Source organism: Cheilinus undulatus, linkage group 8, assembly GCF_018320785.1.
Source record: "Cheilinus undulatus linkage group 8, ASM1832078v1, whole genome shotgun sequence".
Taxonomy (NCBI): Eukaryota; Metazoa; Chordata; class Actinopteri; order Labriformes; family Labridae; genus Cheilinus; species Cheilinus undulatus.
Window position 1 is genome coordinate 53,469,356 of NC_054872.1, and position 109,506 is coordinate 53,578,861.

At 41.3% G+C, this 109,506-nt stretch overlaps 6 protein-coding genes and 1 long non-coding RNA gene across 10 annotated transcripts in view; 3 read left to right on the forward strand and 4 right to left on the reverse strand.

Annotated features, from left to right (window-relative positions):
- plekho1b (pleckstrin homology domain containing, family O member 1b) overlaps window positions 1-14,311 on the forward strand; it is a 36,369-nt gene extending 22,058 nt beyond the window's left edge. The window contains exons 3-6 of the mRNA XM_041793996.1: window positions 4,242-4,382; window positions 11,184-11,288; window positions 12,306-12,404; window positions 12,488-14,311. Coding sequence (XP_041649930.1) covers window positions 4,242-4,382; window positions 11,184-11,288; window positions 12,306-12,404; window positions 12,488-13,156 — 1,014 coding nt within the window. The 3' untranslated portion in view covers window positions 13,157-14,311. The remainder of the gene's footprint in view (window positions 1-4,241; window positions 4,383-11,183; window positions 11,289-12,305; window positions 12,405-12,487) is intronic.
- A 21,524-nt stretch (window positions 14,312-35,835) lies between these two features.
- LOC121513585 (acidic leucine-rich nuclear phosphoprotein 32 family member E-like) lies at window positions 35,836-41,479 on the reverse strand. Its single transcript, XM_041793410.1, has 7 exons — window positions 41,265-41,479; window positions 39,050-39,199; window positions 38,469-38,591; window positions 38,019-38,178; window positions 37,193-37,320; window positions 37,049-37,121; window positions 35,836-36,087 (listed from the first exon to the last, which is right to left on the reverse strand). The coding sequence occupies exons 1-7, from the start codon at window positions 41,316-41,318 to the stop codon at window positions 36,017-36,019; spliced, it is 759 nt and encodes a 252-aa protein (XP_041649344.1). The 5' UTR covers window positions 41,319-41,479; the 3' UTR covers window positions 35,836-36,016.
- Window positions 41,480-43,561: 2,082 nt separating this feature from the next.
- On the reverse strand, window positions 43,562-61,916 carry smad10b (SMAD family member 10b). Of its 3 annotated transcripts, none has more exons than XM_041793408.1 (11): window positions 61,830-61,916; window positions 59,737-59,991; window positions 51,280-51,457; window positions 50,589-50,717; window positions 50,013-50,228; window positions 46,536-46,658; window positions 46,403-46,456; window positions 46,139-46,322; window positions 45,873-46,041; window positions 44,494-44,632; window positions 43,562-44,397 (listed from the first exon to the last, which is right to left on the reverse strand). In XM_041793408.1, the coding sequence occupies exons 2-11, from the start codon at window positions 59,983-59,985 to the stop codon at window positions 44,192-44,194; spliced, it is 1,647 nt and encodes a 548-aa protein (XP_041649342.1). In that variant the 5' UTR covers window positions 59,986-59,991; window positions 61,830-61,916; the 3' UTR covers window positions 43,562-44,191. The 3 variants fall into 3 exon arrangements, with proteins under 3 accessions (XP_041649342.1, XP_041649341.1, XP_041649343.1); XM_041793407.1 differs by having other exon boundaries at window positions 50,013-50,231; XM_041793409.1 differs by lacking the exon at window positions 61,830-61,916 and having other exon boundaries at window positions 50,013-50,231; window positions 59,732-59,793.
- A 3,303-nt stretch (window positions 61,917-65,219) lies between these two features.
- Window positions 65,220-76,716, forward strand: LOC121514005 (chromatin target of PRMT1 protein-like). 2 transcript variants are annotated; one of them, XM_041794062.1, is made up of 6 exons: window positions 65,220-65,358; window positions 68,674-68,756; window positions 69,292-69,421; window positions 69,501-69,669; window positions 74,115-74,189; window positions 76,248-76,716. In XM_041794062.1, exons 1-6 carry the CDS (start codon window positions 65,329-65,331, stop codon window positions 76,454-76,456), a joined length of 696 nt encoding a protein of 231 aa, XP_041649996.1. In that variant the 5' UTR covers window positions 65,220-65,328; the 3' UTR covers window positions 76,457-76,716. The 2 variants fall into 2 exon arrangements, with proteins under 2 accessions (XP_041649996.1, XP_041649997.1); XM_041794063.1 differs by having other exon boundaries at window positions 65,243-65,358; window positions 68,677-68,756.
- A 3,170-nt stretch (window positions 76,717-79,886) lies between these two features.
- LOC121514210 (secreted protein C-like) lies at window positions 79,887-89,792 on the reverse strand. Its single transcript, XM_041794311.1, has 5 exons — window positions 89,267-89,792; window positions 82,539-82,652; window positions 82,183-82,217; window positions 81,582-81,682; window positions 79,887-80,515 (listed from the first exon to the last, which is right to left on the reverse strand). The coding sequence occupies exons 1-4, from the start codon at window positions 89,790-89,792 to the stop codon at window positions 81,614-81,616; spliced, it is 744 nt and encodes a 247-aa protein (XP_041650245.1). The 3' UTR covers window positions 79,887-80,515; window positions 81,582-81,613.
- Window positions 89,793-90,052: 260 nt separating this feature from the next.
- Window positions 90,053-91,974, reverse strand: LOC121513216. Its single transcript, XR_005992183.1, has 3 exons — window positions 91,870-91,974; window positions 91,635-91,772; window positions 90,053-90,190 (listed from the first exon to the last, which is right to left on the reverse strand). It is a non-coding gene; the product is annotated as an uncharacterized LOC121513216 (long non-coding RNA).
- Window positions 90,080-97,883, forward strand: si:ch73-139j3.4 (CD82 antigen). Its single transcript, XM_041792812.1, has 8 exons — window positions 90,080-90,193; window positions 91,894-91,972; window positions 92,186-92,298; window positions 92,380-92,454; window positions 93,757-93,855; window positions 94,114-94,278; window positions 96,149-96,232; window positions 97,379-97,883. The coding sequence occupies exons 1-8, from the start codon at window positions 90,122-90,124 to the stop codon at window positions 97,589-97,591; spliced, it is 900 nt and encodes a 299-aa protein (XP_041648746.1). The 5' UTR covers window positions 90,080-90,121; the 3' UTR covers window positions 97,592-97,883.
- Window positions 97,884-109,506: the final 11,623 nt, after the last annotated feature.

The following is a 109,506-nucleotide window of genomic DNA, read 5'->3' on the forward strand; positions in this document are numbered from 1 at the left end:
TGAATTGTAATGAAGGGAGTGACGATTTTATGGATTTCTTATTTTAAAGAAGACAGAAATATACGAGGAAAGTAGGAACTTTTGTCAATTATTCTAGAAAATATTGGCACTTGAATGTTTGTATTATGTGTAGAGTAAAAAAACTCTGCTTACAAACACATTTCAGGTCAAAAAGATAGTTCACCCTCGGCAGTTTGAAAATCGCAGCAGGTCATCCTGTGATTTAATCTACATTTCGATTAATCGCCCAGCCCTGGTTTAAACTCCTGTTGGCGGTCCATGGCGGCGTTCAGCTTCAGGTTTGCAGCTTCCTGTCTAAGTGAGTAAAGAGGACAAAGGTCAGTGACAGACGGCGTTACGTAAGCGGCTCTGATCACTGAAGATTGATTATTGATCAGCTGATGGAGCACAGAGACGTCAACACGGAGAGATAGAGCCGGAGGGGACGGCCGACCTCCAACACAGCCCAGATCCTCTATCACACTGCACATATGATGGTGTCTGTGTGTGAGGTGGGCGTGGCCTCTCTCCCAGGAAGTCTCAGTTTAAAGCTCGTTAATTATGGATGCGGTTTCCATGGGGATTAACGAGCTAAAGTTAACCTGAAGAACTGAGCTGCTGCAGGAAACACACTAACCCCCGCCGTCTCTGTGTAACGGCTATATGTGGCAGCAGCTCCTCCCTGTCTGACATCTGTGTTACCACCAACGCCACGTGACCCGGTCAGAGTTCAGCAGGAGAGAAAGCTCAGACAGGAACACTGAAAACTTCCTATCTAGTCTGTAATCACCATGTTTCTACTTTAATAAGGAGCATCTTCACAGAAACACTCCTCAGCTGGTGGTCCTCCCCTCAGGCGCAGCATGCTCCAGATTTTAGGATGTTTGTCCTCTTCCCTGTTTTCATCTTCCATGTAAGGATGGGCAGGATATCACATCTGACATCATTCATTGATGAAATTCACAGATCTTTCACCATTTTTATGACAGAGACCTGCATCCAGACCTGTTGAATCCAGAATCACTGAAACCGTTCGTGTTTGTGCAGCTTCAGCAATTTTTGTCTCAGATGTGTGTTTACGGTCCTGCAGTAGCCCTGGTCTTTATTTTCTGAATATTTGAATGTGTTGAAGGAAGTTTGGAGTCTGTAAATGAAGCTGTCTCTATTTGACTGTGTTTGCATTTTATTTTGATCGTTAAAGGAAGTGTGCTGCAGAAAGACTTCATAATATCAGGATTAAAGAAGCTCTTCAGCCATAAAAAGACAACGTTCACATTTACAGGAACCTCCGACTATAAAAGAATGATTTAAAGGAACAGTACGCAGAATTTCTGCACAGAAATGTCCAAAAAAATCTGAACAGTGAACATCCCTGTTCCCCAGACGACCACCACCCGAGCTTTTCCAAACACCCTATGACCCCCTTTAGGACTACCAGGGTCTACATGATGACCCCCTTTAGAAGTACCAGGGTCTACATGATGACCCCCTTTAGAAGTACCAGGGTCTACATGATGACCCCCTTTAGAACTACCAGGGTCTACATGAAGACCCCCCTTAGAACTACCAGGGTCTACATGAAGACCCCCCTTAGAACTACCAGGGTCTACATGATGACCCCCTTTAGAAGTACCAGGGTCTACATGACGACCCCCTTTAGAAGTACCAGGGTCTACATGACGACCCCCCTTTAGAAGTACCAGGGTCTACATGATGACCCCCTTTAGAACTACCAGGGTCTACATGATGACCCCTTTAGAACTACCAGGGTCTACATGATGACCCCTTTAGAACTACCAGGGTCTACATGATGACCCCCTTTAGAACTACCAGGGTCTACATGATGACCCCCTTTAGAACTACCAGGGTCTACATGAAGACCCCCCTTAGAACTACCAGGGTCTACATGATAACCCCCTTTAGAAGTACCAGGGTCTACATGACGACCCCCTTTAGAAGTACCAGGGTCTACATGATGACCCCCTTTAGAACTACCAGGGTCTACATGAAGACCCCCCTTAGAACTACCAGGGTCTACATGAAGACCCCCTTTAGAACTACCAGGGTCTACATGATGACCCCCTTTAGAAGTACCAGGGTCTACATGATGACCCCTTTAGAACTACCAGGGTCTACATGATGACCCCCTTTAGAACTACCAGGGTCTAAACAATGACCCCCTTTAGAACTACCAGGGTCTACATGATAACCCTTTAGAACTACCAGGGTCTACATGATGACCCCTTTAGAACTACCAGGGTCTACATGATGACCCCCTTTAGAACTACCAGGGTCTACATGATGACCCCCTTTAGAACTACCAGGGTCTACATGAAGACCCCCCTTAGAACTACCAGGGTCTACATGATAACCCCCTTTAGAAGTACCAGGGTCTACATGACGACCCCCTTTAGAAGTACCAGGGTCTACATGACGACCCCCTTTAGAAGTACCAGGGTCTACATGATGACCCCTTTAGAAGTACCAGGGTCTACATGACGACCCCCCTTTAGAAGTACCAGGGTCTACATGATGACCCCTTTAGAACTACCAGGGTCTACATGATGACCCCTTTAGAACTACCAGGGTCTACATGATGACCCCCTTTAGAACTACCAGGGTCTACATGATGACCCCTTTAGAAGTACCAGGGTCTACATGACGACCCCCCTTTAGAAGTACCAGGGTCTACATGATGACCCCTTTAGAACTACCAGGGTCTACATGATGACCCCTTTAGAACTACCAGGGTCTACATGATGACCCCTTTAGAAGTACCAGGGTCTACATGATGACCCCTTTAGAACTACCAGGGTCTACATGATGACCCCTTTAGAAGTACCAGGGTCTACATGACGACCCCCCTTTAGAAGTACCAGGGTCTACATGATGACCCCTTTAGAACTACCAGGGTCTACATGATGACCCCCTTTAGAACTACCAGGGTCTACATGATGACCCCCTTTAGAACTACCAGGGTCTACATGAAGACCCCCCTTAGAACTACCAGGGTCTACATGATAACCCCCTTTAGAAGTACCAGGGTCTACATGACGACCCCCTTTAGAAGTACCAGGGTCTACATGATGACCCCCTTTAGAACTACCAGGGTCTACATGAAGACCCCCCTTAGAACTACCAGGGTCTACATGAAGACCCCCCTTAGAACTACCAGGGTCTACATGATGACCCCCTTTAGAAGTACCAGGGTCTACATGACGACCCCCTTTAGAAGTACCAGGGTCTACATGACGACCCCCCTTTAGAAGTACCAGGGTCTACATGATGACCCCCTTTAGAACTACCAGGGTCTACATGATGACCCCTTTAGAACTACCAGGGTCTACATGATGACCCCTTTAGAACTACCAGGGTCTACATGATGACCCCCTTTAGAACTACCAGGGTCTACATGATGACCCCTTTAGAACTACCAGGGTCTACATGACGACCCCCCTTTAGAAGTACCAGGGTCTACATGATAACCCCCTTTAGAAGTACCAGGGTCTACATGACGACCCCCTTTAGAAGTACCAGGGTCTACATGACGACCCCCTTTAGAAGTACCAGGGTCTACATGATGACCCCTTTAGAAGTACCAGGGTCTACATGACGACCCCCCTTTAGAAGTACCAGGGTCTACATGATGACCCCTTTAGAACTACCAGGGTCTACATGATGACCCCTTTAGAACTACCAGGGTCTACATGATGACCCCTTTAGAAGTAACAGGGTCTAAATGATGACCCCTTTAGAAGTACCAGGGTCTACATGGCTTAGAAGTACCAGGGTCTACATGATGACCCCTTTAGAACTACCAGGGTCTACATGATGACCCCTTTAGAACTACCAGGGTCTACATGATGACCCCTTTAGAAGTACCAGGGTCTACATGATGACCCCTTTAGAACTACCAGGGTCTACATGATGACCCTCTTTAGAAGTACCAGGGTCTGCATGGTGGGTCTATGATGATCATTTGGACCCTGGTAGTTTTTGTGTAAAATAATGTTAGTTTGGAACAGCTGAGTTAAAAATCCCTCGCTGTGTTGAATACATATTTCTCTACATGGTGTTAAAAACTCTGCTGTAGGAATGAAGGATCTGCTGGAGCACTCCTTCAGTCTCTGAAGCTTAAAATAAGAACCTAAACAGTCCATTTCTTTGGAACAAACCTCTGTGATGTTAGTACCCTACCTGTCAGCATCTGTTTAAATCCAGGTGTTCTGTTCTGTGTGCAGGTGAAGGAGCTGGGCCGGGCCGACCAGGTGTTAGACCTGTCCGATTATGAGCGCTGTGAGGAGATCAGGAAGAACAAGAGCCGCAGCAAAAAGAACCACAGCAAGTTCAGACTGCAGCGCTGCAGCTCGCCGGGAAACATGGTAACGCCTGACTGTTAGGATCTGACCCTGAACTGACCTAAGATCAGCTGTTTCAGAAAAAGGATCGAGTTAGATGGGGTTAACGTCGGTGAAGGTTAGTGCCAGGCAAGGCCAAACATAAGGGGGGTAAAGGGGCGGAGCTTTCTGGGGCCCATGGAGGTCAGCAACATCATGGTCCATTATAAAGTGAATCTTATGGAAGAAACAAAGAAGGAAGTTTTTTTATTTATGCTGAAGTAAAATAGACTCTAACCTTTTCTTATGAGAGAACGACCTTTATGGTCATGTTTACCATAGACATTATACACGTAGACACCTCATTGACTGTGTTTGCCCGCTGCCGCTATACGTCAACGTGTCAACGTGCCGTATTACCAGAGGAAAGACCATTCCATAAACAGTGTAAGTCAATGAGGGATGAAGGGTTTTGTGATTAAAAACAAACAAGTTTACATTTAAGTGGTTGTTATGAGTGGTTTGTATATAACGTGGAATACCTCTGGAAAGATGGTGGCGTTGACGTACGGCCCACTGGCCAATGAGGCGTCTACGTATATAATGTCTATGATGTTTACACTGTGAACAGGTGCGTTAACTTCCCCCTTTGGAAAGGAATGTTAGACTTCATCGATAAGCCATGATTGGCTCAAACGTCAGGATGCCAGAGAATAAAGGAGAAGAAACTGAAATAACTGTTAGGGAGCATCACTGAGTGGTTGTTATAAAAAAAGGCAAAAGGTCAAAACTGGAAAAAAGGGGTTAAAGTGGAAAAATGGTTTAAGAAAGGCATAAAAGGATAAAAAAAAAATGGACAGAAAATGGTCTAAGGTGTCAAAATTGCGCATAGAGTGGAGAGAGGGTAAAAAAATGGGCAGCTACAGTAGGGAAAGAGGGTTAAGTAGTAAAAATAGGTCAAAAGTGGAAACGTAAGGGCAAAAAAATTGTTAAAAGTGGTTATAAATGGCAAAAAGGCATAAAAATTGTCAAAATGTGTAGCCAAAGTTGTAAAAAAAAAAGGGGTTGGTCATTGACAAAAAATAATCATAAGGTGTCAGAATTGGGCAGAGATGGAAAAATGGGCAGTAAAACGTGGTTAAAAGTGGCAAAAATTGAATTGGAAGTGACAACAAAAGGATCTGAAATGGGCAGAAATGATGAAAAGCTGTTAAGAAGTGGCAGTATGGAGCTATTATTGTTGCAAATGTATTTGCAAATGCGTACAAAGATCTGCGCACAAATCCACAAATGCGTGCACAGATCTGCAAATGTGGGCAAAGTTTTGCAAATTTGTACAAAGATCCACAAATGTGTGCAGTAATCTGCAAATATGTAGACCAATTTGTATTTGTGGACTTAGTTCATTTTGGTTCAGAATCTGCCTTTCAATTGGCCATCATACACACGTGACTTTTGCAGCACTTGTACCGCGCACGTTTTGTACTCAGATTCGTAAGCGTGTACTTAGATCTGTAAGTGTAAAGGTTGGGTCTGTTGCCCTCAGCACAGGCTCACAGGCAAGGCTGCCTTTCTCGTCACACAGGAGGCGGCAGTTAAGACTTAGTAGCGGCTCTATATAACGTCAGTGTGGAAGGAGAAATGTTATCGTATTATACTGCTTTTGTTATTATTCACATTTTCATTGAAAGAATAAAATAATGACTTCCTTATCTCCAAAATGGTATCACAGCAGTGGCTGATTGCCATCTCTACCAGACAGGGGTTCATTGTGTTGTATTTAACAGAAATCCCCATTATGACGCTGTATGAACCGGAAGATGTTTGCAGTAAGATCGATTGAGTGGTCTGTAACATTTCTACTTATTTAAATAACAGGGGAAGAGAAAGATCACTTTTCTACAAGTTGCCAACAAAGAACAGTCTACATGTGGGAAAGGTTGTTGGTACATCTATGATCTAATAATCATAGAGAGATGAAGTATTTACATTTTTTCATAACACAAGAGTTTTTGGTGCCTTTTTAACAGCTTTTCTCCCTCCTGTTGTCCTGATGAAAAGTTCCGAGGGAGTCCTGATGTGTTATTAGCAGACAAGCTGGTTCCAAGACCACAACGAGAGCCTGCCCCCGTTTGAGAGACATTTCCTTCCAAACTGGTACCAAATGAGGCGGTTGGGAGCCCTGAGCATTGTGTCTACACTACCAGTAGAATATGGTAGAGGACATCCCAGACCACCTCTGGATCAGTCTGAGCTTTCAGATATCTGTAGTCACTGAGGTGTGTCCAGACAAAGCATTAAGGATTAACACTCATCTGAATGACCTAAATGGGTATAAATCCCTGTTTATGCTGTATAAACGGGGTGATCCTCTCAGAGTACTCAAACTTGACAATCCGTACTGTGACTGAGCTCGTTTGACCCTCAAGCTTCCATTAGCCCTGGCACTGTCAGAAGACGTTGGCCTTGGCTTGGTTTAGTTGCTAGTGAGCGCAGCAGGTGTGTTATTAAGTCATCAGACTTATTTAGAGGGGGTTACTGTGCTAAAGCTGGACCTGGAACAGTCAAAAGACAGGCCAAAGTGTTACTACAGAGACCACAGCTACAACGTCAACAAAAACAACACTACAACTTCAACAAAGACAACAGCTACAACGTCAACAAAAACAACACTACAACTTTAACAAAGACTACAGCTACAACGTCAACAAAAACAACACTACAAATTCAACAAAGACTATAGCTATAACATCAACACAAACAACACTACAAATTCAACAAAGACTACAACTACAACGTCAACAAAAACAACACTACAACTTCAACAAAGACAACAGCTACAACGTCAACAAAAACAACACTACAACTTCAACAAAGACTACAGCTACAACGTCAACAAAAACAACACTACGACTTCAACAAAGACTACAGCTACAACGTCAACAAAAACAACACTACAACTTCAACAAAGACTATAGCTATAACATCAACACAAACAACACTACAAATTCAACAAAGACTACAACTACAACGTCAACAAAAACAACACTACAACTTCAACAAAGACAACAGCTACAACGTCAACAAAAACAACACTACAACTTCAACAAAGACTACAGCTACAACGTCAACAAAAACAACACTACGACTTCAACAAAGACTACAGCTACAACGTCAACAAAAACAACACTACAACTTCAACAAAGACTACAGCTACGTCAACAAAAACAACACTACAACTTCAACAAAGACAACAGCTACAACGTCAACAAAAACAACACTACAACTTCAACAAAGACAACAGCTACAACGTCAACAAAAACAACACTACAACTTCAACAAAGACTACAGCTACAACGTCAACAAAAACAACACTACAACTTCAACAAAGACAACAGCTACAACGTCAACAAAAACAACGCTACAACTTCAACAAAGACTACAGCTACAACGTCAACAAAAACAACACTACAATGTCAACAAAGACTACAGCTACAACGTCAACAAAAACAACACTACAACTACAACAAAGACTACAGCTACAACATCAACAAAACCAACACTACAAATTCAACAAAGACTACAGCTACAACGTCAACAAAAACAAAAGTACGAATTAAACAGAGACTACAGCTACAACGTCAACAAAAACAACACTACAAATTCAACAAAGACCACAGCTACAACGTCAACAAAAACATCACTACAACTACAACAATGACTACAGCTACAACGTCAACAAAAACATCGCTACAACTACAACAAAGACTACAGCTACAACGTCAACAAAAACAACACTACAACTACAACAAAGACTTCAGCTACAACGTCAACAAAAACAACACTACAACGTCAACAAAGACTACAGCTACAACGTCAACAAAAACAACACTACAAATTCAACAAAGACTACAGCTACAACGTCAACAAAAACAAAAGTACGAATTAAACAGAGGCTACAGCTACAACGTCAACAAAAACAACACTACAAATTCAACAAAGACCACAGCTACAACGTCAACAAAAACATCACTACAACTACAACAATGACTACAGCTACAACGTCAACAAAAACATCGCTACAACTACAACAAAGACTACAGCTACAACGTCAACAAAAACAACACTACAACGTCAACAAAGACTACAGCTACAACGTCAACAAAAACAACACTACAAATTCAACAAAGACCACAGCTACAACGTCAACAAAAACATCACTACAACTACAACAATGACTACAGCTACAACGTCAACAAAAACATCGCTACAACTACAACAAAGACTACAGCTACAACGTCATCAAAAACAACACTACAACAACAACAAAGACTACAGCTACAACGCCAACAAAAACAACATTACAACAACAACAAAGACTACAGCTACAACGTCAACAAAAACAACACTACAAATTAAACAGAGACTACAGCTACAACGTCAACAAAAACAACACTACAACTACAACAAAAACAACAGCTACAACATCAACAATAACAAAACAACAAATTCAAAAAAGACTATAGCTACGTCAACAAAAACAACACTACAAATTAAACAGAGGCTACAGCTACAACGTCAACAAAAACAACACTACAAATTCAACAAAGACCACAGCTACGACGTCAACAAAAACAACACTACAACTACAACAAAGACTACAGCTGCAACGTCAACAAAAACAACACTACAACTACAACAAAAACAACAGCTACAACGTCAACAAAAACAACACTACAACTACAACAAAGACTACAGCTACGACGTCAACAAAAACAACACTACGAATTCAACAAAGACTACAGCTACAACGTCAACAAATACAAAACTACAACTTCAACATAGACAACAGCTACAACCTCAACAAAAAACAAGATCTACAACATCAACACCAACTACATCTCCAAGTCGACAACAACTACATCTACTACGTCAACACCAACTACATCTACAACGTCAACAACAACTACATCTACAATGTTGACAACAACTACATATACAACATCAACACCAACTACATCTACAACCTCACCGTCAAAAACAACTACATATACAACGTCAACAACTACATCTACAACGTCAATAACAACTAAAACTGAAACGGCACCACCACTATCATTGACGCAGACACAGGAAACAGATTTGTGACCACGGTTGTTATGATAAACAGCCTCAGAGAAACTGTGAACAGCTGCTCTACACTTTCCTGGACAGCAGCACTCGCACTCACACAGTCAGCAGATAACTGCAGGCCGTTCCACAAATACCCAGAATGCCTCAGGGAGAGGATCAGGTGTCTGCAGACAGGTGGCAGCTTCTGTTACAGTCTGTGGGCCATCTGGAGATCTGTGACTCCCACTGAGGAGTCAGATACAGCGGTGTGTCAGTGAGCACTTTGTCCAGTCAACAACAATTGTTTAATGTCCATGTTAAATGAGCTTTGGTCCAGAGAAGACGGACCACGGTGTTTCTGGATCCTGTTCACATATGGCTTCTTCTCTCCATGATCCAGCTTTAACTGTCATTGGTGGATGGCACGGCCAACTGTGTTGACAGACGATGATTTCTGGAATGTTCCTGAGCCCATGCAGTGATTTCACTACAGAATCATGTCTGTTTTTAATGCAGTGGCCCCTGAGGGCCCAAACATCTCCAGTATTTAATACTGACCTTCGACCTTGTCTCCAGATTCTCTGAATCTTTCGATAATTTCTATTATATTGTTTTATATTCTGGATATTCAAAGATTCAGTCTTCCACTGATTCATGAACCTCCAGAGCCTCATGTGGCTCTATTATGGCTTTAATTTGAATTATTCCCCTAGAAACCTTTACAAAGGGGAACTTGACCTCAGAAATGATCCATTACAAGTCACATTAATCAGTTCAGAATCCCCACATGAATACAATTGGCTTTAATTTTCAACCATTAGATTTTGTCTGTACATTTCCATTGTCCTTATTTGCAATTTTTTGCTTTTTTTTTTTGCTTTTTTTTTTTGCTAATTTTGATCCCTTTTTACTGCTTTAAGCCCACTTTTGCCTTTTCTTTTTGTCCATTTTTGCCACCAGTTTTTTGCCTTTTATCCTGCTTTTTTCCCACTCTTGCCATTTTTTTTAACACTTTTCGCCCATTAAAGCCATGTTTTGCCATCAAATGCCACTGATTTCAGCATTCTTGCCATGTTAATGCTGCTTTTTGACCATTTTCCCCACATTTTTGCCCATTTTACTCACTTGTACACTCAGTTTTTGTCATGTTTTTACTGCTTTTTGGCCATTTTCCCCACATTTTTGCCCATTTTACTCACTTGTACACTCAGTTTTTGTCATGTTTTTGCTGCTTTTTGACCATTATCCCCACATTTTTGCCCGTTTTACTCACTTTTACACTCAGTGTTTGTCATGTTTTTACTGGTTTTTGGCCAATTTACCCATATTTTTGCCCATTTTACTCTTTTACACTCATTTTTTGTCATGTTTTTGCTGCTTTTAGGCCTTTTTTTGCCATCTGTAACTTATTTTTTGGTAACTTCTCACCCATTTTTGCCACTTACTGACATTATTTTGCCACTTTTACTCCCTTTTTTCATTTTTTTGGTCACTTTAATCAGTTTTTGCCACTTTTAACTGCTTACATTGTGGCTGTTGCAAAGGCTTTTTTCATCAGTTTGGCTCTTTAGTGGAGCAGGGTTGAGTAACGCTGACCTGGATACGATCCCTGATGCATCATCAGAATGTTCTAAGGGTGCTTTAAAACTGGTTATATCTTCTGAATGTTTTGTCCTATCCATTCAGTATTATAATGGTCATCAAGTCAACATGTGGTCCTGTGTGTTCCTGAAGGTTCCTAACCTGGTGTTCCTCGCTGTCAGCCCTGAGGAGAAGGAGTCATGGATCAACGTCCTGAGCAGCGCCATCACACGGGCCAAGAACAGAATCCTGGACGAGGTACCAACACACGAGCAAACATTTACAGTTCTATTAAACCCAAAAATATCCTGAATGAAGCGGCCAGTAAGACGACTTCTGGAAACCTCATAGCCACATGTGTAGGCTGTGTGGATTTACTCTGATGTTAATGTTGAATCTGTGCTAGAACAGTTTCACCTCAGTCACAGTCCACTGTGACGTTTACACTCAATAAAACTTTGACTTTTATTTCAGATAGAAAAAAAAACATCACTGAGGCATGAATGAGCAAGAGACAGAGAGTTATTGATCAGAGTATTGATCAGATGATCGACTGGTGGAAAAGGTTGTTAAGTGGGCAGCACTCTGACAGCCGTAGACACTAAAACATACACGGACTCTGACACAGCCCCAGAAAATACGACAGGAAATGACGTGGCTCTCATCAGAACAACTCAAAATCAGCTCAAAAGGAGCTGTGAAAAGAGCGGTCCGCCCTGTTCTTATTTTTCTGCATATTAGTCATCAACTCTTATAAACATTCCATCCTTGCCTTTGAGGGTCTTTAGACGTTGTTCTGGGTTCTTCTGGGACCTCCTGGATGAGTCACCCATGTGCTCTTTGAGTGACTTTGGTAGGCCAGACACTCCTGGGAAGGTTCCCCCCTTTTCCAAGTTTTCCCCATTTGTGGATAATGGCTCTCACCATGTCCTGCAGGGATTTAGATGTTCTGGGTTCTTTTGGGACCTGGAGTCATGTTGGTAGGCCGGACACTCCCGGGAAGGTTCACCACTGTTCACAGTTTTCCCCATTTGTGGGTAATGGCTCTCAGCGTGATTGTCTGGAGTCCCAGAGTCTTAGAAATGTCTCTGTAACCCTTTCAGACTGATAGAGACTTTTTCACAGAGGGCCAGGAAGGTTTGAAATTTAAAAACAGACTGAAATATTTAAGGTGACAAAAACGCCAAAGAATAAAAAATCAGGACAACTTTTTCTGTTAGATGACAATCCAAGTTTAGGTCATGCCCCTTAGATCTCTGTTTGATGATGTCATAGGTGACGGTAGAAGACTCTCAGCTGTCTCACCTGACCAGAGACCGGGTCAAGATCCCCCACAACCGACGCCTACCGACCAGAGGACACCTGCTCGCGGTGGTACGTCACATCATCCTTTTTTGTTGATTTATTTCCTGTTGATGATGTGTAACCCTGTGACTGGTCGCTTTTCTCTCTGCCAGGCGTCAACCTCGTCCTCTGACGGGATGCTGACCCTGGATCTGATCCAGGAGGAGGATTCGGTGCCCCACTGCCGAGCTGACAGCTGCGATGCCTTCAGGGTCGACTTGGACAAATCGCTGTCACACCTCAACCCGGACTGTCCCCGCTCAAAAACCGACAGCGCTCTCTCCAATCGGGCCGCTGAAACCAGCGGGAAATCCCAAAGCCTCCCCCGGGAGGTGGCGGCAGTTTGGGACAAAACAGGACCCGCCCACACGCCCCAGCCTGGGAAACGTCTGACAGCGGCGGAGAAGAACCGCTGTGCCTCGATGGACGAGATCCTGACGCACTCTGAGAACAAAGCTGTGAAAAACAAGAGCCGCTCTTTGGCGTCCTCGCCCAGCGACACGGCAGCGCCCGTCAGCCGTCTGCAGGATCTGATCAGTCAGAAACTGGAGCAGACGGAGAGGCTGCTGGCCCAGGTGAGGGGGGAGGGGCATGGGGAGACAGGAAGTGAAGCAGAGAGACTCCTGAAGGAGGCGGCGGCGGCGTGGAGTCAGGCCCGCGACGTCTTGGAGGAGGTCAAGGAGCTGAGGGCGCTGTACCGACAGCTGGACTCCTCCTCCCCCTCCTCCCCCCTCCTCACCCCCTCCAACAGCAGCAAACTGACACCAGAGAAGAAGAAATGAGACACGCCACAGCTGCTTCCTGTTTGCTGGACTTAAGAATAAGAGCTGGACCTGTAAATTATTGTGAAATCAGCAGGAACAGGAAGTCCTTGAAAAACATTTCCAGGTTTTTAAATTCCTTGAAAACTATTTTTGTTGCACAAAAGCGACCAGAAACAGACGGCGACGGAAAAAGTGCCAAGATGAGGAGGAAGGCCGACATACTTGATCCTGTTTTTATTCTGTTCTGTGTAAAGATCTGTTTACGAAGAAATCAGCTGATTTAGAACAGCTGACGGTACGAATGAAGGAGAGAAAAGATGATGGTACAAGTGTTATTGTGACCTCCTTCCTGTGTAGATGGCGCTCTCTGCCCTGGCACCGCCCACAAACCAGAGGTGGAAAAGAACACGACTATCGTCCTCAAGGACAGTTACTAAAGTTTAGAGAGTAGACACTGAGGAGGTCTGTGTTCGCTACAGAGGCTGGGATTAAATCATATGTCCTGACCAGATTTACCACTTTAGGAGTTAAACAGCTCAAACACTGAGGGGTCTAATTATTGAAATTTATCATTAATCATTTTTGGATGCTTCAGTTCAGATGTGAGATCCAGTCAGAGCTCATTAAAATAATAAATGTCATAGGAACGGTCACCGTTAGATTAACAGATATTTCAGTGCAGACATTCTACGTACTGTATCTTTAAACAGAAGTTCTCCTGTCTTTGTCACTAGAGGGCGCCGTCTGGGTGAGAACATAAATGTGAGTCAGTGGAAGTGCACAGGGTGGATGTTGTGTTTAGAGATCAGCTGATGACGGGGTCCACTCCTCTAGGCTGGCTGCATACGACCGCCATCTTTAATGATGTCAAACAGGATGGTCTCAACTGGTTTTAACATCTACGGTGGCTGGGATGAGTCAAATCATTAACAGAAGAGATGAAGACTTTCACTGTGGGTTATCTTAACCAGTGGTTCCTAACCTTTTCAGCCCGCGACCCCCAAAATAAAAGTGCCAACAACCGGGGACCCCAACTGGACCTGACGGTAGCTGAACAGCCAGGAACATTCTAGTCATGTGGAGACAAGAAAGTAAATGAGTTAAAAGGGGCAAAAATTTAAAAAGGTTGTAAAAATAATCACAAATAGGTTAACGTGGCAAAAATGAGCACAAAAAGCAGTAAAATGAGATTAAAAAGTGGCTGAAATGGATTTTAAGTGCAAAAAATTTGTGAAATTTAGGTGGACTAGGATGAAAAATTGATATAAACTGACAAAAATGGGTTAACTGGTTAAAAATGGGCAAAAAGGAGTGTAAAAGTGGTTGATAGAGGGAGAAAGTGGCAAGAACAGTCAGAAAAAAGTGATGTGAAGAGTTTAAAATGGACAAAAATGGGTTTTTAAGTGGCAAAAATGTGCTAAAATTGGTGTTAAAGGGTGAAAAAGGCTTAACATTTGGTCAAATTGGTGTAAAGTGGCAACAGTGTAATTTCAAAAATATTCTTAGTTTTTTAAGGCATCTTGGGGACCCCCTATCAGTGTTTTGCGACCCCAGACTCCTCCCACAGTCCGGTCACATGCTCAGTAGTGACTCTAAATTGCCCGTAGATGTGAATAAAACTGGCAGGTGTGCAGCCATCCTGATGAGTGTAGACTTTCTCTGTTTGTTTGATCCGGATTAAAAACATGAATTTTATTTTTATGAACATTCTCATGTCTGATGAATCGCTCTGCTCCTCTCCTCAGCTTGGGTTCTTGATTTTTCTGGATTGTTCCTTTAATGTTCTCTCCCGTCTTCCGTTCTGTTTGTAGCTAAAGTTCTCTGCGGCACCCAGCGGCTGCTGTAGCCTTAACGCCAGAGAGGATGATGGGAGATGTAGTCGTGTAGTGATGTAGGCTGTGATGGGATGTGCTAAAATAAAAGCTGCAAACTGAGCCGTGTTTCATTTCATCTGAGTCCATTCACACCTGCAAACACTCACCTGTGTGTCAGTAAAGGACCAGTCTGATGTATTATTATTATTATTATTATTGTCATTATTATTATGTTCTATTATAACGATTATGATTATTTATTGAAGTCAGCAGGAATTGGAGCACTGAGACCCTTTAAGCTTTGAACACCTGGATGGGGGATTTCTGCCATTCTCCTTCGTAAATCCTCTCCAGCTCAGTCAGGCTGGATATGGACTGCTGGTTGACAGACATTATCAGGTTCCAGAGACACTGAATAGGGTTCAGGTCAGGGTTCTGGCTGTGCCTCTTTTAGAGGCGCCCCTAATCCGCTCCTGTGTTGTCCTGGCTCTGGTCTTAGGGTCACTGTCACGCTGGAAGGTGAACCTTTAGTCCAGTCTGAGGTCCTGAGAGCTGTGGAAGAGGGTTTTCTTTGACCAGTCTCCCAGTCCCTGCTGCTGAGAAACACCCCCACAGCATGATGCTGCCACCGTGCTTCACTGTTGGGATGGGCAGGTGGTGAGCGATGTCTGGTTTCCTTCAGATTTAAAACTGAAGCCATATATTTCAGTCTTGGTTTCATCAGACCAGAGAATCTGGTTTCTCTCAGGGGTTAATTCTACAAACTCCAGAGAGTTTGTAGAATTAACTTGAATTCTGGGAAACTTCTTCAACAATTAAAATCTGCAGATGGTCGATTAAAAACACTGAAGATTTCAACATTTGTTTAGAAACATCCAGAAATATTCACTGTTATTAAAATAAAAGTATTTTATTATTCAAACAGATAAAAAAAATGTTATTAAAATAGAAATATTTTATAAGTCAGATATAATAAAATGTTATTAAAATAAAAGTATTTTATTAATCAAATAGATTTAAAAAAAAGTTATTGAAAAATGTATTTTACTGATAAAACAGATTTAAAAAGTTATTAAAATAAAAGTATTTTATTAATCAAACAAATAAAAAAGTTATTAAAAAAGTATTTAATTAATGAAACAATGTAAAAAAATTTTATTAAAATTAAAGTATTTTATTAATCAGATAAAAAAAAAATATTAAAATGAAAGTATTTTATTAATCAGATATAATAAAATGTTATAAAAATAAATCCTGATACAGCTGGACTAAAGCTCCAGAGGTCTATAACAGCAGAATGACCCTTTAATGTTCCAATCCCAAACTCTACTGACTTTAATAAACTTCTCATGCAAACGTGATGCAAACTCTCTACTTTACATCCAACTCATTTCCACGGCGACAGAGCAGCTGGATGCTGAGGATCAACCTGATCTCTGACATCAGAGTAAAGGGGGCGTGGTTTGAACACCTGAATGACTCTGATGTGGCTGATTTGTTTGTCAGGTGAGTCTGAGCCAAACAAATGCAGACGAAACCCTCGATAAAGAACCCAGACAGGCACGAGAACAGGACCGCCTCCTGGTGGTCAAACAGCGCCATGAGGGGGACGATGCCTGGACTGGAACAGTTCAGCCAGGCGTCCCTACACAGTTTTCTTCATCAGAAATCTTATAACAATTGTTCTGCAGTGCCACCCTGTGGTCAGACTGAGAAGAAACGATTTGAACCTCCTGAGATCCTGCAGGTGTGGCTTTCCTCCCACAGAGTGATTAGAGTTCTGGAGATTTAACCAGAACGTCCACAGGAGTTTAGGTTAGAGTTCTGGATATTTAACCAGAACGTCCACAGGAGGTTAGGTTAGAGTTCTAGAGATTTAACCAGAACGTCCACAGGAGTTTAGCTTAGAGTTCTGGAGATTTAACAAGAACGTCCACAGGAGTTTAGCTTAGAGTTCTGGAGATTTAACCAGAACGTCCACAGGAGGTTAGGTTAGAGTTCTGGAGATTTAACCAGAGCGTCCACAGGAGTTTAGGTTAGAGTTCTGGAGATTTAACCAGAACGTCCACAGGAGTTTAGGTTAGAGTTCGGGAGATTTAACCAGAACGTCCACAGGAGTTTAGGTTAGAGTTCTGGAGATTTAACCACAACGTCCACAGGAGTTTAGGTTAGAGTTCTGTATATTTAACCAGAACGTCCACAGGAGTTTAGCTTAGAGTTCTGGAGATTTAACCAGAACGTCCACAGGAGTTTAGCTCAGAGTTCTGGAGATTTAACCACAACGTCCACAGGAGTTTAGGTTAAGAGTTCTGTATATTTAACCAGAACGTCCACAGGAGTTTAGCTTAGAGTTCTGGAGATTTAACCACAACGTCCACAGGAGTTTAGGTTAAGAGTTCTGTATATTTAACCAGAACGTCCACAGGAGTTTAGCTTAGAGTTCTGGAGATTTAACCAGAACGTCCACAGGAGTTTAGCTTAGAGTTCTGGAGATTTAACCAGAACGTCCACAGGAGTTTAGGTTAAGAGTTCTGTATATTTAACCAGAACGTCCACAGGAGTTTAGCTTAGAGTTCTGGAGATTTAACAACAACGTCCACAGGAGTTTAGCTTAGAGTTCTGGAGATTTAACCACAACGTCCACAGGAGTTTAGCTTAGAGTTCTGGAGATTTAACCAGAACGTCCACAGGAGGTTAGGTTAGAGTTCTGGAGATTTAACCAGAACGTCCACAGGAGTTTAGGTTAGAGTTCTGGAGATTTAACCAGAACGTCCACAGGAGTTTAGGTTAGAGTTCTGGAGATTTAACCAGAACGTCCACAGGAGTTTAGCTTAGAGTTCTGGAGATTTAACCAGAACGTCCACAGGAGTTTAGGTTAGAGTTCTGGAGATTTAACCAGAACGTCCACAGGAGTTTAGGTTAGAGTTCTGGAGATTTAACCAGAACGTCCACAGGAGTTTAGGTTAGAGTTCTGGATATTTAACCAGAACGTCCACAGGAGTTTAGCTTAGAGTTCTGGAGATTTAACCAGAACGTCCACAGGAGGTTAGGTTAGAGTTCTGGAGATTTAACCAGAACGTCCACAGGAGTTTAGGTTAGAGTTCTGGAGATTTAACCAGAACGCCCACAGGAGTTTAGGTGAGACTTCTGGAGTTTTCACCTCAACGTCCACAGGAGTTTAGCTTAGAGTTCTGGAGATTTAACAAGAACGTCCACAGGAGTTTAGGTTAGAGTTCTGGAGATTTAACAAGAACGTCCACAGGAGGTTAGGTTAGAGTTCTGGAGATTTAACAAGAACGTCCACAGGAGTTTAGGTTAGAGTTCTGGAGATTTAACCAGAACGTCCACAGGAGTTTAGGTTAGAGTTCGGGAGATTTAACCAGAACGTCCACAGGAGTTTAGCTAAGAGTTCTGGAGATTTAACCAGAACGCCCACAGGAGTTTAGGCTTAGAGTTCTGGAGATTTAACCAGAAACGTCCACAGGAGTTTAGGTTAGAGTTCTGGAGATTTAACAAGAACGCCCACAGGAGTTTTGGTTAGAGTTCTGGAGATTTAACCAGAACGTCCACAGGAGTTTAGGTTAGAGTTCTGGAGATTTACCAAGAACGTCCACAGGAGTTTAGGTTAGAGTTCTGGAGATTTAACCAGAACGTCCACAGGAGTTTAGGTTAGAGTTCGGGAGATTTAACCAGAACGTCCACAGGAGTTTAGGTTAGAGTTCTGGAGATTTAACCACAACGTCCACAGGAGTTTAGGTTAGAGTTCTGTATATTTAACCAGAACGTCCACAGGAGTTTAGCTTAGAGTTCTGGAGATTTAACCAGAACGTCCACAGGAGTTTAGCTTAGAGTTCTGGAGATTTAACCAGAACGTCCACAGGAGTTTAGCTCAGAGTTCTGGAGATTTAACCACAACGTCCACAGGAGTTTAGCTTAGAGTTCTGGAGATTTAACCAGAACGTCCACAGGAGTTTAGCTTAGAGTTCTGGAGATTTAACCAGAACGTCCACAGGAGTTTAGCTCAGAGTTCTGGAGATTTAACCACACCGTCCACAGGAGTTTAGGTTAGAGTTCTGTAGATTTAACCAGAAGCGTCCACAGGAGTTTAGCTTAGAGTTCTGGAGATTTAACAACAACGTCCCACAGGAGTTTAGCTTAGAGTTCTGGAGATTTAACCACAACGTCCACAGGAGTTTAGCTTAGAGTTCTGGAGATTTAACCAGAACGTCCACAGGAGGTTAGGTTAGAGTTCTGGAGATTTAACCAGAACGTCCACAGGAGTTTAGGTTAGAGTTCTGGAGATTTAACAAGAACGTCCACAGGAGGTTAGGTTAGAGTTCTGGAGATTTAACCAGAACGTCCACAGGAGTGTAGGTTAGAGTTCTGGAGATTTAACCAGAGAACGCCCACAGGAGTTTAGGTTAGAGTTCTGGATATTTAACCAGAACGCCCACAGGAGTTTAGCTTAGAGTTCTGGATATTTAACCAGAACGCCCACAGGAGTTTAGCTTAGAGTTCTGGAGATTTAACCAGAACGCCCACAGGAGTTAGGTTAGAGTTCTGGAGATTTAACCAGAACGTCCTCAGAAGTTTAGTTTAGAGTTCTGGAGATTTAACCAGAACGTCCACAGGAGTTTAGGTTAGAGTTCTGGAGATTTAACAAGAACGTCCACAGGAGTTTAGGTTAGAGTTCTGGAGATTTAAACACAACTTCCACAGGAGTTTATGTTAGAGTTCTGTAGATTTAACAAGAACGCCACAGGAGTTAGGTTAGAGTTCTGGAGATTTAACAAGAACGTCCACAGGAGGTTAGGTTAGAGTTCTGGAGATTTAACCAGAACGTCCACAGGAGTTTAGGTTAGAGTTCGGGAGATTTAACCAGAACGTCCACAGGAGTTTAGGTTAGAGTTCTGGAGATTTAACCAGAACGTCCACAGAAGTTTAGGCTAGAGTTCTGGAGATTTAACCAGAACGTCCACAGGAGGTTAGGTTAGAGTTCTGGAGATTTAACAAGAACGTCCACAGGAGGTTAGCTTAGAGTTCTGGAGATTTAACCAGAACGTCCACAGGAGGTTAGCTTAGAGTTCTGGAGATTTAACAAGAACGTCCACAGGAGTTTAGGTTAGAGTTCTGGAGATTTAACAAGAACGTCCACAGGAGTTTAGCTTAGAGTTCTGGAGATTTAACAAGAACGTCCACAGGAGATTAGCTTAGAGTTCTGGAGATTTAACAAGAACGTCCACAGGAGTTTAGGTTAGAGTTCTGGAGATTTAACCAGAACGTCCACAGGAGTTTAGCTTAGAGTTCTGGAGATTTAACCAGAACGTCCACAGGAGTTTAGGTTAGAGTTCTGGAGATTTAACCAGAACGTCCACAGGAGTTTAGGTTAGAGTTCTGGAGATTTAACCAGAACGTCCACAGGAGTTTAGCTTAGAGTTCTGGAGATTTAACCAGAATGTCCACAGGAGTTTAGGTTAGAGTTCTGGAGATTTAACAAGAACGTCCACAGGAGGTTAGGTTAGAGTTCTGGAGATTTAACAAGAACGTCCACAGGAGTTTAGGTTAGAGTTCTGGAGATTTAACCAGAACGTCCACAGGAGTTTAGGTTAGAGTTCTGGAGATTTAACCACAACGTCCACAGGAGTTTAGGTTAAGAGTTCTGTATATTTAACCAGAACGTCCACAGGAGTTTAGCTTAGAGTTCTGGAGATTTAACCAGAACGTCCACAGGAGTTTAGGTTAGAGTTCTGGAGATTTAACCACAACGTCCACAGGAGTTTAGGTTAGAGTTCTGGAGATTTAACAAGAACGTCCACAGGAGTTTAGCTTAGAGTTCTGGAGATTTAACAAGAACGTCCACAGGAGTTTAGGTTAGAGTTCTGGAGATTTAACCAGAACGTCCACAGGAGTTTAGCTTAGAGTTCTGGAGATTTAACCAGAACGTCCACAGGAGGTTAGGTTAGAGTTCTGGAGATTTAACCAGAACGTCCACAGGAGTTTAGGTTAGAGTTCTGGAGATTTAACCAGAACGTCCACAGGAGTTTAGGTTAGAGTTCTGGATATTTAACCAGAACGTCCACAGGAGTTTAGCTTAGAGTTCTGGATATTTAACCAGAACGTCCACAGGAGTTTAGCTTAGAGTTCTGGAGATTTAACCAGAACGTCCACAGGAGGTTAGGTTAGAGTTCTGGAGATTTAACCAGAACGTCCACAGGAGTTTAGGTTAGAGTTCTGGAGATTTAACCAGAACGTCCACAGGAGTTTAGGTTAGAGTTCGGGAGATTTAACCACAACGTCCACAGGAGTTTAGGTTAGAGTTCTGGAGATTTAACCACAACGTCCACAGGAGTTTAGGTTAGAGTTCTGGAGATTTAACAAGAACGTCCACAGGAGGTTAGGTTAGAGTTCTGGAGATTTAACAAGAACGTCCACAGGAGGTTAGGTTAGAGTTCTGGAGATTTAACCAGAACGTCCACAGGAGTTTAGGTTAGAGTTCGGGAGATTTAACCAGAACGTCCACAGGAGTTTAGGTTAGAGTTCTGGAGATTTAACCAGAACGTCCACAGAAGTTTAGGCTAGAGTTCTGGAGATTTAACCAGAACGTCCACAGGAGGTTAGGTTAGAGTTCTGGAGATTTAACAAGAACGTCCACAGGAGTTTAGGTTAGAGTTCTGGAGATTTAACCAGAACGTCCACAGGAGGTTAGGTTAGAGTTCTGGAGATTTAACCACAACGTCCACAGGAGTTTAGGTTAGAGTTTTGGAGATTTAACAAGAACGTCCACAGGAGTTTAGCTTAGAGTTCTGGAGATTTAACAAGAACGTCCACAGGAGTTTAGCTTAGAGTTCTGGAGATTTAACAAGAACGTCCACAGGAGTTTAGGTTAGAGTTCTGGAGATTTAACCAGAACGTCCACAGGAGTTTAGCTTAGAGTTCTGGAGATTTAACCAGAATGTCCACAGGAGTTTAGGTTAGAGTTCTGGAGATTTAACCAGAACGTCCACAGGAGTTTAGCTTAGAGTTCTGGAGATTTAACAAGAACGTCCACAGGAGTTTAGGTTAGAGATCTGGATATTTAACCAGAATGTCCACAGGAGTTTAGGTTAGAGTTCTGGAGATTTAACCAGAACGTCCACAGGTGTTTAGCTTAGAGTTCTGGAGATTTAAACAGAATGTCCACAGGAGTTTAGGTTAGAGTTCTGGAGATTTAACAAGAACGTCCACAGGAGGTTAGGTTAGAGTTCTGGAGATTTAACAAGAACGTCCACAGGAGTTTAGGTTAGAGTTCTGGAGATTTAACCAGAACGTCCACAGGAGTTTAGGTTAGAGTTCTGGAGATTTAACCACAACGTCCACAGGAGTTTAGGTTAGAGTTCTGGAGATTTAACCACAACGTCCACAGGAGTTTAGGTTAGAGTTCTGGAGATTTAACAAGAACGTCCACAGGAGTTTAGCTTAGAGTTCTGGAGATTTAACAAGAACGTCCACAGGAGTTTAGGTTAGAGTTCTGGAGATTTAACAAGAACGTCCACAGGAGTTTAGCTTAGAGTTCTGGAGATTTAACCACAACGTCCACAGGAGTTTAGGTTAGAGTTCTGGAGATTTAACAAGAACGTCCACAGGAGTTTAGCTTAGAGTTCTGGAGATTTAACAAGAATGTCCACAGGAGTTTAGGTTAGAGTTCTGGAGATTTAACCAGAACGTCCACAGGAGGTTAGCTTAGAGTTCTGGAGATTTAACCAGAACGTCCACAGGAGTTTAGCTTAGAGTTCTGGAGATTTAACCACAACGTCCACAGGAGTTTAGCTTAGAGTTCTGGAGATTTAACCACAACGTCCACAGGAGTTTAGCTTAGAGTTCTGGAGATTTAACAAGAACGTCCACAGGAGTTTAGCTTAGAGTTCTGGAGATTTAACAAGAACGTCCACAGGAGTTTAGGTTAGAGTTCTGGAGATTTAACAAGAACGTCCACAGGAGTTTAGGTTAGAGTTCTGGAGATTTAACCAGAACGTCCACAGGAGTTTAGGTTAGAGTTCGGGAGATTTAACCAGAACGTCCACAGGAGTTTAGGTTAGAGTTCTGGAGATTTAACCACAACGTCCACAGGAGTTTAGGTTAAGAGTTCTGTATATTTAACCAGAACGTCCACAGGAGTTTAGCTTAGAGTTCTGGAGATTTAACCAGAACGTCCACAGGAGTTTAGCTTAGAGTTCTGGAGATTTAACCACAACGTCCACAGGAGTTTAGCTTAGAGTTCTGGAGATTTAACCAGAACGTCCACAGGAGTTTAGCTTAGAGTTCTGGAGATTTAACCAGAACGTCCACAGGAGTTTAGCTCAGAGTTCTGGAGATTTAACCACAACGTCCACAGGAGTTTAGGTTAAGAGTTCTGTATATTTAACCAGAACGTCCACAGGAGTTTAGCTTAGAGTTCTGGAGATTTAACAACAACGTCCACAGGAGTTTAGCTTAGAGTTCTGGAGATTTAACCAGAACGTCCACAGGAGTTTAGGTTAGAGTTCTGGAGATTTAACCAGAACGTCCACAGGAGGTTAGGTTAGAGTTCTGGAGATTTAACCAGAACGTCCACAGGAGTTTAGGTTAGAGTTCTGGAGATTTAACCAGAACGTCCACAGGAGTTTAGGTTAGAGTTCTGGAGATTTAACCAGAACGTCCACAGGAGTTTAGCTTAGAGTTCTGGAGATTTAACCAGAACGTCCACAGGAGTTTAGGTTAGAGTTCTGGAGATTTAACCAGAACGTCCACAGGAGTTTAGGTTAGAGTTCTGGAGATTTAACCAGAACGTCCACAGGAGTTTAGGTTAGAGTTCTGGATATTTAACCAGAACGTCCACAGGAGTTTAGCTTAGAGTTCTGGAGATTTAACCAGAACGTCGACAGGAGGTTAGGTTAGAGTTCTGGAGATTTAACCAGAACATCCACAGGAGTTTAGGTTAGAGTTCTGGAGATTTAACCAGAACGTCCACAGGAGTTTAGGTTAGAGTTCGGGAGATTTAACCACAACGTCCACAGGAGTTTAGGTTAGAGTTCTGGAGATTTAACCACAACGTCCACAGGAGTTTAGGTTAGAGTTCTGGAGATTTAACAAGAACGTCCACAGGAGTTTAGGTTAGAGTTCTGGAGATTTAACCAGAACGTCCACAGGAGTTTAGGTTAGAGTTCTGGAGATTTAACCAGAACGTCCACAGGAGGTTAGGTTAGAGTTCTGGAGATTTAACGAGAACCACAGGAGTTTAGCTTAGAGTTCTGGAGATTTAACCAGAACGTCCACAGGAGTTTAGGTTAGAGTTCTGGAGATTTAACAAGAACGTCCACAGGAGTTTAGGTTAGAGTTCTGGAGATTTAACCAGAACGTCCACAGGAGTTTAGGTTAGAGTTCTGGAGATTTAACCACAACGTCCACAGGAGTTTAGGTTAGAGTTCTGGAGATTTAACCACAACGTCCACAGGAGTTTAGCTTAGAGTTCTGGAGATTTAACAAGAACGTCCACAGGAGTTTAGGTTAGAGTTCTGGAGATTTAACCAGAACGTCCACAGGAGTTTAGGTTAGAGTTCTGGAGATTTAACCAGAACGTCCACAGGAGTTTAGCTTAGAGTTCTGGAGATTTAACAAGAACGTCCACAGGAGTTTAGGTTAGAGTTCTGGAGATTTAACCAGAACGTCCACAGGAGTTTAGCTTAGAGTTCTGGAGATTTAACCAGAATGTCCACAGGAGTTTAGGTTAGAGTTCTGGAGATTTAACCAGAACGTCCACAGGAGTTTAGCTTAGAGTTCTGGAGATTTAACAAGAACGTCCACAGGAGTTTAGCTTAGAGTTCTGGAGATTTAACAAGAACGTCCACAGGAGTTTAGGTTAGAGTTCTGGATATTTAACCAGAACGTCCACAGGTGTTTAGGTTAGAGTTCTGGAGATTTAACAAGAACGCGTCCACAGGAGTTTAGGTTAGAGTTCTGGAGATTTAACCAGAACGTCCACAGGAGGTTAGGTTAGAGTTCTGGAGATTTAACAAGAACGTCCACAGGAGGTTAGGTTAGAGTTCTGGAGATTTAACCAGAACGTCCACAGGAGTTTAGGTTAGAGTTGTGGAGATTTAACCAGACCGTCCACAGTCGTTTAGGTTAGAGTTCTGGAGATTTAACCACAACGTCCACAGGAGTTTAGGTTAGAGTTCTGGAGATTTAACCAGAACGTCCACAGGAGTTTAGCTTAGAGTTCTGGAGATTTAACCAGAACGTCCACAGGAGTTTAGGTTAGAGTTCTGGAGATTTAACCACAACGTCCACAGGAGTTTAGGTTAGAGTTCTGGAGATTTAACAAGAACGTCCACAGGAGTTTAGCTTAGAGTTCTGGAGATTTAACAAGAACGTCCACAGGAGTTTAGGTTAGAGTTCTGGAGATTTAACCAGAACGTCCACAGGAGGTTAGGTTAGAGTTCTGGAGATTTAACCACAACGTCCACAGGAGTTTAGGTTAGAGTTCTGGAGATTTAACAAGAACGTCCACAGGAGTTTAGGTTAGAGTTCTGGAGATTTAACAAGAACGTCCACAGGAGTTTAGGTTAGAGTTCTGGAGATTTAACAAGAACGTCCACAGGAGGTTAGGTTAGAGTTCTGGAGATTTAACCAGAACGTCCACAGGAGTTTAGGTTAGAGTTCTGGAGATTTAACCAGAACGTCCACAGGAGTTTAGGTTAGAGTTCTGGAGATTTAACCACAACGTCCACAGGAGTTTAGGTTAGAGTTCTGGAGATTTAACCACAACGTCCACAGGAGTTTAGCTTAGAGTTCTGGAGATTTAACAAGAACGTCCACAGGAGTTTAGCTTAGAGTTCTGGAGATTTAACAAGAACGTCCACAGGAGTTTAGGTTAGAGTTCTGGAGATTTAACAAGAACGTCCACAGGAGTTTAGGTTAGAGTTCTGGAGATTTAACAAGAACGTCCACAGGAGTTTAGGTTAGAGATCTGGATATTTAACAAGAACGTCCACAGGTGTTTAGCTTAGAGTTCTGGAGATTTAACCAGAATGTCCACAGGAGTTTAGGTTAGAGTTCTGGAGATTTAACAAGAACGTCCACAGGAGTTTAGCTTAGAGTTCTGGCGATTTAACAAGAACGTCCACAGGAGTTTAGGTTAGAGTTCTGGAGATTTACCAAGAACGTCCACAGGAGTTTAGCTTAGAGTTCTGGAGATTTAACAAGAACGTCCACAGGAGTTTAGCTTAGAGTTCTGGAGATTTAACCAGAACGTCCACAGGAGTTTAGCTTAGAGTTCTGGAGATTTAACAAGAACGTCCACAGGAGTTTAGGTTAGAGTTCTGGAGATTTAACAAGAACGTCCACAGGAGTTTAGCTTAGAGTTCTGGAGATTTAACAAGAACGTCCACAGGAGTTTAGGTTAGAGTTCTGGAGATTTAACCAGAACGTCCACAGGAGTTTAGCTTAGAGTTCTGGAGATTTAACAAGAACGTCCACAGGAGTTTAGCTTAGAGTTCTGGAGATTTAACAAGAACGTCCACAGGAGTTTAGCTTAGAGTTCTGGAGATTTAACAAGAACGTCCACAGGAGTTTAGGTTAGAGTTCTGGAGATTTAACCAGAACATCCACAGGAGTTTAGGTTAGAGTTCTGGAAATTTAACCAGAACGTCCACAGGTGTTTAGCTTAGAGTTCTGGAGATTTAACCAGAATGTCCACAGGAGTTTAGGTTAGAGTTCTGGAGATTTAACAAGAACGTCCACAGGAGTTTAGCTTAGAGTTCTGGAGATTTAACAAGAACGTCCACAGGAGTTTAGGTTAGAGTTCTGGAGATTTAACCAGAACGTCCACAGGAGTTTAGGTTAGAGTTCTGGAGATTTAACCAGAACGTCCACAGGAGTTTAGGTTAGAGTTCTGGAGATTTAACCAGAACGTCCACAGGAGTTTAGCTTAGAGTTCTGGAGATTTAACCAGAACGTCCACAGGAGTTTAGGTTAGAGTTCTGGAGATTTAACCAGAACGTCCACAGGAGTTTAGGTTAGAGTTCTGGAGATTTAACCAGAACGTCCACAGGAGTTTAGGTTAGAGTTCTGGAGATTTAACAAGAACGTCCACAGGAGTTTAGCTTAGAGTTCTGGAGATTTAACCAGAACGTCCACAGGAGGTTAGGTTAGAGTTCTGGAGATTTAACCACAACGTCCACAGGAGTTTAGGTTAGAGTTCTGGAGATTTAACCAGAACGTCCACAGGAGTTTAGCTTAGAGTTCTGGAGATTTAACAAGAACGTCCACAGGAGTTTAGCTTAGAGTTCTGGAGATTTAACAAGAACGTCCACAGGAGTTTAGGTTAGAGTTCTGGAGATTTAACCAGAACGTCCACAGGAGTTTAGCTTAGAGTTCTGGAGATTTAACCAGAACGTCCACAGGAGTTTAGGTTAGAGTTCTGGAGATTTAACAAGAACGTCCACAGGAGTTTAGCTTAGAGTTCTGGAGATTTAACAAGAACGTCCTCAGGAGTTTAGGTTAGAGATCTGGATATTTAACAAGAACGTCCACAGGAGTTTAGCTTAGAGTTCTGGCGATTTAACAAGAACGTCCACAGGAGTTTAGCTTAGAGTTCTGGAGATTTAACAAGAACGTCCACAGGAGTTCAGGTTAGAGTTCTGGAGATTTAACAAGAACGTCCACAGGAGTTTAGCTTAGAGTTCTGGAGATTTAACAAGAACGTCCACAGGAGTTTAGCTTAGAGTTCTGGAGATTTAACAAGAACGTCCACAGGAGTTTAGGTTAGAGTTCTGGAGATTTAACCAGAACATCCACAGGAGTTTAGGTTAGAGTTCTGGAAATTTAACCAGAACGTCCACAGGTGTTTAGCTTAGAGTTCTGGAGATTTAACCAGAATGTCCACAGGAGTTTAGGTTAGAGTTCTGGAGATTTAACAAGAACGTCCACAGGAGTTTAGCTTAGAGTTCTGGAGATTTAACAAGAACGTCCACAGGAGTTTAGGTTAGAGTTCTGGAGATTTAACCAGAACGTCCACAGGAGTTTAGGTTAGAGTTCTGGAGATTTAACCACAACGTCCACAGGAGTTTAGGTTAAGAGTTCTGTATATTTAACCAGAACGTCCACAGGAGTTTAGCTTAGAGTTCTGGAGATTTAACCAGAACGTCCACAGGAGTTTAGGTTAGAGTTCTGGAGATTTAACCAGAACGTCCACAGAAGTTTAGGTTAGAGTTCTGGAGATTTAACCAGAACGTCCACAGGAGGTTAGGTTAGAGTTCTGGAGATTTAACAAGAACGTCCACAGGAGTTTAGGTTAGAGTTCTGGAGATTTAACCAGAACGTCCACAGGAGGTTAGGTTAGAGTTCTGGAGATTTAACCACAACGTCCACAGGAGTTTAGGTTAGAGTTCTGGAGATTTAACAAGAACGTCCACAGGAGTTTAGCTTAGAGTTCTGGAGATTTAACAAGAACGTCCACAGGAGTTTAGGTTAGAGTTCTGGAGATTTAACCAGAACGTCCACAGGAGTTTAGCTTAGAGTTCTGGAGATTTAACCAGAACGTCCACAGGAGTTTAGGTTAGAGTTCTGGAGATTTAACCAGAACGTCCACAGGAGTTTAGCTTAGAGTTCTGGAGATTTAACAAGAACGTCCACAGGAGTTTAGCTTAGAGTTCTGGAGATTTAACAAGAACGTCCACAGGAGTTTAGGTTAGAGTTCTGGAGATTTAACAAGAACGTCCACAGGAGTTTAGGTTAGAGTTCTGGAGATTTAACAAGAACGTCCACAGGAGTTTAGGTTAGAGTTCTGGAGATTTACCAAGAACGTCCACAGGAGTTTAGCTTAGAGTTCTGGAGATTTAACAAGAACGTCCACAGGAGTTTAGCTTAGAGTTCTGGAGATTTAACCACAACGTCCACAGGAGTTTAGCTTAGAGTTCTGGAGATTTAACAAGAACGTCCACAGGAGTTTAGGTTAGAGTTCTGGAGATTTAACCAGAACATCCACAGGAGTTTTTGGTTAGAGTTCTGGAAATTTAACCAGAACGTCCACAGGGGTTTAGCTTAGAGTTCTGGATATTTAACCAGAACGTCCACAGGAGTTTAGCTTAGAGTTCTGGAGATTTAACAAGAACGTCCACAGGAGTTTAGGTTAGAGTTCTGGAGATTTAACCAGAACGTCCACAGGAGTTTAGGTTAGAGTTCTGGAGATTTAACAAGAACGTCCACAGGAGTTCAGCTTAGAGTTCTGGAGATTTAACAACAACGTCCACAGGAGTTTAGCTTAGAGTTCTGGAGATTTAACAAGAACGTCCACAGGAGTTTAGCTTAGAGTTCTGGAGATTTAACAAGAACGTCCACAGGAGTTTAGCTTAGAGTTCTGGAGATTTAACCAGAACGTCCACAGGAGTTTAGCTTAGAGTTCTGGAGATTTAACCAGAACGTCCACAGGAGTTTAGGTTAGAGTTCTGGAGATTTAACAAGAAGCGTCCACAGGAGTTTAGGTTAGAGTTCTGGAGATTTAACAACAATGTCCACAGGAGTTTAGCTTAGAGTTCTGGAGATTTAACAAGAACGTCACAGGAGTTTAGGTTAGAGTTCTGGAGATTTAACCAGAACGCCCACAGGAGTTAAGGATAGAGTTCTGGAGATTTAACAATAAAGACCACAGGAGATTAGGGTAGATATCTGGAGATTTAACCAGAACGTCCACAGGAGTTTAGGTTAGAGTTCTGGAGATTTAACAAGAACGTCCACAGGAGTTTAGCTTAGAGTTCTGGAGATTTAACCAGAACGTCCACAGGAGTTTAGCTTAGAGTTCTGGAGATTTAACCAGAACGTCCACAGGAGTTTAGGTTAGAGTTCTGGAGATTTAACCAGAACGTCCACAGGAGTTTAGGTTAGAGTTCTGGAGATTTAACCACAACGTCCACAGGAGTTTAGCTTAGAGTTCTGGAGATTTAACAACAACGTCCACAGGAGTTTAGCTTAGAGTTCTGGAGATTTAACAACAACGTCCACAGGAGTTTAGCTTAGAGTTCTGGAGATTTAACAAGAACGTCCACAGGAGTTCAGCTTAGAGTTCTGGAGATTTAACCAGAACGTCCACAGGAGTTTAGGTTAGAGTTCTGGAGATTTAACAAGAACGTCCACAGGAGTTCAGCTTAGAGTTCTGGAGATTTAACCAGAACGTCCACAGGAGTTTAGGTTAGAGTTCTGGAGATTTAACAACAACGTCCACAGGAGTTTAGGTTAGAGTTCTGGAGATTTAACCACAACGTCCACAGGAGTTTAGCTTAGAGTTCTGGAGATTTAACAACAACGTCCACAGGAGTTTAGCTTAGAGTTCTGGAGATTTAACAACAACGTCCACAGGAGTTTAGGTTAGAGTTCTGGAGATTTAACAAGAACGTCCACAGGAGTTTAGCTTAGAGTTCTGGAGATTTAACCAGATCGTCCACAGGAGTTTAGGTTAGAGATCTGGAGATTTAACAAGAACGTCCACAGGAGTTTAGGTTAGAGATCTGGATATTTAACAAGAACGTCCACAGGAGTTTAGGTTAGAGTTCTGGAAATTTAACCAGAACGTCCACAGGAGTTTAGGTTAGAGTTCTGGAGATTTAACAAGAACGTCCACAGGAGTTTAGGTTAGTGTTCTAGAGATTTAACAAGAACGTCTACAGGAGTTTAGCTTAGAGTTCTGGAGATTTAACCAGAACGTCCACAGGAGTTTAGGTTAGAGTTCTGGAGATTTAACAAGAACGTCTACAGGAGTTTAGCTTAGAGTTCTGGAGATTTAACCAGAACGTCCACAGGAGTTTAGGTTAGAGATCTGGAGATTTAACAACAACGTCCACAGGAGTTTAGCTTAGAGTTCTGGAGATTTAACAAGAACGTCCACAGGAGTTTAGGTTAGAGTTCTGGAGATTTAACCAGAACATCCACAGGAGTTTAGGTTAGAGTTCTGGAAATTTAACAACAACGTCCACAGGAGTTTAGCTTAGAGTTCTGGATATTTAACCAGAACGTCCACAGGAGTTTAGGTTAGAGTTCTGGAGATTTAACAAGAACGTCCACAGGAGTTTAGGTTAGAGATCTGGAGATTTAACCAGAACGTCCACAGGAGTTTAGGTTAGAGTTCTGGAGATTTAACAAGAACGTCCACAGGAGTTCAGCTTAGAGTTCTGGAGATTTAACAACAACGTCCACAGGAGTTTAGCTTAGAGTTCTGGAGATTTAACAAGAACGTCCACAGGAGTTTAGCTTAGAGTTCTGGAGATTTAACAAGAACGTCCACAGGAGTTTAGCTTAGAGTTCTGGAGATTTAACCAGAACGTCCACAGGAGTTTAGCTTAGAGTTCTGGAGATTTAACCAGAACGTCCACAGGAGTTTAGGTTAGAGTTCTGGAGATTTAACAAGAACGTCCACAGGAGTTTAGGTTAGAGTTCTGGAGATTTAACAACAATGTCCACAGGAGTTTAGGTTAGAGTTCTGGAGATTTAACAAGAACGTCCACAGGAGTTTAGGTTAGATTTCTGGAGATTTAACCAGAACATCCACAGGAGTTTAGGTTAGAGTTCTGGAGATTTAACCACAACGTCCACAGGAGTTTAGCTTAGAGTTCTGGAGATTTAACCAGAACGTCCACAGGAGTTTAGGTTAGAGATCTGGATATTTAACAAGAACGTCCACAGGAGTTTAGCTTAGAGTTCTGGAGATTTAACCAGAACGTCCACAGGAGTTTAGCTTAGAGTTCTGGAGATTTAACCAGAACGTCCACAGGAGTTTAGGTTAGAGTTCTGGAGATTTAACCAGAACGTCCACAGGAGTTCAGCTTAGAGTTCTGGAGATTTAACCAGAACGTCCACAGGAGTTTAGGTTAGAGTTCTGGAGATTTAACAACAACGTCCACAGGAGTTTAGGTTAGAGTTCTGGAGATTTAACCACAACGTCCACAGGAGTTTAGCTTAGAGTTCTGGAGATTTAACAACAACGTCCACAGGAGTTTAGCTTAGAGTTCTGGAGATTTAACAACAACGTCCACAGGAGTTTAGGTTAGAGTTCTGGAGATTTAACCACAACGTCCACAGGAGTTTAGCTTAGAGTTCTGGAGATTTAACAACAACGTCCACAGGAGTTTAGCTTAGAGTTCTGGAGATTTAACAACAACGTCCACAGGAGGTTAGGTTAGAGTTCTGGAGATTTAACAAGAACGTCCACAGGAGTTTAGCTTAGAGTTCTGGAGATTTAACCAGATCGTCCACAGGAGTTTAGGTTAGAGATCTGGAGATTTAACAAGAACGTCCACAGGAGTTTAGGTTAGAGTTCTGGAGATTTAACAAGAACGTCCACAGGAGTTTAGGTTAGAGTTCTGGAGATTTAACAAGAACGTCCACAGGAGTTTAGGTTAGTGTTCTAGAGATTTAACAAGAACGTCTACAGGAGTTTAGCTTAGAGTTCTGGAGATTTAACCAGAACGTCCACAGGAGTTTAGGTTAGAGTTCTGGAGATTTAACAAGAACGTCCACAGGAGTTTAGGTTAGAGTTCTGGAGATTTAACAACAACGTCCACAGGAGTTTAGGTTAGAGTTCTGGAGATTTAACAACAACGTCCACAGGAGTTTAGCTTAGAGTTCTGGAGATTTAACAACAACGTCCACAGGAGTTTAGCTTAGAGTTCTGGAGATTTAACAACAACGTCCACAGGAGTTTAGCTTAGAGTTCTGGAGATTTAACAACAACGTCCACAGGAGTTTAGGTTAGAGTTCTGGAGATTTAACCAGATTGTCCACAGGAGTTTAGGTTAGAGATCTGGAGATTTAACAAGAACGTCCACAGGAGTTTAGGTTAGAGTTCTGGAAATTTAACCAGAACGTCCACAGGAGTTTAGGTTAGAGTTCTGGAGATTTAACCAGAACGTCCACAGGAGTTTAGGTTAGAGTTCTGGAGATTAAACCAGAACATCCACAGGAGTTTAGGTTAGTGTTCTAGAGATTTAACAAGAACGTCTACAGGAGTTTAGGTTAGAGTTCTGGAAAATTTAGCCAGAATGTCTACAGGAGTTTAGGCTATTCACTTGGAATTTCGGGAGCTTTTGCTGTGAAATTCTCAGGATTTTTTTAAGGATTTCTTTTATATCTTTTGGGGAAATTGCTCAGATATTTTAAAGTATTATAATGCTTGTACGCTACAGAGATTATTGATAAAGTAAATCAGCATCATTGATTATTGATATTAACCCTTTAAATGCGATTCATTGAAATACTGGGAAATTAAAAATTTAAGCCTTAGAATATTATTGGTGGGTCTACTTTGAATTCTTTTTTATGTTTTGTTACTTATGTATATATATATGTAATTATTACAGTTGAAATCAATGTTAACACTGTGACCATATATGGTGTGTGTATATATATATTTATATATGGGGGGAAAACCCATTTAGAGAAAAAATTAACCCCTTAAAGCCTGAAAACACAAATTATAGCCAGAAAATTCTAGTTTTTTGGAACTGAAATGTTTATTTCACTTTCTACTGAAATCCAAAAAAAATCCAAATTTCCGTAAAATTTCACATATTTATTTTTGGTATCTCATTTGATACATTAGGTGTTTTTGGTAGCTGATAATCCACTTGAAAGCATCTTTATCATTTATCAGATTGTATTCAGAGGCTTTTTATAAGTAATTTATGATCGTATTGATTAGATAGAGGTATCATAAAAGTATTTATCAAACATGATACAACAGGCTTTAAGGGGTTAATATATCAAAATGTATGTCTATATAAAAATATTACTAATGGAAATAAAGTCATAAAGTCTGCTAAGTATTTACTCAAACATTAAACATACCAACAGTTTGATCTGATAACAAGACACATTATTATTATCACATATATTTAATAACAGTAAATATTAGCAGTGATGAGGATCATTATAGAAGAAAAACTGATTTATGTCATTTAAGTTTAAAATAACTTATTCTGTTGTAAAAGTGACTAAAATCACACATTTCACCTTTCATTCTTCATTCCGCCAGAAAAGCATCAGAAATATTAAATATCTGATTTAATCTGAGTAAGAAGGCTCAGAGTTAAATAAAAATGGATATAGAACCACATTACTGTAATATAATAGGTTATAAGGTGATAATGTTGAGTACAAATCACCTGTTTCACTTTAAGTTTAAAAAACCTATAAATTTCACCTCTGGAAAATTAACTTCCAACTACACTATAGAGTTCTATTATTAGGGCTGTCAACATTAACTGAGTTAATCCAAAATTAATCTAAAATAATCTCATGCTTTATTGGTCATTTCAGTAAACTTTGGTAAAGCCAGGTCAGAGGGATGTAAATAAACTACGCACTGCTCCTTTAGTCTCCTTTACCTTTAAAAGCTCAGAGGACAGTCAGAGTCAGAACAGAATCCTGTTTCTGTGAAAAGTTCCTGTTCTAATCTCTGATCCACCTTTAAGAGCAGGTCTGGAACCAAACAGGAAGTAGACTACCCTTCATTACAGACCAATCTAGCATGACAACAACAGTTTTAAATCCCACTGTTTTGTATTTTAAAGTTTAACTGACTACAGAAATTCTGAGATTAATGCAATTAAAAACATTAATCTTTGACAGGCCTAATTATCCTACATTATGAGTCATATAGAAAAAAGCCTTAGCACGGCTGACGGATGAATACGCCATGCCATCATAGACATTTACTCCCCAACCAGACCCACGTCCAAACATGGTTCCATTTTTTCAGGCTAGAATTTCAGTAACCACTGAAACCCAGGGTAAACTAAACCTAACCTGACATTTAGCTCTACTATTCACCTTCATAATCAGAGTTTCACCACCTCTTCAGGGTTAGGTCTGATGTTAGAGACGTCTGTTTGGGACCACACAACAAAAACTGCATTTTTAGAGTTCTGGAGGAAACAGGAAGTTTGAGACACTGCTGATTGGTCAGATGACTGATCTCTGATTGGCTGAGAAAAATCGTTGATTCTACTGTATCACAGAGAGCCGAGAGGAGGCCATGGAGGAAGTGGACTGAAGCGACCATATATGGTCAACGGCCCATAAAAGGTGAAAGCAGACAGACGTCAGCGGAGTTTTTTTAGAGTTTGATTTTATTGAAAAAGTTTGTGCTCACAGCCTCACGTCACACAGGAATAAAAAAATAAAATTAAAGATTCAAACAGACCACAAACAGAGACTAAAGAGAGCGCTTCTATTTACAGACGACCACGGAGACCGGGGGGAGGGGCGAGCTGCGGAACGACAGAGGACAGGCCAGGGGGCGGGGCTAATGGCGGATATGTCATTCATCCTCACTGTGTTGACGGATGTGAAGTCATGGCAGTGAGTGAAAGAACTCTCCGGCTGTTTACGGATCACTCTGAGCTTTAAACATGATGGCACTGCTTTCTCTAAACTGACCCAGAATGCATTTCAGCCCTCGGAGCTCGCCGTCAGCCCAGTGAGTAAAAATCGATGTGGCTGTACTGAAGTCATGGCGAATGTTAAAGCGAGCGTGCAGCTGAGTGTGGATCAGTGATTTATCCAACTGTCGTGCTCTTTGTTCAGCTCTGACCAGAAATATCGAGACGTTTCAGTCATGTGACGTGGCGACGACGGCGTGCTCACAGTAACGTTGGTCTGCAGTATGTTCCAGCACGCCAGTTTGTAGGACGCCGTTCCAGATCGGCGCCTTCATCTTAGCGCCGTTGAGATCACAGCGTCTTTAGTCAACGTTTTCTAATCGCAGTGTATGATGTCTGAGTGACGAAGAACCCGGCTGCAGAGGATTATGGGTAATGTGGTGAGTCACTGATCAGGGCTGGGCTTTTATTGTGAAGGGCTCTACACTGAAAAGATCAGAGATTACGCTCTTAATCTGAAATTACTGGACTTAAAACAGAAATTAAAGGAGAGAAGATGACAGCAAGGGTTTTGCACCATGGTGATCACCTGATTATTGATCAGTGATGGCATCATGAGTCTGTCGCTCTGCAGCTCTAAGGGGAGGGGCCAGGTGTTTCAGTGTGAGAAGGTGATTGGATCATTCATCATCATCGTCGTCACCTTCGTCCTCTGCGTCTCTCTTCCTCTTCTCCCCTCGAACGTCCACATCTGTCAGAGAGAGGGGATGGGGTCCACAACAGATTAAAACACAAACTGTGCCAGACTTAATTTTTATTTTTATGTCTTAACAATTTGAAGTCTTGATTTAAGGTTCGTTTTCATGATTTCATTTTCATTGAACAGTTTATGGTTTATTTTAATTATATAAATCGAACAATTTAGGATTCATTTCAACGGTTTTACTTGCTTCTTTTTTAACTCTTTAATTTTAACGACTTTAATTTCAGATTAACTTCTAAAGTTTTATTTTTTAAAGTTTAAGGATTTAATTTTAATGATTAAAGTTTAATTTTAACATTTTGATGTTTCATTTTAAAAACTTTCATTTAAATGAGTTATTTATGTATGTAAAATTTCATTTTGACTAATGTCAGGTTTATTTTACGGGTTTTACTTTTTAACAAACATTTTAGAATCATTTCATTAAAGTCTTATTTAAACATGTGAAGTTTGATTTTAATGGTCAAGCTATATTTGAGCATTTTGAGTTTAATTTTATTGATTTAACTTTTAAAGTGGCAGTTTAAATTTAATTTGAACCATTGAGGTTTCATTTTTAAAAACCCAAATTTTATTTCAACGATTTAAATTTTAATTTTTCTACAATTCAAGTTCAATTTTACTGGGTTAACCTTGATGTTAACAATTTAAATTAAACTGAAGTCATTCAAATTTAACTTAAAGAAATAAGAAACATTAATGATTTGAGTTTTATGTTATTGAAATATTTATTTAATCGAATTAGGTTTTATTTTAACACATTTAATTTAAATGCTTCAACTGTTACATTTAAAGTCCAATTTTAGTTCATATTCCAGTGATTTATAAATTTATCATCAGATCTCTAAGGAAATAACAACGGTCTATACTGGACTGCCAGCTTTTCTCTGTTTTAATATTGAAAATATTTCCCCTCATGCTGTGAGTTTAACACTATCTGAGGACACACCTCCATCTTCATCATCCTCCTCTTCTTCATCCTCCTCCTCTTCCTCCACGTAGTCTCCGTCGTCTTCCTCATCCTGGCGGAGAAACAGATGTGTCAGCTTTGAAACAAATGCCTCACCTCTCCTCACACATGCGCCGCACTCACCTGGATCCCCTCCTTCATCAGGTAGGACAGACCAACCTCCTCCTCGCCCTCAGAGCCGTCCTCATCATCCTCATCCTCTTCATCCTCATCATCATCCTCGTCTCCATGGGGACCGGCTTCATCGTCATCTGGATTAAGAGGAGAGAAGAAGGAATGTTTCTTTCATTCTAGATCCACTAATGGCATCTGTAAAATATGTTGGTCATAGTGATGGGCGGTGAACTGTCAATAACATCTTTCTAACACTTATTACAGACTCTAGAGGCTGACATCATCAAAGGCAAGGATGGAATGTTTTAGAAACGTCAAAGGATAACATCTTTCTAACGCTTATTAAAGACTCTAGAGGCTGACATCATCAAAGGCAAGGATGGAATGTTTTAGAAACGTCAAAGGATAACATCTTTCTAACGCTTATTAAAGACTGTAGAGGCTGACATCATCAAAGGCAAGGATGGAATGTTTTATACAATTCAAAGGATAAAATCTTTCAAAAGTCTGTTGAAGACTTTGATGGCTGACCTCCTAAAAGACAGAGGACAGAATGTTGGGGAAGCTAGCGATGTTTGAATCTTTCCCCTCCATTTTTGCCAAATAGTAATAGTTGGCCATTGTTTGCTTTTTATTCGGACAAAAATGGAGGGAAAAGGAACCCACCTTTCTGTTGTGGTGTAGTCCACCTACACACACATGAATACTAGCTGGAGCAGCACTGAGCATGTGCCAAAGGCCTCATTCTTAAGGAAACCATTCTTGTCACCCAAAACTGCATTGTGTAAACATACAGCCATCATGTAAACGTGGCCTCAGAGGCTTCTATACTGACCGTTGTCGACCTCAGAGTCAGGCACCTCGTTGTCCTCCTGGTCGTATCCGTCCAGATACGTGATCTGAGGGAGCAGCTCAAAGACGCTCTCCCTGTAGTCGTCCAGCGTGGAAACCTCACAGCTGTACAGGTCCAAACTCTTCAGGTTCTTTAAGTTTTGCTGCAGAGAGAGAAGAAAACAGACATTCAGAGACACAATAACACAAACTAGAGTTTAACCACATGTACAGAGATCAAACGATCACATTTGTCCCAGAGAGTAATTTAAAGAGACATGAGGACAGCCCTCAATCCTAACATCCTCCTCCTCCTGGTGCATTTAAGGGATAGGACCATCCTTCATCACGTCGGATAGAGAGTGATCTCTGTCTCAGTGGAGGACACAGAAATGTGATGTTAATCTAATAAACAACAGAGCCGCCCCCCGGTGAATATGTGTGTTAAACTCACCAGAACCTCGATGCTGCTCAGCTCTTTGATTTTGTTCCCGCTCAGGTTTAGGTACGTCAGGTTTGGACATTTCTCTGCCAGCTTGTCAAGACCGCCAGTGATGATGTTATCACTGACCTCCAGCTGAAAGCAGGTACACAAACACAGAATGTTAAATGAACACACACCTGGTTGGTGTGTGAGTGAGCTGCTTCATCATCACAGTGAAGGACGGCCCACTGCTGACAGGGCGTCATCTTTAAAACATGTAATGGCGCTTTCATTTGGGTGTTTCTGATAACTTAGCATGTGGACAGGATTATTTGTGATAACAGGGGGAATAAAATCAGGGGAAAAAGATTTCCAGTGATCATGTTGATTTCAAAGATCTCTTAAAAATATATATATGGAAGTCAAACAACATAAAAAGGGAAAAGGGGGCATGCATGTGGCTATAAATAGATTCTCTGGCTGTGCTTATACACCGGGACAGACAGTGGTCATTAAAAATCCTAATGGAGCTGGACTTTTCCATGGATGTAAACAAACTAACTATCAGTGATGACCTGCTGCATTATGGGAAACATGAAGTGTGGGCGGACCTTGCGTAGTTTTGGCAGTGAGGGCAGTTTGGAGAGCGAGCTGAGGCCGACGTTCACCATGCTGAGGATCTCCAGCTCCGTGTACTCCTCCGTCAGACCCTCCACCTCGCCATCAGCTGACTGGCAGTTATCCACCACCATCTCCACCACCTACACATGCAGACAAAGAAAACATAGCGAATACTTCAGATATGCTCCTGGATGAGTGTCTTTAAAATGTATGCAATACATTAATAAGCAGGAGTAAAACCAGGGAGCAAACACTGGTGTTATTCCATGTCTGTCCACCAGGAGGCAGCATGACTTCATTTTGTAAGTTTATCATAGAAGCAAAATTCAAAACTTTGATAAGATTGAAGAGGGAAACAAAATTACACCAGCAATGGTCGGTCTAAACCATATAAAACAAGATATGTACAATAATTCTAATACATTATGTTTTTTTTGGTAACTGAAACACTATTTTAAAAGTAACTTTTTATGGGTTTATCTTTAAAGGTGGAAAAACTATCATTAAAACGAATCAGTGGAATCCCAATGGATTGTGGGATGCTTAGTTCCTTCACTCCAGGAAATACTACATACACAGTCTTATACTTTTGCCTTTTTTCTTCATTCTCCAGTGCAGTTTTAATACTAAATCAAACTGTTATAGTGCAGGGAGTTCAGGTTTCTGAGATCCAGAACTAAAAATGAGGATGTGAGGAGGGATTGAATGGTGAAATTCACTTCTGGAACCAGTCACAGAATAGGAGAGAGGGTTAGGGCTTCTCGAAAATGTTTTTTTGAGACAACTCTGAAAAATAGGCCTACTGAATTTCAAGGAAAAAGAAGCGTCAGATTTCTGATACAAAAAAATCAGAGTTTTCTAAGATGAAAGACAGATTCAGAGATCATCATCAAAAGTCAAAACTTTAGATTAAAGTCAGAGATCAAAGTTAGAATTCAAAGATCAAAGTCAGAATTCGGAGCTCAAAGTTAAAATTCAGCAATCAAAGTTTAAATTCAGAGATCAAAGTCAAAATTTAGAGATCAAAGTTAGAATTCAGAAATCAAAGTTTAAATTAAGAGATCAAAGTCAGAATTCGGAGATCAAAGTTAGAATTCAAAGATCAAAGTCAGAATTCGGAGCTCAAAGTTAAAAATCAGCAATCAAAGTTTAAATTCAGAGATCAAAGTCAGAATTCAGAAATCAAAGTTTAAATTCAGAGATCAAAGTCAGAATTCCAAGAAAAGATAGAATTAAGAGAACAAAGCCAGAATTCAGAGATTAAATTTAGAATTAAGAAGGGGAAATTAGTATTCCGAGATCAAATTCAGACTTTTTTCACGGGAATTCTAAGAAAAACAAAAATGTCCAGCCAAGACTGAAAAAAAAAAAAAAAAAAAAAAACATTTGATGGCTCCAGAGTTCTTCCGAGCAGAATAGGTGGGCGGTCTCTGCTGAGCTCCATATCTTTTGGACGGTGTATTATCACACCATAACACCGTGGAGTGGGCGGGAACGGAGGGGAGTGTCGACATCTAAAGTTATATTTTATCAAAATAAAGGACTGTTGATAGATTTAATGTGAGCCGAATGGTCTAGAAATACATGAATAGTCATTTAAATATTAAACTGTCGCCGTCACACTGAGCATATTTGAACAGTAACGAAGTAAATCGATAAACTTGGGATTTGATAACGGAGTCTGACTAGACGCGCCTTCCAGCTTCATGGATAACCAACTGAAGGTTAAAATGGAAGCCTGACCGAGCGGCGGGGAAGCGCGAGCGTTCCAACAGACACCAAAACAGGCACGCGTATGTTTTGTTTCCTGTACCACCGGGTACCAGCACCGACCACCAGCCAGCTAATCCTAACCACCAGGCTATCATGAGAGCTGGGCGCGCGCCAGGCCGGTCTGTTAGCTCGTATGCTAGCTACAGGAGGCGAGTCTCCACGAGCGACAACTTGGGAGTGCGCGAGACAGCTTGCACGCGGAGAAGGGCTTCTCCCGCCGCCGGAGGACTTTCCTCCATGTTGGAGAGCAACTGAAGCCGTTTTCTGGGTCAAAATGTCGGAGCGGATCGTTTTACAGGCTCAGCGGAGAAAACATGAATTCCTCTCTTATTAAACATATCCATCGCCGTTGTTTAGCTCGAGCCCGCATCCTTCAGCGATTCTCCTGGAAATAAATAAATAATATCAGTCCGTGCGACTGTAGTTACACACCTCAGCGGGGTTTCTGTTCCTGAGCTCCAGGCTGACTCTCTTCTTCATCTCCATGTCGAAGCCCGGGTGGAGAACACGAACTTAAAGGATAACAAAGGAAAAACTGAAAATAAAACACGGCTGGCTCGGTGCGGCGGGCTCTCCGGTGGGCTTCCTGCTCCTACAGCTACCACACGATCACTAAACCTCCATGTTCTCTCGCGCCCGACCTCCACGGCAGAATCACACCCACTTTGTGATGAATATTCAGATTTAGCCTGATTATGGCTTCCTATTGGTCAAATGACGAGCCACTCACTCAACCCCCTCCCGACATAGTATTATGCAGCTATCTGTCCTACGATTGGTTCGAATTCAATGGGCGTTACGTCACTGTAACCAATGAGAACGCGAACATGAAACATTTAAACTGCACGCACCGCCCCTCTTTGTTATCAATGGCGCCATATTTGACTGAAAGCTTCAAGTTTCCGAAAACAACAACAAATAGTGTCAGTTTATATTACCTGCCTTTTATTTTAACATATTTACAACTGGATTTATTAAACTTATAATCACAGCTTTAGATGTAGTAATAAAGAGCGGTCTCTGTTCAATATGCTAATATACAGTAATTTTATTTCTAATTTAAGCCAGCCTTTCCCATACTCCAGTGTGCTGAAGCCCAGTTTAAGAGCTGAAAACCTTCTGGCAAAGACCCCCAAAAAACATTTTTCAGCCATACCATGAAACTCAAATATTCACCTTTAATTTTTCCTCCTAAACAGAGAATTTAAATGCAAATGTTTGGATGTTAAAATCAACATTACTCCACAAGTGTATATATATAATCTCTATAAGTATTAATACTTGGTGGCCCAGCAAACCCTACTCACGTCATATTAAGATCCCCAATGATACAGATAAATTCTCAGAATCAGCTTTACTGTCACAACAGGCAATTTGACACAGTTAGCTTTGCTCTTAAAATCAAACATTATATACAAAAACATAAATAAACTGAGAAAAACTATAAAAAAAATCAGACTTAGATATGTACAAGCTCTTGTGGGTATTATTCTAGTATAAACAAGTCTGTGTGCATGTCTAACATGAAGAATGTTTAACCGTGTCACCAGTCAGTCCAACACCAGTTAAACCATGACAGCGGTTCCATACATCAGGCAAAATAAACAATAACAATAACATTCATGCAGATTAAATGTGTAGATCAGTGTTACTCAACCAAAAAGCCAAATTGTTGAAAAATACCTTTATAAGAGCCACAATCTGATGAAAAGTGGCAAAAATGCCTTGAAGTAACAATAAAAATAAGTTTAAGATGGCAAAAATTGTCAAAATGCTGCAAAAATGGATGAAAAGAGGCAGAAATGGGGAGAAGAAGTGGGAAAAGGATCAGAAAGTAGCAAAGATAGGTGAGAAGTGACAAAAAATGAGTTACAGGTGGCAAAATAATGGTCCAAAAGTGGAAAAACAAGGAAAAAAAGGAGTAAAAAATGACTAAAACGGACAAAAAGCAATCAAGAGTGGCAAAAATGGGCAAAAATAGGAAACAGGAAATAGTATTCAATGGTAAAAGGCAGCTTATATTGGTGAAAAAATAGATAAAATGGTGAAAAAGGGCAAAAATGGCAAAATAAGAGGCAAAAAGGTGGGAAAAGGGGTATCAATGGGCAAAAAGTAGGAAACAAGTGGTATTTAATTCCAAAAGCCAGCTTAAATGGATGAAAAATGGGGCAAAAAAATAGTGACAAATGGTAAATAATTGGAAAAAATGTCAAAAATGGCCAAAACTTAGGAAACAAGTGGTATCTAATGACAAAAGATAGTGTAAATGGGCAAAAAAGTGGCAAAAAATTGTGAAAATTGGCAAAAATAAGAGGCAAAAATGGGGTCAAAGGAAACATGTAGTAGTTTTTAATGGCAAAAGGCAGCTGAAATGGATGAAAAAAGTGGCAAAAGAATTGTGAAAAATGGCAAAAATTGGAAAAAAAATGGGCAAAAAGTAGGAAAAAGTGGTATTTAATGACAAAAGGTAGCTTAAATGGATGAAAAGGGGCAAAAAAAGGTAGAAAAAGGCAAAAAGTTTCCCTTTGTCAAGGTTTTCGGGGGGAATACTTTTAAAAACTAGGACATAAAAAGCAAATTATCACAAAAGAGCCACACGTTGAGCGCACTGATGTAGATGTTGGGTTATTCAGTCGTCATATAAAATATTGGTAAGGCCCTCACCGAGCAGCAGCTGCAATCCCAGGAACATGAGAAAAAATAACCACAGAAGAAGAAGAAGGTGGGTTATTTCAGTTTTATTCTGAAGAACTAAAACATATAGGCTCTTTCAGTATAAAACAATTTTTTAAATAAAACCATAAATGAATGAATCAAAAATAATAGGATATGATCAAGAGCAAGAAATGAATCTTAGGTAGATAATCACTGAAAATAAATAAAGCTTTTAATTTTGAAATTGATTTTAAACCTTCTTCTGATGTCATCCTGGTGAGTTTAAATAAAGGTTTTATGCAACGCATTGGCAGGGACCTATGACCATTTGGTTGTTCAGATAACAGGAAATAATCTTTAATGCTCTGAGTGGACACACCTCAACAACCACACTTTGATATCAGCTCCTAAACAGCGTCATTCAGTACCAGCTCGGCTTTTTGTGTCTAAAACAACGACAACGTTTGATCTTCATCAAACATGGAACACATTTCTACAATCAGGACATCCTAGAGTGTTCAGAGCGTCACACAATGATTGGCTGATTGTCAGAAGCATTTTTAAAGTGACCAATCAGCTGCAGCTTCATTTTCAAACCTCTGTGAGGGAGGACCGGAGGACAGAGTGGGCGTGGCTTATGAATCAGATGGCGTGAGCAGATCAGTGTTCATATGATCCTCCACACCCATCCCTGTAGCAGAGGGTCAGAGCGCGTGTTCCCGCAGCGGCAGCGTGTGCAGCACCTGGTCCAGCAGCTGCAGCGCCCGATGCAGGTGGACCTCCAGCCAGCAGGGGGTGTCCTTGATGCTCTGACGAGGGTAATCACAGCCCCACCCCTTAACAAAGCTCAGACGGATGATGCATAACCTTCGCAGATCGTCCACGCCAAGACCCGCTGGCGAACTAACACCTGGAGGGACAGGAAGTCACAGCAATGTCACCTGGGTTGATTTCTTACAGGTTCAAATACCGTTGACCTCCACACTGACAGACCACAGATACTCACTGACAGCTGGGGCGATCCCACCCACGCTGTTCGGCCCAGGAATCGCACCGACAACCGCCGCTGCCTGAGTCACCACGGCCGCCTGAGCAGCCGCCGCCTGCTGCTGCATCTGTCTGTGACACTGACGAAGGTCGAACACCTGCAGAGAAAGAGAAGTGAGGATAAGACCTACGGCAGGATAGGACAGCTGAGAGGACGAGGTGTGACACGTCTTCATTATCCCTGTAAGGATCCGCCTGCAGAAAAACAAACATTCATCGAACCGAATCATCCATCAGACCCATGAATAAACACAGAGAACAACCATTAACAGGGCCGTCCATGAGGGGGGATGCAGGGGAGAGCTTTCTGGAGCCCAGACACACTGGGATCCAATGGAGGCCAGCAAAATCATGATCCAGGGTCCATTCTCTGGGTTTACCAGGGGTCAACTCTCTGGGTTTATCAGGGTCCATCCTCTGGGTCTATCAGGGTTTATCTGGGTCCAGTCTCTGGGTCTATCAGGGTCCATTCTCAGGGTTTATCAGGGTCCTTTCTCAGGGTTTATCAGGGTCCATTCTCTGGGTCTATCTGGGTCCATTCTCTGGGTCTATCAGGGTCCATTCTCTGGGTCTATCAGGGTCCATTCTCTGGGTCTATCTGGGTCCATTCTCTGGGTCTATCAGGGTCCATTCTCTGGGTCTATCAGGGTCCATTCTCTGGGTCTATCTGGGTCCATTCTCTGGGTCTATCAGGGTCCATTCTCTGGGTCTATCAGGGTCCATCCTCTGGGTCTATCAGGGTCCATTCTCTGGGTCTATCAGGGTCCATCCTCTGGGTCTATCAGGGTCCATTCTCTGGGTCTAACAGGGTCCATTCTCTGGGTTTATCAGGGTCCATTCTCTGGGTCTATCAGGGCCCATCCTCTGGGTTTATCAGGGTCCATCCTCTGGGTCTATCAGGGTCCATTCTCTGGGTGCTACAGAATTTGTTTGGATATTTTGGGTCCATTCTCACGTATTTTCAAGTTTTTTTCAGAGAAATGCTGATACTTTTTGATATTTTGGACGGTTTAATTTTAGGTTTGATGAAAATCTGTATAAAATATTCATTGGCATTTTCATAGGAGTTTGGGAAAATTCTCTGGATGTTTGTGAATTTAGTTTTAAATTTTAAGACATTTTTATGGAAATTTTAAAAACTACTCCAGAATGAGTTACTTTCCGTCCCTGACAAAAGTGAACCTTAGACAGATCACCTCAGATACAGTTAAATAAATCACATTCATCATCATTTCTTGCTTTTTTTGGGTTATACTTGGTGTGTTTTTAATGTTTGAAGCAAGTTGCAGCGCAGTGATCTGATACAAATGTAAGGGGATTGTCTGCATACTGACTGACCTTGATGTGCGCGCCGGGGTAGATCTTATGAACTCCATCTCCTGGGGCTCGACCCGCCTCACGGTCCAGGTAGAAACTCTGCACAAACACGGAGTGGTCACTAAGACATCGCATCCAGACGTCCCCGTCACCCCGACACTCCAGCAGAACCCCCCGACCGATGTGCAGCCTGCAGGAAGATGACACAGTGAAGAAGAGCGAGGGTAAACACGTCAGTAAGAGAGGTGCAGTAAGACGGGCTGTTACTGGTCAGGACTCATGGTTACCTGGCACGGTGGCTCGTAGCTGTACGATGGACATTACTCAGCTGTCCTAAACAGAACCGGTCTCCTCCTGAGGGATCCACGTATCCGTCCACGGTGACCTGCGGGCAGCTGGACTGCACCTTAAACATCTCTCCGACCTGAACGTCCAGCTCAAAGTACGAGATGGAGCACCAGAACTCAGGACCTGATGGAGACCAGACAAGGTGTGACAGTCTGCCAGAGTCTTGGGGACATCAAGAGGACATGTTTGTCCAGGTGTGTTACCTGGGTGGTTGGACACGGGCTGTGGGTACGGCGCCGTGCTGTGATGCTGCGACCCTGCAGGAGGAACGCCGACAGATTAGAAAGAGGAAGGCGTTAGAGATCAAACACTGGAATATCTCTCATGAGGTCGTACAGAAGTGCGTGTTGGGGGCGTGGTGATGCTGGTGATGATGTAAGGAATGATGCTGGTGGCTCCTTCCACTTTGATGAGGCCCTGCAGGGCTGTAGGGGGCCGGGCTGCTACCGGGCCAGGAGGCTGCAGAGAAACAGGAGAGAATGAGCAAATCACCATTTCTGCAGCAATAATCATTGCATCAACTCTGAGATTTCACCACTACCACTGATTTCTGATGGTCGTACAGAAAAGTAACCAACCCTCATGGGTTTGGAGACGGAAGAAACAGTTGCTGCATCCATCCAATAATACATTCAATTACTCGCCATGGAGTTGAAGAGAACCTAGCCAACGAGCTAAGTGAATAATCATGACTATAAAACATTTGAACTACACATCACACAGTCCATTAACATTCCTTAAATCATACACAGCCCGTCTCTCTACATTTATCGTGATTATAGTGTTAACAATAATGTGGTCATATGTTGTAAATTCTTTATATTAGCTGTTATATAATATAGCTAACAACTTCAATAAAATTCAAGTGTATCTCAGTAATGTTCAGGTGTGTCTCAGTAAAGGTCAGGTGTGTTTCAGTAGAGTTCAGGTGTGACTCAGTGAAGGTCAGGTGTGTTTCAGTGAAGGTCAGGTTTGTTTCAGTTCAGTAAAGTTCAGGTGTGTTTCAGTAAAGTTCAGGTGTGTTTCAGTAAAGTTCAGGTGTGTTTCAGTAAAGTTCAGGTGTGTTTCAGTAAAGTTCAGGTGTGTTTCAGTCCAGTGTAGGTGTGTTTCAGTAAAGTTCAGGTGTGTTTCAGTAAAGTCCAGGTGTGTTTCAGTAAAGTTCAGGTGTGTTTCAGTAAAGTTCAGGTGTGTTTCAGTAAAGGCTAGGTGTGTTCCAGTCCAGTGTAGGTGTGTTTCAGTAAAGTCCAGGTGTGTTTCCATAAAGTTCAGGTGTGTTTCAGTAAAGTTCAGGTGTGTTTCAGTAAAGTTCAGGTGTGTTTCAGTAAAGTTCAGGCGTGTTTCAGTAAAGTTCAGGTGTGTTTCAGTCCAGTGTAGGTGTGTTCAGTAACGTTCAGGTGTGTTTCAGTCCAGTGTAGGTGTGTTTCAGTAAAGTTCAGGTGTGTTTCAGTAAAGTTCAGGTGTGTTTCAGTAAAGTTCAGGTGTGTTTCAGTCCAGTGTAGGTGTGTTTCAGTAAAGTTCAGGTGTGTTTCAGTAAAGTTCAGGTGTGTTTCAGTCCAGTGTAGGTGTGTTTCAGTAAAGTCCAGGTGTGTTTCAGTCCAGTCCAGGTGTGTTTCAGTAAAGTCCAGGTGTGTTTCAGTAAAGTCCAGGTGTGTTTCAGTAAAGTTCACGTGTGTTTCAGTCCAGTGTAGGTGTGTTCAGTAAAGTTCAGGTGTGTTTCAGTAAAGTCCAGGTGTGTTTCAGTAAAGTCCAGGTGTGTTCAGTAAAGTTCAGGTGTGTTTCAGTCCAGTGTAGTTGTGTTCAGTAAAGTTCAGGTGTGTTTCAGTCCAGTGTAGGTGTGTTCAGTAAAGTTCAGGTGTGTTTCAGTAAAGTCCAGGTGTGTTTCAGTAAAGTCCAGGTGTGTTCAGTAAAGTTCAGGTGTGTTTCAGTCCAGTGTAGTTGTGTTCAGTAAAGTTCATGTGTGTTTCAGTAAAGTCCAGGTGTGTTTCAGTAAAGTTCACGTGTGTTTCAGTCCAGTGTAGGTGTGTTTCAGTAAAGTTCAGGTGTGTTTCAGTCCAGTGTAGGTGTGTTTCAGTAACGTCCAGGTGTGTTTCAGTAAAGTCCAGGTGTGTTTCAGTCCAGTGTAGTTGTGTTCAGTAACGTTCAGGTGTGTTTCAGTCCAGTGTAGTTGTGTTCTGTAACGTTCAGGTGTGTTTCAGTCCAGTGTAGGTGTGTTTCAGTAAAGTTCAGGTGTGTTTCAGTAAAGTTCAGGTGTGTTTCAGTCCCGTGTAGGTGTGTTTCAGTAAAGTCCAGGTGTGTTTCAGTAAAGTTCAGGTGTGTTTCAGTAAAGTTCAGGTGTGTTTCAGTCCAGTGTAGGTGTGTTTCAGTAAAGTCCAGGTGTGTTTCAGTAACGTTCAGGTGTGTTTCAGTCCAGTGTAGTTGTGTTCAGTAACGTTCAGGTGTGTTTCAGTCCAGTGTAGGTGTGTTTCAGTAAAGTTCAGGTGTGTTTCAGTAAAGTTCAGGTGTGTTTCAGTCCCGTGTAGGTGTGTTTCAGTAAAGTCCAGGTGTGTTTCAGTAAAGTTCAGGTGTGTTTCAGTAAAGTCCAGGTGTGTTTCAGTCCACTGTAGTTGTGTTCAGTAAAGTTCAGGTGTGTTTCAGTAAAGTACAGGTGTGTTTCAGTAAAGTTCAGGTGTGTTTCAGTAAAGTTCAGGTGTGTTTCATTAAAGTACAGGTGTGTTTCAGTAAAGTTCAGGTGTGTTTCAGTAAAGTTCACGTGTGTTTCAGTCCAGTGTAGGTGTGTTTCAGTAAAGTTCAGGTGTGTTTCAGTCCAGTGTAGGTGTGTTCAGTAAAGTTCAGGTGTGTTTCAGTAAAGTCCAGGTGTGTTTCAGTAAAGTCCAGGTGTGTTCAGTAAAGTTCAGGTGTGTTTCAGTCCAGTGTAGTTGTGTTCAGTAAAGTTCAGGTGTGTTTCAGTCCAGTGTAGGTGTGTTTCAGTAAAGTCCAGGTGTGTTTCAGTAAAGTTCACGTGTGTTTCAGTCCAGTGTAGGTGTGTTTCAGTAAAGTTCAGGTGTGTTTCAGTCCAGTGTAGGTGTGTTTCAGTAAAGTCCAGGTGTGTTTCAGTAAAGTTCAGGTGTGTTTCAGTCCAGTGTAGTTGTGTTCAGTAAAGTTCAGGTGTGTTTCAGTCCAGTGTAGGCGTGTTTCAGTAAAGTCCAGGTGTGTTTCAGTAAAGTCCAGGTGTGTTTCAGTCCAGTGTAGTTGTGTTCAGTAACGTTCAGGTGTGTTTCAGTCCAGTGTAGTTGTGTTCAGTAACGTTCAGGTGTGTTTCAGTCCAGTGTAGGTGTGTTTCAGTAAAGTTCAGGTGTGTTTCAGTAAAGTTCAGGTGTGTTTCAGTCCCGTGTAGGTGTGTTTCAGTAAAGTCCAGGTGTGTTTCAGTAAAGTTCAGGTGTGTTTCAGTAAAGTTCAGGTGTGTTTCAGTCCAGTGTAGGTGTGTTTCAGTAAAGTCCAGGTGTGTTTCAGTAAAGTTCAGGTGTGTTTCAGTCCAGTGTAGGTGTGTTTCAGTAAAGTTCAGGTGTGTTTCAGTCCAGTGTAGGTGTGTTTCAGTAAAGTTCAGGTGTGTTTCAGTAAAGTTCAGGTGTGTTTCAGTCCCGTGTAGGTGTGTTTCAGTAAAGTCCAGGTGTGTTTCAGTAAAGTTCAGGTGTGTTTCAGTAAAGTCCAGGTGTGTTTCAGTCCAGTGTAGTTGTGTTCAGTAACGTTCAGGTGTGTTTCAGTCCAGTGTAGGTGTGTTTCAGTAAAGTTAAGGTGTGCCCCAGTGAAGGTCAGGCACAGACTCAGGTATAATACCATTCCTGGGGGGACTGCTGTACTCGGGGCTCAGTGGATGAGGAGTGGTGGATGTTGGAGGGTGAGGAGGCTGGGGGGTGTGAGGCGGGTTTGGATGAGGTGGAGAGGCGTGGCCACCGTGGTTCTGAGGCAGGGCAATCTGGAGTAAGCCGGGTCCCTCTCGGCTGACTCCGCCTGCTGCCCCTTCACCTGCTCTGCTGCAGCCGGTGGCGCCCCCTGCTGGAAGAGCAGAGAGAGAGAGGGTTTACACCTCATATTTACATACAACTTTGGAGTTCTGGAAACAGTGATATGTGATAGCTCAGACTGTTTTACTAAAACACAACTGAATTTTGCTGAAACACACCTAGCCTCTAACTGACCCCCATTCATTCTTATCAGCATGTAGAAAACAAAGCCACGGTCAGTGAGGCACAGAGATGATGAGTTAGGCTGTTGTTAGAATCAGAGGAGGCACAGAGAGTTCTGATATCAGGCTGTCACTGAAGACAGATCGTTAATGCAGAGTATGGACGCACGGACTAAAGCGACGCCACCTGGTGTCTGAGCAGCAAAAAGTCAAAAATGTGGTCTGACCTGGTGGAGAAAGGGGCATGCTGGGAAACATGCCGACGGGGCAGGGCGGGTTGTAAGGGTCCGTGTGGGGGGGCAGGTCGATCTGAAGGCAGTCCTGCATGAACTCTTCCTTAATCAGGGACTGAGGACCTGAAAGAAGACAAAGATGGACGATCATATGATGTTTAAGGAACTGATCTTAGAAATATAAAATAGTCATTTATGACAACTGCCCCCTGCAGATGAATTAATTCTGTTTTCTGAAGTTCGATTAAATCTACGTTTTCATTTTGCTCAGTGTGATCTGTTCTACGGTTCATTTATTCACATGTAATGTCTCTAACATGCCTAGTGTCTTTAGCTATGTCTGATCACTGAAGCATAACTCTGGCCCAACATCACTTCTTCAGGCCGACTCAGGCACGGTGAACACAGAGGACTGCAGGCCATCATTCACAGTTTTATTGTGCTCACAATGTTCAAATGTAACTGGTCCCTTATGTAAACCAGTCTAGCTTTGGCTGTGTAAGTGAAAATGTCCCAGTGCTGCTGTCTGAGAACTCTTAGAACATCCAACCCACCAAGTCTTACAGGTTGGAGTAATAACTGAGAGATGCATCAAACCCTGAATCCAGAGTACGTACAGGTACACACAGGAATAAAACGTCACCATAGTCCCTCGCAGACAGGCGTGTACCTGAGTGTATGTTACCTGTAGTGGGCGGGGCTGCCACCCTCTCATAGTGGTACGGGTTCACACAAACGCTGTCGTACTTCAGGTCGAAGGCAAACTGGCAGAACTTCACGTGTTTGAGCTCGTTCTTATGGAGGTCAGGCCAACGCCACAGACGGGCGTAGATCACATGAGGGAAACCTTTACGGCCCGCCACCTGTACCAACAGACAGGGGGGTGGGGTCAAAATACCAGGATGTAAACATTTATTTAAGAGTTAAGGTTAGAGCAGACTGACACCTGGTTGGTACCATTCAACCATCCAACCATCCATCCATCCATCCATCCATCCAACCATCCATCCATCCAACCATCCATCCATCCATCCATCCATCCATTCAACCATCCATCCATCCAACCATCCATCCATCCATCCATCCATCCATTCAACCATCCATCCATCCAACCATCCAACCATCCATCCATCCATCCATCCATCCAACCATCCATCCATCCATCCATTCAACCATCCATCCATCCATCCATCCATTCATCCATACTTCCAACCATCTATCCATCCATCAACCATCCATCAACCATCCATCCATCCATCCATCCAACCATCCATCCATCCATCCATTCATCCATACTTCCAACCATCTATCCATCCATCAACCATCCAACCATCCATCCATCCATCCATCCATCCATTCATCCATACTTCCAACCATCTATCCATCCATCAACCATCCATCCGTCCATCCACCCATCCATCCATCCAACCATCCATCCAACCATCCATCCATCCATCCATCCATCCAACCATCCATCCATCCAACCATCCATCCATCCATCCGTCCATCCACCCATCCATCCATCCATTCATCCATCCATCCATCCGTCCATCCATGTTATCCACATATAGGACCAGGTTTTTGTTCATAGTTTTTCTAGACCATCAGCTTATCTCCCCCTTAGTTTCCTGTTTCTCTGTGTGTAAAAAGTCACGCTGGTATTCAGGAATGGAAACAGCCAGGATTAGAAGACGCCATCTTCAGGTGTCCTTGTTGTTTTTACCTTTCAGTGCCTAAGCTTTTCCTGTGAATGACTCTGTGAGTGAAGGTTCAGGAGTTCACGCTCATCTTTAGGTGGATTCCCTCCTCTCCCTCCCTGCTGTCCCACATAAAGATGTTCTTCTCTAAAAGCTTAAACTACTGGGCATTAAAACAGAAGATTATATCTTTATAGTAAACCTTCAACACAGACGGCTGAAATCTCTCCTCGTGGATTTTTAAATAAACTCTGGAAAAAAAAGCTGGGCGTTACCATGGAAACGGTGAGTGTGTCTGTGTGTATGAGTGCCAGGTGATGAAGGGCCAGCTTGCCAAAACCACCGCCATGACATCATGTCTGACCTCGAGAGTGAGTGTGGGCCAGACGCCTTCACACTGTAAAAAATGAATGAATCAGCTGTTTAAGACTTTTACACTGCAATACCTGCATGAATACCACGACTTCACCTGTGATGTGTGGATATATTTATAAAGTTTTATGACCTCAGATATTTCCAACGGTCTTCAACAGTCAGGAAAGGAGCTATCATGGTCACAGCAGAGACACACTGATGTCAGACTGTCACATCATGGAGTTCTACAGGAAGCTGCTGTTCTGTTGCTGTACCACACGTCAACATGGCGAGCTGTGGAGTTCAGCCAGGCCGCCATAGCTCAATACACTCGCTGACGAAGACTCTCTAACCCCTCAGAGTCCTTTACTCAGATGTAAACCTCTGGATCTGGATCTAGTGGTCCTGTTGAGCAGTTAGGGTCCAGATCTGGAGCTCTGAGCACAAAATGGTTACCACCCGCTTTTTCAACACCTGTTCACTTCACTCACAGCAGCCACCAGTCCACCAGTCAGAGACATCACTGTGTTAATCGAGGATTATGGGTAATGTAGTGCTGTTGCCTGAGGTCTTCTCCATGCCCATCTTTCCTGGTCTCTCCCTCGGGTAGCTCAGGCTAAGTCTACGTTATGGTTCTGATATCGTAGCTAGAATGATAGTAGACTGAATGATGCTGTGGCTGATTAGGGACAGCAGGAAGGAAGGAGTGGGCGTGTCTTAAAATTTTTAACATTTAACCACACATTTTTGCCACTTTTTCCTCTCTTAACCCACTTTTGCTGCTTTATCCCTTCTTTGCCTCTTTTAATCTTTTTCCCCCCACTTTTTAACCGCTTTTCATCATTTTTAACACCCATTTTTGTCATTTATAGCGAATGTTTTCCGATGTGAACCCACTTTTGCCACTTTGAACCATTTCTACCATCCATTTCTGGCTCTCATATCCAATATTTTTGACACTGCAAACCCATTTTTTGCCAATTTTTTAAACATTTTTTAACATTTTTACTGCACATTTTTGCCACTTTTTCCTTTCTTAACCCACATTTGCTGCTTTATCCCTTCTCTGCCTCTTTTAATCTTTTTTCACCCACTTTTTAACTGCTTTTCATCATTTTTGACACCCATTTTTGCCATTTATAGCAATTTTTGCCACTTTGAACCCATTTTTGCTACTTTTTCCCTCTCTTAGCCCCTACTTGCTGCTTTTTTCCTTTTTTGCCCCTTTAAACCTTTTGTTGCCACTTTTAAACAGTTTTAACTTATTTTGGACAATTTTTGAAACATTTAACCCATTTTTGCCACTTTTTACCACTCAACACTTTTCAACACTTATTTCTACCAATTTCTGCCACTTTATGCAATTTTTGCTGATTTTCACTTTTATTCTGCAACTATTTTATTAATTTTTCCTTGACGTTATCATCCACGTTAACATTAGTCTCAGATGTCCTTCAGTAAAATATTTCTCTATCCACAAGAAAAGGTCATTTTGTTTGAAGAAAAGGGGTTTACATTTTGAAAAATCTATACTGTTCTATGGCACAAATACACAAATTAATAAATAAATAAAAACAAAAATAAATAAATGAAAAATAAATGAATAAATTAATACAATAATAAATACATAATAAATAAATACACAAATAAATAAATAAATAAATAATAAATGAATGAATAAATAAATACAAAAATAAATAAATAATAAATAAATAATAAATAAATGAATAAATAAATAATAAATAAATACTAAATAAATAAATGAATGAATAAATAAATAAATAAATAAATAAATTAGATTGATATTTTGTTGCTTCGATCAGAGCGGTTATACTTCATGTGAAATATAAACTATTTTTTATCACAGACCAACTTTCAGAAGGACCAGGATTTTGCTGACCCCCACAGACCCTCAGTTTGACTGGGCCCTGAGCTCTTCCCTTTACCCCATTATTTATGGTTTTACTGTGAAAAGAAGACGGCGGTAGAAACTGAAGGCTGTGTCGCCCCGCTCCGGTGAAAAGTACACCGACATTTCCTCTAAATGCACCATGATGACCTCACGAGGGAGAAAAGCTGCTAAAAAGTGGTTCCCACCAGCCTGGACATGCCGAGTTACAGCGAATCTTCAGTGGCGTCATGTCTCAGGTCACGTGTGATGGCGGCGGCTGCATTGACAGTCATGACGATGCCCGTCTCAGTATTCATACTGGTCACAGCAGAGTTACAGATGCAGCCACAGGTCTGAAGAGTGTATTTAAACTCAGACGGGCGCCGCTGTGTTCTCTGTGTTCCCGGGTGAAGGGCGAGGATAACGGCGAGCAGACACAACACAGACGCCCCCGCACACACGGGTTTGTAACTGAGGTTGTTGATCATTTCTGAAGACTTTACAACACGTTTTTAAACCATCAAATCAGAAAAATACTGAAGATTAAAAAAAACAGATCAAAGAGAAAGCACTGCCTAAATTGCCCAATGTGTTGGCAACATCGGGAGAGCTGCAACCAGCAGAGAGCGAGGTTTCCCCTCCTCTTCATAGGTCCCCTTTCCTCACAACCCAATCTAGACAGAAGCAGGGAGCACATGTAACTTTTCATAACCCAAATTAAGAAGTTGCACAAATAAGTTGTCAACAATATAGAGTGGAATTGCTCCACCCACTTGTTTTCAACTTCTTAGTGCAAGTTAGACAATGCAAACTAATATTACTGATGATTTAGAAAGTAAGTCACACAGAAGTTGGCATTTAGTTGGCAACAAGGGTTTCCTTCACTCCTCAGTAGTTTCAACCTTTTACCCAGTCATTGGCAACATATTTGTGCAATTTAGACAATGTGTTGGAGTTTGCTGGCAGTTTTTGACAGATCAACAAAAGAAATCAGACGGATAAATCGGTGGAACTAGCAGCCATGACGGTTGAGTTACCTTCCTCAGATGTTCCAGTTTAGATGTGTCGACGTTTTCCTGCAGCTTTTGATATTTCAGAAACAAAAAACGCACGTTTAGTTGGCAACCATCGGGAACGGGGTTGAACTGGCAAAAAGCAAACTTTAGCCTCGCTTCTAGCCAGTGTGCAGAAGTTGGCTGCCATTTTAGATGATGAAAAACATTGCACTATTAAGTTGCCGTTATTTGGCGATGTTCTGGTCGGGATCGAGGGAACTCCTCACTCGTGCCAGTTCCTCCCTTTTCTTTGGTAGTTGCAGCAGAATTCCAGCAATTTGACAATGTGCAGGAGTTCAGAGGCAATACTTCATAACAAAGGTGTCCATTGCTCTTTTCCAGTTCCACCAACGTTCCAAACTGTTGCCAATCATTCACAACATATTTTAGACAATGAGCAGAAATTTGCATGCAACTTTTCATAATTCAGAGGAAGAAGCTGCACATTTGAGGTGCCATCAATTTGGAAAGATGCAACTGCTGAGCGGCAGGAGTTTCCTTCAGTCATCACACATTCCACCCTTTTCTTAAAACATTTTCTCTTAATTTGCGCTACGTAGATCATGTGAATAAGTCTGCCTGCAATTTTTGATAATAATAAAAAAGTTGCCCCAGTAAGTTGGCATTAAACTGGTAATGACTGGTTTCTTAGAGACCAGTAAGGAACGAGGGAGACCCTGCCAGTTTCAGACACTTTCCCTGTCATTGCCAACACATTTGTGCAATTTAGACATTGCACAGGATTTAGGCAGCAATACTTCATATTTACAAATCTCCTTACCAGTTCCACCAACGTTCCAAACTGTTGCCAACAAACAGACAGTCTCCAGGGATTTGGCAACTATTATTGGTGATTTAAAAAATTGCACCTGTAAGTTGGCAATTAGGTGGTAACAAGTGTGGAAGTGAATTGAAATGGCATTTCCTGTTTGCCAGCTAACAGCACATCCCCTATGACTGACAACATATTTGTGCAATTTAGACATCGAGCAGAAATTTGCATGCATTTGTTAATTTTTTCCAACGTTTTGAACTAATTTGTGCAATTTGGACTGTGTGGAGACGTTTGGCTGCTTTCCTTTATTTTGATGATGAGTCGGTATAAAGTCAGCAATGACTGGGAAAGTGAGGAGCAAGGGAGACGCTGCTCTTTGCCTCTTCAATCCACTTTCCTGTCATTGCCAACAGAGTTGTGCAATTTAGACATTGCACAGGAGTATGTCTGCAGTTTTTGAAAAAAAAAAACCTTGAAAAAGAAAACAGAATATTTGTCACCCAGAACAGGAGTTGTTGTCTCGGTATCAAACTGGCATCAATCTGTAGATTTTACTCGAACATTTAAAATTGTGCTATCAGGACATCCCTAGAAATAAAAACCTTCATTGAAGATTTAAAATAATCTGCTGAAGAGCAACAACAGTAGGAGGATTCTGTCTCCAGTTAAAATAGAATAAAGAAGACTAATTTTACCACTGTGGGACATTTCTAGTCCCTTTAAGCTCAGATATCAGTAAAACACAAAATATACTAAATTAGAAAGTTAAAAATGATTTTATTTCATTTAAAGTCTGCATCCTGATGAACTAACTCCTGTGTTTGAAATGAGAGTCAGAGTTTATGATGACTTTCCTCCATTTAGAGTTAAAAATCCATCCTCAGAATCTTCTAGAATCGTGTTTTTATTGAAAATCAGATTTCATGACTCAGCCTGATCTGTGTTGTTTTTTTTTACAGTGTAGAAACTCTGCGGTCTGACATCCACAAACTCCAGACGTGTCCACATTCCCGTCTGTCTGCTCTCTCTCACACTCAGAGTCTGGCTTAAGTTAGCCCCGCCCCTTTCCTGTGTTTCAGACAAAACAAGCAGCCTGCCCTTCCTCCTCCTCCTCCTCCTCCTCCTCTCTCTCAGACTCATGATGTGATCGGCTCTCAGCCTCTCTACACTCAGACTCATGAACGTTCTAGAAGTTTAGGATCATTCAAGTCTGGACCAGGGTTCCTGAGAGACCACAACAGGAAGTCTCAGGGTCTTCAGCAGGAAGTCAGCCTGACGTATCAATCAGTCTGATCAATACATCTGATCTTAGAAGAACCTGGATTTAAAGAAATGCCATCTCCCCTGAGATTAATCCTGATTAACTAAAGACAATCTGAGATTAATCCTGATTAACTAAAGACAATCTGAGATTAATCCTGATTAACTAAAGACAATCTGAGATTAATCCTGATTAACTAAAGACAATCTGAGATTAATCCTGATTAACTAAAGACAATCCAAGATTAATCCTGATTAACTAAAGACAATCTAAAATTAATCCTGATTAACTAAAGACAATCTGAGCTTAATCCTGATTAACTAGAGCCTTTTCTTGTGGCTAATCTAATTCTGTATCTATATTTAAGCTTTTTCTTGTAATATTGTTTTATTTCAAACTTTTATATTTTTGTACTTTTATCTTAAAGGTTCATTGAGAAAATACCTGAGCTTTCTGATTAAGGGCTCTTGCGCCCCCCCCCCCCCCACACACACACACACACACACACACACAGGCCATAAAGCATTAGATTTGTGTGGGTGTGTGTGGGAATGTGTGCACGTGTGTGTGCACATTGCTTTACTGAATGACATCATGACAAAAACTTTGCAGGGCTGAAAATGTTAAGAATTCATTCATATTTAACACGCATGATTAGGACTGATGTTGGTTTAGAAATGAAAAACTGATTTATAACATTTTTATAGCAGGATTTTTAGTATCTTGTTTTTGTCCAAAAGGACCTTAACATGAGATCTTATGAAATATGGCACTGAAAACAAATAAAATAAAATAATGCATGACAATAATTGTTGCTGCTAATCTATCACATAAAGCAGGCTGCAATAATCAACCATAAATAATACAGTTTACATGAAGTATACAGAAAAGTTCCTGGACCATAAAACTGAGTAACATCATAATAAAAATGTGGCAATTTAAGGGTTAATTTTGTTTTAAATTCATGAATATTTCATACAAATAATTAGGACTGATGGTGATTTTAAAAATATAATTATAATAACTTGTAAAAAAATGTATAGCTTGATTTTTTTATGAGCAAGTTTTTGTGCAAAGAGATATTAACGCAAGGGTTCAGACTCAGTCCCAGCAGGGGCCGGATTCTGGATTTGGGTCTAACCTGAGGGCTGAACAGGGTCAACATTTAACCATAGACTGTCAACCTCATCTTCACCGCTCACAAATTATAGGGAAAAAACGTGGCATTGATGACAAATGATTCTGACTTTTAAAAAAATCAGAAGTTAAAATCATGATTTTTACCAGTTACTAAATAAAATTCAAAAGAGTTTCTAATGTCAAAATATGAGACAAAATTATAAATACTAAATTATAAATGTTCAAAGATGAGATCAAAATTTAAGATTTTAAATCGAAAAGGTTAATATTTGGGATTAAAATTCAAAGTTAGGAGTTGAAAATGTCAAAAATTAAGATTAAATTCAAATTCATGAATTTAAAACATTAAAATATGACTTAAAAGTTAAAAGCAAGAATTAAAAGGTCAAAATATGATGTAAAGAGTCAAAACCATAACTTTAGGTCATAATTGTGAGATGCAAATTTGAAAATACAAAATGAAAACACAAATTTCTTTTACCAAATTCCTGACTTTGCATCAAATTATTCTCACTCTTTACTCTTTCTAATTTTTATGACCCAACAAGGATCTTTTTAATCATCCAGGTTAAGTTTACATTTTTATACTGGAGGAAATCTGCAGACCTCATACTGGTGGACCAGTTAGAATAAAAATATGATCTGGTGGGCCGGGTAGAACTGCCACAGGCCGGATTTGGCCCCCGGGCCTTGAGTTTGACACCCCTGCATTAACGTAACAATTTCAAAGGTGCATCAAAGGGTTAAACCCCGTTAATGACCAGAAACCATCAGGGTCCACAGCCCAGGACTTTGGCTCTGGTTAAGCTCTGTTAGCATGACCACTGTCCCAACTAATGTGGATGAGACATCTACAGCCATGATAATAGATGTACTGTCCAACCACCACAGAAGAAGAAGTTCCAGACGCATCTCTGAGGCTCTAGAATAACTTGTAGGTGTGCGGCGTGGTCACGGTAACCACCTTACCTGCAGCCGCCCGTCCAGCGTCCTCTGGATGGTCACACACTTGCTCGGGTGGACACCGTTGGTGGTGACGGCGGTGATGAGTGAGTCCAGCTCGTCTTTTTTCTCCTTCAGCTTCTTGACCAGGCTCTCAATCGCCCGCTTGGCAAAGCTCTCGTTCTCGGCGCCCTGACGGTGACACATGAGGCTGTGGACGATGCTGAGGCAGGCGTCAGAGCTGCTGCTGCTGGGGGGCGGGGCCAGCACCGACATGCTCACCTGGAGAGAGGGCAGTAAAATATGAAAGCATCACTTTAATTACCAGTGAAAATGTTGCTGTTTTAACATGCAATTCTAAAGTCCAGCAGGGGGCGACATCTCAGACTCTGAGGACCACATCACTGACACTGAGGACCACATCCCAGACTCTGAGGACCACATCACAGACTCAGAGGACCACATCACAGACTCTGAGGACCACATGTCAGACTCTGAGGACCACATCACAGACTCAGAGGACCACATCCCAGACTCTGAGGACCACATCTCAGACTCTGAGGACCACATCCCAGACTCTGAGGACCACATCCCAGACTCTGAGGACCACATCACAGACTCTGAGGACCACATCACTGACACTGAGGACCACATCACAGACTCTGAGGACCACATCACTGACACTGAGGACCACATCTCAGACTCTGAGGACCACATCACAGACTCTGAGGACCACATCTCAGACTCTGAGGACCACATCACTGACACTGAGGACCACATCCCAGACTCTGAGGACCACATCACAGACTCTGAGGACCACATCACAGACTCTGAGGACCACATCCCAGACTCTGAGGACCACATCCCAGACTCTGAGGACCACATCCCAGACTCTGAGGACCACATCACAGACTCTGAGGACCACATCACTGACACTGAGGACCACATCACAGACTCTGAGGACCACATCACTGACACTGAGGACCACATCTCAGACTCTGAGGACCACATCACAGACTCTGAGGACCACATCTCAGACTCTGAGGACCACATCACTGACACTGAGGACCACATCCCAGACTCTGAGGACCACATCACAGACTCTGAGGACCACATCTCAGACTCTGAGGACCACATCACTGACACTGAGGACCACATCACAGACTCTGAGGACCACATCACAGACTCTGAGGACCACATCTCAGACTCTGAGGACCACATCACTGACACTGAGGACCACATCCCAGACTCTGAGGACCACATCACTGACACTGAGGACCACATCCCAGACTCTGAGGACCACATCACAGACTCTGAGGACCACATCACAGACTCAGAGGACCACATCCCAGACTCTGAGGACCACATCTCAGACTCTGAGGACCACATCCCAGACTCTGAGGACCACATCCTAGAATCTGAGGACCACATCACAGACTCTGAGGACCACATCACAGACTCTGAGGACCACATCTCAGACTCTGAGGACCACATCCCAGACTCTGAGGACCACATCACAGACTCTGAGGACCACATCACAGACTCAGAGGACCACATCCCAGACATTGAGGACCACATCCCAGACTCTGAGGGACAGGTTGACAGTTTTAATGTTTTATTGAACTAAAACATAAATAACTTTTGTTGCTGTGATCAGAGTGTGTATTATTCATGTGTAAAATTAAACATGATTATCACAGATTTACTATAATCTGGACCATGGTAGTGCTGACCTCCAGGGACCCCCAGTTTGTCCCAGTTCTGATCTTCACCTCACCAGTACCATCAACTTCTTGTAAAGTTGCCAACATATCTGTGCAATGTCAACAGTGCTGTCTGTTAAAATCTGTCCAGGACTTTTATTTTAGTTGGTATCAAACAGGTTTCAGTGTTTCTAAGATCATCCGGTAGTTATTCTGGATTTCACCGTTCAGTTCAAAAATAATGTGGAGGGAATCACCCAGCCCTAGCTCTCTCTCTCTCTCTCTCTCTCTCTCTCACACACACACACACACACACACACACACACGGACTCGGCAGCATCAACAGATGTCCGGTTTAAATTGAAACCCTGACCCGGACACGGTGAGCCCTCAGCGGACCGTGTCAGCAGAACTCACCGGGACTCGGCGCTCTCAGCTCGGCTGTGATCCGGTGCCTGTCACGGTGACTCCGGGTGGCTCTCCGTGTCCTCCGTGTGATCCAGACTGTCTGCACACTCACCGGGGAGGGAGGGGGATGGAGGGGGGTGGGTCAGACAGCCAGACATAACAGGAAGTCAGACCACTTCAGGAGCACCTCCGACAGTAGGAACACCAAACATCTCTGATATTATACAAGGAAATGGTGCGTTCACGGTCACTGGGAAATTAGGAAGATCATGAAAAAGAAGGATAATTTCCCTCCATTCATGAAATTCAAGACTTTCTTCAGAAGTCCTGGGTCAAGTCTCATTGGTGTGACGTCGGTAGGTGGGCGTGGCGAACATCAAACAGGAGGCTAATCAGGGAAGTCTTAAAGCCATAGAGCCGTTTGATTACAGTAGGCGGACTCAAACAGCTCTTGGAGCCAATCAGTGGCAGCCGCCATATTGAAATTGCTGTCTCAACTGAACTTTGGATCAACCTAACAGCGGACAAAAGCCCGCCCACTGGGCTCGACTTCCTGTGAGCTAGCTAGCTAGCCAGCCTTCTGGTTGATCGATACTAGCGTCTGCCTGTCAAGCTATCTGTCAATCAAACGAGACTAGCCAATCAGTGCGCAGTGAGGTTTTTCCCGTACAGAGAGAGGACATGAAGACATCAGCTATGAGGCTGTAAACCGGTTTATTTCTGGTTTTTAAATATGTGGTGTTCCTGCAGGCGGCCTCTAGTGGACACTCACAGTACTGCAACGTCTGGCACTTCGGCGTTGGCTTCATTTCTCAGAACCTGCTGCTTGTCTAAAACTAATACATATATACCACTGATCATCAACTGGTGGTCCGGGGGCCAAATCAGGCCCCTCAAAGCTTCCTGTCCGGCCCCCAGAAGGTCTTTAAATTCAGAAAAGCATGAAAAGAAAATGCTGCAGTTCTAAGCAGCTTTTATGCAGATGTTTAAAAATCAATTCATATTCAAATAGTTTAAGAACGACAACATTTGATCTGTTTTAACAGAAATTCACTTGTCAGCCATTTTAAGTAAATATTTAAAAAGATGTGTTAAAAGTGGCAAAAATGTCCAGATAAAGTGGTTAGAGAGTGGGCGATGAGTGATAATGGGTTGTGGAGTGGCACAAAGGGACAAAAACTTACAGGAAAAGCGGTGAAAAGAGGTTAAAATGTGGCAAAACATTAGTTTGAAAAGATAAAAGGGGTAAAAAGTATTTAAAAATGGGTTACAGTGGCAAAAATGGTGAAAAAAGTCACGAAAAGTGGCAAAAAAGGATCAAGGAGAGATAAAATAGGCAAGAAAAGTGATTTAAAGGAGTTAAAGAACGGCAAAAACTTGTGTTAAAGAGACAAAAAAGGACAACAAGTGTCAAAAATGTGTTAACCCTTAGATGCATAAGCGGGGTCAAAAATGACCCAGAGCATTTTCTATGGGAGTTCAAAGGTCAACCCTAGGATCAGCTGTGACTGTCAGGTAAACATTTACTGCCCATCCTCACATCTGACTCCATAAAAACAGGATTTTCAAAGGTAAAGAAATTCAAAATCAAGGTTTATAATGGTCAAAATATTAGATTAAATTTGAAATCATGAGTTTAAAAATGTAAGATAACATTTTAAATCGTGAGTCTAAAAGGTCAAATAGAGGATTAAAAGTGAAAGTCAGGTTTTAAAGGTCAGAATATGACTTAATATTTAAAACTGAGACTCTAAGCTCAAAATATGACATAAAAACTTAAAATTATGAGTTAAAAAAGTCCAAATTTGAGATAAAATTCAAAATCATAAATTGAAAAGGTCAAAGTATGATTTAATATTTAAAGTTGTGAAATTTAAAGGTCAATTTATGAAATAAAAAGCCAAAATCATGAATTTACGCCCAGAACACAATTTATTTTTTTCCACATTCCTGAATTTTTATCTAATTATTTTAACTTTTTCTACATTTTATGACAAGAATGTTTAAATAATCCAGGCTAAGTTTAGGTTTTTATACTGGAGGAAATCTGCAGACCTTACTGGGCCAGGTAGAACTGGACCAGGTCTAGAGTTTGACAGCTCTGGTCTAGAGTGTCAGCCTCTAGTTAAGGACATTTATGGACCTGGTTCTGATCAGTGATCGATAATTAGTGATCAATAACAGGCATAAATCCCTCTGAACATGCCATCATGTCCTCTAGTTTATGAAAACGATTCAGTAAAGTCTCAAACTAAACATATTTATTAATGATCATTCTCCTGTTGGGGTCAGTTTTGGATGTTTACCTTTTTTACCGTTCTCAAAGCTGTTTCAGGATAAAATGTTGATAAAAGTGATAAATGAACATGTCAAACATGAAATCATTCTTCTGTTGACCAAAATATGATAAAAAATAATCATCTTTAACCAAAATGAAAGAAATTTCTTAAGTTTACGGCGTAAAACATTCGTTCTAACTGGGCTCCTTTTTGAGCCACTGGTGGAGGAGTGGAGGTGTTGGTGGGTCAGGCATCTAAGGGTTAAAATGGTGCAAAAATAGCCACCGGCAAAGCAGCCAAAAGGCAGGAACGTGGGCTAAAGAGAGATAAAATAGCAAAAAGGGGCAAAAATGTGTTAAGAGTGGCACAGAGTGATGCAGAAATGTCAGAATGAAGCAGTGAAGTAGAGAAAGTGTGAAAGAGGAGTTCATACTGGTGCTAAATCATAATGGGTGAGGGCCCACTGTCTGGGACAGAGCTCACTGGAAACGCCTAAAAATGTCCTGGGATTTGACAGAAAATACAAATACTAATAAAATAATGTTAATCAGAACAAAATATTGATTTATTTTGAAGTCCGGCCCCCAGAGACTCTGTCTGGCCCCTGTGCAGATGTCCTGGTATTTACATTTATACATTTTGCTCCATTTGGTCGTCATATCTTTATTTTGATTGTCTAAATATCCAACATTTTTAACGAAATGCAGAAATATTTGATAACATGCAAAAACATTTTGGGGAAAAAAATCATAAAAATCAAATTTCATCAAAGCAGGAAAGAATTTCTGAGAAAGTGTTTCATGATTTCTTGTGTGCATTTCACATTTTGTGTGTTTCACGTCTGGGCGTTTTAATAAATTCTCCTGTGATTGTGTGACATGTGTATTCAAACATTTTAAATTGTGTTAGATTTTGGGTGAAATGTTTTAGCGCTGCACGTTTCGGTTCTGTTTAATGTTTTTTTGTGTTTCACCTCTGGAGCATTTGATTACATTCTCGTGTGTTTCTGAACATTTCCTTTTTCATTTTAGTGAGAAACGTTGTTTTTTACAGACATGTTTTGTGTTTAGTCACGTGTTTTTGCAGTTGACCCTCAGGGCCACCGTACTCAGGAGAGCCAGTGACGGTGCTGCCGGTTGGTGGCGCTGTTGAGCCGTTTTAAAGTTCGTTAGCAGTAATTAGGCTGTGTTCATGTGGTTAGATAGTTAATATTATTAAAACACATTAAAATGAACAGGTGTGTCTACGGGACAGTGAAGGTAAGACGTTAATCTCACAGATTGCTGCTCAGTTTTTCTTCACTGAACTTTGAAACGTCGGTAGATCGAGCTAACGGCCGTTAGCTAACCACCGAGCTAATGCTAGCAGGACTGCCGTAGTTAGCCGTAATGGCGGCTGTTAGCGCCGACGGGGACTTTTCACAGCTAATTAGCACAAGGAGTTCTTTTTACCAAGCAGAGTATCCCAGCTCTAAACCTTTGTGAGCCTCCACTAAATTAAAATACTTTATTAGTCACGAAGAAGCTCTCATTGCTGTCTAAAACCAGCGGTAAATGTGCATGCAGCAGCATAATGGTGTTAAGGTTTATTTAGTTACCGTGTTAACTGGAGACTCTGAGCCAGTGGATCTATAGAGTCCTGTGAAAGAATGGTGTTAGTTTTCGCTGATTGTGTATTATATTCACTCAAACAGACATAAAAACACAAACTAAAGCATTTCCTCATGTCAGAGCTAGAACTCTCTAGGACTCCAGTAACCACTGATGCATTTTAGACCATAACACCGGGGGGACCATGGTCCATTATCCAGTTAAGCTGTGATAACAACATTTTACCTTTAACCTGAATAACAACCACTCTAACCACAACAGCGGAGAATGCCTTTTATTTATTTCTGCTGTGTAGAGAAAGTAGATTTTTAAAAATATGAAACCCTTTGGTTTAAACAGAATTGCGTTTTTATTGTAACGTTAATAATAAATGTGGACACACTGATCTGAACTATTTGGAAAGTAATGTTAGACCTCAAAGCTGAGCCATGATGATCATTCTAGTGGCATGTTTTTAGAATAGTCTACAAAAAATCTAATTTTCCTCATTTTCTGTATGTTTTTCTTATTAAATATGAGAATTATATAAAAATATCATTCGCTTTAATACATCAGTTCATATCAAATTTGCAAAATGAGTTAAAAACATCACATTTTAATATTTTTAAACAGAATTCTGCCTAGTTTGATCGATTATTGTGTTATATGTTTAAGAAAGAATCATTGCTTGTTTTTGTTGTAAAAACCATGACATGAGGAACTTCAGAAATAATCCCATATTCAGGGTTTTTCCTGGCTCATATTTAGGCGGTACCGTTCTGACCATATGTACCCCGACCTTTCTAGGGGGGTCCGGGGCCATGCTCCCCCGAGAGAAAATTTTGTACATTTTAGGGGTAATTATACATGAATTTAGTAAACTTTGAGAGTGGAATTAAGAGGCTAAATCTGCTAAAATGTTTTTCTTTTCATAAGTTTGTGCTTTAATTTTGAACGGTTTCCTGGTCTGACCTGATAAAGGTTTTAACGATTCAAGTGTTGTGCCTAAAAAGCTGTTATTAACATCAAACTCTTTTTTAGTCTTTATTCAATGAATGTTTAATTTTATGTCCATAATAACTGACTTATTGTTCACTTAAAGAGGTCATGTGACCTGCATAATCATCTCTGATTTGAACTAAAACTAAATTCCATCAGAAAGTTGTCTGTCACACCCTTTATTTCATTTTACCCTTATTCCCTCAATAATGCTGGTATTGTGTTTAAGTTTGTTATTATAGTATTTATTTACTCTCTATTATAACAGATTATCTAGCTGGTAGTCGAGTGGTTAAGGCGTGCACCATGTACCGGGCAGCCCGGGTTTGAATCTGGCCTGAGGCCCTCAGCCGCGTGTCTCTCCCCCGCTCTCGTCCCTGTTCCCGAGTCTATCCGCTGTCCTCCTCTGTCCAATAAAGGCATGAAAGACCCAGAAATAAATCTTTAAAAAAATCATTCCCTTTAATACAACAGTTCATATCAAATTTGCAAAATGAGTAAAAAATCATCACAATTTGATATTTTAAAAAAAATTCTGCCTAGTTTGATCGAATATTGTGTTTTTATATGGTTAAGAATAAATTATTGCTGTTTTTTTTTTTTTTTTTTGTACAAAGCATGACATAAGGAGTTTAAGAAATAATCCCATAATAAATAGCAATCAAAATATTGGGTAAAAATAATCTCAATTAGATTGTTTTCCCAAGCTGTTTAGCACTAGTTAACAGTGGCAAAATTGATTAAAAGTGGCAGAAATTTGCCGTAAAAAATAGTGAAAAGCAGTTAAAAATGAACAAAAATTGACTAAATGTGGCAAGAAATTGGCACGATGTGACAGAATTAGGCAGAAAAATAGTGGAAAGCAGGTAAAATGGGTTAATAGTGGCAAAAATAAATCCTAAATGTGGCTAAACAACTGCATTCAAAATAGTGAAAAGCAGTTGAAAAGTGCCAATGTAGCAAAAATTGGCTGTAAGAGGCAAAACTGGGCAAAATTAACCCCTTAAGGCCTGTTGTATCATATTTGATACATACTTTTTTGATACCTCTATCTAATCAATATAATCAATAAATTACAAAAAAATCTGAATACAATCTGATAAATGATAAAAATGCCCTCAAGTAGATTATCAGTTACCAAAAACACCTAATGAATAAAATGAGATACAAAAAATATAGATGTGAAATTTTATGGAAATTTTGATTTTTTTGGATTTCATTAGAAAGTGAAATAAACATTTCAGTTACAAAAAATTAGAATTTATGTATTCAGGCATTAAAGGGTTAATGGTAAACAGCAGCGAGAAAGTGGCGAAAATTGGTAAAAAAAAAAAAAAAAGTGGAAAAAATGGAACTTGAGTAAAACATTTTCTAAAATCTTATAGTGTGAAAATTAACTGCATAGCTGCTCACCACTGACACAGCCAAGCCTGGGATAACCTCCTCCCAATTTGCATGTGTGTGAAAATTATCTTATTTTTTGTGTTTTGTCACATTAAAAAGGAGAAGTTTTATGCTGTTAAACAGGAATTTCAAGGGTTAAATTCCTGAAAATGAATCCAAATGTAATATTTCGGGTGAGGTCTCATGTTGGTGAAAAAACTTCACAAAATAAAAATGAGAAAAACTATAAATAACAATATTTTCCTGCTGTTAAAGTATGGTGTGGATACTAAGAGGCTGTGTACCATTTTCAGGTGTCTGAGGCTAAACTATCTGACTGGATTATAATGGAACTGTCAGTATGACAGTCCTCAGATTTTTACAACTTTAACTCACTAAAATAAGGACTAAAAACTAAACGGTACAGCATCCATGCTGTTAGAGTACTCTTACTTTAATGTTGTTCATTTTAATCTTCAAATCTCATTTTTGAATTTAGATTTTCTGCGTCTCCTTCTGGATGATCGGGCCGTCATTAACCACTGTAGCATGTCGTGTTAATTAGCCCACAGGTGAGCTCAGGTGTGTTTTTATTCTCTGTAGCAGGAAGCCAATCAGACGATGGATTCATCCAAACAAAAGTCGTTTTTCCTCAGAAGCACCACGGCGGTTTCCCTCAACGAGCGGTGAGACACACGGTCACCAGGAACAGGGAATTATTCATTATTTACTATTTCTATTATCATGAGTAAATTTCCTTTTTGTCCATGTAAATTGTTTTGTATCTGGGAGGTCTTAACTCTAAGATATCACCAAGTTTATCTGAGGGTATAGAAGTATGATTTAGCCACAGTCAGAGACTGTAGACCTGGGAAATGATGCCAGTAAGGATCATTGATATCTGATACTACAACAGTAGAAGTCCAGTAATAGGCAGTTTAGTGTTTCTAATGACCAACAATAGTCCAAACTTCATGCTGTCAAAAATGCACAAAAGCATGAACAACATCTGAAGAAGAAGGTCAGAGTGGGAGGAATGAGGGTTTCAGATGTCTCCAGTGTTTCTGTGAGGTTTAGACTTTTCTCTCTGTGGGTTAAAATCACGACTCTAAAATTTAACGACAGCATCAGAGGAGGTCAATGATTGGTTGGACAGAAACAGGATATTAAAGTACCGGTAATTTGACCGTTTTCAGACCGCTCAGTTCAGTCTTTTTGCAGCTTCTCTCAGGTGATCAAGACTCAAGCAGTGACCTTTGACCCCGTCGTGCTCCAGCAGGAGGCAGGTGATGATGCTGTACAGGTAGTCCTGCTGCTGAAGAGAGAGCCGCCAACCCCTGTCCACCTGAAGGTGAGTGACAGATCTATGGGCCAATGAGAACAGCAGACTAACCCACATCACTGACCCCCCCCCCCCCCCCCCCATGCAGACCCGTGTTCCCACACTGAGGAGCGACCATCAGGCGAGGAGGCGGAGCGTGTGGACTCGGCTCAGCTGGCAGCCGCTGGCTCGGCGTTGCTCGACCCGCAGACGTCGAGGTTTCTGGAGCTTCAGGAAGAAGTACAGATGGGGAGCCCGGTTTGGCTCCGCCCACAGGAGTAAGTTTGTAGATGCTTCAGATTATCAGATTAAAGCTCAGATTATCAGATTAAAGCTCAGATTATCAGATTAAAGCCCAGATTATCAGATTAAAGATCAGATTAAAGCTCAGATTGTCAGATTAAAGCTCAGATTATCAGATTAAAGCCCAGATTATCAGATTAAAGCTCAGATTAAAGCTCATATTGTCAGATTAAAGCCCGGATTATCATATTAAAGCTCAGATTGTCAGATTATCAGATTAAAGCTCAGATTATCAGATTAAAGCTCAGATTAAAGCTCATATTATCAGATTAAAGCACAGATTATCATATAAAAGCTCAGATTAAAGCTCAGATTGTCAGATTAAAGCCCAGATTATCAGATTAAAGCTCAGATTAAAGCTCAGATAATCAGATTAAAGCTCAGAATATCAGATTAAATCCCATATTTTCAGATTAAAGCTCAGATTATCAGATTAAAACTGAGATTATCAGATTAAAGCCCAGATTATCAGATTAAAGATCAGATTATCAGATTAAAACTCAGATTATCAGATTAAAGCCCAGATTATCAGATTAAAGATCAGATTATCAGATTAAAGCTCAGATTATCAGATTAAAGCCCAGATTAAAGCTCAGATTAAAGCTCAGATTATCAGATTAAAGCTCAGATTATCAGATTAAAGCTCAGATTAAAGCTCATATTATCAGATTAAAGCACAGATTATCATATAAAAGCTCAGATTAAAGCTCAGATTGTCAGATTAAAGCCCAGATTATCAGATTAAAGCTCAGATTAAAGCTCAGATAATCAGATTAAAGCTCAGAATATCAGATTAAATCCCATATTTTCAGATTAAAGCTCAGATTATCAGATTAAAACTGAGATTATCAGATTAAAGCCCAGATTATCAGATTAAAGATCAGATTATCAGATTAAAACTCAGATTATCAGATTAAAGCCCAGATTATCAGATTAAAGATCAGATTATCAGATTAAAGCTCAGATTATCAGATTAAAGCCCAGATTATCAGATTAAAGCTCAGATTATCAGATTAAAGCCCAGATTTGTAGATTAAAGCTCAGATTAACGCCTAGATTATCAGATTAAAGCTCAGATTATCAGATTAAAGCTCAGATTATCAGATTAAAGCTCAGATTAAAGCCTAGATTGTCAGATTAAAGCTCAGATTATCAGCTTAAAGCTCAGATTATCAGATTAAAGCCCAGATTATCAGATTAAAGCTCAGAATATCAGATTAAAACTCAGATTATCAGATTAAAGCCCAGATTATCAGGTTAAAGCTCAGATTATCAGATTAAATCCCATATTTTCAGATTAAAGCTCAGATTAAAACTCAGATTATCAGATTTAAACTCAGATTATCAGATTAAAGCTCAGACTATCAGGTTAAAGCTCAAATGATCAGGTTAAAGCTCAGATTATCAGGTTACAGCTCAGACTATCAGGTTAAAGCTCAGATTAAAGCTCAGATTATCAGATTAAACATCAGATTAAAGCTCAGATTATCAGATTATCAGATTAAAGCTCAGATTATCAGATTAAAGCTCAGATTAAAGCTCATATTATCAGATTAAAGCACAGATTATCATATAAAAGCTCAGATTAAAGCTCAGATTGTCAGATTAAAGCCCAGATTATCAGATTAAAGCTCAGATTAAAGCTCAGATAATCAGATTAAAGCTCAGAATATCAGATTAAATCCCATATTTTCAGATTAAAGCTCAGATTATCAGATTAAAACTGAGATTATCAGATTAAAGCCCAGATTATCAGATTAAAGATCAGATTATCAGATTAAAACTCAGATTATCAGATTAAAGCCCAGATTATCAGATTAAAGATCAGATTATCAGATTAAAGCTCAGATTATCAGATTAAAGCCCAGATTATCAGATTAAAGCTCAGATTAAAGCTCAGATTATCAGATTAAAGCTCAGATTATCAGATTAAAGCTCAGATTAAAGCTCAGATTATCAGATTAAAGCTCAGATTATCATATAAAAGCTCAGATTAAAGCTCAGATTGTCAGATTAAAGCCCAGATTATCAGATTAAAGCTCAGATTAAAGCTCAGATAATCAGATTAAAGCTCAGAATATCAGATTAAATCCCATATTTTCAGATTAAAGCTCAGATTATCAGATTAAAACTGAGATTATCAGATTAAAGCCCAGATTATCAGATTAAAGATCAGATTATCAGATTAAAACTCAGATTATCAGATTAAAGCCCAGATTATCAGATTAAAGATCAGATTATCAGATTAAAGCTCAGATTATCAGATTAAAGCCCAGATTATCAGATTAAAGCCCAGATTTTTAGATTAAAGCTCAGATTATCAGATTAAAGCTCAGATTATCAGATTAAAGCTCAGATTAAAGCTCAGATTAAAGCTCAGATTATCAGATTAAAGCCCAGATTTTTAGATTAAAGCTCAGATTAACGCCTAGATTATCAGATTAAAGCTCAGATTATCAGATTAAAGCTCAGATTATCAGATTAAAGCTCAGATTAAAGCCTAGATTGTCAGATTAAAGCTCAGATTATCAGCTTAAAGCTCAGATTATCAGATTAAAGCCCAGATTATCAGATTAAAGCTCAGAATATCAGATTAAAACTCAGATTATCAGATTAAAGCCCAGATTATCAGATTAAAGCTCAGATTATCAGATTAAATCCCATATTTTCAGATTAAAGCTCAGATTAAAACTCAGATTATCAGATTTAAACTCAGATTATCAGATTAAAGCTCAGACTATCAGGTTAAAGCTCAAATGATCAGGTTAAAGCTCAGATTATCAGGTTACAGCTCAGACTATCAGGTTAAAGCTCAGATTAAAGCTCAGATTATCAGGTTAAAGCTCAGATTAAAGCTCAGATTATCAGATTAAACATCAGATTATCAGGATGATGATTTAAAGCAGTGTTACTCAATGTGTGTCTCTTTTATGCCTTCATTTTAAATATTATTTACCCAGAAACCCGTAAAAAATGGAAATGTTTTTTGCCCTTATTCACCCTTTTGCCATTAAATACCACTTTTTCCTACTTTTTTGCCCATTTTTGCCACTCTTGACTGCTTTTTGCCCGTTTCAGTCACTTTCCACTCATTTTTTTGCCACTTTTGGACCATTTTATGTCACCTGTAACTCATTTTTTGTCACTCCTCACCCATTTTTTTTGCTACTTTCTGACTGCTTTCCTCCCCATTTTCACTCATTTCAGCAACTTTTGTTGCTTTTTGATCATTTTTGCCATCTTTAACTTATTGTTATTGATACTTCAAGCTGTTTTTGCCACTTTTCACCTCGTAGATTGTGGCCCTTGCAAAGGTATTTTTCAACAATTTGGCTCTTTGGTTGAGTAATGCTGGTTTCTCAATGTTCAATGTTTGTGATGGGAAATCTAGCTCTTTTTAGAGATCTGGATCGTTTGGCTCCACTCAGGAATAACAGCTGGCCTTCTGGCTCACAAACGGTTCTCCATCTGGTCCCAGTTTGGGTTTTTTAAATGTGGATAAATAAAAACAAAAATGGAAGAAAGCAAACTGACTCTCAATCAGGAGCCAGCTCCGGTCATTCATGTTCATGACGACTAAATTATGAGCTATGAAAATGTCACTGATATTGATATTTGACCACTTTAAGACAAGTTTATATCGGTCTCAGAAGTCCCCAAAACGTGACGTCTGTTCCCAGAAAAACCCTCCAGTACGGATTCTTGCATGTCTAAAACCTCCTCTGTTTCAGCCCTGATCAGAGCCAGCTGTTACTGTCTGTGGCTTTAAATGTTAATGATCTATCTGACCACGCCCATGACCACGCCCCTCTCAGGAAATGGATGTGGTACTCCTGATCGAGGAGAGGATCAGGAGAGTTGGGCGTAACTTCTGTCTCCCAAGCAGGGTGGGTCAACTAAACCTGGGGGCGGGGCTAACTCCCCACATGACAAGAGGGTAAAATCTGAGAACGGCGTGTTTCAGCACACATTTTCTGAAAGGTCACTTTTCACTCGTTTTTTGCCACATTTGGACTATTTCATGTCACCTATAACTCATGTTTTTGTCACCTCTCACCCATTTTTTGCTACTTTCTGACCCCTTTTCCACTTTTCACCCATTTTTGTTGCTTTTTTACCATTTTTGCCACCTTTATCTTGTCACCGCTTAGATTGTGGTTCTTGCAACTGTATTTTTCAACAGTTTAGCTCTTTGGTTGAGTAACACTGCTATAGATATTACATTGAAAAACCCATCATATTGAATCTTTAATGAAGGAAAAAAACTCCTGAAAAATCTCCTAAATGATGTTAAAAATGAGGACAGAGATCCTGAATCATAGGACTCAAAGAGGATTAATAATCATAAACAATCAGATAAATGTAGAGGAGACTCTAGGATTTATCACATGAGAAATAAACTCTGTAAATCTGTCTGCAGGTGGAGGAAACCTGCGCCATCGACTCGGACAGCGTCGCCTCCTGAAGAAAAGAAACTTCCAGAAGCCGACAGAAGGTCAGTTCATAACTGTGGATTCACACCAAACTGACTAAAGCAGGGGTGTCAAACTCAGTCACAGCAGGGGCCGGATTCTGGATTCAGGACTAACCTGGGGGCCTAACATGGTCCACATTTAACCGAACTGTTAACCTCATTTTTTCCAGTAGTAAATAATGGGAGAAAAAACTAGCACTGATGATAAATGACTCAGAGATTTAAAAAGTCAAAATGATGTTAAAAGGCTCAAAATCTGAGATAAAAGTCAAAGTTATTAGTTCAAAAACACAAAATTAGATGTTAAAATAATGCTTTTAAAAGGCAAATATATAAAAAAGAAAGCCACAGTCATGTTTTTAAGGCAAAAATATGACTTAAAAGTTAAAATGGCACACCTGAAAGGTCAAAATATGAGATGAAGGTTGAAATAATAAATATAAAGGGTCAAACGATTCAATAAAAAGTCAACATTATAAATTGAAAAACTCAAAATAAGAGATAAAAAGTGAAAATAAATGTAAAAGGACAAAATATGAAATTAAAGTCCAAATAATAGATTGAAGTCATAATTATGCAATGAAAATTGAAAATATGAAAAGAAAACACAAATTAATTTGTTTTCTTATGTTTCTTTTTCTGCAATTATATTTATTCCTTTTTGTTCACATATTTATAACTTCAGGATATTTTAAACATCAAGGTTAAGTTACGTTCTTATTCTGGAGGAAATCTGCAGACCTCTTATTTTAGGTCCAGTTATGATAAAAATATGATTTGATCTGGTGGGCCGGGTGTAAATGCACGATAGGCCGTATTTGGCCCCCAGGCCTTGAGTTTGACACCCCTGGACTAAAGTAAAAAGAAAATCGGGGTTCAACTTTAAGGAGGAGCTCCTGGTAGGGTTTTTAACCGTTGATGTGAATTCAGGTAGGGCTGGGAAAGATATCAGGTTTTACGGTAGACAGATAAGATAAAGGGCGGGGCTAGGATCAACCAATCGTCAGCCAGGCTACGAACAACAACAACAACATGAGGTAGAGGTGGTAGGTAGAGGTACCAGGATGTCTGCAGGGTCTAAAACAGTATTAGAAGTTTATTAAAGGGGCTGTATGTGAGTTTTCTGTTGGTGCACATTTATCCCCGTGTGAAGAACCAGGCTCTTTATTTCTTCCTTGTTTGGCTGTATAAGCCTGTCCAGTCATTTATCTGTAAAGAACTCACGCAGAAATTTCAGCAAAATCTCAACGGATGTGACATCGGGTGCTACGTAGTACGCTCACCCCCCCTGCTCTGGTCATACTGGGCTACAGTGAATGGAAAGAAACGCCATGGAGAAGGCTGCTTCTGCGAGTAAACAAACCCCAAACATCCACACAAACTCAGCATGAACATAAAAAACAAGATAGTTTTATCTGCTGAAGCCCGTCAAGCTAAACGAGAGCTTGACCGACGTAGGGGGAAATCAAGGGTACGTGGGGGTGGGACGGAAAGGCGGGAATGACCATGACCAGAGGAAAATGGAACGTTTCCCACAGCACTACTGCCTCAGAACGATGTTTCCAGGCGAGGATTCTTCTAGTCTGGGTCTCTGAAGCAGGCAGGAGTGTTGTGGTGGACCGTCGTGCTCCAGAGCCCGAGAGGGACCCCGAGAGCCTGAATGACCCCTAATAGAGAGACAGAAACACAGAGAGGCTGTGACGTGTCCCTCAGAGTCAGGAACCGTTTTAAACAATGACTCCAATTCCCAAAATCACGTAAATGTGTGAATACTTTAAGATTTTGGTCACAAAATATTTTGAGATCTTTTGGTTCCAAGAGATTAGGAGAACTAGTTTAAGGTAAGATCAGATAATACTTTAGTGATCCCTAGAGGGGAAATTCTGGCATTGCGGCAACACAACAGAGGAGAAAGGTGGTAAAAAAAAAAAAAAAAAAAGGTCTTTTTTAAATAATTTGGTTCTTATTGATTCTATTATTCAGTAAACACAAGATTTTAGTGTTTTAAAATGTGTGGTGTTGGAGTGAGACAGCCTCGTCTCAGACTAAGAATCAGTGAACACCTGTTCTCTCCTGCAGGGGGCGGGGCCTCCTCCTTCAGGGGGCGAAACTGGAAGAGGGGCGTGGTTCCGACCAAAGAGGAGCTGGACGCAGAGCTGGACAAGTACATGTCTATGTCCAAGAGACGACTGGACGAGCAGCTGGACGAGTACATGGCCATGGCTGGACAGGCGGACCTCCGCTGGGACTGGGGGGTGCGGGGACAGACAGACCTCACCTGGGACTGAGAGGGCAGGGATAGACAGACGTCACCTGGGACTGAGAGGGCGGGGATAGACAGACGTCACCTGGGACTGAGAGGGCGGGGATAGACAGACGTCACCTGGGACTGAGAGGGCGGGGATAGACAGACGTCACCTGGGACTGAGAGGGCGGGGATAGACAGACGTCACCTGGGACTGAGAGGGCGGGGATAGACAGACGTCACCTGGGACTGAGAGGGCGGGGATAGACAGACGTCACCTGGGACTGAAGGGGCGGGGATAGACGGACCTCACCTGGGACTGGGGGCTGGGACAGACAGACATTGGCTGGGACAGACAGACCTCACCTGGGACTGAGAGGGCAGGGATAGACAGACGTCACCTGGGACTGAGAGGGCGGGGATAGACAGACGTCACCTGGGACTGAGAGGGCGGGGATAGACAGACGTCACCTGGGACTGAGAGGGCGGGGATAGACAGACGTCACCTGGGACTGAAGGGGCGGGGATAGACGGACCTCACCTGGGACTGGGGGGGCTGGGACAGACAGACATTGGCTGGGACAGACAGACCTCACCTGGGACTGAGAGGGCGGGGATAGACAGACGTCACCTGGGACTGAGAGGGCGGGGATAGACAGACGTCACCTGGGACTGACGGGGCGGGGATAGACGGACCTCACCTGGGACTGGGGGGGCTGGGACAGACAGACATTGGCTGGGACAGACAGACCTCACCTGGGACTGAGAGGGCGGGGATAGACAGACGTCACCTGGGACTGAGAGGGCGGGGATAGACAGACGTCACCTGGGACTGAGAGGGCTGGGATAGACAGACGTCACCTGGGACTGAGAGGGCGGGATAGACGGACCTCACCTGGGACTGGGGGGGCTGGGACAGACAGACATTGGCTGGGACAGACAGACCTCACCTGGGACTGAGAGGGCGGGGATAGACAGACGTCACCTGGGACTGAGAGGGCGGGGATAGACAGACGTCACCTGGGACTGAGAGGGCGGGGATAGACAGACGTCACCTGGGACTGAGAGGGCGGGGATAGACAGACGTCACCTGGGACTGAGAGGGCGGGGATAGACAGACGTCACCTGGGACTGAAGGGGCGGGGATAGACGGACCTCACCTGGGACTGGGGGGGCTGGGACAGACAGACATTGGCTGGGACAGACAGACCTCACCTGGGACTGAGAGGGCGGGGATAGACAGACGGCACCTGGGACTGAGAGGCGGGATAGACAGACGTCACCTGGGACTCACGGGCCGGGCATACACGCACCTCCCCTGGGACTGGGGGGGCTGGGACAGACAGACATTGGCTGGGACAGACAGACCTCACCTGGGACTGAGAGGGCGGGGATAGACAGACGTCACCTGGGACTGAGAGGGCGGGGATAGACAGACGTCACCTGGGACTGAGAGGGCGGGGATAGACAGACGTCACCTGGGACTGAAGGGGCGGGGATAGACGGACCTCACCTGGGACTGGGGGGGCTGGGACAGACAGACATTGGCTGGGACAGACAGACCTCACCTGGGACTGAGAGGGCGGGGATAGACAGACGTCACCTGGGACTGAGAGGGCGGGGATAGACAGACGTCACCTGGGACTGAGAGGGCGGGGATAGACAGACGTCACCTGGGACTGAGAGGGCGGGGATAGACAGACATCACCTGGGACTGGGGGGAGCGGGGACAGACAAACCTCAGCTGGGATTGAGAGGGCGGGGACGGACTGACCTCAGCTGGGACTGAGAGGGCGGGGACGGACGGACCTCAGCTGGGACTGGGGGGAGCGGGGACAGACAAACCTCAGCTGGGACTGAGAGGGCGGGGACGGACTGACCTCAGCTGGGACTGAGAGGGCGGGGACGGACGGACCTCAGCTGGGACTGGGGGGAGCGGGGACCGCCAAACCTCAGCTGGGACTGAGAGGGCGGGGACGGACTGACCTCAGCTGGGACTGAGAGGGCGGGGACAGACAAACCTCAGCTGGGACTGAGAGGGCGGGGATAGACAGACGTCACCTGGGACTGAGAGGGCGGGGATAGACAGACGTCACCTGGGACTGAGAGGGCGGGGATAGACAGACGTCACCTGGGACTGAAGGGGCGGGGATAGACGGACCTCACCTGGGACTGGGGGGGCTGGGACAGACAGACATTGGCTGGGACAGACAGACCTCACCTGGGACTGAGAGGGCGGGGATAGACAGACGTCACCTGGGACTGAGAGGGCGGGGATAGACAGACGTCACCTGGGACTGAAGGGGCGGGGATAGACGGACCTCACCTGGGACTGGGGGGGCTGGGACAGACAGACATTGGCTGGGACAGACAGACCTCACCTGGGACTGAGAGGCGGATAGACAGGCGTCACCTGGGACTGAGAGGCGGGATAGACAGGCGTCACCTGGGACTGAGAGGCGGATAGACAGGCGTCACCTGGGACTGACGGGGCGGGGATAGACGGACCTCACCTGGGACTGGGGGGAGCGGGGACAGACAGACATTGGCTGGGACAGACAGACCTCACCTGGGACTGAGAGGGCGGGGATAGACAGACGTCACCTGGGACTGAGAGGGCGGGGATAGACAGACGTCACCTGGGACTGAGAGGGCGGGGATAGACAGACGTCACCTGGGACTGAGAGGGCGGGGATAGACAGACATCACCTGGGACTGGGGGGAGCGGGGACAGACAAACCTCAGCTGGGATTGAGAGGGCGGGGATAGACGGACCTCAGCTGGGACTGGGGGGAGCGGGGACAGACAAACCTCAGCTGGGACTGAGAGGGCGGGGACGGACTGACCTCAGCTGGGACTGAGAGGGCGGGGACGGACGGACCTCAGCTGGGACTTCGGTCGAAGGTCTCTGGATTCCCAGTCCCTGCTGTCTCTGTTAAACAGCTGTCAGATCTAGGATGTTTTTGGCGGACTACCTAGTGTGTAACGCTACAGGATAATGGCGTCTCCTTAGTGTGATGTCACAGGAACATGGCGGCCATGGTAGCATTGAGTTTGGATTATTTGGTTTAGCTTAAAGTTCGTCAGTTTTTGGTGTAAAATGAAACAGTTGCTGTTAATCTGTGAAGCTTTGAAGACGTAAAATAATCAGAGATGTTGTTTTGAAAATTCTGATTCATTTACTAAATGTCAAATGTACATTTACAAAGTAAAATAAAGAGATTTTGGTTCTTTTCCTGCAGTTTGTCTTCATTTAGAGCAGAGAAATATTCTGAACATGTTCTTGTTAACGCTTAGAGATTGTGAGAGAATGAAGCTCAGGAAAACTTTGATGATTTAACGTTTTAAATTAAATCATGGGGAAGATGACCTTTTTCATGATACTCTCATAGATTCACCTGTGTGTATATAAATAATCAGACCTTTCAGTTCAAAATATCTGATTTATTTAAAAATAGAAAAGGTACATTTTAAAGTCAAATTCCAGCAGTTTTTCATCTTAAACAGAAATATTCTGAGCATGTTCCTTGTTAGTATCATTAGCTGCAGCTTAAATGCCTGAGTCATTCTTCAGGCTAACTGTGAAATCTGCCTGACTCTCCTCTCCTCACACTGACGACTCTTTCTGCCTCGTTTACCTGAAAACCTTCAAATATGACGCAGGCTGTTATTCTCTGAAGCTAATGATGTGAGGAAAGAACAGTCACTGACAAATTAAGGACCATCCCAGACCAGCAGGGGGCAGCAAGGACCAGAAAAGACCAAGAGACCAGCTGGGACCAGAAAAGACCAAGAGACCAGCTGGGACCAGAAAAGACCAAGAGAGTCCAGCAGGGGGCAGCAGAGGCCAGCAGGCACCAGAAAAGACCAAGAGAGTCCAGCAGGGGGCAGCAGAGACCAGCAGGCACCAGAAAAGACCAAGAGAGTCCAGCAGGGACATCATTTAGCTCAGTAACACTCAGTAACTCCTCACACACTGATCAGATATCAATTAGTTGATTTCAGACACCTCGTGGTGGGATGCCAGCAGGTTATTGATCACTGATTGGTTGTTCTTCTGGGTCTCCAGGTGATGTGAGGCAGATGAAGGACACACATGGACCTAAGGAGGAAAAAATATTAGTCTTATATTATTATTTTGTCCTGATTCAGATCAGATATAATGTTTGTTTAACCAACAGTTAAATTGATTATTGATCATCTGTGATCGGCTACAGCTGGCTGAGGAGGATTTTCAGATCTTTACTGATTTTAAAAATATGAGCAAGCAGAGACATGAGGACCGCTTCAGCTGGTTTTAAACTAAATAATCCAAGACAGTCAGATTTCAACTACAAATGTGATTATGTTTGAAACTATTGATTATTAAAACTGAGATGTATCATTTTTAAACACTCTAAAGCTCAAAAATCAATAAAAATAAATAACTCCTCTGGATCAGAGCTTCAGCCTTTTCTAGGATGTTGTCAGCTCTCAAGTTTCTCTTTAACAGCTCAGACAGGAAGCAGAGCTGCTCACTTTTAACCCTGGAGGTCAAAGGTCAAACCATTTTTTTACACTTTAACTGCTGAAGAGTCTTTCCATGACCTTTGACCTCTGACAGACGGCCGATAAATGTTGAAACATGGCGGCTGTCAGAGAGTTTTTTAGGATTATGTTACCCTCCACACAGCTGGTGAGGAGTGACCTTCTCTCCTCTATAGCTCCACCCACTTTTCCTAAAGTCGCCAACACAGGGCCGTGAACACGAGGGAGAGGTTGTTGATACAGGACTGTGCAGAACTTTCAGGAAGGTTTGGGCCAGAGACTGAGGCTTCAGTAGAGCTCATGTGGCAAGTAAGCCGCCTGAGGGCGCCATCAGGAGGGAAGGAGGATTGACGTGACCCCGGTCATGCTCTGGATGTCCTCGCATGTTACCAGGGACACGGGAACATAATCTGATGGAAAAATAACAGAGTCCACACCTTTAGGGTGGAGTAAGGGGTGGGTGTGGCAAGTAACCAGGGCCTAGGGTCAGGGTTCTTAAAGGTCAAGATGAGAGAAACTCTCACATCATTAACACGGCAGAAAAAAACATTTTTAGCACAAGTAAGAATATGTATATGTTAAATTTAAACCCCACCCCTTTCCTTTGTTCTAAGACATCATAAAAACAGTCTGGCTCTCACCTGTCTGCAGGTCACCCTGGGCCCCGCCCCCTTCAGCTCCACATCTGTTGGACAGCCAATCCCAGCAGGAGCACTGGGCTGACCCGGCCAATCCCTGCAGCCTGCCGGAGAAACCGCACCCACGTTAAATCATGACACATTTCAAACTGTCCCTGTTTTTTTGTCCCAGCCACGACCCCAGATTGACAAAGCTGCGTTCAAGTTCACAGAGCCGCCAGTGTTCGGCATCATCGACCCCGAGGCGTCTTCCTCTTCAGACACGTTGCCGTGTGATTCATGGCGAGCTCAGAGGTCGTTTTACATTTCTGCTGATTCTTTGTTTAAAGATTCCAGACATGAACAGAAAAGTCATTCTTTACATGAGTCCATCACAGAGCGCTCTGGATTCCTACTGTACATGAACACAACACTGGCTCATTCATCCTTTTCTGAGAAAAAAAAAAAAACGCCGGCAATAGAGACGTAAATGTGTCTGATTTTTAAACGAAGGAAGCGTGACGCAGCTGACAGGAAATGGTCTAAAATGTGGTCAGATGTTTTCAGCATTAAATTTTAAACCCTTTAAACCCCACACGTGAATCTGTGGTTGAATTAAACTCACCTTATTTTTTACCTCAGAGGGGTACAACCCGGTCACTGCAACACACAAACACACAATAATCAATAAATCATCAGTAACATCAGAAACGAGGATATTATCACTCATACAATAATAACAGGGTCATTATAAACATTATTATGAAGCTGTTAACACAAACAACCCTTTACATGCTTTCTGATTGGATCAGCAGACCAATCAGGCCACACCCACCACTGCTGGGGAGCGAATCAGGCCCACAGATTCTTTGACTGATGTCTCTGAAGTGAAACTGGTGTGGTGTTATGAACAGCTCTGTTCTTTATTTTCCACCAGGGTTCTAAAGCTGCAAAGATCCTCTATGGTGGTGATGCTCTTACCAAAATAATAATCAAAGGTGGCGGTGTAGTCGTAGTCGTAGGCGGATGTTGACGTTGAGTCGTAGTTGTAGTTATACTCGCTGCTTGTGTCTTCTTCATGGCTTCCTGTGCCTCCTGTGAACCAAAATAAAAGCTTAAATCTGTCGTCCACAGAGACAGGAAGTGCTGGAACGGCGAAGAGTGAATGTATGTGTAACATGTAACATGCTACGCTAAAGCTAAGGCTGCTAATTTTAATCAAACCCTACAGCACATTCCTCCTAAAAGTCAGTGTGAATATTCATCATTCTTCATAATACGCCTCTAAGACCTGTTTCATAAAGCCAACATGAAGACCAGGATTTCAAAATAAAAGTCCTTCTCAGGGTTGAACTTTGACCTCTGTCTCCTAATGGAGGTTTGTCTGATCCTCTTGAAACTTGATCAGTGGCTGAAAAAGGCCAATGTGTTATCTACATTTACGACAAAGCTCAAGGGGGCGTGGCCATGGAGGCTCACCAAATTTGATGTCTCACCATGAAACAGGAAGCTGCTTTATCTGGAAGCTACAGGGTCGAAACAGGGTCAGATTAGTCGGGTAAAAATCACCCTGATATACAATTCTGTCAAACATGGACCGGGCCTTTGCACACCAGGCCTGGTCCATTTTTTTCTGGTATTAATTCACTTTTTTAGTTTTTTTTTAGCTTCTAAATGAAAGCTTCTCCACCAGCCTTTAAAGTTTAACCACATATCTGACCAATCAAAACGCTCCATCCACCAGTTTGGATAAGGTGGGTTTGCACATGAAGGATGAGGAAAATAAATCGCATCAAACATTTTTTCATTCATGACTCCCTTTAAAGTTTGTAAAATCCCAAACCTTTCCACATTTCTCACCTGTGTTCACACCTGCCTGACCTGAAAATAAATAAATAAATAAATGCATGGTCTCTGGGCAGTCGAGCATTCAAGCTGAATCTGATTATCAACAGTGATTCAGCCGAAATCAGCCTGAGTTTATCTCAGGATCCACAGGAAGTAAACTCTCCAGGACACCCGAGTCTCCTGGTTCCTTTTTAACGTCTCCAATAAGAAATGAACCTTCCTTAAACGTGTCTGAACACTCCTCGTCTCTGACCTGGGCAAGTTTCTGACTGAAAAATGAAAACGTGTCGAGACTCGCCTGCAGGCAGAACTGAGGGAAGCAGAGCAGACGTTCAAGTTTCAGTTTACTGATGGTTGAAATCTGCTGCTGTTACGGTTTGTTTCATCAAAATCCAAGTTTGACTCGTATTTCACCCTCAGTCCTGCTGATGTCTCAAACATTCAGGTTTCACTCTTTAAGGTCAAGGCAGGAACAAACGAAGCAGGACAGATCCGCTGAGAAGACTTTAGAGGCCATGAGGAGGAAAAATCAGCTGTGAGTCCTGCTCTCTGAGGAAAAATGTTAAAATGGTATTAAAACGGGGAGCAGGTGGCCCAGTGGCTAAAGGCGCTCCCCGTATACGTGGACGGCCCAGGCTTTGAATCCGGCCCCAGGCCCCTCACTGCATGTCTCTCCCCCGCTCTCGTCCTTGTCTCTGATTCTATCCACTATCCTTCTCTATCGAATAAAGGCACAAAAATGCCCAAAATAAATCTTAAAAAAAAAAAAAAAAGGTTTTTTCTTTTCTCAGATTTTTTTTTTTTCAGTTTATCTCATTTCTAAAAAACTTTTTCCAGACTTTTTTTTTTTTTCAAGCAAAACTAATTTTCTTGATTTTATGATTTTTTTTTACATTTTGACTTTCTTCTACTCAAATTCTGTATTTCTTTCTTGATTTCTTGACATTTTATGCTTGATGTTTTGAGTTTCTTCTAATATTTATAACTTTTTTCTCTATTATTTCCTATATTTAGATTTTTTTTAAACTAGTTTTTTTTTCTTCATTTTATCAATTTCAATATATTTGATATTTGATATGTTTTCTCTGCATTTGACTTTTTCTTGACTCTTTGTCTTTAAAGATCTTAAATGCCTTCAATTCTTAATAATTTGACTTTTTTACTTTAAATTTTTGGCTTTTATTGAACATTTTTTAAATCTTTTTTTTTTTTCACTAAATTTGATTTTTTCCCCCTTTTTAGGATTTCTTGACTTTTTCTACTTTTCCTCCTTTTAAAATGTTTTTTTCCAACATTTTCTTTTTCGTTTATATATTTGATATTTAAACTTGTTTAATTTGCATTTCGCTTTTTCCTAACTCAATGCCTTTTAAATAAGTAAAAAGATTTTTCTTGATTTTGTGCTTTTTTTTCTTAACTTTTTCTTTTTATCGTTTTATATTTTGACCCTTTACTCAAATTTTTGATTTTTCCTCCTATCGACTGTTCCGTTGATGTTCTGATTTTTTTTCTCCAGACTCATTTTTCTTTTCTATTTACTACTGTCTCTATAATTTTATTTCATTTTTTCCTAATTCTACTTTCTATTTTTCTTTTTTTAATTCGACTCTAGTGAAATAGTGAAACTATTTTTCTTGATTTTTGTGCCCTTTTTAAACTTTTTACAAATGTTTAAATTTTTGACTTTATTCTCACATTATTTTTTTTCTTGACATTTTGATTTTCTTCAAACATTTTGACCTTTTTTCTTCAGAATTTCTCTAGAATTGATCTTTTCACTGTTACTCAGGGTGACTGTTTCTGTTTCCCTCCTCTCCCCAGTGCTGATCGGTGTTTTGGCCGTGCTCACTCGTCTGTTTTTATCTCCTTCACCCACAGAGATGAATCACTGTGGTTTTCTGGCTTTACTGCCTGTTTTCTACAGAACACTGGGGAAGAACCCGTGATTCATGGTCCATCTGTTTTTGCTGGAAGTGAAAGATGGTGAGAACATGAAGCTTCATGTTTTCATTCAGCGGTGACGGAGTGTGAAGCTGTTTCTGTTTCTGTCTGATCACATGGACTGATAAAGTTTCAGGATTCAAATGATCCCGACCTCAGGTTTGATTCTGCGTTTGTTTTACTTCATTAAACTATGACTGGAGAACAGCTGGAAAAACACGGCTGGTGGTTAAACGCCTCCATGAGGTGAACCGACAGAGCGGCCAGCGGTGGGTCCAGAGGAAGGGCTGGACGGAGAAGCTGAAAACAAAACGCCTCCGTTAGGGCCGGGCAATAGAGCCATTTCATCCCTTTGCCATGTTTGTCTAAAATCTAGTTGTTAAATCAAAGATAGACATCAGGAAAAAGTCATTAAATAAATCATGCAAAAATAAGCGCCAGATGAAAATGGATTAAAAGTGCTTAAAAATGGAAAAACTTGGTTTAAAGTAGCAAAAAACTTGTGAAATTGTTGAAAGTTTCACAAAAGGGAAAAAAAAATGGTGACACTTGCAGAGAATTGGAAAAAGTGATGAAAAGGTGTTAAAAAGTGGCACGATGAACAATTTCAACATCTGACCCGATAGGTTGGGTGCAATCGTGATCCAGATAGTCTGCTGGGGACAGGAAGTGGAGGAAAGGCGTGAGGAATTCATGGGAACAGAGGAAAGTTGGAACTTTACAGCTCTAAATCAACCTGTGCCCTGCCATTTATAAAACATTCCAGCCTTGCCTTTGAAGATGATGTTGTCCTCTAAAGTTTAAAAATCATTCTAGCCTGGCCTTTGAAGATATTGCCGTCCTTTAATGTTTAAGACATTCCAGCCTATCCGTTGAAGATGATGTCATCCTTTAAAATTAATAAAATATTCTAGCCTTGCCTTTGAAGATGATGTCATCCTTAAAGGTAATGAAACATTCTAGCCTATCCGTTGAAGATGATGTCATCCTTTAAAGTTTATAAAACATTCTAGCCTTGCCTTTGAAAATGGTGTCATCCTTAAAGTTAATAACATGTTCTAGCCTTGCCTTTGAAGATGATGTCATCCTTTAAAGTTTATAAAACATTCTAGCCTTGCCTTTGAAGATGGTGTCATCCTTAAAGTTAATAACATGTTCTAGCCTTGCCTTTGAAGATGATGTCATCCTCTAAAGTTTATAAAACATTCTAGCCTTGCCTTTGAAGATGGTGTCATCCTTAAAGTTAATAACATGTTCTAGCCTTGCCTTTGAAGATGATGTCATCCTCTAAAGTTTATAAAACATTCTAGCCTTGCCATTGAAGATGGTGTCATCCTTAAAGTTAATAACATGTTCTAGCCTTGCCTTTGAAGATGATGTCATCCTCTAAAGTTTATAAAACATTCTAGCCTTGCCATTGAGATGTCATCCTTTAATGTTTATAAGACATTCCAGCCTTTCCTTTGAAGATGATGTCATCCTTAAAGTTAATAACATGTTCTAGCCTATCCGTTGAAGATGATGTCATCCTTTAAAGTTTATAAAACATTCTAGCCTTGCCATTGAGATGTCATCCTTTAATGTTTATAAGACATTCCAGCCTTTCCTTTGAAGATGATGTCATCCTTAAAGTTAATAACATGTTCTAGCCTATCCGTTGAAGATGATGTCATCCTTTAAAGTTTATAAAACATTCTAGCCTTGCCTTTGAAGATGATGTCATCCTTAAAGTTAATAAAACATTCTAGCCTATCCGTTGAAGATGATGTCATCCTTTAAAGTTTTTATAAAACATTCCAGCCTTGCCTTTGAAGAGGTCATCCTTTAAATTTTATAAAATATTTTTATTTTATTATTTTATTTAACCTTTATTTAACCTGATGAAAAAACCCATTGAGATCGAGATCTCTTTTACAAGGGCGACCTGGCCAAGAGGTCAGCAGCACACGTCATGATAAATACATTTCAATGACAGATTACAAAAATAAGTTAAATTACATTCCAGTCTTGCCTTTGAAGACGTCATCCTTTTAATTTTATAAAACCTTCCAGCCTTGCCTTTAAAGATGATTCTGTCCTTGGTGTTAAAGATGGTTTTGCACATCTCCTTGGTTAGAGTTTTATGTACCAACTGGCTCCACTGATAGTGAACAATCCTGGACTGACATGAGAACAGCTGACTGTAGAGATCAGCTGATGGAGTCCATGCCTACTACATTATATGTTCTGTTTTTTTGATTGGCTCACGATGAATGTCACAGTCAGAAGGTTTGTCTAATCACCCTCTAAGTTTTATTTTGAAGGGTTCTTCCCTTCCTAAACACCGTCTACAGGGTGTCGCCCTTATGGATGTGAAATATGTCCCATGATAAGGAGATGTCAGTTAACCTTGATTAATCCAACAGCCCTGGAAGGTTAGTTTGATCGCCCTGTTCTCTCTCTCTCTAACACCAACAGTCACATCAAACATTTCTTCAACATTCAGAAAAATGCTGAAAAATGTATGGATCCATGAGCAAAACTAGTCCAACAGGAAAGAGAGCTTTTCTCTACACAGATGTTTAGGTGAAACTTCGCTCTATAAATTCTCTGACTTTTCTCTTCGTTGTGGATCTGCTCTTCATCTCCTCACATAAAGAAGCACCTTTCTTCTAGAAACACCTCTCTTACTTTAAAACAAAGACAGACAGCAGAGTTATCTCAGGTTCTAACTGACTGATTGATTGGTTTGGGCTGGGTTGGACTCACCGCAGCAGGACGGCATCATGACAGCGAACCAGAGCGAGAGAGAGAGCAGAACCTTCATCACGGACGAGAGACGGGCACTGACTGAAGGGGGGAGAGAGAGAGAGAGAGGGGGGAGGGTGTGTCCTCTCAGGGTCTGCCTGCTCTAGAGCTGCTCACACAAACAGAAACTGACAGACAAAAACAAATCAGTGTCAGCTAAACATCTGATTGGTCGCCATGATGTCATAACCATCCAGGTAGACTCACCTGAGGGTGAAACTATGACATATGCTCCTGGAGGAGGCAACTTCATTTATCAACATATATCAACCTCTGAAGGAAAACGGTGTATTCAGGATCTAAAGGAGAAGAGTTCAGCCATCGTTCTTGAGCGTCTCTGATTGGTGGACGAGCTCTGAATAGCAGAGACAGAGGTTTTATTTAAGGTGCTCTGTCAGGATTTAGTCTTACTCTTCTTTGTGGGGCCTATCTCAGCTAAAAAGAGTTGAGAAACATCAAAACTAAAGCTGTGGGTTAATATTTGTTTATGTGCAGACCATGGAGTCCATCCACTGACCCATGAGTCCATGTAGAGTTCCTGGATTTCCTTTGAGGATGCCAGAATTTCTGGGACGCGCGCCTCAATCTGAATGAACCCATCTGATCTTCATCAGTCCGATGATCTCTCTTCATTTTTCCTCAAATATCCAGAGTTTTCATTCCTTTACCAACATGCTGCAGACAGATCCTTTTCCTCATATTGATGGAACCTGAAACTTAATAATGTGGACCAACCTCCTTCAGCAGTTTCCCTTTAATGAGGCTCACCTGGTGAACTGGCGAGCTCACCTGTCTGAGCTGGAAGCTGACAGAAGGAGCAGCGTGATGGAAACTTTAACTAAAAACTAAAACTCAGGAGTTTAACTGGAGTCAAATCTGCAGAATCATCTGGAACAGTGAAGATAAACACAAAAACTAAAGGATCAGACGTTTGAACACCTCTCCTCATAATCTAAGAACTGAGGGAAGCGTTCTGTGTTTCCTGGTCTGTGGTCGTTACCATGGCGATAGTTCAGGCTGTTTAATGGATAATGGAACAATAAGGAAGTGAACTCTGATCTCAGCTCAAAGTGACACTGACTCTACAGGAGAGGGAAACACACCTAGACCTGCTGTGGGATTCTTTTACATACCTGGACCTTCTGGCGGTGTACTGAAGAGACTAGGACCTGCTGACGTCCTCCTGAAGAGACTAGGACCTGCTGACATCCTCCTGAAGAGACTAGGACCTGCTGACGTCCTCCTGAAGAGACTAGGACCTGCTGACGTCCTCCTGAAGAGACTAGGACCTGCTGACGTCCTCCTGAAGAGACTAGGACCTGCTGACGTCCTCCTGAAGAGACTAGGACCTGCTGACGTCCCCTTGGAGAGACTAGGACCTGCTGACATCCCCCTTGAGAGACTAGGACCTGCTGACGTCCTCCTGAAGAGACTAGGACCTGCTGACGTCCTCCTGAAGAGACTAAGACCTGCTGACGTCCTCCTGAAGAGACTAAGACCTGCTGACGTCCTCCTGAAGAGACTAGGACCTGCTGACGTCCTCCTGAAGAGACTAGGACCTGCTGATGTCCTCCTGAAGAGACTAGGACCTGCTGACGTCCTCCTGAAGAGACTAGGACCTGCTGACGTCCCCTTGGAGAGACTAGGACCTGCTGACATCCCCCTAGAGAGACTAGGACCTGCCGACGTCCCCCTAGAGAGACTAGGACCTGCCGACGTCCCCCTGGAGAGACTAGGACCTGCTGACGTCCTCCTGAAGAGACTAGGACCTGCTGACGTCCCCTTGGAGAGACTAGGACCTGCTGACGTCCCCCTAGAGAGACTAGGACCTGCCGACGTCCCCCTAGAGAGACTAGGACCTGCCGACGTCCCCCTGGAGAGACTAGGACCTGCCGACGTCCCCCTGGAGAGACTAGGACCTGCTGACGTCCTCCTGAAGAGACTAGGACCTGCTGACGTCCCCCCTGGAGTGTTGGAGGTCCTGAGCGATGGCGATGAAGCTGGACGTGAAGCTTCAGCTGCTGACCTTCACCTCGGTGGTTTTAAACTTCATCTTCCTGGTGAGTTCAAATAAAAATGGAGACATGAGTGATGGGTCATCTCAGTCCACTTCCCAGCCCCACAAGTCCACCCCAGCTCCTCCTCCAGACTTCACCGTGGCTTTAAGACTCATTATTCAGATATTTATGCTGGGTTCTATTTTTGTTAGCTTTAGCAGACTTTTGATCATTCGACATTTATTTTATAATTTAGAGTCTGATGAAAACTGATGGCTCTCAGACTTTTACCGTGTGTGTGGGTGTGTGTGTGTGTGTGTGGGTGTGTGTGGGGGTGTGTGTGTGTGTGTGTGTGACAGAATGTTGGGACTCTCTCAGTGAGATCAAAGCAAATGTCTCCTGGAGAACATCATAGCAACAACGGGCAGGGCTAACGTGATTGGTCCATCCTCTACCTGTTTCCTATTGGCTGGTTCAGAGAAAGAATCTAAAGCAGAGATGCATTCAGAGCTCAGAGAAAAATCAGAGAGCGTCGGTTTCACAAACAAGCAGAAACAAACACGTCTGAAGCATGAGAGCAGGAAACCTGAGCACCATTAGAGAGTCAGTCTCACATTCAGAGAAACTCTAGGAGGCAGTTCAGAGCAGGGGCTCTCAGTGTTGGGGTCTGGACCCCTTTGGGGGTCACGAGACACTGAGAGGGGGGTCTCCAGATGCCTTAAAAATAAACTAAGAACATTTTCATCCTTTTCTCCACCAGTTTTAACACATATTTGCCATGTTACATCTATTTTTGTCTGTTTTAAACTCTTTCCACTGTTTTTCTGCCTGTTTCTGCCTCTTCTAAACCATTCTTGCCACTTCAGCTTAATGTTGACCATTATTGCCACTATTAACCACTTTTACACCCAATTTTCCCCATTTTAACCACATTTCACCATTTGATGTGCCCAGTTTTGCTAGTTTAACCAATTTCTGCCAATATCTGCCTGTTTTTTTCTTTCTTAGTTAACCCTTTATGCCAGATTATAACAACTTTTCATCCAATTTCACCAAATTTCCACCCATTTTACCCATTTAAAACCATTTCAGCCACTTTTTAACTCCCTTTTAACACTATTTATGCCCATTTATGCCACTTAAACCAATTTTTGCCATTTTTATCTAATTTTTGCCACTTCTAACCAATTTCTGCTACTTTTAACTCTTTAAGCACCAAAGTCGCAAAATTGCAACAAGCAACATTGCTGAATTCAACGGGCTGTAGCTGCAAATATTGTGCCTAATGTTGTTACTACTTTACACCAGGAGATGGCGGATATGAGTAACTTCAATCCCAGCAGCATTTGTGGGCGTGTTTCTATTCAAAGTTTTGGAGTAAAAAGAGTCTGACGCGCCGGTGGAGGAGACGAGGAAGTGGTTGTAGTCAATGCGTAACAGAGAGAAAGACAGCAAATTGCAACGAGAATACTCACAATGCTGGGAGGAACAGAGGAATACTCACCCCTCTGACGATGATGTTCAGTCGTCCGGGGAGACCGAAACTGCCGTGCGTCTGTGAGCAGCCACAGCGAGTCTGCACGCCATGACAGTCCACAAGCTGCACATACCGAAGCCGCTTTTCCTCACGCACGTCTGAAACCTGAAAGATGGTTTAATAAATTAAACAACAAATAAATTCATAAATGTCATCAAGCATGGAATAATTTTTGTTTTGTTTCTGTCATTTTTGGACTGACCTTTGACCTCTGTTCTTTGTGCAGGTCGTGGGTCTGAGCGTGCTCCTCTGTGGAGTCTGGATCCTGTTTGACAGAGGGACCCTGCTGACCCCCCAGCCCTCAGGTAAAAAACAGCACAGCTCCAGGTTAGCCTAGCTTAGCATAAACACTGAACAAAGGGAAAGTGTTAGCCACTCACTTGTTGTTCTTGAGTCATCACAATCACTAAATTGCCCGGCGTTGTGTGTCTTAAACTCCATGTTATCTGACAGGAGTCAGTATTGTGTGAGCTGATGTTGTGGCAACTATTAAAGGAACATTACGTCTGTGTCTTCAGCTCAGCTGCAGACCGTGGGGGTGGGGCTGTTGGTGATAGGGGGCGTGGTGGTCGTGGTCAGCGTGATTGGCTGCGTCTCTGCTGTGACAGGGAACAGAGTCCTGCTGCTGACGGTGAGTTCAGGTCCTGTAGGAGTTTTTAAATGTCACTTAACGAGACAAACATGGTAATGAAATCTGACTGTTCTTCATCAGTTCCTGGGCTTCCTCATCGTCCTCATCCTCGGTCAGTTCTTCATCCTTCTGCTGCTGCTCCTCAACAGAGGCGTGGTGAGAGCACTTTTATTTTGAAGGGTATGACGTGTGCGAGTATGGATGACGAGACTTTTGGACGTTACACTCGCACAGAATTCTACATAAAACTAAATTTAGGATCCTAAAAGGTTTCTAGAAGTCTCACCTCAATACATGACCAATCTGATTGATCCCATAGGCCACTGATCATCAACTGGCGGCCCGAGGGCCAAATCAGGCCCCCCGAAGCTTTCTGTCCGGCCCCCAGAAGATCATTAAATTCAGAAAAGGAGGAAAAGAAGACGCTTTGGTTTTAGGAGTGTCTTCAGGCTTCAAATGTCTGCAGCTGTTAAATCCATCCAAAAAAATCATTATGTAAATAGTTTTAGAATGATCTGATGTTGACCTGCTTTACAGAAATTCACTCGTCATTCATAATTAGTAAATAAAGTTTTAAAAATGGGTTAAGACTGGCAGAAATGTTGCAAAAATGGCCTAAGTGATGAAAAGAGGTTAGAGAGTGGCAGAATGGGTTGTGGAGAGACACAAAGAGGCAGAAATGAGCAGGAAAAGAGGTAAAAATGCGGCAAAAATTTGGTGAAAGAGGAAAAAAAGGGCAAAAGGTATTAAAAAATGAGTTATCAGTGGCAAAAGGTAATGAAAAAGAGTTAAAAAGTGGCACAAAGGGGCAAAAATGTGCAGGAAAATTGGTTTAAAGGGGTTAGAGAAGAGGAAATGGTTTTAAAGAGGCAAAAAGTTATCAAAAATGAGTTGAAAGTGGCAAAAAATATTGCAAAAATAGCCTGGCAAAGTAGTGAAAATGGGTTAAAGAGTGTCAAAATGGACAAAAGTGGCAAAAATAGTTTTAAAAGTGACAAAAATGATCAAAAATAAGTTGTGGTGCAGAAAATGTTGCAGAAATGTCCAAATGAAGAAATGAAAGGGTTAAAAGTGTCAAAAATGAATTAACATTAGTGCTTAATCACAGCTGGGGAGGGCCCATTATCTGGGATTTTCAGGGGTCGGGACAGTCCTGTGGGCCGGTCTGTCTCTGCGTGTCCTGCTGCATTATAGATAACAGGGATAGATCTCGCTGTGATACCCAAACATTTCCTGCATTTTGAAAAGACATACAAATACTACTACAATAATATTTTAATCAGACCAAAATATTTATTTAATTTTTGTGTATTTGAAAATCCGGCCCCCAGAGGAGACTAGACCTGGCCCTTGTGCTGATGTGGTTGATGACCCTGCCACAGGCTCTGTCTCTTGGTTTTAGAGTTTGGGAATGCTGTCCAGCGCTGTGCTGATGTTGACGTTTCTGCTGTCGTACAGATCGAGGTCAAAGTGTTGGAAACGCTGGATCACATGATCATAAACTACAGCGGACATGAACGCATCGAGGACGCGCTGATGGACAACATCCAGCACTACGTGAGTCACAGACACGACAACCATTATGTTATCTAAGTATGCTTCACATCAGAGACCCGGGGCCAGACCTGAGCACAGAGTCTGGTAGACTGTGGAGACAGGACGATGGCCAGACTTCTAATAGAGCATGCTTAGGCACAGAGCGATGTGAACGCAGACCAGCAGAGAGGAGGGGGGGACTGTGCCAGGGCAGGGCACAAAGCAGCCACGCCATGTATGTTTGATGATTTAACTAAATCTGTTTGTCACTGTTCTTAGGAGATGTGCTGTGGCAGCATGAACTCCTCTGATTGGCTGGAGAACCGGTACATCCAGAACCAGTCAGATCCAGATTTACTTCCTTGTTCCTGTCTTAACGTCACTCGTCTCTCCGTGAACAAGTGGTGCGACAAAAATCAGCCAAACGTCAGCGTCCATGCAGAGGTAACACACGCTCTCTGGTGTATCTCATGGTCTTTATATTTCAGATATGCTGCACCAGGTTTAGCTCGTTTAGGCCTTTTCCTCGTTGGTGGGTGTTTTTAAAACAGAACAGTACTCATGCTGCTTTGTCAAAAACTTCAACATAAAAATCCAAAATGCTCTCACTCTCAAAGTTGTCCCTCCATCTTTAATCGGATCACACATAAAGGGAAATCCACGCTAACCGCACAGAACGTCCACATGAAAGTGTGGATTAAAATCCGCTCTATTTCTCTCTCTCTCCTCCTCAGTCAGTGGTTCAGCAGTTTGGTACAAATAAAGAACACTGGTCCTAGAAGACCTGACCTGTAGAAGAGCGAAGAACACTGTAGTCTCTCAGTCATGGTGGCGTTGGTGATCTAAGCACACAGCCTCTGATATGACAGTCTTCTGGTCGGGCTAAATGTGCTGGGCTGGCAGATTTGTGGTGGTTTTGCATCTACATACACTATATTGCCAAAAGTATTGGCTCACCTGCCTTGACTCATATGAACTTCAGTGACATCCCATTCTTAATCCAGAGGGTTTAATCTGACGTGGGTCCACCCTTTGTAGCTAGAACAGCTTCAACTCTTCTGGGAAGGCTTTCCACAGGTTTAGGAGTGTGTTTATGGGAATTTCTGACCATTCTTCCAGAAGCACATTTGTGAGGTCACACACTGATGTTGGACCAGAAGGCCTGGCTCTCAGTCTCTGCTCTAATTCATCCCAAAGGTGTTCTATGGGGTTGAGGTCAGGACTCTGTGCAGGCCAGTCAAGTTGATCCACACCAAACTCTCACATCCATGTCTTTATGGACCTTGCTTTGTGCACTGGTGCACAGTCATGTTGGAACAGGAAGGGGCCATCCCCAAACTGTTCCCACAAAGTTGGGAGCATGGAATTGTCCAGAATCTCTTGGTCTGCTGAAGCATTCAGAGTTCCTTTGACTGGAACTAAGGGGCCAAGCCCAGCTCCTGAAGAACAAGCCCACACCATAATCCCCCCTCCACCAAACTTTACACTTGGCACAATGCAGTCAGACAAGTACCGTTCTCCTGGCAACCACCAAACCCAGACTGGTCCATCAGATTACCAGATGGAGAAGCGTGATTGGTCACTCCAGAGAAGGCGTCTCCACTGCTCTAGAGTCCAGTGGCGGCGTGCTTTACACCACTGCATCCACGCTTTACATTGCACTTGGTGATGTATGGCTTGGATGCAGCTGTTACCATGGAAACCCATTCATGAAGCTCTCTACCACTGTTCTTGAGCTAATCTGAAGGCCACATGAAGTTTGGAGGTCTGTAGCCATTGACTCTGCAGAACGTTGGCCACCTCTGCGCACTATGACCTCAGCATCCTCTGACCCCGCTCCGTCATTTTACGTGGCCTACCACTCGGTGGCTGAGTTGCTGTGGTTCCCAGTGGCTTCCACTTTGTTCTAATACCACTGACAGTTGACTGTGGAATATTTAAGAGCCAGGAAATGTCACCACTGGACTTGTTGCACAGGTGGCATCCTATCACAGTACCACGCTGGAATTCACTGAGCTCCTGAGAGCGAGCCATTCTTTCACTAATGTTTGTAGAAACAGTCTGCATGCCTAGGTGATGATTTTATACACCTGTGGACATGGAAGTGACTGGAACACCTGATTTACATTATTTGGATGGGTGACTCAATACTTTTGGCAATATAGTGTATAATCAGTGCTAATACTTTAGTGGACTCGCTACAAAAAAGGAGCTACATCCTCGCACTAAGGTCCGTGCTATTAAAGAGTCTTAGTGGATCTGTGTTGTATTTCTGAACATCATCATGTCTTTTCATTTCTCGTGTGTTTTTCAGGGCTGCAAAGACAAGACTATTAGTTGGCTGGATACGAACATCATAACCATCGTGGTGATGGACGCCGGTCTCATGTTCATCCAGGTGAAGAGTTAAAACGGGCATACTCTCATTATCTTTCTGAGCATGTTTGTTCTGTCACATTTTGACACTTTCATCACATTTTTGCACATTTTAACAATTTTGTATTACTATTGTTTACTACTTTTTTCCCAGAGTTGCATTTTTTTGCCACTTATTGCCCATTTCTGCAACATCTATTAGCAACTTTTTGCCTATTTCAGTAACCTTTTTCCATTTTCACCCATTTTTACCACTTCCTGCCCAGTGCTGCTAATTTTTGCTTCTTTAAACCCATTATTTCACTTTGTCACCAGTTTCTGGATTGTTTTGGGGTTTTTTGCCTCTTTTTTCCTATTTCTGCAACTTTTTAACTATTTTAACTTATTTTTGTCACTTTCACACGTTTTTTCTCTTTTCAAATTTCTGTTAATGTTTTTTGTAAAAGTCTCTGTTTCTTTGACTTGATGCATCCTGACACATTTGTGCACATTCTGGTGTAGCGTTGAAGTCTAACATTACTTTCCTGATGGTTTAGTTCAGTGGCTTGTCCACACTGTGAGGGTCACTGATAAAGGTCATTCTGCTTTAGGAGAAAGGGGTTAACATTTAGAAAACAGTTCTATATTATAACCCCAGGATCTTTGGCGCCCCCCTTGGGTTCCCTGGACCCCAGGTTGGGAACCACAGTTTTAAAGGACACAATGATGTACATAATCTAGTGGGGTACTGGTTAGACTGGAACGTAAACGTGTCCTGATGTCATTCATGGTTACGCCGGTTCTAAGAGCCGGTTCTATCATGAATGACGGGAGCCTGCTCCTGTTTGGGAGACCGTTTCTCCTCTCTTCCATTCTTCCTGTTGTTTTTAGAGATCTTCAGCTAAAATGATCCCAATGCAGAGCGGTTTTATTAATAATCCAGGTCTTCACTAGTGAAGCTTCATAAATACAGCCATGCTTTTTGCTTGCTGGTCGACCACTGCAGGTCATGCCTTGGCATCGCCGCCATAAACTCATTTGGTATCAACTTTGCCCCAAACAGACATTAATGAGAGGTGTAAACAGGGTGAGAGGCGGTGCAGATCTGAACAACCTGCAGGGGGCGCTAACAGCACCTAAACTCTCCTCCTCCACTCGCTGACAGATCTTTGTCTCCCCCTCTCTGCAGGTGATCCTGTGTGTCCTCATGGCGTACCTGTACCGCACCATGCTCAGAAAAAACGCCCTGAAAACAGGTCCTCTGGTGGACGCTGACCACACCCCCCTGGACCACGCCTCCGAGGACGACCTGACCAACGGGGAGCAGAACTACAGTTACATAGATCCTGATGATGAGGGCTATGTAGACCCCGCCCACCTAGGACGACTCCATGATTACTGACGCCTTTGAGAACCCGCCCACTAATAGGAGGAGTCAATTCAGAAATAATCAATAACAATCAAACATCAGAGGTTAAAATATGTGGAACTAGAGTGTCTGAGACCTTCAGGACGTTTTTAGATCCACTCTCCTCTGGTCTGCTTTCACATCAGGAACGTGGTTCTGTTAGAGCTGGGGTTCTCAACCTTTTCAGCCCGCGACCCCCAAAATAAAGGTGCCAGAGACCGGGGACCCCCACTGGACCTGAAGGTGGCTGAGCACAGCCAGGAACATTGTAGAACAGTCATGTGGAGACGAGGCCGTCCATAAAGGGGGATAGATGGGAGAGCTTTCTGGGACCCGGCCAAACTGGGGACCAGCAAAATCCTGGTCCACTGTAAAGTTAAACTGTGATATTTTATATTTAACCTGAATAATAACCACTCTGACCAAAGAATTCCAAATATTTATTTATTCATGTGTGTAGTAAAAATCCCTTTTGACAAAAAAGAATTAAAATGGTTTAAAAACTGCTAAAAGGGGTTCTCAAAGGCAAAAAAAAAAAAAAAAAAAAAACGGTGTAAAAGGTGGTGAAGTTGACTTCTAAAAGTAGCAGAAATGGGTTAGAAGTGGCAAAAATTAGATAAAAATGGCAAAAATTGGTAAAAGTGGCAAAAATGGGCATAAATAGTGTTAAAAGGGAGTTAAAAAGTGGCTGAAATGGTTTTAAATTGGCAAAATGGGTGGAAATTTGGTGAAACTGGATGAAAAGTTGTTATAATCTGGCATAAACAGGTTAACTAAGAAAGAAAAAAACAGGCAGATATTGGCAAAAATTGGTTAAACTAGCAAAATGGGCACATCAAATGGTGAAAAGTGGTTAAAATGGGGAAAATTGGGTGTAAAAGTGGTTAATAGTGGCAATAATGGTCAACATTAAGCTGAAGTGGCAAGAATGGTTTAGAAGAGGCAGAAAGAAAGTGGTGGAAAGAGTTTAAAACTGACAAAAATAGGAGTAACGTGGCAAATATGTGTTAAAATTGGTGGAGAAAATGATGAAAAGAGGTAAAAAAAAAAAATGTATTAAAATTGGTGTAGAGGGGCAACAGTGTCATTTTAGACATATTCTTAGTTTTTTTGGGGGCATCTGGGGACCCCTTCTCAGTGTCCCGCGAGCCCCAAAGGGGGTCCCGTCTAGTTTTAGACAATGAAAACTCAAAACATTTCAGTCTGGTTTTAGTCCATAAAAGTCCTCACATTTTAGTCTTTACTTTTAGTCCAAGCATTGATTCTCTCTCCTAAATCTGGTACCAAATCATGGTAGTGTGTTCACTGCCAAACCTGGGGTCCCTGCTTTCTACAGCTGAGAGGCAGAATAGATACAGATGTGTTGTTTTCATCACAGATCTATTTTTGTTAGTCTAGTTTTAGTCATCACAGATCTATTTTTGTTAGTCTAGTTTTAGTCATCACAGATCTATTTTTGTTAGTCTCAGTCTAGTTTTAGTCATCACAGATCTATTTTTGTTAGTCTCAGTCTAGTTTTAGTCGTCACAGATCTATTTTTGTTAGTCTCAGTCTAGTTTTAGTCATCACAGATCTATTTTTGTTAGTCTAGTTTTAGTCATCATAGATCTATTTTTGTTAGTCTAGTTTTAGTCATCACAGATCTATTTTTGTTAGTCTCAGTCTAGTTTTAGTCATCATAGATCTATTTTTGTTAGTCTAGTTTTAGTCATCATAGATCTATTTTTGTTAGTCTAGTTTTAGTCATCACAGATCTATTTTTGTTAGTCTCAGTCTAGTTTTAGTCATCACAGATCTATTTTTGTTAGTCTCAGTCTAGTTTTAGTCGTCACAGATCTATTTTTGTTAGTCTAGTTTTAGTCATCACAGATCTATTTTTGTTAGTCTCAGTCTAGTTTTAGTCATCACAGATCTATTTTTGTTAGTCTCAGTCTAGTTTTAGTCATCACAGATCTATTTTTGTTAGTCTAGTTTTAGTCATCACAGATCTATTTTTGTTAGTCTCAGTCTAGTTTTAGTCATCACAGATCTATTTTTGTTAGTCTAGTTTTAGTCATCACAGATCTATTTTTGTTAGTCTAGTTTTAGTCATCACAGATCTATTTTTGTTAGTCTAGTTTTAGTCATCACAGATCTATTTTTGTTAGTCTCAGTCTAGTTTTAGTCATCACAGATCTATTTTTGTTAGTCTAGTTTTAGTCATCACAGATCTATTTTTGTTAGTCTAGTTTTAGTCATCACAGATCTATTTTTGTTAGTCTAGTTTTAGTCATCACAGATCTATTTTTGTTAGTCTAGTTTTAGTCATCACAGATCTATTTTTGTTAGTCTAGTTTTAGTCATCACAGATCTATTTTTGTTAGTCTAGTTTTAGTCATCACAGATCTATTTTTGTTAGTCTCAGTCTAGTTTTAGTCATCACAGATCTATTTTTGTTAGTCTAGTTTTAGTCATCACAGATCTATTTTTGTTAGTCTAGTTTTAGTCATCACAGATCTATTTTTTTAGTCTAGTTCTAGTCATCACAGATCTATTTTTCTTAGTCTAGTTTTAGTCATCACAGATCTATTTTTGTTAGTCTCAGTCTAGTTTTAGTCATCACAGATCTATTTTTGTTAGTCTCAGTCTAGTTTTAGTCATCACAGATCTATTTTTGTTAGTCTCAGTCTAGTTTTAGTCATCACAGATCTATTTTTGTTAGTCTAGTTTTAGTCATCACAGATCTATTTTTGTTAGTCTAGTTTTAGTCATCACAGATCTATTTTTGTTAGTCTAGTTTTAGTCATCACAGATCTATTTTTGTTAGTCTTAGTCTAGTTTTAGTCATCACAGATCTATTTTTGTTAGTCTAGTTTTAGTCATCACAGATCTATTTTTGTTAGTCTCAGTCTAGTTTTAGTCATCACAGATCTATTTTTCTTAGTCTAGTTTTAGTCATCACAGATCTATTTTTGTTAGTCTAGTTTTAGTCATCACAGATCTATTTTTGTTAGTCTAGTTTTAGTCATCACAGATCTATTTTTGTTAGTCTAGTTTTAGTCATCACAGATCTATTTTTGTTAGTCTAGTTTTAGTCATCACAGATCTATTTTTGTTAGTCTAGTTTTAGTCATCACAGATCTATTTTTGTTAGTCTAGTTTTAGTCATCACAGATCTATTTTTGTTAGTCTCAGTCTAGTTTTAGTCATCACAGATCTATTTTTGTGAGTCTTAGTCTAGTTTTAGTCATCACAGATCTATTTTTGTTAGTCTTAGTCTAGTTTTAGTCATCACAGATCTATTTTTGTTAGTCTCAGTCTAGTTTTAGTCATCACAGATCTATTTTTGTTAGTCTCAGTCTAGTTTTAGTCATCACAGATCTATTTTTGTTAGTCTAGTTTTAGTCATCACAGATCTATTTTTGTTAGTCTAGTTTTAGTCATCACAGATCTATTTTTGTTAGTCTAGTTTTAGTCATCATAGATCTATTTTTGTTAGTCTCAGTCTAGTTTTAGTCATCACAGATCTATTTTTGTTAGTCTCAGTCTAGTTTTAGTCATCACAGATCTATTTTTGTGAGTCTTAGTCTAGTTTTAGTCATCACAGATCTATTTTTGTTAGTCTTAGTCTAGTTTTAGTCATCACAGATCTATTTTTGTTAGTCTTAGTCTAGTTTTAGTCATCACAGATCTATTTTTGTTAGTCTTAGTCTAGTTTTACTCATCACAGATCTATTTTTGTTAGTCTCAGTCTAGTTTTAGTCATCACAGATCTATTTTTGTTAGTCTTAGTCTAGTTTTAGTCATCACAGATCTATTTTTGTTAGTCTTAGTCTAGTTTTAGTCATCACAGATCTATTTTTGTTAGTCTCAGTCTAGTTTTAGTCATCACAGATCTATTTTTGTTAGTCTCAGTCTAGTTTTAGTCATCTTGATGAAAACTAAACTTAGTTTTTGGAAAAAAAGGCTGTCGATGAACATTTTTAGTCGTAGTTTTAATTCACACTGACGTGATGTCTCTACTTGTCGGTGAAAACGGCGTGCATTCCCAGCTCACATCTGCTCCATGTGAATCCTGCCCCTGACTGTGATGTGGAACAGACCCGGGTATGGCTCTCAGCTCTGGTACCATCTATGGTTGATTATCATCAGGTCCCTGATGTGAAAGCTGCTCTGTAGAAGAGAAACTCAGATGGATATTAATCCTGTAAACTCATTAATACATTTCTACTCTGTTCATAAAAGTTTCTACACCACATCTTTCACATGCATCTATGTTTTGTAGGATTAAATAAAAACTGTAAGATAAAAATAAATATATTCCCCCAACAAATATCTTATTTGAGCTAGGCTTTGTTCAAGATCTGTGGAACTCAACCTGAGGTTCTGGAGCTCTTTGGGACCAGTTCAACCACAAAAACCAGTAAAATATCACCATCATCAGAAATGGCTGCTGCATCATTAACAGTCTCATCTCATGCTGTTTGCTCATCAGTCTTTCAGTCAGGAGCTCTTAGTCCAGAATGATCTGCAGTCAGACACTTGTCGTTATCGCTGTCTTCTATCTGCAGCTGTTTGATTTTGATGATTTTTGTCTCACAAACCTTAAAAATGTCAGCCAGAACATTTACATATTTGTGTGGATGAAATAAAGAGAATTATCTAAACCAAAAGGACGTGTAATCTGATCTCTGGCCACCGGGGGGAGCTGTGTTCCTGCTGTAGGATGGGAGCTGTAGCCCCTCCCCCTCCCCTTCACCTGTGCAGGTGAGCCTGAGTATAAAGGAGCCTTTCTGTGGATGAAACACACTCCGGCTCACACTGAGAGCTTTGTACAAAACGGCTCGATTTACTGCAGGAAGATGGAGACGCTGCTCGCTCTCTGCATCGCTCTCGCCGCCACCGCCACGGGTAAGAAAGACGCCACGCTCAGCTGCTCGTTACTGGGTCAGGGTTAACAGTTATCACCGTTTGACATCAAGAGGATCAGACCTATCTGAGATCAGATTAAAGGGCAATGAGGCGTCCTGGATCAGGACGGGTCTACAAACATCTCCCTAACCCTCAGAGGGCGCCGAGGCCGTTTTTTGTTCTTTTTCTTTTTTATTTGTCTGTTAACTTTAACAGACCCATATTTTGGACAACAATACAATATTTTCTGATCGATACGCCTCAACAGGAGTGCAATCCAAGATTTTATGCTCAAATTTCAGTTACAGAAAAAGTTGTTCGGCTGATCTGATTACTGACAGGTTTCTGTATTTAAGGCTATTTTTAGTAACAAACATTCAGTTTAACTATTTTTCATCACCATCGGAGGGTTAACGCCTCAGGTTCATCATTATTCATGAGTTATTTTTATATTTTCAGATCAATCCGATTAACCCCCTAAAGCCTGTTGTGTCATATCTGATACCTCTATCTAATCAATATGATCAATAAATTACTAAAAAAAATCTTAAGTGGATTATCAGTTACCAAAAACACCAAATGTATCAAATGAGATAAAACTTATATATATAGAGTTTAACAGACCACCTGTTATAAAAACCAGAAAACATAAATATTTTAGAAATCTTTCAAAAACTTATTTAAAAAATCTAAAATGTTATTGTTATCTATTTGTCAAATAAGAAACTGAAACAGCTAAATAGTCCTTTTTCACACATAAAAACCTAAAAACTTCATATTTTGTACGGCCTCCTACAGCTTCATTCCTGCTGCCGTTGTTGTTCTGGACTTTTCCACAGTCTCTTTGTTATTGAGCTCCAGATAGTTCCTAGCTGTTCCCACAGACTTGCTTTATTTTTATTTATTTTGTGCCATCAATCTTTGAATCTATTAAATCCCATATTTGTTCAATTGGATTCAGATCTGGACTTTGACTTGGCCAGTCCATCAGTTCCAGTCCTCCAGAGTCCTTTTTCTTGGTCCAATAGTCTCTGCACAGCTCTGAAGTCTGCTTGGGGTCATTGTCTTGTTGGTATATGAACCCTCAACCAATCAGATTCAGTCCAGAAGGATTCCATGATGCACTGAGATGTTGTGGTAGACGTTCTTGTTCATGATACCGCCCATTTTCACTCAATTGTCCACGCCGTATCCACAAATAGAACCCCGTACCATAGTGGAGTCTCCAGCGTGTTTCACTGTGGGTGCATCTGGCATCAAAACCTTCTCCAGCTTTTCAGCTGTAATCATGGGTATTTTATTTTGAAATAAAGCTATTAAAAACAGCCATTAGCCTAAACTTTAATTTTGGATCTGGTCAGTGCTAAGGTTGTTTATCTACGTTCATGGCTAATTTAGACAGTCAATATTCATGTGGTCAGCGTGGACGCTGTCAAACAGAGCCTGAGGAAGATTAGAGCTCCTGAGTACTATGATGGGAAATTTTGGCCAGGACACTCTTTCAGTTTTCCCGGACATATAATAAAGGTGAAATAAAAACCAGCAGCATGGGCAGGAGAAGCAAAAACTAAGAGAACCGTAGACAGCTAACCGGGATGGGGACGGGGCCGAGTACCATTGTACTGGACTTTGATGAGTGGGTGAATCTACCTATGGCAGGGGTGTCAAACAATCATAGCAGGGGCCAGATTCTGAATTTGGTTCTAACCTGAGGGCCTAACAGGGTCATTATTTAACCATAAACTGAAAACCTAAATGATTTTTGAGGAAAAAAGGTCAACATGATGAGTTAAAAACTCAACATCTGAGATAAAAAGTCAAACTTTTAAGTTTAAAAGGTAAAAACATGATATTTAAAGTCAAAATAATGTCTTTAAAAGGCAAAATATGAGATTGAACACTGAAACCATGATTTTTAACTGTCAAGATATGAAATAAAATTAAAAATCTTAAGTTATAAAGGTCAAAATATGAAATAAAATTAAAAATTATGAGTTATAAAGGTCAAGTATGAAATAAAATTAAAAATAATGAGTTATAAAGGTCAAGTATGAAATAAAATTAAAAATAATGAGTTATAAAGGTCAAAATATGAAATAAAATTTAAAATCATGCGTTATAAAGGTCAAAATATGAAATAAAATTAAAAATCATGAGTTATAAAGGTCAAAATATGAAATAAAATAAAAATCAGGAGTTATAAAGGTCAAGTATGAAATAAAATTAAAAATAATGAGTTATAAAGGTCAAGTATGAAATAAAATTAAAAATAATGAGTTATAAAGGTCAAAATATGAAATAAAATTTAAAATCATGAGTTATAAAGGTCAAAATATGAAATAAAATTAAAAATCATGAGTTATAAAGGTCAAAATATGAAATAAAATTTAAAATCATGAGTTATAAAGGTCAAAATATGAAATAAAATTTAAAATCATGAGTTATAAAGGTCAAGTATGAAATAAAATTAAAAATAATGAGTTATAAAGGTCAAAATATGAAATAAAATTTAAAATCATGCGTTATAAAGGTCAAAATATGAAATAAAATTAAAAATAATGCATTATAAAGGTCAAAATATGAAATAAAATTAAAAATCATGAGTTATAAAGGTCAAAATATGAGATAGAATCCAAAATAATGGGTTATAAAGGTCAAAATATGAGATAAATTTGAAAATAATGAGTTATAAAGGTCAAAATATGAGATAGAATTTAAAATTATGAGTTATGAAGGTCAAAATATGAGATAAAATTCAAAATAATGAGTTATGAAGGTCAAAGTATGAGATAAATTTGAAAATAATGAGTTATAAAGGTCAAAATATGAGATAAAACTCAAAACTATGAGTTAAAAAGGTCAAAATGTGAGATCAAATTCAAAATAATGTGTTATAAAGGTCAAAATATGAGATAAATTTCCAAATAATGAGTTATAGAGGTCAAAATATGAGATAGAATCCAAAATAATGGGTTATAAAGGTCAGAATATGAGAAAAAATCCAAAATAATGGGTTATAAAGGTCAAAATATGAGATAGAATTTAAAATAATAAGATTTACAGGTCAATATATGAGATACAAATAAAAATGATGAGTTTTAAAGGTCAAAATATGAGATAGAATTTAAAATCATGAGTTATAAAGGTCAAAATATGAAATAAAATTTAAAATCATGCGTTATAAAGGTCAAAATATGAAATAAAATTAAAAATCATGAGTTATAAAGGTCAAGTATGAAATAAAATTAAAAATAATGAGTTATAAAGGTCAAAATATGAAATAAAATTTAAAATCATGAGTTATAAAGGTCAAAATATGAAATAAAATTTAAAATCATGCGTTATAAAGGTCAAAATATGAAATAAAATTAAAAATCATGAGTTATAAAGGTCAAAATATGAAATAAAATTAAAAATCATGAGTTATAAAGGTCAAAATATGAAATAAAATTTAAAATCATGAGTTATAAAGGTCAAGTATGAAATAAAATTAAAAATAATGAGTTATAAAGGTCAAGTATGAAATAAAATTAAAAATAATGAGTTATAAAGGTCAAAATATGAAATAAAATTTAAAATCATGCGTTATAAAGGTCAAGTATGAAATAAAATTAAAAATAATGAGTTATAAAGGTCAAGTATGAAATAAAATTAAAAATAATGAGTTATAAAGGTCAAAATATGAAATAAAATTTAAAATCATGAGTTATAAAGGTCAAAATATGAAATAAAATTTAAAATCATGCGTTATAAAGGTCAAAATATGAAATAAAATTAAAAATCATGAGTTATAAAGGTCAAAATATGAAATAAAATTTAAAATCATGAGTTATAAAGGTCAAAATATGAAATAAAATTTAAAATCATGCATTATAAAGGTCAAAATATGAAATAAAATTAAAAATAATGCATTATAAAGGTCAAAATATGAAATAAAATTAAAAATCATGAGTTATAAAGGTCAAAATATGAAATAAAAGTGAAAGTTAGGAGTTGAAATGGTCAGCAAAACTGAGATAAAAGTCAAAATCATGAGATTTAACAATCAAAATATGAGATAAATATCGAAATCATGAGTTTAAATTGTCAAAATATGAGATAAAATTTCAAATTCATTAGTTTTAAATGTCAAAATATGAAATAACATAAAGAATCACAAGTTTTAAGGTAAAAAAGAGACAAATGTCAAAATCATGACTTTAAAAGGTCAAATTAGAGTTTAAAATGTAAAATTATTAATCTCAAATGTCAAATATGACATAAAAAGTCAAAACCATAACTTTTAGTCATAACTGTGAGATGCAAAATTGAAAATCTAGAGAAAATATAAATTTGTCCTGCGCTCCTGACTTTGTATCAACTTATTTTTACTGTTTCCTTTTTCTGATTTTTATGACTTAACAAGGATGTTATAAATCATCAAGGTTAAATTTACATTTTTGTACTGGAAGAAATCTGCAGACCTCATACCGGTGGGACAGTTTTAATAAAAATATATGATCTGGTGGGCCGGGTATAACTGCACCACGGGCTGGATTTGGCCCCCGGGCCTTGAGTTTGACACCCCTGACCTGTGGAATAAAATGGAACTGTATTAACACAGAATCCCATCATGCAGTACGGCGTGGATTGTTAGGGTCGCACTGTCTCACTTCCCCGTGGCAGGGTGTTCATGTCGGGACGTCCTGGCTAATTAGCTGTAGCAGTGTAAATGAGAGGGAGACCAGACTTAACCATCCACTAGGGGTGGGAGAAAAAATCAATACAGTATAGTATCGCATGATTTTTCTGGTGATATATCGTATCGTCTCGTCCACCAGGTATCGGTTTCTTTCAAATTAAGTGCTAAGATGAACTGAAGTCTATGATAGTGGAAAAATAAAATCAACTGTTTGTTCAGTGAGGTCGGCAGAGGTGGGGATAGAGCAGGAGAAAGTTAGGACAACAAACATGGCGGCACCAGGGGAAGGACGTTAGGAATGCAGGCAGGGTACAATGAGATGGTCATGACTCATGAGGTTAGAAAGAAGTGCTACATGAAAATAAAATAGTGCAGAAAGACGACAAACATGAGGGCAAGGCTAATGCTAAATCAGCTAACAGCTGAAGAATGGTATAGATCGCAATTCATGGTATGGCAATACTAACTGTAGTACAAAATGTTTAAAATCACAATAATATCTAATCGTGACCCAAGTATCATGATAATATTGTATTGTGGGGCTACTAGTGATTTCCACCCCTACTATCCACAGTGGACTGTTTAGTTTCTTTGAGACTATTCAAAGAACAGTTGGGTTTACTGTTTCAGTGGAGGTTACAGTTGAGATCATCAGTATGAGGCCTAATATGGGACTACTGGCAGTCGGACTCACTGGATAGTTATTTGTTGGGAAGTTTCGTTGGTGTTTTCAGTGGAGGATGGTATTTGGCTGTTGCAAACTGCTATGTTATGGTAGCAGCTAATGTGCTAACAGGCTAACTTAGAGCTAATGGTGGTAATGTGAAGCTAAGTGCTGTCTTTCTCAGCCTGGTCTGGTGTACTAGCAGTCTAACAGACTGTAGGGTAACAAGATCCCTGGTTTATCATCAGGCTTAGTTTCTATCTTATTCTTGGGTCAGGTGTGGAAATAAAAGGCGTTCCCTGCCCTGCTTTAGTCAGGTCATGAAGTCGTCACAGTGTTCCTGTTTTAATATTGATTGATGTTAAATGCAGGTTATTGGTCACATGACTATCAGTAGTAGCTGCTGAAATTCTTCAGGACTAACAGTCATCTTAGCCGGGGGCTAAAAAAGTCTGGCATAAACTCTGGTACAAACAAGGCCAGAAACGCTCTAGTGTCCATGCATGTAGGTGGCGCCATGAAGCATTAAAACAGAAGGAGACCAAATGTACTGATTTGTCCACAGAGGGCGCCAAAATCAACACAAACTGGACAGTGTTTCACAGAAACTCTGAACAAATAAAATCACTGAGTTATTTGTTTATCTCTTTAGTGACCTCAACTACGACTCCTGTTGCCATGACAACCGTCTCATCATCAGTCACCATCAGCCAGAATGTTACAAGTCTCTCTGTTACCACGGTAACCAACAATGCAACTTCGACCAGTGAACAACCAACGACAGTGGTCAACAGTACAACCGCCAACCAGACAACAGCATCCCCAGACGCCAACGTGAACGCCACAACTGTCGTCACACTGGTGGCCACCACGGTCGCCACCGTCTCGGAGGCTAGTGACGCAACCACACCGGTCACCACTGTCTCTGAGGCCAGCGATGCAACCACACCCACCACTGCCATGACAACCACCTCATTTGACAACACTAACAGCTCTCCTGTCACCACCACGACCAACACCACGCCCGCTGTGACGGCATCCTCCACCAACACGGCCCCAACAAACTCCACACCCGCCACCACGCCAGGGTCTAAAGCTACCATGGTAACAACAAAGACGACCACCACCAGCGCTGCCCCGCCCTCAGCGGCCAGTGGCGGTGTTCCTGGATGGGGGGTCGCGTTGCTGGTCCTCGCCACTCTGGTCCTCTTCCTGCTCCTCCTGCTGCTGCTCGCCATGGTGAGTTGTATTTTTATAAAATCCCCATTTTAGGCCTAATATGTTCTCACAGTAGGCCAGCTTAGGTTTGATCCTCCATATTGAATTTTAACACATTGTTTTCCTCCCCAGCTGGCGTGGTGGTGGCGCCAAAGGAGTCACCAAAAAACCTTCAGTCCCCATGATGGCCTGACCAACAGAGATGACATCCCCCTGTACACCACGCACGGACGCTTCGGACGACCCAACGGGGACACTTATGTGAGAAAAACATGACAAACATGGACGCCAAGAGACCAGATTTCTAAACTTCTAGATGACTCTCACTAATGACATTATTTATGACACTTCCTCCACCCTAGCCTCCTCCTTCATAGACTAAAGCTCCACCTCCTCCACCCTAGCCTCCTCCTTCATGGACTAAAGCTCCACCTCCTCCCCCCCAGCCTCCTCCTT

Excerpts from the sequence above, each read along its gene's own strand:
- LOC121513585 (XM_041793410.1), bottom strand. The coding sequence starts at position 41,318 with ATGGAGATGAAGAAGAGAGTCAGCCTGGAGCTCAGGAACAGAAACCCC. Across the intron at positions 37,321-38,018 it reads TGACTCTGAGGTCGACAACG|ATGACGATGAAGCCGGTCCC; the intron begins GTCAGTATAGAA and ends CTCTTAATCCAG. Across the intron at positions 37,122-37,192 it reads TGATGAAGGAGGGGATCCAG|GATGAGGAAGACGACGGAGA; the intron begins GTGAGTGCGGCG and ends TTTCTCCGCCAG.
- smad10b (XM_041793407.1), bottom strand. The coding sequence starts at position 59,985 with ATGTCGGTGCTGGCCCCGCCCCCCAGCAGCAGCAGCTCTGACGCCTGC. Across the intron at positions 50,232-50,588 it reads CATGCCCCTTTCTCCACCAG|CAGGGGGCGCCACCGGCTGC; the intron begins GTCAGACCACAT and ends CTGCTCTTCCAG. Across the intron at positions 46,659-50,012 it reads CAGCAGTCCCCCCAGGAATG|CCTCCTGGCCCGGTAGCAGC; the intron begins GTATTATACCTG and ends GTTTCTCTGCAG.
- LOC121514005 (XM_041794062.1), top strand. The coding sequence starts at position 65,329 with ATGAACAGGTGTGTCTACGGGACAGTGAAG. Across the intron at positions 69,422-69,500 it reads CAACCCCTGTCCACCTGAAG|ACCCGTGTTCCCACACTGAG; the intron begins GTGAGTGACAGA and ends CCCCCCATGCAG. Across the intron at positions 69,670-74,114 it reads GTTTGGCTCCGCCCACAGGA|GTGGAGGAAACCTGCGCCAT; the intron begins GTAAGTTTGTAG and ends ATCTGTCTGCAG.
- LOC121514210 (XM_041794311.1), bottom strand. The coding sequence starts at position 89,792 with ATGTCAGCAGGTCCTAGTCTCTCCAAGGGGACGTCAGCAGGTCCTAGT. Across the intron at positions 82,653-89,266 it reads TACACCGCCAGAAGGTCCAG|GAGGCACAGGAAGCCATGAA; the intron begins GTATGTAAAAGA and ends TTTGGTTCACAG. Across the intron at positions 81,683-82,182 it reads CCTCTGAGGTAAAAAATAAG|GCTGCAGGGATTGGCCGGGT; the intron begins GTGAGTTTAATT and ends TTTCTCCGGCAG.
- si:ch73-139j3.4 (XM_041792812.1), top strand. The coding sequence starts at position 90,122 with ATGGCGATGAAGCTGGACGTGAAGCTTCAGCTGCTGACCTTCACCTCG. Across the intron at positions 91,973-92,185 it reads GCTGACCCCCCAGCCCTCAG|CTCAGCTGCAGACCGTGGGG; the intron begins GTAAAAAACAGC and ends CTGTGTCTTCAG. Across the intron at positions 96,233-97,378 it reads CCGGTCTCATGTTCATCCAG|GTGATCCTGTGTGTCCTCAT; the intron begins GTGAAGAGTTAA and ends CCCTCTCTGCAG.